Source organism: Delphinapterus leucas, chromosome 3 (genome assembly GCF_059928025.1).
Source record: "Delphinapterus leucas isolate spDelLeu-1000000601 "Yukka" chromosome 3, BTC_Dleu_Yukka2, whole genome shotgun sequence".
NCBI classification, from domain to species: Eukaryota; Metazoa; Chordata; class Mammalia; order Artiodactyla; family Monodontidae; genus Delphinapterus; species Delphinapterus leucas.
In genome coordinates, this window is record NC_143131.1 from 124320018 (window position 1) to 124464196 (window position 144179).

Genomic DNA, 144179 nt, shown 5'->3' on the forward strand with positions numbered 1-144179 from the left:
TTTCCTTGCCAAAAAGCTGTTATTAAATGGATAGTAGCTTAGAATTGAAAGATGGTTCTTTCACCATTTTTCCCTCTTCCAAAACAAATTACACTTGAACGTTGGGACTTCTCATAAATATACAAAGCGAAAGAAAATTTCTCTTTAAAAGGAGAATTCTCATGTCAAGCCATTTCACTAAATGCAAGTCTGGGGAAATGAGTCACGGTGACAGGAATGGAGACACTGAGCCCAGGCCCGGCTTTGAGTACCTCCCACCTCCTCCCTGAGCCTCCGTTTCAAATTTCTCTGTCTTTTGAATTCATTTAGTCTCCTTCCCAGAGGTGCGTCACAGGAGACCTTCTGGAAGTTATATGTCTGAATCCTCAACGGGTGGGAAGGATGAACCAGCCTCCCCAGTTTCAAGCAGACTCTACTTTGATGTCAAAGCTTCTTGATTCCCCCATATTCCATTTTTGTAGGAGGAGAACCCTCTGGTCTGTTTTCTAGACGGTGAGCTTAGGGTGGATTAGAAGCACTTGATGAGCCTTTACAGAGAAGCATTTTGTATTGGCCATTTTTGTTCTAGCTACAGTGGAGATTGATGGATTGTTACTTTTGGTTACAAAACCCAGGAAGAGGGGAGGGGGCTGCTTTGGAGACACTTTCTCGGGGAGCCAGGGGTGCTGCCATGGCCTCCAACTTACTGTTGCATTTAGAATGCCAGATAATAAACAACCAGGACTCGGCCTTTAGAAAGAAGTCAATGGAATAAATAAGCTGGAAAAGGTTGAAGGGAAAAAGCCAAGGAACATGTAAGTAGAGGATTATATGGAGCCATTTAAAACAACAAAAAGCAAGAGTAACAAAGCAGCAGATGGAATCTGGCCGCACATGGCCTTGCCAAGTTAACTCTGAGAAGCGAAGTGTTCTCTTTATGTCCCCTGAAGCATTCATGGTGTTTCCTAGCCAAATTCTCAGGCTGTTTCTATGGTGCTTACAAGAAAAGAATATAGCAGTGTTGATGTGGCCCTTTTCCCTCCCCATTCTGCATCCTCTTTGCAGCCTTGTGAAATAAATCTCTGGTTCAAATGAAATTGTGAAAAAGAAAATGGAAAATGGAAAAAAAAAAAAGTGCTGTAGGGGCAGGAGATGCTGACTGGTTCCGATTTTTTCACAAAACAAGGAGAATTTCTCTAAGAGTAGAGTAAACGGTGTTTATTTTTCGTTGAATTTTTTTTCAATCATCAAATGGAGTTGCTTAATTAAAAAAAAAAGTATCTCTTTCTTTTCTCTTTAAATACTACAGACAACCTCATTTTATCTCAGCAGACACCTAGAAACAAAACACTGGACCCACCAGAGAAAACGGGGCAATAAAAGCATCAGAAATTCAAGTCAGCTATGGAAGAATTACTGTTAGCTGGCAGCTCTCAATTCTAAACAGAAGTGTCCCAGAACCTGTTGGGTTTGACAAAATTTCTTAGAACTGGGGATTTGGGAAGGTTGGACTCCATGGACTTCTATTCCATTTGTTTCCTGCAGAGGGAAATTAGAGTCGATGCATCAAATGAACACCCAAAGAAACATTTAAAAACGTGTTTGACTAGTACTCAGTATGTGAGATTATTAAGTAATAACTTGTCCTCCTAGTTAACCTTGTCCTGGAATATATATAGGTTATTTGTAGCCGCCACTGCTATAATATTTTCTGAAGGATGCCAAGCTGTATGCAAGATCTTTTTGCTAAAGTCCAGACTGTCGACACTGATCTCGTCTTTTCTCCGCTTGCCCCCCACGCACACCTTGCGCGGTTTTAGGATAGCTCGGGGTTTGCTGTTTTCCCTCGAGGCCTCAAGGGTGACATCGCGCTTGGTGTTTCGGTCAAACATCCTGAAGAAGTTGTTGTAGGAGCCCGTCATGATGACACTGCAAGGCAGAGAGGAAAAAGGGAGTGACTGAGTGCTACAAAGGCTTTCTAGAGCAAACAGCACCACAAAGTGGCCAGTTTATGGCACCACACGAGAAACAAACAAGAGACCCAAAACTGCAACAGGCTTTGTAGTGTGACTGTTGAGTTTCTTTGGAATCACTAAGAGCAACAAACTCTTTGGCTGGGTGAAGGATCGTTGATAACCCTCCTTGTTACTTACCAATAGATTCCTTTTGGTCCTTGGGCTCCATAAATGAGTCCAGTGGTTTTAATGATCCCAGCCCACCTCCCTCACATCAGGATTCTGAGGCTGGAGTGAAGTTATGAGATTAGGAACACTGAGAACAGCCGTCATTGTATCGTGTACATTTAAAGCACAGTTACAGTAGGAGGGATTCTGTGTTGCCCGACCGCTAAGGCTTTCTTGCATCAGCACTGCAGGAGGGATGCTGGCAGTACAGCACACATACCAGCATGTTTCCTCCCCCTGCTAAGAACTAGATCTAAATTCAGCCTTTTCCAAAAAATTAGATGCCATCATGGTCTCACTCGTTTACAAAAATTCAATTCTGAAAGGATGTAGGATAAGGAAGTAAGCCTTTGAGGGGACTGACAGATGGCTCCTACCTTTCTACAAGAGTTATCCATTCTCAGGCATATCTCCAATCGATTAAGAGAGCAGTGAATGCCAGAGCCTTCCAGAAGCAATGGACTGACTCTTTAATGGTGACAGTTTGGACAAGATGACAGGCTGAGGGAAAGATACCAAGTAGCGTCCCATTGTGGCTGCCCCCTGGGGAGGTGGGCATGGCCTTGTTGTGGGTGAGGCTCTGACTGGATGGTTAGGATGGGAGAACGCAGAGCGAGCTATTATTACCTCATCAGGCAGGGTGCTGAGTGCTTTACCCCAGACTTCATTTACTCTTCCTTCATCCCATGTAAGGGATTTACACAGGAGGAAAAGCGAGTGACTTGTACAGTGTCACACATCTAATAAGTAGCCAAGTCAGTTCTCCAGCCCACATCTGCCTGACTCTGGGGCACAAGCATTCAGCCACTTGGCCTCACTGCTTCCCAGGCACTGACCTTTGCTTCCCTCACCATGACCCGACCTGTTTTTTGTTTTTTTTTTTTTTTGCAGTACGCGGGCCTCTCACTGTTGTGGCCTCTCCCGTTGCGGAACACAGGCTCCGGATGCACAGGCTCAGCGGCCATGGCTCACGGGCCCAGCCGCTCTGCGGCATGTGGGATCTTCCCGGACCGGGGCACGAACCTGCGTCCCCTGCATCGGCAGGCGGACTCTCAACCACTGCGCCACCAGGGAAGCCCGACTCGACTTGTTTTTAAACAGTAAGAGAAAGTCTTTTCTGGGAAAATAATCTCAACCTTATCTGGACCAAGAATAACATTTTCTCAGTTATGGAAAGAAATTGTAATGTGGTGGAAAGCGTGTTGATTTTAGGATTCAAACTCTTCCTCTTGTCTCTACTGCTTACTAGTTCATGAGCTTGGGCAGATTACTTTATCTGGCTGAGCCTCCGTTTCCTCAGCTGGAAAATGGGGATGGTGAAAACAATCTCGATGGATTGTGGTTGGGATTAAAAAACATCATGTGTGTGAAAGTACCTAGTAAGTACAGTTTTTGAATCTTGGTTAAGATAGGAGGGAAACTGGAACAATAACAACCACAAATATTTTTAAAAAACCCTATTCTTAATAAACAATGAATAAATGACAGTTGTAAATGAAAATAAATAAAATAATAGGGCTGGGCTAGCTTCTTTTCCCCTCGAGGGCCTTTGTTAATATGTCACAGTTGCTCTGCCCTCTGCCCTCTACCAACTGGGTACGTCCTCTGCCACGTGGTGATTCCTTCCAGGCCTAAGTGGAAGGCTGATTTTGGATCACCGACAAAAAAAAAGCCCAACAAGGGTCACAGAGGGAGAGCCTGCGCTCACTAAGAGCTCGACTCTCCGAGTGCTTTGCCGTGATAGAATGTCCCCGCTTCCGAGCACTACTGCTGGTGCCGCCTTCATTGAGGAACAGCCCCTGGTAGCCTGTGCTTACTTCTCCTGGAAATCAGAGGGTCACCTGGAATATTTGTCAAACCAGAAAGAAACTATGGGGAGGTAATAGGAAGTACTGTTGAAATCAAAGGCCTTAAAACAGTCATAAATCACTTTCAGGACATGTGATAAATGAGGCCGAGTAGAATTCGGTTAATGAACCACCAGGGCCTTTGGCCAGGTCTACACTGGCAGCTTCGAGGAATAATTTTCCATCTAGAAAGCCCACTCTGCAATCATCTGAACTATTCATGCTGGAAATGTGCTGGTGGAGCTTCATTTTAGCCATGTTGACCCAGCTCTGGGAGTGTCTCGTGTGTACGAGGTAGGATTTTCTTGAGGTTAAGTGGTCACCTGAGCCAGTCCTGAAAGAGGAGTCAAGGGTGTCACTCATCCCTCCCTCCTTTCCAGGCCTGCCTCAAGGGTCATCCAGTGGTCCACACGGTGCGTCTCTGCCAGGCCTCGGGGCCGATTTTGATCTCCCTTTGGTTGTATCCCGCTTAGGATACACAGCCCAGGGCCTTCGCAAGGAGAGGGGGACCACCTTTGGAAAGTTCCCAGCCACACAGACCTTTCTTACCTGTCTGACCCATTCCACACACATTCAAATTTATCAAAAATGCAGTCATTTTCGTAGAGGGAGCACAGCTTGCTGCGGAGGTAGTCGTGAACCTGGTTGGGGGGGGGGAGGACACATTAAGAGGGTGTTATTATTTTTAAAAGTGATTTCTCTGTGTGAAGCTCCTCTTTGGATGTGAGCTGTTAATTTTCAGTGTAAATGTGGATTGAATCAGATGGGCTCAGATCTGAACCCAGGTGTGGCCCTTTTCGGCCTTGGCACATTAAGATGAGTTGGTGAGCTGCTTACACGGCTGGTGTGGAGTAAACAAACTTGCTTACATAGATGGTGGCATAGAGCAGGGCCCATTAAGCGGGAGAGCCCCATTTTCTAAGCTGATTTAGAGGACACCGCTCATTCAGCCTCTTTTTTTTTTTTTTTTCCTGTGGTACGCGGGCCTCTCACTGTTGTGGCCTCTCCCGTTGCGGAGCACGGGCTCCGGACGCGCAGGCTCAGTGGCCATGGCTCACGGGCCCAGCTGCTCCGCGGCATGTGGGATCTTCCCGGACCGGGGCACGAACCCATGTCCTCTGCATCGGCAGGTGGACTCTCAACCACTGCGCCACCAGGGAAGCCCTTCTTCCTCTTTTTTTTTTTTTTCATTCAGCCTTTTATTCGACAAATATTTATTGAATGCCTGCTATGTGGTTGGGAGAGAGACCCGTGAACAGAATACCCCTGGGGTGCTTTCCTCCTAGTGTTGGGGAAGAGACTGTATAACCAAGTAAGTATATAAGATAGTTTAGATGGTGATAAAGATATAGAGAAAAAAACATGGAAAAAGGGAGTGGGAGTATTATTTTATACAGGGTGAGTAGTCAAGGGTTCACCTGAGACGGTGGCCAGAAGGTGCAGTGTGGAGGCCTCAGCGTGTGCTCACCAGTTCCCGTAGGCCCCTTACTCTGAGTGATGTGAACAGACTTCACAGAAAGGATGCTGAGCCTGCTGTGTCGTGAAAGAGTGTAAGCCTGCAGGGCCAAAGGCAGGGAGGCTAGGTGTAACCTGGGTGATAGATGACGGCTTGGACCAGAGCGGGCAGTGGTGGGAGGTGGTCGGATTCTCGACATGTTTGGAAGGAGAGCTGATGGGACTTGGGGATGGATCCACTGTGAAGTGTGGAGAGGAAAAACAGGAGTCAAAGAGGACTCCTGCATCTTTCTCTTGAGCAAGTGGAAAGATGGAGTTGCCATGTTCACTTTTGGGATCTATAATTTGGAGATGTCTATGCCAAGGGAGCTCATCCAGTAGACTCTGATGTGATGTGCATGGCGCAGCCCTGGAGTATGCGGCAGTTTTCTCCTGTTTCTATTTTTCAGTGAAACAAGAAGCAAGGTTATCAGCTGAGGGTGAGGAAGGGGAGGGGGGTGTTGGGAAACAGTGCAGGGTTTCTGGAAGGCACCGAGGGCCGCTTGAAGTTGTTGGATGTGAATTTTAAATGCATCTGGTCAGCATGGTTGGGTGTTTTTCTCCAGCTGCGTTCAGCAACTCAGGTGAAGGTGGCAAATAGGCTGAGGATTAGGGCTTGGAGGGTAGTAATCTGGGTGCAATTTTGAATTCTTCCTGAGCTCTGTCATAGGGACTGGTAATTATAACAGGCATACATAACACGCCAGCTTGTTATTATTAGCCAGGCGCTTTATCCATAGAATCTTATCTCATCTCTAGCATCATCTTAGGACGTAGTTGTTGTCATTCTCTTCGCTTTAACGGAGGATGAACTACCGGGTATGACACCATTTGTCCGAGATCCCACAGGAAAGGAAATGACAGAATGGGAAGTGAACCCGGGATCTGGGTTCTGGAGCACACACACACTCTTGCCTTCTCTAGCAATCTACCTCCCACTGGCTCTGCCCCATTGGCCTCGCCTCGACGTGGGGTCTCAGTCCTAGACAGGAGCTGGGAACTGAGGTGAGGCCAAGAGGGAGCTAAAATTGGGTGAGGGCAGAGGGACGTTATGAAAAGCACTGTTTGACTTTGTTTAGATGGACAGGGATGGTTCACTCTTCCTTTTCCTGCAGCCTAGGCCCCTCTCCTCCCTTGACCCCAGAGCTCTGCTGGATGCTGAGCTCAGAGGCTCAGCTGTGTGCTTAGCACTGGGCAGAGGAATGAGGTCAGATTCATTCCTTGCTCCATTAGATGTTCTGGGTATTTGAAAAGCTCTCTGAGTTATTTGGACAGTGGAAGGATTTCTAAGTCTGCAAATTAATTTCCTCCACCTTTACTCTCTTGTTCCCAAACAGTTCTGGGCCTTGTCAGGGTATCTGCTTCAATGCTATAGTGACAAGAGAATCCATCTGCAGCTGGGCTTTTGGCTTTGTTAGGTAATGGGATGTAAGGGCGAGGCTTGTGGCTTGAGCTTGGGAACTCTGCTATAAATTAAGTCATTGTCCTTCCCTTCCTCCACCTTTTGTGCGTATTGGAAGTGGCTCAGATCTGATCTGGAAGGCGATTTTGTTTGTAGGGCCATTTCTGCTTGTTGAAGATCTCTAGTTATCATTAAGAATCCTTGAGCAAAGCAGAAGAGAGTCCTGGGACAAAGGGAGAGCTGATTCCAGGTCTTGACAAACTTTTTCTATAAAGGCCCAGATAGTAAATAATTATGCTTTGTGGGCCATATAGCAACCACCCAACTCTACCCTTGCTATGCAAAAGCAGCTATAATAAACAAATGAGTGGGAGTTGTGTTCCAATAAAACTTTATTTACAAAGATAGGTGGCAGACAGGATTGGCCTCTGAGTCATGGTTTGCCTAACCCTGGTCTTGACTATAATTCCCCCTCTCCCAAATCAGCACAGACTATTTCCTTGGAAGAAAGTGATGGTGGAGGTAAGGGCATAAATTGGGGGTCGAACTTTTCTTCTGATGGTTGGAGGACCCTGACCTCAAGAATCTGTCTCTTTTCTAGAAAGCAAGCCTGATTCTTGCCTCTTCTTGATTTTATCATTGACTTGCTTCCAAGTTCTGTGTAATAGAGGGAGAAGAGGAAGAGGAGTGGGGCTTCTGAAGGGGAAGGATGTCAAGATGGAATTAGTGCAGTGGGCAATGGGAGCCAAATTTATTATCCTCGTACTCCAGATCTCCTACTTTTTGGAGGAAAAAGACAGGCAAAATCGATCCTATTTTCAATCTTATCTCCCCCTACTTCTTCCTCTTATCTGTTATGGAGCACTTTTTTTTTTTCATTATTTTCCTGAAACTTTTTATTTATTTGATGCACCATCTTTTTTTTGTAAGTTTAGCTGATTTAAAATGTTTGTTGTGTTAATTTCAGGTGTATAGCAAAGTGATTCCATTATACACACATATATATATATAAAATTGTTTTTTTCAGATTCTTTTCCCATGTAGGTTATTACATGATACTGAGTAGAGTTCCCTGTGCTGTATATACAGTAGGTCCGTGCTGGTTATCTATCTTATATATAGTACTGTGTGTATATGTCAATCCCAAACTCTCAATCCATCCCTCCCCCACTCCCCCTTAGCAACCACAGGTCTGTTCTCTGGAGTCTGTTTCTGTTTTGTAGATAAGTTCATTTGTGTTGTATTTTAGATTCCCCATATAAGCGATATCATATGGTATTTGTCTTTCTCTTTCTAACTTACTTCACTTAGTATGATAATCTCTAGGTCCATCCACGTTGCTGCAAATGGCATTATTTCATTCTTTTTTAGGCGTATTGATATTCCATTATGTATATGTATCACATCTTCTTTATCCATTCATCATTGACAGATGACAGACATTTAGGTCACTTCCATGTCTTGGCTATTGTAAATAGTGCTGCAGTGAACATTGGGGTGCATGTATCTTTTCATATTACGGTTTTCTCTGGATATATTCCCGAGAGTGGGATTGACAGATCATATGGTAACTCTATTTTTAGTTTTTTAAGGAACCTTCAGACTGTTCTCCATAGTGGCTGTACCTGTTTACATTCCTACCAACAGGATGGAGCAGTTCTGGGAAGTTCCTGACTACCTCCAACTGAGGGCCTCTACAGGAAAAGATGATCTATTACACTATGAAGGTATGTGGCGTATATATTCTGTTGTAAAAAAAAAAGAAAAATCTTAGGCAGAGAATATAGACTTTTTTCCATCAGAGGAGAGAAAAAGGTAAGATACCGACATGAGAAACAAACATCTAGAGAGCAGAGTAAGGGAAAACTTAAGACTCGTGGTCCTATTTGATGCTTCTCTCTCCATGTTGCAAAAAGTGTTTCTATGCTGTGTTCCTATGAGCTTGGGGATGGCCTCCTTGACACTAAGCCGAGTCCCCCAACACAGTGGTTCTCAAATCATGTACTTGTGGGAGCCTGCTATTGTATAGTTGATAGACCACTGTGAGGCCTAGCACGATTAAACTCTGTTGGTTTGTTCTTCTGTTTCAGGGGTTGACAAACTTTTCCTGTAAAGGATCACACAGTAAATATTTTAGGCTTTGTGAGCCATATGGTTTCTGTCAGGACGACCCAACTCTGCCGTTGTGGCATGAAAACAGCCATAGATAATAGGTAAATGATCAGGTGTGGCTGTATGTGTCTCCACAGGTCAGTCTGTCAACCCCTGTTCTATAGGAAAACGTGAACATAGCTCATCATACTTAAGTCTACAGCTTCTTATTCCCAGAAACATGCTTGAGATCAGTTGATGGATGTATGAAGATACAAAAGAGTATATCACCTGTCTCCCTGCCCAGGGAAGGCAGTAGTAATTGATGATGGAATTCCTTCCCACTGGACGAGTCCTTACAATTCTTTTCAACAGTGTTCCAGACACTGACTCACTCAGTTTGCTTACCATCTTTGATATACTATATTACCATCTGATACGGTATATAAACTTAACTAAATTGCTTTGAAATATGTCACCTAAAATAAGTTAAATAATTTTTGTAGTATTTAATTTCAACAATGGGCTATGAGAGCTCTTCCTCAGTGTTCTACAAAGAAGATGTCTACATCTACTACTAGGTAAACATGATTTGAGAAGCATGATCTTAAATGCTGATGACTTCATGTCACAGCTAGCTAGCTTTGTTCTAGAAGTCTTTCCCTAAAATAAAAGTAGTAATTGCTCTCCCCACTGTGTAGCCTAATCTACTTTTCTCTAAGCGCGGCTCTGCAGCAGGCCACACCCCTGTCAGGTTCTAGTTCCCATCGCCATCGCTTTTGTACTAAGGGATGTAACACCAGATGGTTTGACTGCGCAGCTGGAGGGGGACACTCCTGTCTGCTCTAGCCCTGTGCTGAAGGTGAGGGCTGTGAGCGGGAGCCTGAGGGCCGCATGTCGGGGACAATGAGAACGCAAACACACAGGGGATGCTACTTGAACCACAGGGGTAACCAAACTACCTTGACCACATCTGTGGTCTTCATTTCTGGCCCCCAAACCTTTTTACAGCTTCACGGTCAGCCACCAAAGTCCTGAGTGTCCTCAACCTCCTCTCTCAATGTTTCCTGCTTCTCCTGAGGCCACTCACGTGGCGGCTGGACTTCTGCCCTCGTGTGCCAAGGTGAGTGGACTCCGTGCTGCTCAGGACAATCATCCTTCCTGTCTCGGGTCCTCAGCTCCTTCCAAGTCATGCCATCCAACATGACTTCCTGCCACCCATCCTTCTTACAGCCATCAACAGTTCTCAGCCCCTCTACCCCATTCCTGGAAGCCACTCTAGCGCCTCAGTCTCTCTTCCATCCCTGCCATCATTCTTAACGATTCGAATACTCTGGACTCTCGGTGACTTGGCCTCATCATTTTCAGTGCGTTTTGTCCTTTGCTTTCTGGGTCATATTATGAGCCTTGTCATTACCATAACTGTATGTGTTTAGTAAGTATCACTCTTGCTACTTCCTATCATTTTAAGTCATGCCCTTTAGTATCTTGATTCTATCAATTCTTCATTCCCCTTATAACCTACCTTAGATTCAGCCATCCATCATTCCAATCAATCAGTCACTCCCTTAATAGATACCTTCAACAAACTTGCTTTTCTCCCTCTTCCATTGTACTCCCTTGGCAAAACCCCATCACTGGTTAAATCTAACTTTCTGCTCTTCCTTACCTGTACCAAGCAGGTGAATGTGGCTGGAAAAAACACACACAATCACACAGATTAGTCTCACTTTAAATCAATAATAGAAACCTCAAGTGGATCCCTGAGCGACCCTACCATACTGCCCTAGTCAATTCACTCTCTTCCTTCTCACTCAGCTAATGACCTTGCTTCTTATTTCACTGGAAAATAGAAGCAATAAGAAGAAACCATCTGTATGTTCCCATCACAAAACTGACAAACCTACTGCATCTGTAGCTACTTACTCTTTTCTCTTTCCTTTGACGGATGAGTTGCCCACCTCATCTAAGTCCAATTCTGCAGTGGAATCTATTCCCTTGAGAAGCTGACTGCTTCAATTAATTATCACCCTCTCTACGGGCTTACTCCTATCAGCATAAAACAAGCTGTGATGACTTCCTCAATCCTGCATTCCATTCCAGCTACTACCCCATTTCTCTATTCCTCTTCAGAACAAAATCTCTTTCGAAAGTTCACTACAGGGCTTCCCTGGTGGTGCAGTGGTTAAGAATCTGCCTGCCAATGCAGGGGGCACAGGTTCGAGCCCTGGTCCGGGAAGACCCCACATGCCACAGAGCAACTAAGCCCGTGCGCCGCAACTACTGAGCCCGCGTGCTACAACTACTAAAGCCCGCGTGCCTAGAGCCTGTGCTCCGCAACAAGAGAAGCCACCGCAACGAGAAGCCTGTGCACCACAAAGAAGAGTAGCCCCTGCTCACCGCAACTAGAGAAAGTAGAGAAAGCAACGAAGACCCAAAGCAGCCAAAAATAAATTAATTAAAACAAATTTCACTACGTTCCACATCCTCTAGTTACAGTCTCTCTTGAACCCACTCCAATCAGACGTTCATTCCTACCACTTCACCTACAACTCTTTCATTAATGTGTCTGATCATCTCCATGTTACTAAATCCAACTGGCCATTTCTCAGTCCTTCCTTGATTCAGCAACAGCATACGGCAGTTGGTGACTCCTTCCTCCTCGATTCACTTGGCTTCCAGGACTCCTCTCAGTTTCCGTCCTACCTCACTGGCACTTTCTCCAGTCTCTCTTGCCAAATCCATTTCCTCTTCCCAGCCTGTAAACACTGGGACCTCAGGGCATGGTTCTTGACCTTTCCTCTAGGCTAGATCTATCCAGACTTACACTGAGCTGTCTACCTGCTATTTCTGGATGTTTAACTGGCTCAACATGTCTTTTATCCTTCTGCTTTGTAAGCCTTTGCAGGCAGGGGCTGATTTGGAACCCTTGAAGAAGTGCCCAATCTACGTATTAGTGGGTGGTGGTCTGTACCTGGTAGGTCTCGATGGGGCGGTTTTCCATGTTGAGATCCCACACTTTGACCGTCAGATAGTCTCTGGTCATGATATACCTCCCACTGTGGCTGAACTTCACATCCGAAATCGAAGAGATGATTTCAGAGAAAAACGACCTGTTGCTTGGATCTTCCGGCTCTTCAAAAACTGCAGGACAAAAGCAAAACAAAAGAAATTTAGTACATCCTTAGCAGCTGATGCTAACGTGTTTGGGCCAACAGCTCGAAAGCCAGCAGGCTAACCTGGAGTAGGGCTGGAATCTGTAGAATTTAAGTTGCTAACAGAACTGTCAGCTCCCTGGCAGCAGAACAAGCTGTCACTGGTTTCCATATTTTGTTTCTCATGGAAGGACTCCCATGGGACTTGTCACATCCACAGATCTGGCACTGACAGTTCACAAGCTCCAGGTCTATGTATCTGGCTCTTTCACTTTTCCCCATGGTTCCTGGGTGTCACTGCATATACTATAACCTGTAGTCGTCTTACACACTTAAAAATTGTGTTTATGCCATTTTTTGAGATTTAATTCACATACCATAAAATTTACTCATCTAAATTTTATAGTTTGGTGGGTTTTTTTTTTTAGTATAATCATGCAACCATAAACAAAGTCTAAATTTAGGACATTTTCATTACCTCATCCTCTGTAAAAAACCCAAAACAACTCCATTCCCATTAGCAGTTACTCCCCATTACCTACTCCTGCAGCCCTAGGCAACCACTAATCTATTTTCTTGTTTTATGAAATTGCCTATTCTAGAAATGTCACACAAATGGAATCATTCTCCCTCTCTCTCTCTCTCTATATATATATATATATATTCTTTTTTGGTGACTAGCTTCCTTCCCTTAGTGTAATGTTCTCAAGGTTCATCCATGTAGTGGCATGACTCATTCCTTTTTATGGCTGAATAATACTCCATTGTATGGCTATATTACATTTTGTTTATCCATTCATCAGTTGATGGACACTTGGGTTGTTTCTACTTTTTGGCTATTATGAATAATGCTGCTATGAATAAACACAAGATTTGTGTGGACCTATGTATACGTATCTCTTGGATCATGGTGCTTAATAGTGGGACTTTGCTGCCAGACTGCCTTGGGCTTAAGGTCAGACTACCCTTGACTAGTTGTGTGACCTTGGGCAAGTTACTTAACTTTTCTGTGCCTCAGTTGCATAGGTAAACTCTGGCTACAACGTCTTTTGTATATATTTTCCATTTGCGCTGGTATCTAGCTGCTTATTATTCCATTCAACAGATTCAGCTGATTTCCACTCACAGGAATAAAAAGCACTTACAGGAAAAAAAAAAAAGACACTGAAGCTTGTTGTAAGCTGCCTTAATTCATCTTTCTAACCTTGTTTTTGAACTCCTCTCGTTCAAATTGGATGTGCGAAATACATCTTGATGTTTCCCATCTTTATGCCCTTCATTCCTCCGTCATTGTGTCATATTTTGCTTGATTCATATGTCTCAGCTTTTACATGTTATTTTAGCCCCAAATGATCACACTTGGTCTGGCCTGTTCACTTAGCATTTGCTCAGGTATTCTCCCAATGAAAGCATCATTTCTCACATTAGCATTTAACAATCCGTGGCTTATCTCAACTAGGAATGTGAGCTTCTTGAAGGCAGGATTTTGTTTTTTCTCGTCTTTGTACTGAGACTCTTGCACATAAATATTGAATAAATAGTGGTTGCTTGATTGGAACCAAAGCCAGATAAATTAGTGAAATCTTTGCCTCCTGGGTGCTTAGCATGTATGATGTTGAGCTATACATATTTGCCTACATTTAATTATTTTTGACCTACAATAATGGCAATTGAGTATGGTTCCACCTAATAAGCGTTTCTATCACAATTTTAGGCTGAACCAAACATCAGTCTTCAGGTTACTGAGTAACTCATCCCCCAAGGCTTTCTCTTTCCTGCCCGTTCAACACACTCACAGAGTCATTATCAAATTCTATGTAGAAAATCTATAGGTGGAGACAAGATGGTGGAGAAGAAGGATGTGAGCTCACCTCTTCTTACAAAAACACCAAGATCACAACTAACTGCAGAACAACCATCAACCAAAAAATGAGGGAACCTATCAAAAAAGTTATCCTACATCCGAAGACAAAGAAGAAGCCACAACAAGACGGTAGGAGGAGCACAGCCACGGTAAGATCAAGCTCCACACCTGCTGGGTGGGTGACCCACAAACTGGAAAATAATTTTACTACAGAAATTCTGCCACAGGAGTGAAAGTTCTGAGCCCCACATCAACCTCCTCAGCCTGGGCATCTGGCAACAGAAGGAGGAGCCCCAAAGAATCTGGCTTTGAGGGTCAGCAGGGTTTGACCGTAGGAATTCCACAGGACTGGGGGAAACAGAAACTCCCCTCTTGGAGGGCACAGAAACCCCACTCTTGTGTGCACCAGGACCCGGGGGAAAAAGCAGTGGCTTCATAAAAGCCTAAGCCAGACTTACCTGCTAGTATTGGAGGGTCTCCTGCAGAGGCGGGGGGCAGCTGTGGCTCACTGCAGGGACAAAGACACTGGCGGTGGTAGTTCTGGGGAGTACTCATTGGTGTGAGCCCTTCCAGAGGCCACCATTTTCTCACCAAGACCTGGCACCACCCAACAGCCTGTAGGCTCCAGTGCTGGGATGCCTCATGCTAAACAACCAACATGGCAGGAATGCAGCCACGCCCATCAGCAGACAGGCAGCTTAAAGTCTTCCTGAGCACACAGCTGCTTGCTAAACACACCCCCTGACATGTCTTTGTCCACCAGAGGGACCTGCACTGGGACACCTGCACAAGCCTCTTAGACAGCCTCATCCACCAGGGGGCAGACAGCAGAAGCAATAAGAACCACAGTGCTGCAGCCTGCGGAAAAGAAACTGCAATCACAGAAAGTTAGACAAAATGAGACAGCAGAGGATTATGTTCCAGACGAAGGACCAAGATAAAAACCTACAAGAACAACTAAAAGTGGAGATGGACAACCTACCTGGAAAAGAGTAATGATACTGAAGATGATCCAAGATCTCAGAAAAAGAATGGAGGCACATATTGAAAAGATACAAGAAATGTTTAACAAAGGCCTAGGATAACTAAAGAACAAGCAAACAGACAATAACTAAAATAAAAAATACAATAGAAGGAATAAATATTAGAATAAGTGAGGCAGAAGAACGGATAAGTGAGCTGGAAGACAGAATGGTGGAAATCACTGGCACAGAACAGAATAAAGAAAAAAGAATGAAAAGAAATAGAGACAGTCTGAGAGACCTCTGGGACATTAAACACCCCAACATTCACATTATAGGGGTCCCAGAAGGAGAAGAGAGAGAGAAACGACCTGCAAAAATATTTGAAGAGATAATAGCTGAAAACTTCCCTAACATGGGGAAGGAAACAGTCATGCAAGTCCAGGAAGTGCAGAGAATCCCAGGCAGGATAAACCCAAGGAAGAACAAGCCAAGACACATAGTAATCAAACTGACAAAAATTAAAGGCAAAGAAAAAGTATTAAAAGCAACAAATAACATACAAGGGAACTCCCATAAGGTTATCAGCTGACTTCTCAGCAGAAACTCTTCAGGCCACAAGGGAGTGGCACGATATATTTAAAGTGATGAAAGGGAAGAACCTACAACCAAGAATACTCTACCCAGCAAGGCTCTCATTCAGATTCGACAGAGAAATCAAAAGCTTTACGGACAAGCAAATGCTAAGAGAATTCAGCACCAGACTAGCTTTGCAACAAATGCGAATGGAACTTCTCTAGGTAGAAAAGAAAAGGCCACAAGTAGAAACAAGAAAATTACAAATGGAAAAGCTCACCGGTAAAGGTAGGGAATCATCCACATACAAATGTGATATCAAAACCAGCAAGCGTAAGAAGAGGAGAGTACAAATGCAGGATATTGGAAATGCATTTGAAATTAAAAGAGCAGCATCTTAAAACAATCTTGTTTAAATATAGACTGCTATATCAAAACCTTATGGTAACTACAAACCAAAAAATCTACAATGGATACACACACAAAAAAGAAAAAAGGAATCCAAGCACAGCACTAAAGTTAGTCATCAAATCACAAGAGAAGATTCTCACAGTGGTGGCCTCCTCGGCCACATTGTGCACTATGTCGGGTGGCTTCCTGAAGGCGCAGTGACTCCTATGTCGAGCTGAGCCAGTACCAGGACCAGCACTGCCGGGGTGACAGTGAAGAACAGGAAAAATTAATTACTGAAGGAAAGCTGTACACCGCATGTTGGAAATCTTTCCTCTTATACACAACTGAAGAACAAATCTATGAACTCTTCAGCAAAAGTGGTGACAGAGAGAAAATTTGTCATGGGCCTGGATAAAATGAAGAAAACAGCATGTGGGTTCTGCTTTGTGGGACACTGTTCAAGAGCAGATACAGAAAATGCCACGTGGTACATAAATGGAATGCGTCTGGATGACCGGATCATTCGCACAGACTGGGACACAGGCTTTAAGGAGGGCAGGCAGTATGGCCATGGGCGTTCTGGAGGCCATGTACGAGATGAGTATTGTCAGGACTATGATGCTGGGAGAGGAGGCTATGGAAAACTGGCCCAAAACCTGTGAGTGGTGAGAGCCCCGTCATGAAAATCACACTCCTTTGGCCTATTGAATTTGATGTGCGTTACCCAAGGTCTGCAAACCTGCCCATTTTTACCTAGTTTTAATCAATGTCTCTACTGAGCTGGAAGCCTCTTCATGGTTTTCCACTTAAAAATTATTAAAGGAGGGCTTCCCTGGTGGCACAGTGGTTGAGAGTCCGCCTGCCGATGCAGGGGACCGGGTTCGTGCCCGGTCCGGGAAGATCCCACATGCCGCGGAGCGGCTGGGCCCATGAGCCATGGCCGCTGGGCCTGCGCATCCGGAGCCTGTGCTCCGCAACAGGAGAGGCCACAACAGTGAGAGGCCCGCGTACCGCAAAAAAAAAAAAAAAAAAAAAAAAATTATTAAAGGACAGAATCCAAAAGAATGCCTTCAATTCTATGGTCTTAGCATCTTAGTCATGTGTCAGATTACCAGAATGATTTCTGTTACCAGGTCAAAAATTGTGTTCCTTAGCAACAGACTTCATGAATAATGTTCATAAGCCAAAAACACACTTCTTTTAGGAAGAGTTAAAAAAGAAATTTTAAAGTGTTTACCATGTTTGCATCTAAGTAGGTTCATGGTCTACCTTGGGGCCTGGAATTACTATTTTTAAAATTTTAAGTTTGCATGAGATATAGAGTTTAATAAGTGGAGTTTTGCTATGTAATGTAGCTTTACTCTCAATTAGGAATAGATGTTTGATAACTGACTGTTTTTCTATGTTGAATTTTAATCTCTAAAGGCAAACTTAAAGAGTCAAGGGAACGTCCTAAATAGTTGGTAAGCATTAGACAGTCGCAGGGGACACCACCTCTTATGTGCTTTATATATCAGGAAATTAGGTCAGGACTAGAAGGGTATTTACTAAACACAGTTTTCAAAATACGTGTTTTAGCTAACGCTAAAAAGACCAAGGCTCTGTATTACAGGGAACCTCAACTACTCTAAGGGCAAGCGGGGGGGACGCTGTCGGTAGGAAATGGGGAGGAAATATCAGGAGATGTGAGTTAAACCATTGCCTTGACACGATGAAGGTTGCTGTGAGAGCCAGCAGATCTATTTTTTTTCATTTTCAAACTGATCTTGGGGATTGAGTGGGATTTTTTGTTTGTTTTGTTTTAAAAAAAAAAGAGCTTAAAGAAAGATCAAGAGAATGCTTAACAAAAACAGAATCAGAAATGCTTCCCTCGGGAAATGTTTTGGCTAATTCTCATACTGAAGTCTGTCTGGTTTTTTCCCTAATTGTGCTAAGTTTCAGAGCCTGGGTAGTGAGCTGGTGGTCTCTACAGAGAAGGGAGTCTAGAGGATTTATCTTGCATTGGTAAGGCAAGAGAGAATTTCTCTAATAAATATTATGCGAACTATTGCTTATTTTAAACTGGTAGTCTAGTATAATTTTCCCTGATGTAAGTGATATTTTTTTCCTCTAGCAACAAAGTATCCTCTAATTTCTAGTAGTTTGTGAAGTTTGGGGCTGAAGTATCTCAATGTGAACATCTTTCATGTTACAGTAAGTGTATGTTTTCTCAAATTTAAACTAGCTATTTGAACTTTAAAAGATATCTCTAAATTAGCTGTAACTATTTAGGAAAACATTTGCAAATATCTAATTTAATGAGGACATACAATTCATTAATAATAAAATCTTTTTACACTGTAGTTTGAATTAATGTATTTTATATTTTGCAGTAAAACGTAACTCAGATTTCTACAGGTCTTAAAACCACAGACAGCGGTTCCTATTTGAATTGTCTTCTGTAACAGATTTCAATAAAATTGGACCAACTTATAAAAAAGAAAAATCACAAGAGAAAAGAACAAAAGAGGAAGGGGAGAAAAAAAGACCTACATAAACAAATCCCAAACAATTAACAAAATGGCAAGAAGAACATACATATTGATAATTACCTAACATGTAAATGGATTAAGTGCCCCAACCAAAAGACGTGGACTGGCTGAATGGATACAAAAACAAGACCCATATATATGCTGTCTACAAGAGACACAATTCAGACCTAGGGACACATACAGACTGAAAGTGAGGGGATAGAAAAAGATATTCCATGCAAATGGAAATCAAAAGAAAGCTGGAGTAGCAATACTCATATCAGACAAAATAGACTTTAAAATAAAGACTGTTACAAGAGACAAAGAAGGACACTACATAATGATCAAGAGATCGATCCAAGAAGAAGATATAACAATTATAAATATATATGCACCCACCATAGGATGACCTAAGGCAAATGCTAATGTAATACAATAATAGTGGGGGACTTTAACACCTCACCTACACCAATGGACAGATCATCAAAACAGAGGAAACACAAGTTTTAAATGACACAATAGACCATATAGATTTAACTGATATTTTTAGGACATTCCATCCGAAAACAGCAGATTACACTTTCTTCTCAAGTGCACACGGAACATTCTTCAGGATAGATCACATCTTGGGTCACAAATCAAACTTCAGTAAATTTAAGAAAATTGAAATCATATCAAGCACCTTTTTTGACCACAACGCTATGAGGCTAGAAATCAATTATAAGAAAAAAAAACTGTAAAAAACACAAACACATGGGGACTAAACAATACGTTACTAAATAACCAAGAGATCACTGAAGAAATCAAAGAAGAAATTAAAAAAATACCTAGAGACAAATGAAAGCACAATGATCCAAAACCCATGGGATGCAGTAAAAGCAGTTCTAAGAGGGAAGTTTATAGCAATATAATCTTACCTCAGGAAACAAGAAAAATCTCAAATAAACAACCTAAACTTACACCTAAAGGAACTAGAGAAAGAAGAACAAACAAAACCCAAAGTTAGTAGAAGGAAAGAAATCATAAAGATCAGAGCAGAAATAAATGAAATAGAAACAAAGAAAACAATAGCAAAGATCAATAAAACTAAAAGCTGGTTCTTTGAGAAGATAAACAAAATGGATAAACCTTTAGCCAGACTCATCAAGAAAAAAAGAGAGAGGGCTCAAATCAATACAATTAGAAATGAAAAAGGAGAAGTTACAATGGATACCACAGAAATACAAAGCATCATAAGAGACTCTATGCCAATAAAATGGACAACCTAGAAGAAATGGACAAATTCTTAGAGAGGTACAATCTCCCAAGACTGGACCAGGAAGAAATAGAAAATATGAACAGATCAGTCACAAGTAAGGAAATTGAACCTGTGACTTAAAAACTTCCAACAAACAAAGTCCAGGACCAGGTGGCTTCACAGGAAAATTCTATCAAACATTTGGAGAAGAGTTAACACCTATCCTTCTGAAACTCTTCCAAAAAATTGCAGAGGAAGGAACACTCCCAAGCTCATTCTATGAGGCCACCATCACCCTGATACCAAAACCAGACAAAGATACCACAAGAAAGTGCTGTTTACAATAATCAAGACATGGAAGCAGCCTAAATGTCCATCATCTGTCGATGATGAATGGATATAGAAGATGTGGTACACATATATAATGGAGTATCAATAAGCCTAAAAAAGAATGAAATAATGCCATTTGCAGCAACATGGATGGACCTAGAGATTATCATGCTAAGTGGAGTCAGTCAGAGAAAAACAAATATCATAGGATGTCGCTTATATGTGGAATCCAAAATATGATACAAATGAACTTATTTACAAAACAGATACAGACTCACAGACATAGAAAACAAACTTACGGTTACCAAAGGGGAAAGGTAGGGGAAGGATAAATTGAGAGTTTGGGATCGACATATATACTCTACTATATTTAAAATAGATAACCAACAAGGACCTACTGTGTAACACAGGGAACTCTGCTCAATATTATGCAATAACCTAAATGGGAAAAGAATTTGAAAAAGAATAGATACATGTACATGTATAACAATCACTTTGCTGTACACGTGAAACTAGCACAACATTGTTAATCAACTATACCTCAATATAAAATAAAAAATTTTTAAAAACCCAAATTCTTTGTAGAAAATCTAATATAATCTAATATGATGAGTTGTCTTTCAAACCTTGCTGAATTAAACCATAAGTCAAACCAAAATACTAATTTTCACAGAACCATGTAAAAGAACAACAAAAAAACTGAGCAATCAGAATTGAACTTGAGAAGTAAAAAACCTATTGAAACAGAAAAACATGAAGTCAACACAGTCTCTGACCCCTCGTCTCAGTCTGTGCCCATTTCCCTTGGACATCATTGATGGAGCACTAATGAAGGCCCCTGGACTCTGACTGGTACCCTCAGAGTTGATGGTACCCTCAGAGTTGAGAACTAGATTTTCACCTTAGTTTCTATTCAACGTAATCTCATTAGGACTGGGGACTTAGAAACTCCACGCATGCCCCATACAAACATCCCCATAGAGAGAGGAATGGGGGCCCTGAGGCTTGGTCACCCCCTACCCAGTGCATCTGCAAGGCAAGCTTGAGGCAGTAAGTGGGAAGGGCTCTGGAAACTACACACCCGGAGGCAGTCAATTCCTGCCTCTGTCATTTACCAGCTGTCCACATTTTTGTTTTTGCGGTACGCGGGCCTCTCACCGCTGTGGCCTCTCCCGCTGCAGAGCACAGGCTCCGGACGCGCAAGCTCAGCGGCCATGGCTCACGGGCCCAGCAGCTCCGCGGCATGTGGGATCCTCCTGGGCCGGGGCACGAACCCGTGTCCCCTGCATCGGCAGGCAGACTCTCAACCACTGCGCCACCAGGGAAGCCCCCCAGCTGTCCACATTTTATTTACTACTCTGAGATTCCATTTTCCCAGCTGCAGAGTGGACATGCATGTTGCTTGGCACATAGCAGGTCCTCAATAAATGTCAGTCGCTATTTTTTATCATGAAAAGCATACATTGGTTCCGTATTAGCCAATCATATTTCATTTACTAAGATTCTTGGTGGGGAGGGATAAGTTAGGAGTTTGGGATTAGCAGATACAAACTATATAAAAGATAAATGACAGGGTCCTACTGTATAGCACAGGGAACTACATTCAATATCCTGGAATAAACTATCATGGAAAAGAATATGAAAAATAATATATATGTAGAACTGAATCACTTTGCTGTATACCTGAAACTAACAAAACATTGTAAGTTAACTATACTTCAATTAAAAGACTCGAGAATTTGGGACTCAGGACTACAGAACCTGGGGATATTTAAATGAAGTAAAGAATATTTACAAGGTTATACCTAGGACTCTGTTCTCCAAATGTCTGGCATACCAGCAGGCCAGTGCAGCAACATTGTAAAGCCTTAAAGTGACAGCCCCAGAAAATGGAGGTGAAATGAAAGAAAAATTTTAATCAAGCCATGTATCGCTAATTATTTATGTAGAATGTAGAGTCCAGGATATAGATAACATACCCACCAGCACAGCACTTTGTAGTTCATTACATGTTTATGCTTAGCCAATTCCTAATATCAACTCCATGAATTCCTTTCATTCATTCAGCAGCAATATTTAATGGTGTCAATAACTACTGTTTATGGGAAGCTTATTATGTTCCAGGCCCTATGCTTTGCATGTTTTATCTCATTTAATCCTTACAACAAACCTATGAAGTGGGAACCATGATTTCTTATTTTATAGATGTGGAAAACTAAGGCACAGAAAGGCTTTGCAACCTGTCCACGGACAACACAGCAAGATCAAGTAGCTCAACCGAGGAAGAGCTGAATTTTGAACTTGGGTCTGTCTAACTTCAAAGTCTCTGTTCTTAATCATGATGCAATTCTGCCTTGTACCATCTACAAGACCTTATTTTAGGAGCTGTAAGAAAATAGCAGGGTAGAATCTACATAGCATCATGGAACTATAAAGCCGGAAGGCTCTTTCTTTTTCCTGGTTGTTGCACTAAGTATTTTTTATTGTGCATTAATTAGATGAAAGTTAGTGGAAGGGCTCTTAATGCTCTCAGTCCTACTCTAGCCTGTTTACACAGCCCAAGTCCTTAAGAGAATGAATCCATTTCAAACACTTAAGAGCACAGCTTCTGTACCAAGGGCTCATGAGTTCAAGCCTTACCCCATCATTAGCAAGTATAGTTTGGAGCCCCCAGGACTTTGAATGACCCTGTCAACACATCACAAGAAGCCCAGGCCATCAGGTCATCTCTCACCCCTGGATTCTAATCCCCGTGGCCTGTCTGCAATGAGTCAGCCTTTCCTCCCTCTGTCCCTCTCCCCCAGTTTATGTGCACTGACATTTAATATGTATTATTTGTCTTTCCTAATAGAATACAAGCTCTATGAGGGTGGGGGTTTTTGTCTGTTTTGTTCTGCTGTATCCCCTGGAACATAGGAGGTGCTCAGTAAATATGTTAAATGAATGAATACTGATAATCCATTTAAATTTTTAAATGAAAATAATACCTACCTACTAGGTTCCTTTCATGATCTGTTTAACTATCTAAGCGATACTCTATTCACCTCAAATTTGTTTAAGTCCTTGAAAAGTGTGAAAATAATACAAGTCGTCTGTAATTCAAGGTTTTCACCAATTCAGGCTGAGCAATCATTTATCAGCTATTTAAGTGTCTTTTATGTGCATGCACACACATGCACTACACGTAGTACGTCACCTAGAACATGAAAAGTATTTGTCGGGTGATACATGCCAGGTCCCGTGCTATATGCCAAGGACACAAGGAACAACACAGACCCCGTTCTACCATCATGGAACTCACAGGCTACAGGAAGAGACAAACATTAAACAATTACACAATTGTCATTGCAGATGTGAAAAGGTGAGATTTTACTGCTTTCCCAGTGGGGAATAAGGGTGCTGGGGAACCAGCTAGTGGAATGCAAATGGAACATCACTGCGTTCCGTGTAATTTACTGAATAGGTGGTACGATAGTATCCAGTGCTTGAGTGACACATCTTGAGACAAATCAGAACTGGTATTTCTCCTAAAGACCCTTGCCTTGGCATTAGAAATCCTGCTGATCTGCAGTTTTCTACCAGTTTCTAGAAAATAAAGACATCAAGAGAAGAAATGAAGAGAACCATGGTAGAGAGAGGAAGCAGCCTTGAAGAAAATCCTAATAGCACAGACCTACTCGTTGGGGATGTGTCAGATTCACCAACAGGGAACTTGTGTCTTGTGTCTTGTTGTAACCCAGTAACAACATTAACAGTGATGATCATGACACCTGCTACCCTTTCTTGGTCCTCCTGCTTTGCATAAATTATCCCACTTGATGCTCAAATTTATGAGGAAGGTACTCTCACTGTCCTTATTTATAGATGAGACAGACCAGGAGAGGTTGAGTACCTTGCCCAGGATCATGCAGGTAGTGAATAGTAGAGGTGGGCTTTCTACTGACCATCTGCCTGTTACCCTGCCTCCACAACCTGCCTTTCCTCGCGTTGTCAGTATCATTTCTGTTAAAACAATCAAGTCAAAGTGAGCTCCCTCATCTTTTAGATATACCCGTGCATTCCCACGTCTGTGCCTCTGTTCCTGCTTACCTCTTCCTGTGCCCATCAAGGGATACTGGAAAGAACATCAGACTGGGAGTCAGGGATGCTGGGTTGGAGTCTAGGCTAAACACAAATGAGCCAGCTCTTAATAACACCTACTATCTGTGTTGAGCACTTGTGCCGTGTGCTTTACATGTATTAACTCATTTGATATTCACAGATACTCTTTTCCTTTTCCACAAATCAGTACAATCAGTCAACTCAGGCACAGAGGTTCTATAGCTATTAGGACGCACAGCCAGGATTTGAACTCAGTCTGCTTCTAGCCTATGCTCTTAACCTCTGCCCTACTGCCTCTCATTTGAATGACTGGGCAACCATCAACTCTCTGGCCCTGTTTCCTTGTCTATAATATGAAGGAGGTAGGATTGCCAACCAGGTCCCTCCCAGCTCTGAGATAATAAGAGGTCTACGAATCCCACTGGTCTTGTATTTCAACTACAAGTTTAAAAAAAAAAATTGTCAGTTTTTTATTAATGATATACTCTACCAGGGAAACTAGACACGACTAACTTCTTTTCACAGAGAGTAAAACAGCAAGTAAACATGGATAATGGACACATCACACACACATGTTAAAATAAGTGTTTCATAATTTCAACAAATAAAATGCCCAAGTAAGAATTTTCACAGATAATTAGAAAATATATTAAAAAGAACCAAACGGAAATAATAACGAAACAAGGGCAATTAGAACACAATAGATGCATTTAGCAGCTAAAGAGAGAATGAGTGAACTAGAATACGTGGAGAATGTATCTCCCTCAAAAGAACAGATTAAAGAATAGAAAGTATAAAAAGATATCAGGGACACAGGGAATATATTGATAAAGGTTCGTTATACATGTAACTGGAGCTACCAAATGCAACAAAAAGAGAAAAGAATAGAAAGTATATTTCAAAAAAAAGGGATAATTTTCAAAACTAATGAGCTATTTGGACACTATTTTAAAAGCACTACAATCTCCAAGCAGAAACACACACACAAACACACACGGTACATCATAGTACAACTGCTAAAAAGCGATGTCAGCTTCCTCTACTAATGCTCATTACTCTAGGCTAGCCTTCCCACAGTGACTTTAGCAGAACACTCAGGAATACGTCAGGGATTCCAGATTCTGAGGTCAACTGAGCTTTGGAAAGTCCTACTCAATTTTGGGGGTTGATAATGCAATTAGCCTATTAAAAGTGCTGAGAAGTCCTGCAGGTAGACAACAACAAAAATTCTTATCTAGGAATCCAGCTTTCTCAACCTTTGCAGTACTGAATTCGGGGCCAGAAAGTTTGGGACACTGTAGGATGTTTAGCAACATCCCTGGCCTCAGCTCACTAAGCCCCATGACCCAACGGGGACAACCAAAAATGGCTCCAGGTATTGCCAAATGTCCCCCAGCGGGGCATGGCTGCCCCTGGTTGAGAACCACTGCCTTAATCCTGATTTCAGATCTTATTGGATCACACCACCGCCCTCTTCCCCATTCCATTTTATTTTTTAAGAAAATCACTTGCAGCCAGCATCTCTCTAGAATGGAGTTCCCCAGAATACATTTTGGGTTACAGTGCTACTGACACTTCCTTTCAAATCCTATAGGCTATATTATGTGTCCTGTACAGACAATGTTTTGTGTTCTAACATGTACAGACATGAATACCTCTCCACGGAGCTGAAAGTATCTTGTGTTTGATGTTATCCTTCATGGTGCCTGGCACAGGGCTATTCACCTGAGACAGTTCAGATGATTGGCTACATGAATGAGGCCTCAGAAACTCATGGGAAAGAGTTGAAATCACAAATAAGAGAGAGGAAGAGTTAAGAGGAAAACTGCTGACTTTAGAGAAGCTAAAGCTAAAACTACATTTTTTACAAGTGGGGCAAAAGTAGAAAGGAAGCATGCAGTGTGCTGGGTGTGGAGTCTGGGGCAGCTGAAGAAAGAAAGTAGGGAAACCACAGGTAAAGGCTGACCTTGGGTGGGCTGCTTCCTCTGGACCTCACACTGGACACTGCACAGGAACTCATGCCCAAGATGGATGGTCAGGAGGGGGACCCAAGGCCTCCAGCCCATTCAGTATGGGGGCTAAGCACACAGGTGGTTCCAAGTTCAGCAGGCCTGGGTAGAAATCCCGCTCTGCTGCTTATAAGTTATGAAGCCTTGGACAGGTGGCTTGACTCCTTCTTCCAAGCTTCATTTTCCTTATCTGTCAAATGGACATAAGAGGCGTCTCCACCTTCTAGGGCGGTTGTGGGACAGATGAGATCTTTCACGTCAAGCACTTAGCATAGGGCGTGTACCCAGAATAACAGGGGAGGCAGCAACGATGCAGAAGTGGGTGCTGCGTAAGGCAAGCTTGCTGTACGGTGAGTCCAAAAGCCTGATGTGTTTTTCCACTGGGGTCAGATCTTAAGAGTTACCGGTTGTTAAACTGATTTCTAGGTCTTCTATCTGGGCTGTTACACAGACACACAGTAGTTTGTCTCTGGACCATCAGTTGTAATACACCTTCCTCGGTACACGCGTCTCTCATTTGGTGAACAATGTCACCACCACCCTGGCTCTGATGACTCAGGCAGATGAGAGGGAGAGTAAAGGAAACCAGGGAGGGGGATGAAAAAGGAACAGACTCAGAATCACGCACAGGGTTTTAAATCGCCGACTTCTGCTGACATTTTTTCTATGCAGAAGCACAGCTGGCATGCGTTTCAGTTTGGAGACATGGTTGACAATTTCCCCATAATGGGGACACAACTGGCAATCTTCCTACAGAGTGAGGCAGATGGCAATTTTCCTTCAGAGATATATGCAGGCAACAGTTTTGCCCCTGGAGAGGAAAGGCTCGCCGATTGAGATGCAGCCAGTAATTTCTACTCTACAGAAGACACATTCAGTAATTCTGTCCAGTGAGAGAAACAGCCAACAATTTTCCCACAGAGGGTAAGAATGCCCATGGACCAATAATGCTGGCCTTTATCCAGCTGAGGACAGTGAGAGAAGTTTAAGATTTAATTCGTGGCTATTGTACTACCATGGGCCTAATGACATAGTCTCCAGACATGGGCTGGAGACTGGAACTTAGATCAGATGAAGACTCAGAGGATTCGGAACTGGGAAACAATGAAGCTTGGCTCTACCTTTGCAATTTGCTTTTCATACAGCCCTTCATTAATTCTACAAATAACTGTTTGACAGTGAACACCGTAGCAACACAATGCATAGCTTGATGAAGCAGCAGCAATTCATCTAGAAGAGGTTACACTGGTCCCTGGCTTTTGTATAACCGTTTTCACAATATTTCTGCATGTATTATAATTCATAAATATCATCTCTTTTATTTTATTTTATTATTTATTTTTGGCTGCATTGGGTCTTCGTTGCTGCGTGTGGGCTTTCTCTAGTTGTGGCGAGGGGGGCTACTCTTCGTGGTGGTGCGCAAGCTTCTCATTGCAGTGGCTTCTCTTGTTGCAGAGCATGGGCTCTAGGCGCGCGGGCTTCAGTAGTTGTGGCACGTGGCTCAGTAGTTGTGGCTCTCAGGCTCTAGAGCACAGGCTCAATAGTTGTGGCACACGGGCCTCGTTGCTCCACGGCATGTGGGATCTTCCCGGACCAGGGCTCAGACCCGTGTCCCCTGCATTGACAGGCGGATTCTTAACCACTGCGCCACCAGGGAAGCCCGACATCATCTCTTTTAATAAATAATCATTCAAAGTGAAGATAGAATGAGTCAAAAAAAAATTTTTTTTTCCAGACAGAAAAAAATGGACCAAAAATTCACAGGGGACAGAAATGATAAGACAATCTGGTGTGGTGTGATCTGGGTTGGTCTGATTGGGGAAGGCTTAATAAGAAGCTGAACCTTGAATGACCTGTAAGCTCTAGATAGATCAGAGGATGGCAAACTCCTGTAAAGAGCCAGAGAGCAAATATTTTAGGCTTTGAGGGCCGTTTGGTCCCTGTTGCAACTACTCAGTTCTGCCTTTGTAGCGTGAAAGCAGCAGAGACAATACGTAAACCGATGAGCATCTGTTCCAATAAAGCTCTACTTGTAGACACTGAAATGTCAATGTCATCTAATTTTTATGTGTCATGAAACAGTATTCTTTTTTCGATTTTTGTTCAACCATTTAAAAGTGCAAGAACCTTGTTCTTTGTTGGAGTTGTGTCAAAACAGGTGGTGGGCCAGAGGTGGCCTGCAGACCACCATTTACTGACTCCTGATGACTGTGTTTGGCTGGGGGCGGTCTCAGGGGTGCTTCCTATGCTAGACAGGGCAATCAGCATGCGTAAATGCCTGAGGTGATAAATACATTCTGGGGGGACACTGGGACCCTGGGACTAGCAGCACAGAGAGCTCATGTGGGAAGCTGGAGGATGAGATCATCGCTTAGGAAGATTTACTGACATTTACTAAGGCGTGTCCTTCCGGCTGGTACAGGACAAGTTAATGGACTTTGGAGTCAGACATATTTGGCTGGAACCCGTGCCCCACCACTTACAGGCTGGATTGTGTTTGTCAAGTTTTCGTTCCTCTCTAAGATTCAGCTTCATTACCTTGAAAATGCAGACATCTGTTCCCACTTTTGCATGGTTGTAAGAATCCACCTAGCACGGTGTCCAGCACATGATCAGAAGTTAACAAATATTATTAGTGTCACACACTCTTCAACCAACGTGTATTGACTGCCCGGTAGGTGTGAGGCGCTCTGACAGGTATTGGGGTTACAAGAGTGAGCTAGACAGAAAAGGTCCTGTGTTCTTTGGCACTTCCTTCAACAAGGAGTGGGCCCACTTACTTACTTACTTATCATGACTGGAGGCTTTGTTTTCTTCCTTAAAGGAAGAAAAGTTGCTCATTTCCACCTCCTACCCCCCAAGATGTCCACACCTTAATCCCCAGAACCTGTGACTATGGTACATGGCAGAAGGGAATTGAGGTTGCTGACTACTTGACCTTAAAATGGGTCGATCGACTTCCCTGGTGGCGCAGTGGTTGAGAGTCCGCCTGCCGATGCAGGGGACACGGGTTCGTGCCCCGGTCCGGGAAGATCCCACATGCCGTGGAGCGGCTGGGCCCGTGAGCCATGGCCGCTGAGCCTGCGCGCCTGGAGCCTCTGCTCCGCAACGGGAGAGGCCACAACAGTGAGAGGCCCGCGTACCACAAGACAAACAAACAAACAAAATGGGTCGATTATGCTGGACTACCTGGCAGTACCCAGTGTAATGACCAGGGTCTTTCTAAGTGAAGAAGGAGGCAGGAGAGTCAGTGTCAGAGGGATGCAGTGTGAGAGGGACTCGATGGCGATCGCTGGCTTGGAGGATGGAGGAAGGGGCCAGGAGCCATGGGAGGCTGCCTCCAGAATCTGGAAAAGGCAAGAAGCAGACCCTCCGGCAGAGCCTCCACAAAAGAGCCCAGCCCTGCAGACCCAGTGAGGCACACTGTGGACTTCTGAACTGTAAGATGATAACCTTCTACTGTTTTAAGTCACTAAGTTTACCAAGCGTGTGATCATTTGTTATAGTAATAACAGGAAATTAATACTCCTCTTTCCCCAGACTGTCAATAAAGGGAGGGGACAGGGCTTATGAGCTCCCCCCGCATCTCTGGGAAGCTGCTCTTATTTCTCTGGGCTGCAGTGGCCGCTGGCTCCCTGAAGAGGTCCCTGAAAAGCCTGCTCCCTTTCAGCAGCTTCTCCTCTCCAGCTGGCCTAGCAGGCAGACCAGAGAGGGCCGGGACAGGTTTGCTGCTTCCCAGGGAGCTCGTGAACCATCACAGTTCAGCCATCATCTCCTCCCAGCATTCCTGCTGCCACCACTGCGGCTGCTGCACCCACAGGCTGACACAGTCCAGAGAAACTAGAACACAGCAGCTGCCAAGCAGAGCAAGCCAAGCGGCTCACAGACCATCGGGATTTAGCAGCAGAACATGAGGCTGCGTGTGATCCTGCTGTGCGCTGGGTAACTCTTCCCAAAGCAATGCCACGTCCCTGCTCGGACACCTACAGTGACTCCCCATCGCCAACAGCCACCAGTGCCGCCCACTTGGCCTGGCATTCCAGGCCCTTCGTATCAGGCCCTGGACCAGCACCCCAACGTTTCTGCCCACTTCTCTCCTGCTCAGATTCTCCACTGCAACCTGGCTGGCCGACTCATCATTTGCACCAAGGTCAGAGAACTCCTTACTCCAGGAGCCAATCAGGTAGTAAGATAGATGAAGCATGCATGGGTACACAACAGGGAGTGGTAGGGACTGTGGCAAACTAGTGTCTACGCCCTGTTTCCACTCAGCTCCAGCTGCCTGCTGCCACACAGGAATGTGGCTCCAGCATTGCCACATCATCTCAAAGTCTACATTTTTCTGAGGAACCCTGATGTTTCAATGTTAGTAAGTAGTTAAACGTTTTAGGTATGTGCTCAAACACAAGCCACCTGTAAGCCATACGGGCTGTAGTGTGTGACCTCTGTTTTACATGCTGCAATAATGATGCCCGATGTTTATGGAGCATTTAGCATGTGCCAGGGCTTGATCCATGCTCATTCCCCTCCCGTCTTAGTTTGTGCTGCTATTACAGAACACCATAGACTGGGTGGCTTACGAACAACAGAAATTTCTCATACTTCTACAGGCTAGAGATCTGAGAGCAGGATGCTAGCATGGTCTGATTTTGGTGAAGGCCCCACTCTGGGATGCAGGGGATCATTTTCTTATTGCGGCCACATGTTGTATTCATGAGGGTCCTTTCGACCTTCATGACCTAATCAGCTCCCAAAGGCCCTGCCTCCTAGTACCATGACATCGGGGGTTAGTATATCAACATAAATTTGCGGGGGATATACAATCAGTCCAGAATACCATTCTTTCCCTGCTCCCCTGTTTCTCTGACTCCTGTTCAACCATCAGGGCTCACTGTCTCTTCCAGGAAGACTTCCTTGACCACCTCAGCCCACTACATCCTTTCCTTCCCCTTACTGGTTAATTTGGTCACTCTCCATACTTCTCCCTGTTATTAAAAATATATATATATATATTATATATATATATGCAATATATATAAAACATATATATGTTCAGAACTTACAGGTAATCCTAGTTCAGGGAATGGGATCCACAGAAAGGTGGCACTAGTGATAACAACAGCACGTGCTCCCTGACAGAATGATTTTCATTTCACAGCTTGGAGAGACTGGGACCTGTGCTCCCTGGGTGAGGACAGTGTCCTAAGGGCTCCTTAGCTCTGGGTTAGACCTTTCTCATGAAGGAGCTAGAATCTGTGATCTAAAGAGAGGGGAGGCAAGAACCTGTTTGGCTCACGGCTCGCCTGTCACTCTAAAGGCTGAACTTGGGCTCACATCCACAGGTAAGTTTATTCATGGGGGGCCTGACTGTCCTTCCTTTGTGAGGATTAATCATTTATTAGCCCAGTGGGGGCAGGTGTCTTTTTGAGAACTGTCATTCTGGAAAGATACTGATCGAAGGAGGGCTCTGAGCATCTTCTCGCCAGCTGGCAGCAGGAAAGGACGGCTCCAGTCCAGACAAGATGAGTTGGCAGTGGGCGTCTCGACAGGAGCCTAATGAAGAAATCTGGTAGCAGTGAGGCCCAGCATTACAAGCCCTCATATTTGGTCTTTCACTCCGTGATAACCCTCTCTCTGTCGGGGGGTGGGCGACAAAGGTGTCCATGGGGTTGTATACCTCCTACTGTGGAATTACGTGTTCCTATAGCCAGTGGGCTCCAGGAACATGAGGCAGTGTCCCCAGGTCCCTGGCTGCGCTCCGTACCTCACAGGTTAGACGTCTTAACTCCCTGCTTTCTCCTTCTCTCTCTCTCTCCCTCTCATAATTTTTTTCCAACAGGAAACTGTGTGCAGCTGCTCCAGGAGAAGCTCGAACTCCCTTGGGAGTCCCTGCCCAGGTGGCAGAGACCGTGTGTGGCATTATTAAGGGTGATTGCTCGGAAGCTGGTTGTCATGGCACCGTGAGGCCAGGGTTGCACTCCCAAGATGCCCCCATTTTCTAGGCTGTCTACATAATCACTGCAATGAGAGGCATAAACACGGAAAGGGAGAGGGGAGCAGCTCCCTGCTGGCAGTCATCTCCGTGCAAAGCCGGGAGAGGAGGGTCCATCTCGGCATGGGCCAAGCACTGCACGGAGGGGTGCTGGTGTGGGCTGGTCACTGCCTGTCTCCTCATGGCTCTTGTGCGTGCCTCTGTGCTCCCAGCACCGGCTTTCTACAGGCAAACATTACTCCTAACTTAGGGACAGTCAGTGCTGTGCCTGAATGCTCCTGGAACTTGCATCCATGGAGGGGCCAGAGCTACCGTGTTGGAGCAGGTGGAGCCATTGCCTCCCATCCACCGGGCCCTGCGCTAGACTCTTTACGTGTGTGATAGTCCGTTCCGCTCTCACAAGCTGCCTGCTTTACAGGTGCAGAAAGTGTATTGGGAGACACATATCACATTTTACCGATGTTAGATCTTTTCTAAACGTCTCATTCATTCAGTATGCTTTAGTAGCCGTGATACATCAGAGAGTCATCTGGCTTTGTCACAGGCCAGGAAGAGGCAGAGCTAGGATGTAAACCTAGCTCTGGTTCTATAGCCCACTACTGTCCCCCCATGCTGCATCATTTCTCCTCCAGTCCCATGTTTAGCAAGGGTGACCCCTTCAACCTGGTGCTCACAGGCAGAGGGAGCCCCCATCTCCGAGGGCATGGTCCCAGTAAAATGAATTGAATCGGTCTAGGGCTTAAACCCCCTGATTTGGACTTCTTCATCAGGTGTGTGTCCTCACCAACCACAGAGAATTAACCAGAGCAGAGATGTCTCTTATGGACCTAACATCAGGCACCAGGGGCGACGTGGAGAACAATCTTCAAATCTGTTGATCACCTAATTACCTGCTAGGCCCTCCCACTGGCTCCAGACATACCATCATCACTTCGAGGCCTCTGGGACCTGAAGGCTCTGGACTCGGATGCAGAGAGAAGACACATTTTGTAATCACTGGAGAAAATAAAGGCTTTATCTCTCAGCGAGCACTTCTGCTGAACGACTTGGTCATGGGGAAGAAGGCACCGTCTGTGCCCTGTTCTCATTTTGAATTTGGCTGAAGAGTAAGAGATCTTTCCAGCTCCACTGTTGCTCACACCCTGCACTTCGGGTCACCCGCCTCAGGTGATCAGGAAACAAGCGAACCATAGCGTGTTGATTTCCTGAAGGCCAGACTCCGCCAGTGAAATGCCCGTGCTGTTCTCGGCTCTCCCGGGACCTGGCCTATCCAGCTACCTCCCAGTTGGGCCCAGTGAGGCAAAGACGGGAAGCCGTCCTAGGCACTGTCTATCAACAGCTTCAACCACGGGCTTTACACCTGCGTTTGAATCTCGGTTCCACCCTCGATTCAATCCTTGACTTCATGTAAATTACTTGCTTTTTTGAGTCTCCGCTTTCTCATCTGTAACTCTGTGCTCCTGGATTGTTGTGATAAGAATAAAACACTCATAAATAAATACGGACTGCTTACTGTGGGCCAGGCATTAACTTGCTGAATCCTCACCACCATCCAATTACGCAGGCTCTGTTACTGTCCCCATTTTATAGAGGGAGACACTGAGGCTTAGAGAGAGAGGTTAAGTTCAAGTCCAAGAAGTTAAGTTCACACTGGGTTTGTCTGACCCTAGAACCAACACCACTGGCCACAACAGCATGCAGGGTATCCCCTGCTTTTCAAATGTTTGCCTTTTGCCACTTTGCTTTTACAAAAGACCTACACTAGGATCTGTTTTCGCTAACCTAACTAAAAGAAATCCGAAGAGAATTTTCACTTTGAAGAAAAAAGCTAAGACCCGATGCCTTCATTTACACACAGTTTAAGAATCACAGCGCTAGTGTATTGTGAGACACATACCACATTTTACCTGATGTTAGACCTTCTGTGCACATGTCTCACTCATTCGTTCATTCAGGATGATTTAGCAGCCATGATACGTCAGGCACTATCCCCAGAATGCTTCTACTACTTAATAACCTTCCTAGTGGGCTAGCGACCATGTGTTTTGTAGTTTTGTGCTGTTACAATGATATGAACACAGAAGATTCTCGGTAAACAGGGACTGAAAAATGCTACTTTGGGGAATACCTAGGATACACTGAGGATGACGTTTGCCATCACAGTTCATTTCAACAGCTAACACAATGTCCAGCACAAACACTATTTGGTCAGCATTTTCTCTCTTTGGTGTTGGGAATCTAAATTTCGCATTCAATTTAAAATGAACTTTATATCAGATACCTTCCATAATTTCACAGCCTCTTGTCCCACCATGGTAAGTACACCGAAGCAGTCAGTGCATCTTATAAGGCTGTCATCCCATTGTGTTTAGCACAATACCTTGCACACACTTATCGACAGACTGCTTGCTTTGTTTGATCTCACCATCTTTTTCCTAAGCTTGATGATCCCATGTATCTCAGATGTAACCCTTCAATGACAATTTCACTACATTATAGGGGTTTTCAAATGACACCAAAATTTTAAGATTAAGTCGACCCCGGGGATTAAGGATGACCATCTAGGAGATAAATCCTATTTAAATCCTTATGTTCAGGTTAAAGATATAAGAGAAGATAAAAGCAAGTATCATTTTAAGCCCCCTGGGGGTGAGCATTCTCCCGCCCTCTGAGGCCGGCGGGCTGTGCAGGCCAGCAAGTTCTTCGAGTAATTCAGCAGATAAAGGGACCTGCACGCATGGGGCTGGAAGCTGCTTGAGTGGACAGCAGATTTCACAGCTGAGTTACTGATGCCACCTACCGAGCTGTCAAAATAGAATTATGTGAACTGCGAGGGGGGCTCAAATTAGCTGATATACTTAAACATGTGTCAATTACACACGAATGCGATTCCCCCTTCCCTTCTTTATCCTCCAGTGCTGGGCAAGTACTGAAGGTGGCCGAATTCATTACATGAAACAATAAATAAACCCATGATAAACCATGATCTTTATCAGTGTATTAGATTTATCTTTTCTGGGCCTTGATTTCCTCAAGCTGTAGAAAGGAAAAAAGACTCTGAACTCAGAGTTTTTTTCTTTTTTTTTTGTTTTTGCGGTCCGTGGGCCTCTCACTGTTGTGGCCTCTCCCGTTGCAGAGCACAGGCTCCGGACGCGCAGGCTCAGCGGCCATGGCTCACGGGCCTAGCCGCTCCGCGGCATGTGGGATCTTCCCGGACCGGGGCACGAACCCGCGTCGCTTGCATTGGCAGGCAGACTCTCAACCACTGCGCCACCAGGGAAGCCCTCAAAGAGTTTTATGAAGATCAATTATGATAATGGGCGAGAAGGGGTTCTGTACGTGGTAAAGTGTGCAACAGTAAAAGGTACCCATTTAATCATTTTATGCTTTGTTTTTTTATGTGAATCTTCCAGTCCATGGAATTTGTGAGTTTCCTCCCCAGACTGTCCCTCCCCTAGTCTTTGCCAACTCATTCAATGCCCTTCATCGAAACATGTGCTCAGGCCAAAAAGCTAGGCATCGCCCTGGATTCTTCCCTTAACCTCACCTTCCACATCTAGTTTTTTTAAAAGGTCCTGGACCTGGAGATTATGCTCCTAAGTGAAGTCAGTCAGACAGAGAAAGACAAATATCATATGATATTGCTTATATGCAGAATCTAAAAAAAAATGATACAAACGAACTTATTTACAAAACAGAAATAGACTCACAGACTTAGAGAATGAACTTACGGTTACCGGGGGGAAGGGATGGGGGGGAGGGGTAGATTGGGAGTTTGGGATCGACATGTACACACTGCTATATTTAAAATGGATAACCAACAGGGACCTACAGTGGAGCACAGGGAACTCTGCTCAGTACTCTGTAATAACCTAAATGGGAAAAGATTTTGAAGAAGAATAGATGCATGTACATGTATAACTGAATCACTCTGCTGTACACCTGAAACTAACACAACGCTGTGAATCAACGATACTCCAACATAAAATAAAATTTTTTTTAAAAGTCCTGTTAACTTTACACTCAAAATGTAGCCCAAATCGGCCCAATCTGAGTCCAAGCCACTATCACCCCCCTTGCCTGGACCATTCTGATGGCTTTCTAACTCTTCTCCCAGTAACCACTCTTCCTCCTGATGCTTCATTCTTTACATAGCCACAGAGTGATATATTTACAAGTATAACCACGTTACTCCTTTCCTCAAACCCTACCAGATTTTCCTTCTTAAATAAAATAAAAGCCAAATTCCTTGCCTTTGCCTGCAGGGCTACCATGTTGCCTAACTCCCAAGTCCTTTGCATAGAAGCCAGTGAGAATGAGGCCCCTGGGCTGTTGGTGGTGACTACCCTGAGTGTAGAGTCCTCGTGTGATCTGAGCCACCAGCCTCCTCCTCCCATTTCCCCTCTTGCTGCCCCTTCTCACGACACTATAGGTGGCCAAACTGGTCTTCCTTCTGCCCCCTGACTTGCCAAGCACGGCGCAGATTCACAGCCTCTGCATTGCTGCTGCTGCTGCTTCTCCAGAAACACTTTTCACCAAATCTTGCCTTATCGTATTTACCTATGTGTTTGCTGTCTCTCTTAATCTACCTGGATAGAGTGCCATGGGGGAAGGAGGTACCATTTTCTTAGTGCCTGGAACAGCACCTGGAACATAGTAGCAACAAGAAATATTTGTTGAATAAATGAACAGTAGGTGGATTACCATCATTTCATAGACCCACTTCCCTTTGTCTACGAATTCCAAAGCGTTCCAAAGCTAGGAATGAGTGAACGCAGATGGGGTAAGCCACTCTTTGGTGGGAGCCTCTTCATTTGTGTAAAGAGAAGCACTGAGTGGGTACAAGTTTATCAAACTGCGTGACTCTAGTTGTTCTACAAGCATTTATTTAGCACCTTCACTATGCTAAGCGTAGAAGGGAAAAATAAACAGCCTTAGCCATCCCGGAGGAAAACCATTTAGTGGGACAGAAGCGGAAACAGGTCATTTCAACCTATCATATCAGTGCTCTGATGGAGGGTACTTAGCCTACGTGGCGAAACTTGAAGAGTATGATAGGCAGAATAATGCCTTCTCAAGGATGTCCATGTTCTAATCTCCAGAACTCATGAATGTGTTCCCTTTCTCGGCAAAGGGGAATTAAGATTGTAGGTGGAATTAAAGTTGCTCATCAGCTGACCTTAAAGTAAGGGGATTAGCCTGGATCACCTGTGCGGGCCCACTGTAATCACGATGGTCCTCATATGTGGACGAGGGAGGCAGAAAAGGAGAGTCAGGGTGATAGGGCAGGAGAAGGGTTTGTCCCACTGTCCACTTTCAGATGGAGAAAGGGACCATAAGCCAAGGAATGCGATGGCCTCAAGAAGCTGGAGAAAGCAAAGAAACAGACTGTCCCCTTGAGCCTCCAGAAGGGAACACAGCCCTCCTTACACCTGGATTTTAGCCAGTGAGACCCATGTCAGTCTTCTGACCCACGGAACTATACGATGACAAGTTTATGTTGTTTTAGTCACTAAGTTGGTGGTCATTTGTTACAGCAGCCATAGGAAACTCAATACAAAAAGGAAGAGGTGAACTTGGATGTCCCCTCTGGTGGGAAGAGACAGGCTATTGTAAGACCCATCCTGCCCTGGCCAGAGCCCTCCCTAGGCTCTGTCAGGGCAATGTCCCTCCCTGGGGAAAATTTCTCCTGGGTATCCCCTGGACTGGCGTTCTCCTGAACCTCAAATTGCGAATGCTCACCCGGTGTCTGTGACTGCTTTGCCAGTGATGGCTTGTCATGGACCGTGATGACAGGTAAGTGGCCTTGAGACGTCCCAAGCCCAGAGCAGCCAGAGCCACCTATAACCTCATGGCCAACCTTTCCCGTTCTGTGTGTCTCTGGGGCTGCAGCCACATGCCTGAACCAGTTTCAGCCTCTGCTGCCTTCTTATCTAAGACCTCCTGCGGGGGAGAGGGCGGGACCTGGGACAGTGGCAAGTGCTAATGAATGACACTTGCCTCCAAAATTAATAAGCTTTCTTGTTCTTAGGAAAATCCACTCAACTGGAGTCTCCAGGATGACTAATTGACAGAACTGGTTAAATTAATCAAAAATGGAAATGAGGAAGGGGGAAGGGCTTCTATTTATACTATATGGTTTGGGCCTTGCCTGTTCTGCTGCTAATTGCTGCTAAGCTTGAATGGGGTAGACGCTGGACTGCGGCAGCGGGTGGGTTTCCGTGAATTCTGCTGCTTGTAGCAGGGCTCTGGCTTTTCTCCAGGAGCAGGGGCGTGGGTGTCTGTGTGTGTTTGTAATCCTGTCATCAGGATTTTTAATAAAATTAAAAGCATTTTTAATAAAGGGCCTTATCTTTTTAACCTAACCAAGCCCCCCTGAAATAAACACTGTTAATTACACCCCCAATCAATACTGAACCCCTTCCGAAGCTGTCCCAAACCTCAGAGGTTTTAAGATGCATTGCAGCGGCAGCCTCAGCTGATGCCTTTGGACACATTCTATCAGAGCCCTGGGGAATGAGCTGTAGGTTTATGAAGGGATCTAGTGGCCTATAGAATCAGGACTTGGCAATTAAGTTTGTAGATGAAGGTGATGGATGAGATAGTGGATTTCATGTTCTGTGCAAGGGCAGAGTTAGTGCTGCCACTGGAAGCTGTTGGGCTGAGGAATCCAGCTCATGGGGATTATATAAAATGGAGTCCCGTGAAATTATCCTTGCGGATGTTAGAAAAAGATCACACTCTTTCTTCTGCTGTCAAATACCCAGGAGAAGAATTCATTCTTCTCATTCTTCTCCCAGAAGCAGACAGACCCGGGTTCAAATCTTGGCTCTTTCACTGTGATCTGTGGCAAGTTTCTTCACCTCTCTGTGCCTCCTCTGTAAACTGGGGTTACTAAAACCAATCTTCTTCGGTTGCTATGAAACTTAATTGAGACCTAGAAGAGCCCAAAACTAATATCCATCCCCCTCCGCTATACGTACCTTTAAAGGAAAATGGAATTTCTGATTTAGATCATTAGGTTAGGCATCAAACTTTGCCCCGTTTGCATTGGAAACCAAGCTGTTTTTCTAATGACACTATTCACTAAAACACCTCAGACTTTAAAGCCTAAAGTGCTTATACCTTTTCCCCACAACATGGAAAGGTCAGAGCATCTTCACACCAGGCCTATGACAGGCAGATTTAAGTGCACTGCAGGGTTGTGGCTGACTACCTCTGGACAGCCAGCCTGCCTTGGTTTCATCTGAAGGAGGGAATTTCTGTGGCCATTTAGAGCTGCAGATTTGCCAGTGTGGAAGGGCACCAGTCTCACCGGTAGAGCCAATGCAAGAGGACGGGTGCTGCAAGGCTGCCCGTCACCGCCGCTGAGAGGACCCATGGCTCCTCACCCTGGCCAGCTTCACCTCCTGCAAGTCCCCAGCACAAGCCACACCCTCTCAATAGGATGGGACCTGTGGGGCAGGTGAGGAGTGAGGCAGGTCTGGCCAAACTATGATGGAATTAAGGTGCAACTGAGGAATCTGCTCTGTGTCATCAGACACTGAGCATGGAGTTCGCATTTGTGATTGACTTCATCCAGCAAATATGCTTTGGGAACCTAATGTGCCTGGCAGTCTGCTAATTGCTTTTACTTTAACTAATTAATGGCCAAAGATTTCCATGAGACTAAATCGCATGATCACCTCTCTACTCTCATCTTTCTTGACCTCGCAGAAGCATTTGACATAACTGATCCCAGTGTCTTTCTAAATCACTCCCTTCTCTTGGCTTATATGCTTACTCAACGCCACCCCTTGGTTTTCCTCTTACCTCCCTGGCAGCTCATCCTCAGTCTCTTGTAAAAGGCTGCCCCCCTGTTCACCCCAACCCCACTGGCAAATGCTGACGTGCCCTTGGCCTCCATCCTGGATTCTCCACTCCCCTGCATCTACATCTTCTCTCCTAAGTGACTTCACCTTGTCCCATGGCTTTAAAGACCAGGAGATGCTTATGACTCCTAAATTTCTATCTCCAGCCCAGACCTGTCCCCTGACTTCCAGACTCAGGTATCCACTTGTTACCAGGCTTCTCTAAATGTGCGTATCATAGGCATCTCAATCCGGACACATCCAAAAGAGACGTGTGTTTGGTCTTTCCACACCAAACCTGTTCCTTCCTGAGTCTTTTCATCAGTATGTGTTACCACTATACCCTCGGCAGCTCAAAACCAAAACCTAAGTTTTCTCAGAATGCTCCCTTTCTGTCACCTCTCCACTTTCAGCCTCTCAGCAAGTCCTCTTAGCCTTACCGCCTCAGTAGATTCTGTGTCTGTCCACTTATCACGCCATCACTACCCACCCCAGCCCCGGTCAGAGCCACTATCATTTCCTCCCAGACCGTGGCAAGGGCCTCCTAACTGGTCCCAGAGCTTCTTGGCCTGCCAACCCTTATAGCAAATTAAGACCATAAACAGAGTATTCACTTGCCTGCTTAGAACTGTCTACTAGCTTCCAACACACTTAGAATGAAATCCAGGCTCTCTGCCCCGGTCTGCAAGGCTCTCCATGATCTGGCCCCAGCCTGCCTCTTCGGTGTCACCCTCCACCCTGTTTCCCAGCTCACCGATCTCCATCCACTGGTCTTTCTTCTCTTCTTTGAACAAACACGGTTGTCCCTATGTCAAGGTCTTCCTACTTTGACATCATCTCTCTGTTTGGCTCCTTTTGACAATTCGGGTCTCAGTTCAAAGGCTTTCCCTCACCACCCTGGCTACTCGTTAACCCTTTTAATTTTCTTATAGCTTTTATCAGTGTCAGAAATTATCTCACTCATTTGTGTACTAGTATATATTTTCTTTCCTCCCTTCACGCTAGAATGTAAGCTCCCTGAAGGCAGGAATGAATGGATGTTGAATAAGTCTTAGTTGAGCAAGTGATTTCTGGAGTCCTCGTTAAGAGGCACAAGACTGGATCAAACCCCAGGTGTCACTTGTTCTTGGGTGGCCGCAGAGTATCATTCCTCCACTTAGCTAGTTTCCTCATCTGTAAAATGTGACAGATACGAGGATGCCCCCCATAGCGTTGTCAGGACCTTGGCTTACTTTCTGGATATAGTAAACGTCACAGAAGTTCCCTGTGATTATGGCTGCTGACAGGACTACATCACGACTATGGCTGCCTTTCCCCCGTTCCTGCTCTTAGACACGTTTGGAAGGGAAGTAAGAGAGCATCATCTTCACGACCATAACAAACACGGAGCTCTTATCAGTGCCTGGGCCAGGCACTGTTCTAAGGCTTCATGGTGTCTTCTCATTTGATCCTCCCATGCCCCCTAATAAGGTAAGTGCTGCTACTAGTCATATATTATAGGTGAGCAAATTCAGACACAGAGAGGTTAAGTAACCCGGTTAAGGTCACCCAGTTAGGCCGCGGACAGAGACTGATAGTGGACACCATGCTGATTTTCCTTCCCTATCTTGGCCCTTCTCTGAAGTCACTCCCTACTGTCAGTTTAGTTTGACAGAAGGGAAGAAACAAAGCAGACATGTTCTGGGCTGTGCTTACAGGGAACGCTATAGACTGAATGACTGTGTCCCCTGAAATTCGTATGCTGAAACCTAATCCCCAGTGTGGTGGTATTTGGAGAAGGGGGTTTGGGGAGGTGATTAGGTCATGAGAGTAGAGCTCTCATGAACGGGATTAGTGACCTTACGAAAAAGAGACTCCAAGCCTCCCTCACATCCTTCTGCCATGCAAGGACACAGCGAGGGAAGATGGCCATCTACGGACCAAGAAGCTGGTCTTCACCACACACTGGATCTGCTGGTGTCTTATCTTGGGCTTCGCAGCTTCCAGAAATAAGTGTTTGTTGTTTAGGCCATCCAGTCTGTGGTATTTGATTATAGCAGCCCGAATGGGCTAAGACAGGAAATATCATCCTGGGCTCCCCACCCCCTGGCCCGCCCCAGTACCTAAGACAGGTGCTGTCAACGGTGTGTGTAGAGGGAATCTCCTCTTTCTACCCTTGCAGTACCCAGCGGGCTCTCCTGTTATCCACCAAGCTTCTCCCAATTATAGAAGTAAAACTACAACCTTGCGGAGAATCTGGAAAATAGGGAAGCTGCCCGAATTTTGCTGCCCTGACATCATCCCTTTCATGAAGAGCCCCAGTCTTTGTCTACACGTATTCTTCTTCACACTGCTGAATTCAGAGTGGGCTTGTAATCTTGCGTGCTGCTTTAACATTTATCATAGGCATTTCCCCACCTGCTCCATCTTTACCTGTGTTCACAGGTGGCAGGTTACATCTCTATGGACCTTCACAGGAACCTCTTTCTCTAGTCCCACTCCCATTTGAGGGTTCCAACTGCTACTTTTCTTTTTTTCTTAAAATTTTTTAAAAATTTTACTTATTTTAATTGGAGTATAATTGATTTACAAGATTGTGTTAGTTTCAGGTGTATAGCAAAGTGATTCAGTTATATAAATATGTACCTACATATACATATATATATTTTTTCAGATTCTTTTCCATTATAGGTTGTTATAAGATATCGAATATAGTTCCCTGTGCTATACAGTAGGTCCTTGTTGTTTATCTACTTCATATATAGTAGTATGTATCTGGTAATCCCATACTCCTAACCTGCTGCTTTTCTTTCATGCTGTAAAAACAAACTACTTATTTAAGACCCCCTCCCCCTTTTTGAATAGGAAACAGTTTAAGTCCTCTTTGTTCAGAGAGCAAGTATGTTTCGGCACCATGGGAAAGTATCCAGGCACCGTCACCATAAAACTCATGGAGATCACGGGGGAGGTGTAGAGGCTCCACATACAGGTTTTTATTGCCCCTGTCCTCTGTCCCCCACCACGTTCAATAAGAGTCACACACACTGTGTGCTCACGACAGGTCAGGGGCTGTACTAAGAGCTGGTCCATGACCACTTTTCACCCTTGCCACCTGGAGGAAAAGATCAGCATTGGCGCCTTGCCCAGGCTGCCTGCAACGAGCGGGCCTGGGACCCACACCTGGAGCTGTCAGCTCCAGGGACTGTGCTCTGGATGACTTTCAGGTCTTCCATTAGGGGCTGAATTGCGTTCCCCCTCCCCAAATTCTTATGTTGAAGTACTAATCCTCAGTGCCTCAGAATGTAACCATATTTGGAGGTAGGGTCTTTAAAGAGGTAATTAAATTAAAAAATGAGGTCATGAGGGTGGAGCCTAATCCAATACGATGAGTATGTTTATAAGAAGGGCAGTTCTGAACACAGACAGGTGCAGAGAGAAGATGATGTGAAGACACAGGGAGGAGATGGTCACCAGCAAGCGAAGGAGAGAGGCCTGGAAGAGATCCTTTCTTCACAGCCTTCAGATGAAATGAACCCTATTGATACCTTGGTCTAGGACTTCTAGCCTCCAGAACAGGGAGACAGTAAGATTTTGTTTTTCTAAGCCCCCCAGTTCATGGTATTTTGTTATAGCAACTCTAGTAAATGAAAACACCTTCTTTCATCTGTCTTTTCCCATCTGCCTGCTTTTCTACCGCAGTTGTTCAGTGAAGCCCCATTTGTAGCTGGGTTGGCAATGCAGGGGTTGGTAAAATAAAGTCCCTGTCCTTATGGAGATTACATTCTAGTCAGGGAGACAGAGGAAGAAAAACAAACATCTATAGCTGAGTACTAAGAAATACATAAAGAAATAAAATAGGGTGATGCAGTAGAAATAGGGTGCAGATGGGGGGAAAAGAGAAGTCCTCTCTGAGGAGGTGATAGTTTCCCAAAGACCTACAAAATGAGAGCAGTCTAAACAAGGGAGGGCCTGGTGGGAGAGCATTCCAGGTAGGGGAAGAGCCTGTGCAAAGGGCCTGAGGCACAAAGGGCTTGGTGTGTTGAAGGCACAGGAAGCAGACCAGTGTGGCCAGACTACAGGGAACTGAGGATGGGAAGGTGGACAGGGACCAGATTCCTGTGGGTCTTGGAAAGGAGTTTAGATCTAATTTCTCTCTCATTCCCTTGGTTGTCATTCATCACACCTGGCCAGTTTCTTCACTCAACTCTCAGTACTCACGCATTAAAAGGGAACAGCAAGATTCAGGCCAGCCGCTGCTGCTGCCATCAACACCCTATTGTTTCAGCCATTAGAATCTCAAACTGCAGATACAACCCTTGTCATTACTGCCAGAAGCGATAGAAAAAAACCTGAGAGATGAGGAAGAGAATCATCCTTTCCAACCCCTGCTGAGTATGCAGAGCGAGGGACGTATGGAAATTAATATATGCAGCTCTGATAACACGGAACTCCTCGGCATTTTGATTAAACATTGATGGTTGTTAAATACCCTCCTTCTCAGAGTTCATCTCCGAAAGCCAATGTTGCTTTTCATTTTGAACTCTGATGAACTGTCTCCATTCCGTTCGCACACCCGGGCTGAACCGTGGTCGACAGAAGGCTGGTATCGGAGGAGGATGGAGAAAATCAATATGAAATGTCAGGTGCGGGGTCAGATTGAACTTGTTTTCCCAGCTGGCGGGAGCTCGGGCCGCTGCCGCTGCAGCAGCCAAACAAAGGGAGATGCACACTGACGAAGGTCGGCACTTTGGACGAGTCAGGAAAATGAATTTCGTTTGCTTCTTAATTAGATTAGGAGGCTGGCGGCTGGCAATTCACAGCACTGCTGGTGTCGGGATGGGGCGTGGGGAGGCAGGGGTCTGCAGGTGGCCAGCTAGCTCCCAGCCTCCCTAGGGACTGTCCCCTGGGCTCTACTTCTCAAGGGCTGTGTGGGACCAAGGCTGCAGGGAGAAGCAGCCCCCAGGGGGTTCCTGGGTGCGAGGGCTTGATGACCCTTCCCAATATTTTCCCCAGGGAACGTCTCAGTCTTTAGGTAGCAGCTCGGTGGTCACTGCCTTGCGGTATAAGGTCCTTGTCACATCCCCTCACGACACCACAAGACTCTTTTTCGTACCACTTATTACAGTCACAATGTCATTATCTATCTGTGATTCTCTGATGAATGCGTCTTTCCTCCTTAGACAGTGTGATAGTTCATCTTATGCGTCAACTTGACTGGACCATGGGCTGCCCAGATATTTCGTCAGACATTATCCTGGGGCTTTAGGAGGGTATTTTTGAATGAATTTAACATTTACATTAACAGACCGAGTAAAGCAGATTGTCCTCCCTAATGTGGGTGGGCCTCATCCAATCAGTTGAAGGCCCGAATAGAACAAAAGGCTGACCCTCCTCCCAACAAGAGGGAATTCTCCTGTGTGACTCCTTCGAGCTGGGACATCAATTTTTTTCCTGCCTTCGTGCTTGGACTGGACCATCAGATCTTCCTGGGTCAAGAGTCTGCTGGCCTTTGGACTAAAACTACCTCATCGGCTCTCCTGCAGCCCCACTGAAGATCCTGGGACTTGTCAGCCTCCATGATTGCATGACCTTAATTGTTATGAATACTTAAAACAAATCTTTCACATTTATATATACATACACACATGTATGTGTATGTGTATGTGTACATATATGCATATGTGTATATATATGATATATATATATATCTCCTATTGGTGCTGTTCTTCTGGAGACCCTCACTAGTATAGACCTTGAGCTCTAAGAGGGAAGAAAGCAGATCTGGTTTTGCTCACCATTGTGTCCCCAGAGTCTGGTACAGTACCTGACATATAGTGTGTGCTCAACAAGTACTAATTAAATAAATGACTAATGGGGCTTGTGGACATGGAATAAAGTTGGAGGTTCAGGCCTCTTAGAGCTGCAGGTCTGGAACCGGGGGGTACTCAGGAGGCGTAACTGTGGTAACTGCTGCTGCCGTTCACTGTCTCCTGTGTGCCTGGCAGAGGGTTAGGCTCTTATACACTTGAGGACAGTTACTCCTTGGGAAGAGCCAGCCCTATGAGACGGTCTTTATTATATTATTTCTATGTTCAGAGGAGGAACTTGAGATTCAGAGGGATTCAAAACTTGATTGGGGGTCACACAGATGCTGAGCGACAGAGCTGCGTTCTGATTCCAAAGCTTCTTCTCTAAACAATTCTAGTTCCGGAAATGCCTAAGGCCTTATCCTTTTTCCATCTTGAGTTCAGAGTTCACCAAGCCTCCCAGGCAGCTTCCTCCTCACTATCCAGCCCTCCTGTGGGTCTGTCTGACCCCAGAGCCCAGGCTGGTGTCTGCCACTTTGGGTTGTGAACACACCGGGCTTCTCGTGCCATCTCCGGCATCCACTTTGGGTTGGTGGCCCCTCAAGCCCGGTCACACAGCTTATGTCACCTCCCACACAGCATGTCCCAGACTGGTCCTCAACCGTTCACTCTCCTTCAGTTTGGCTTCTTATTAGTCCGCAATCCACACGCCGCTTATGTCAACTCTCAGCATAAATTTATTTATTGAATCAATATTTACTGAGCACCTGTTTGTGTGTCAGTCCTTTGTGATACAATGTGAGCAAAACAGATCCAGTTCTTGTCCTCAGAGAGTTTACAGTCTAGAGGGGAAGGATATTGAACAAGTAACATCCACGTGTGATGAACACCAATCTCTAATATTGCTTTACATCCCCACAGTTATTTTGAAAGAAAAACGTTTCTTTTTCCCTTTCCTTTCTTTCAATTTCCATAGCTACCATCCTTTTTTTTTATTATTTTTTATTGGGGTATAGTTGATTTACAATGTTGTGTTAGTTTCAGGTGGTCAGCAAAGTGAGTCTGTTATACATATACATATATCCACTCTTTTTAAGATTCTTTTCCCACATAGGCCATTACAGAGTATTGAGTAGAGTTCCCTGTGCTACCATTCTTCTCTAGGTTATGAATTTCCATTGTATTGAGACTAAAGCAAAACCTTCTAATTCTCCTATGTTTCTTCCCACCACCACTGTGTTAATCTTCCATAAAACATAAATTCTATAGCTCTGTTCTCCAGCCAAATGATCTCCAATTGCTCTCCACATATTGGAGCTGCGCTTCTCAAACTGGGGCACATGTATGCATCCTTAGAGGTCAGGAAGGAGGACGATGTGGGGGTGCACCATGTGGTATAGGAAGCCATAGATAAATGCTGAATTTTTTGGAAATGTCAATTTTGCTTGAAATTTGGGGATGGGTAGAAATGTAATATTTAAATTAAATGGAAAGTAGTCATTTTATGGGAATAAAATATAAAATCCATGTGAAATTTTAAGATGACAAAATAAGACTTCAAAGAAAATCCACCGTGGTCAGCACCTCCCCTGGAGCCTCAGGCCTCTGTCAGGCATGTGCAGTTTTGCCTTTGCTGAGAGGCCGGGCCACCCAGAGCACATCAGAGAGGCTGGATTGCCTTTTGGTGCCCTTCCTGCAGAGCAGCCAGGCTCACAGCCTGGGTCTGGGAGTGCTGTACTTGGTGGAAAAGTTTAAGAAGGACTGGCTACCATAGGAGCCAGACTCTTGAGTATAGAGCAGGTACTCAATGAATGAATGAATGAATGGATGCAGGCATAACTTCTGATTCTGACCTTCAACGACTGACTTGATATAAACCATCATCCCTATTTGACCTCTTTTCCTCCATATTCCCCTTTTAACCCAAGCCCAACACTTCTTGCTCTTTAAAGGTTTCATGTCATTTCCTAACTTCAGGCTTTTGCCCATTCTTGTGTGTACAACCCCAAACACCCTTCTCTCTAGTTCCTACCTAACCAATTCCTACTTGTGCTTCAACACTACCACTCAAGCCTCTGCCTCCCCTGTGGGGTCTACCTCCAATGTCCCTCTCTCCCCCCCTTCCCCAAATATCCCAACTCCTAATCGCCTCTACCACTCATTTGGGTGTCCTGGGTACATCTTGCCTCCCCAGCCAAACGTGAAATTCCTTGAGTGTTAGGAGATGTCTTACCCTTTCCACTGCTTAACAGTAATGGATACATCATAGATACAAGAAGATCATGCTGAAGGATTGCCAATGAATTTTAGTCTACATCTGTGATTCTCAGCTGGGAGCAATTTTCACCCCAGGATACATCACAATGTCTGGAGACATTTTTGGTTGTCATAACTGGCCTTTGCTGCCTGCATCTAGTGTGTAGAGGCTGGGGATGCTGCTACACATCCTATGATGCATAGGACAGCTACCTCCCCCAAAGAAAGGATCGGGTGCCCCCAATTCAATAGTGCATCGTTAAGAAATCCTTGCGTACGTTATAGAATCTTCCTAACCTCTTTTCTTGACTCTTTGTTCTCCCAGACAGAACCCAACCTCCATCCTTCTGCCTTCAGTCTAAGCAACTTCTCCAAAAAATAATTCCAATCAGTCCCCTGGTTACTCTAGTGGCTGTTCACTGACTTTGAGAGAAAATTCAACTCCATTATCATGTTATGACCTTTCATGCCTCAGCACCTTTGCACGTGCTGATCCTTCTGCCTTGAACATTTCCCCCTTTTTGGCTTATAAGTAAGTATTGCTCAAAGATCAATACCGGCACAGATACCAGCAAACATCGATAAAGCATCTATCATGGGCCAGGTACTGTTTCAGGTGCTAGGGAAACAGCAGTGAACAAAACAAAGTAAGTCCACACCCTCAAGGAGCCAACAGTATAGATCGGTACTCTTCAAGAGAACCTTCTGCAATGAAGGAAATCTTAAATCAGCACCGTCCAATACGGTAGCTACTAGCTACACAATGGCGATTGAGTACTGGAAGTGTGGATCATCTGAATTGAAATCTCCTGGAAGCATAAAACACACTTAGTATGAAACAACTCATTAACAATTCTTAATAGTTATCTCATCTAATCCCCATGACACACCCATGAGGTGGATGTTATTATCTTACCCATTTTACATATGAGAAAACTGAGGCTCAGAAAGGTAAAGGAAAGTTGGACAAAGTCAGGAGGCTAATAAGGGGTGAAGACTGCCTTTGACCTGGGTCTGTATGACTCTGGAATCCACACAGTCTACATCCCACTACACTAGACATACCAGCTCTCCTGTGCAATACTCCTCACGGCGAATGAGCAAACAGAAATGATCAAAATGACCCAGATATTCACACCTTTCCTAGCCATACACCTACACAGAGAGTCATCACATCGCTCAGGTCCCATAGGAATTAAAATCGAAAGCTGAGGCTGTGGGAGAAAAAGGTCTTCACTCCCGGCTGTCCAGGCTGTAGTGGCAGAGCGGCACCCGGCAGAAGGTGCTGGCCAGACAAACAGCTCTCATGGCTCCTGAACATCTTGGCAGCTGCACGGTATTTAGTCTGACACTGGACATGGGTGACCACTGCCCTCTAGGCACCTTTACTCTGGGGAGTTCTGTCTCCTAGAAAACCTCCCTGCTAGCTCCAGGCCCCTTCTGGCTACCACAGCTGACTCTTGCTTCACCCGCTTACATCGGTCTTAGCCTTTGGCCCCCAAGCACTCAGCCCCCACTAGTTCGGAGCTGCTTTGCTCAGTCAACGCCCTGAAAACTCCAGCGTCATCCCAGGGCCTGTCAGCCTGGTGGACTTTATCCCATCCCTTCTCTCTGAAGCCCTTCCCTGGTGCCCACTAGAATCACTGGGCCTTCTAGGGTGCTGGTTCCCAAAGCCTCACTCTCTCCAAGAAGCCACTAACCCTTTCCCCCAGCTGCTATTTGTTTTTTAAAGTTGAGGTATAATTGACATATAACATTATATTAGTTTTAGGTGAATAGCATAATGATTTGATACATGTATATATTGCAAAATAATCACCACAATGAGTTTAGTTAACATCCATCACCATGCATAGTTACAATTTTTTTTTTTTTATGATGAGAACTTTTAAGACCTATTCTCTTAAGAACTTTCAAATACACAATACAGTGTTAATTTAGTGTCCCCAGTTGCTAGTCTTGACTCCTGTATATTCTCAGCCTCGCACACTGTCCGGCAAGTCCAGTTAACTCTACTGCCAAGATCTGTCCAGAACCTGTCCACTCCTCCATTTTCACACCCTGCCCTTATCCAGGTCACCTGCATCTCCTGCCTGGATATCGCAACCATCCCCTAACTGGTCCCCCCCCACTTCTACTCTGCAGGTTCATTCTCCCCAAAGCAGCAAGAGGAATCTTAAAACATAATTCAGATCATGTCACAATGTTACATGACAGGGCTCATGTCTTGTTCATCTCTGTATTCCACAGCCGGAAGCCAATGTTTGTGGGATTGGACGCGAGGTTTCCTCTTTATCAAAATACCAAACATGGAACTGACTCCCGGGTCAGGCCAACACGTGTAGTTTCTTTACTCCCAGTGTGTCTGAGGTGGGAAAGGAGATCAAACCCCTCCAGGCCCTCCCCCTTCTCCTCCCACATGTCAGGGGCCAGTGGCCCATCCCTGCCACGAGCCCTGGGCTGCTGGCTACTCACATTTGGTGTGCCTGTCACACAGGGCCGACGCCCGCATGTCACACAGCCGGATTGTCCCTTTGCTGCTGCTGTACACGAAGGTGTTGCAGTGATGGGGGTGGAACTCGGCCGCTGTGATCACCTCTGTGAGCTCCTCCATGTTGGCTGGCTTGATGTCGACGATATCTGGCACAGACGAGTCAAGGAGGGGACCAGGAGAACGGGGAGCCTTGGGGGTAACTGTAGCATCACCGCCTTATTTTACCGTACCATGTTAGCAGTGAGCACACACGGGGGATCCTCATCATAACTCTGTGAGCAAATAGGCAGGTATTAGTGGTCCCGGGCAGATGAGGCCCAGGGTTACCCAGTGGCCATAGGTAGCACTAGAACTCAGGTCTCCCTGGCTCCTTATCAGGATTTCATCCCTCATAACATGTAGATGCCCCATCACATCAAAGTTACCTGCCCATGCAATCATGCTAAAATGTATCAAGCTGCAAAGGCTTTCATTTCTCATTTTACAACAGTGGTTAAGAAACCAGCCCCATGCCAACTAAATAATCCAATATATTCCAACTAAATAATCCAATATATTTGAATCTTTATCTGAACTCCTGGGCTGATACATGATATCTAGGACAGACTGCAAATCCTCTTCCATGAAATCCCTTCGATGTTTTAAAATAATATGTCGATAATAATAATAATAGCAGCTACCATTTATTGAGCACTGACTATAGGTCAGTCACTGTGCAAAAGCATATCATGTACTTTATTTCATTTAATCCTTATAACAGCTCTATAATCAGCACTTTCTTACCCCCATTATTTCAAGGGGGGAAACGGAGGCTCAGCGTGTGTAAGTAACTTGCCCCAAGTCACATGGCTAAAGAGTGGCAGTACTAGGATTTTATCCCAGGTGCAAGATTTGTACTCTTTAGTAATTACGCAAAATTTCTCTTATTGAAGATATACAGGACCTCAAGTCTCTGTAAGCTGTGATTCGCTTTAGAGCTTATGTGGGAGTTTAAGCATTCAAACGAAGCCATCCAATTGTACAGCATGACAGTCTGAGTCTCCAATGGAATATACCGTTAGTTTTATCATCGGGTTTTTTCCCCCTCAGTATTTTCCTTTCTGATCAAGAATTACTATACCTCTATTTTTAAAGACCACATCCTTGTGTACTGAAATGAAACATTTGGCCTTTCATCTATGACGGTGACCCAGTGGAAACAAACGTCTTCAGTGGGAGTGAGTTTGGGCTGATCCCTTCCCACCTCTACTGAGAGCACGGGAGACATGGGTCCAGGTACGGTGGTACCTGGCTGGGGCTGAGGTGCTGTCCAAGGACCCAGCAACTTCCTGCAAAGGAACAGGCCTTGTGATGTGGATGTTGTGAACCAAAATGATTCTCACTTTTGAGTCACATTTGTGATTTCGCCCCACCTGTATATCACTAGGTAGCATTTTTTAACTTAACATTTTTTCTCCACATCAACTTAAATCGACTCACTTTTTTCTTTACTTAGCCTTGTCTAAGCAGTAATCCAATATTCATAAAATCATGGGTTTAATGAGCTAGTTACATTTTAAATAATATTCCGTACCTAAGATATATGCTTTTAACCATTAAACTGAACATATTTATGTCTGTGCCAGGAGCTTATATATCACATTTTGGAAAACACTGCATTGAATCAACAAGCAGTAACTTGATACAGATAATGCTATTAGACTGGGTTGGATAAAAGTCTCCTATGCTTTTCATGAAGTTGGGAACATAATCTCCTCCTTAGAATTTAGATGAGGTACGAGTAATTCTACTGATATTTTTAGTCACGTTAGCACTAACAAAGTAGTCCTCTATTATCAAACATCACCCATGCTCCGGCATGTCATCTGGTGCAATAATGGCTTTATATTTGGTTGTGCCTCTTTCCCTTTCAATTACCTCTTATAAATCCTGTTGGGTTTTTTCCCTAAAATTAGCTTGAGACAACTAACATTTCATTTTACTACAATTTCCCTCACAAATCCAGATGCAACTATTTCTTGGGTCTCCAGAGCATGTGGGTTCCTTTGATTCACAAAATACTACCTTTCAACTCAACTGCTACCAGAGTTATAAATATTATTGCAGTTAGCATCACTTGCTGGGGAGCAGGGGCCAGTGCCCCCCAGAAGGAGGCCCCAAGCTGCAGCTCTGATGTTCTCCCCAGTCCCCTGACCCATGCCCTGGGCTTTGTGGCCACGATACAGGGTGGGGTTAAGCAGAGGTTAGTGTTCAGCTGTTGTCAGATTTTATCACCCTCCAGAAAGAGCCTCCATACCCCTACTGTGCCAGTGAGCATGTTTCTCTTTTCTCAAAATAGGGCAAGAAAATCCGGTGTCAGCTTTCTCAACCTCTACCAGTATAGTTCTAAAAACAAGCTTAACTGGAAGGGATCTTGGCTGTGTGGTAGCGGGAGGTGCCACATCTACGGTTATTTTTTTCTCACCTAAAAATAAAGCCCAAAAGTTAGAATGTGTGAAAATGAAGGGCTTAAACATACATATGAAACCAGGCACATCCTCCACCATCAAGAACTGCATCAGAACTGAGTCTGCTTAGGGCTGCTGCCTCTGGACCCTTCCTCCTTCCTTCCCTCCCATCCATCCTGGACCTCTAAGCCTGCCCACCATCCCTCATCCCCAAGCATCTTCCTTTTGACTAGAGGGCTTCTCTGGGTCTGACTCTATGGGGTTCAGGGGAGAAACCATGACTCCAATCCTCTTTTTAGTAACTGTAATGATAAGGACAACAAGGAAGGTAATAATAAGCAGTAGTTAATGTTTATCACGTGCCATGCATTGTCTCATTTGACCTTCATCTCACCCTTATGATGTTAATATTATTAATAGGCCTATGTTCTGGCAGAGGAAATAGTGACTGATGTTAAGTTACTCAAGGTCATATGACCATAGAGGGTGGAGCTGGGATTTGAACCCAAGTTTGTCCAACTCTAGAGCCTGGGTTCTTGACCACACTCCACTCTCCTCCCCTGATGAATGGCCCTCACAGAGCCAGCCTTTCCGAGTGATGTAATTCTGGCTCTCTGGAAACTCCCCTGGCTAATCCAACAGGGATTCTGCTTTGAACCTGTGCTCTCTCAATTCACCGACCACTCTGGGGGCTACATTTTTCAGAACCAGAATTTGGACACAGCATCGGACCTAGGATTTTTGTGTTCCCTGATGTGATGAATGTTTTTTTTTTTTTGGAACCGTAAGTTGAGACAGAAACGTGAGAAGGGATTTCTTGAATTGTTAACTGCGGAGGATTTTCTGAGTTCTAAAAACATTTGGGAGAAGGAGTCTAGTTTCCAAAAATTCAATGGCTTATGGGGATGACAAGAGAGCATATTTCACATCTGCATCACCTAGAAACCCAGCCTTTTCCCTTACACTGTTCTAAAGGGAGACACACGCCTCCAGCATACGTGGTTGTGCCCTTCATGTTGGGAGCGAAGGGGAAAGGAGGGGAGCAGTGTGGGGCTCCCTGTATTATCTTGGAAATGGAATGATGCATGTTGACAGTCAATTTTCTCTCTCCTATCTTTTAGAGCTCTCTATCCAAATTATTTCCCTGTTGTCCCAAAGAACTAAACGGCAAAAGCAAAACAGAGCACTGGATTCACAGCTAATATACAAGGCAGAAAGCCAACAGATTGCTATTAAATTAACCCTGGGGCTTGACAGATCTGTTCATCCTGACCCCAACCGCTTACGGCATTCCTTATTAATGCGGAGCCCAGGCAAATTACCTCTGCTAACAAAAGGGGTTAATCTGCCTCTCTGCTGGGACTCTGGAAGCAGTGCTGAAGACGGGAGGGGGGCACAGCCAGTTTGGCAGCTGAGCTCCATGCTTGGAAGGCCGGAGGCGGGAAGGTGAGGGCACTGCTGTGCCAGGCAATGGCCTAAGGCATCATTTAAAATAATAATTGAAGACACTGGGAGGTCACCCCTTAAGGGATGAGCTTCAAACAAATAAGAAGCCAGAGACATAAATTACATCAGCAGTGGGGTGAGGGAAAGAAGGGGATTATGGCAGGATGCTAAAGGGTAGCATAGGGACCATTCAAAAGTCATTTCCTTAAACCCAAATTTGGAAAAGCTTTTTATAAAAAAATGTCTGTTGCGATATTATAAAAGAAAAAAATTGACAACAGCCTAAATATACAGAAATAGGGAAACGATTAAGTAAATTCTGATCCATCTCATTTAACTGTTTATGCAATGAAATGCCAAGTCTGTTAAAAAACCTGTATGAAAAATTCCATCTTTGGTGTGATCATAATGTCATTTAAAACTTACACTCTGAAACTGATGACCTAAAAGGCAAAAGTACCAAATGTTAGTGATAATTCCAATGGGCTGGGTCTATGAATATTTTTCTTTTCAATTATGAGTTTTCGTTTCCACATTTTCTTTTGATGAAGTTGTAGTATTTTAAGATGGAAAAAGACAAGATATTTTCTACGCTTATTATATACATGTATAATTTTAGGTGAGGTAAGTTAGATACAAAATATATACAGTCTGATCATAGCCATGTGAAAAAAATGAGAGAGAGAACAGAATGGAAGGAAACATAGTTATATCTTACAGGGGAATTAGATTCTAAGGCTGGCATTAAGTTATCCTTCAGTAACCCTAGCTTGGGTCCATTCATTCATTTGTTCCTTCATGGATTTCATAAACATTCACAAAGAATCTGCCAGGGTTTTTCTAGGTACAGGGGATACAGCAGTGGCCAGAGCAGACCAAAAATCCCCCTGATCTGTGGAGCCTATATTCTAGTAGGGGACATGGTCACTAAACAAGATAAATAAATAGAATATACAGTATATTAGGTTGTAATAACTGCTAAACAGACAAATAAAGCAGGGAAGTGAGAAAGAAAGTGTATATGTGTGAGTGGGTGGGATGCGTATGTGCACACGTGTGTGTGTGTGTGTGTGTGTGTGTGTGTGTGGCCCTAGACTGAACAGGAGAAAGCTTCCTGGATAAATCAAGAATTAAAAAAATTTTCCCTTTTCTTTTATTTCCTTATTAACTTATTTTTCTGAGCCCTTATTGTTGTGTTAGCTAGCATTAAGTTAAAATTGCGATGTAAATTCGTTGTATATACACAAAATTAGGTGGTGAGATTATAGGTCATTTTATAGTCTCTATAATGAATACATATTATTAAACCAAGAAAACAAACAGTTAAAAAAAAGTAGTTTCCTTGGCTTAGAACCATCTCTGAGAGAGTTGAGAGACCAGGAACCTCATCTCTGGGTAAAACTGAAGGTAATACTGTGATAAATACTGTAATTGTAACAAAATGGGGTGAAAAGATTGGGATTCAGTTTTGATTCCAACTCTATTTTGCTCGGACAACATGGGAAAGTCATTTTATCTCTCTGGGTTTCAGTTTCTTTGCCTTTGGATGGGTATCATTCTGTTAACTCTGTCAGTCTCTGAGAAATTTTGATGAACAAATAAGATAATGGAGAAAAAGCTATTTATTAAAGGGCTTTACAGTGGACTGAATAATCCCAACTTTCAAAGGAAACATGCATTTTTCCAAAGACAGCTTTTATGTGCATTAGGTTTGTGGGCTTTTGAAGGTGCCCTCATATGCTTCTGTCTTTATCACTGCTAATTTTGCTGATACTGACCAGGTTTTTTTTTTTTCCCCCTTTCTTTTTATCTAAGCCAACCAATGACAACAGAGTCCAGCGGGAGGCCTGTCTGCAGGCTGAGCTGGAGAGTGGAATCTAAGTTTACCTGGGTAAGATACCCATGTGCAAAAGCAGTTGAAGCTTTTCAGATAGTACTTCAAGTCTGCCAATACTGAAGGTGGAGAATAGCCTTATCATGGCCTTGAAAACTGAGCATATTAGAGTTGGATTCCGTTTTAGGGCACATGAGTTTCTTTGAAGTCTTTCTTTCCTTTCCAAAGTCTCAATTTAATCTTTGGATATAAAGTAGTGATTACAAAGCATCCAGATCTTGTCAGCTGAATGGACATGTTGCTTGATGATAACACACTGGAAATCTCCAAAGAGGACTCCAAGGGATATCCCTCTCTTAGGAGCTTAAAAAAAGCCAGTGTGCAAATATTCATGGAGGGTTTTGCCAATCGCTAGACTCAATATGAGAGGACTGACAAAGAGACACGTGGTGCCCTATTAGGTACTGCTTTTACATATGCGTTGAGCTCAAAAGACACTGGGATAAGATGTCCTTTATGACTGGGGGTGGGGGGGTATGTGAAAGTCTCATAACCACAGGCTCTTTCCTATTCATGTGACACAGAGCTTGACATTTCTCCATTAGAAAATACTCAATACTTCATTCAAAGGCCAACCCAAGTGTTACTTTCTGTATGAAATGATTCTTTCTACCTGTGTATCCACAGCGCCTTGAACGCACCTCTATGAATACACTTAACGTGTATTATTATTATTTGCGTAATTTAAGATAGTGTGATAGAGTACACTTTACTGGAGTATAGAGTGAGACAGATCTAGATTTTAATCCCCAATCCTGTGACCAGTTACCTAATCTCAAATGCCTTTGAACTTGTTAATTTATCAACAAAGAGAGGAGGAAAACTACAAGAGATGATGTAATATACCTGCTACTTAATAGAGGCTCCCCAAAACTGTTAGTGTCATCTTCCTTAGTACGGTTCCATGTCTGTCTCCCTCTGTCCACATACTCACTTTGGTAGCTTTGTGATATGTTAACTTGGTTAGGCTAAACATTTCTAAAATGTTTCTGGTTGTGGTAGGCTAACAAGGTTTATTCTCTCAGGTGAGTTGAAGGACAAAAGAGAGAAAGCAGCCACTTTGCACATATGCACAAGTTTTCCCAGTTATTCAGTCAAACAGTAATCTAGGTGTTGCTCTGAGGGATTGTGCAGACACGGTTAAAGGCCCTAACCAGTTGCTTTAATTTAATCATAAGGGAGATTATCCTGGGTGGGCCTGAACTGATCAGTTGGAAGGCATTTAAACAAAGGCTTAGGTCTTCCTTGAGGAGGAGACTCCAAATGGTTGCTGAGACTACAGTTTCTCTCCCTTCTCTCTCAATCTTCCTTCTTGATGGCCATGTGTGGATGTGGCCTGTGATGCTCATGCCTGTGGTGTTCTAGCTTGCTTATGATTTTTCTGTGCCTGACTGCTGGCCTTACAGACTTTGGATTTGCTTGGCTAGTCACACAATTACAAGGCTAATTCATGGTAATATGTCAATCTGTCTCTCTCTTTCTCTCTCTCACTCTCTCTCCACACACACACACACACACACACACACACACACACACCCTCTCCTACTGGTTTTGCTTCTCTGGTTGAACTCACCTTCCCTCCAGATTACATGGACCATGATATCAGGGATGGAGTTTTATTCATCTTGGCATCTCCAGTGCACATAGTAAGTGCTCAATAAATGTTTATGGGTTCTTATTAGTTATCTACAGGGAACTCTACTCAGTACTCTGTAATGACCTATATGGGAATCTAAAAAGGAGTGGATATATGTATAACTGATTCACTTTGTTGTACAGCAGAAACTAACACAATATTGTAAATCAACTGTACTATAAAAATTAATTTTAAAAATTAAATAAAAAATGTTTCTGTGTTTTACTTTACTTCATTCTTATGACTTAGCAGCCTTCTTTAGGGAAGGTTTTTTTTTTGTTTTTTTTTTTAAGATGCAGAAAACTCACAGTAGGTCAATAGGCCAAGATGCCAGGCCCGTATAGTGTGGCTCATTTAGCCTGTGGTTTTCTTAGGAGAGAATGGGATCCAAGCAACAAGGTAAGAAGAACGGGGGGCTGGGGATATGCCCCAAATAATAAAAGCTACTATTTATAGAGCCTTCTCTTTGTGCAGGCACTTGGCTAAATACCTTACAAGACAACCTCATTTAAACCTCACAACAACCTCCTAAGATAGGTGGTATTATTATCCCCATTAACCGATGAGGAAATTGAGGGCCAGAGAAATGTTAAGCAACTTGTCAAGGTCACACAGATTTTAGGAGATGGAGCTGGGTTCAAATCCAGTGAATCTGACTCCAGAGTCTGCCTTCCCAAATACTTAGTGATACCGCCCCAAGGACGTTCAAGAAGTCCGAAAGAAGTCTGCAGAGTTGCATTCTTGCCCTATCCCCTGATAACATGAGGCTCAAAGGGCTTGCTCTGTGGGAGGAGAAATCTCCAGACTCCAGAAGCCCTAGGTCTGGTGTCAGATACAGCAACCACACAAGCAAGGCAACAGGCCTAAGACAACCCGCCAAAGGCTGCATTTAATATGGCAAAGAGGGGGCTGCTCTGGCACACACAGGCCAATGTGCTGGACGTGTCACTGGAAGGAATGTTCTCCTATGACACTAAATGCCAGACTAAGATTGATATGTACAGTTGTGGATGAAAGCCACAGCAGCAACAAGGGAGAGAAATCTGTACGAGCCCCACAGCATCCCTCAAAGCTTGTCCGGCAGAATCCTATTGGATTAAAAGGAAGACTGCTGTCCCTAAGTACTAAGGAGTGACAGAGCTAGAAGCCAGGAGTTCTGGTTATGGTCCCCTGATAGGGAATCAAATCCCAAAGGGCCTCAGCTCAGTTGACAAGCGAAGCTGATGCAGAGGGCTGATAAAGACCACGTCAGAGATCAAGCACCCCTGGAATCCAGTTGTTTTCTCCCAGAGAAACCCTCTGTCTCATGCCTAGAGACTGGATTTATGCAAGGTGTGTCTTGTGCTATCTTTCTAGCTTGCTCACGCCATGCTTTACTTCACCCTCGGGCCCTCTTGAGTTCCTCCAACATACCATGCTCCCTCCTGCCACAGGACCTTTGTACATGGTGGACTGATCTTTTCGCACTTCTTTGCCAAGTTATCTCATACTCTTCCTCTTACAAATCTCAACTTAACAATCAGTCCTCAGGAAAGCCTTCTTTTATTCCCTAGTCTACATCAGGTTTTTAAAAATGCATTCACAAAACCATATTCCCTTTCTTCACAGGACTTATTTCCGTTTGTAATAATACACTCATTAGTGTGATTATTTGGTGAATGTCATTCTGAAAGCAGAAAATTTGTTTCTTTTCACTCTTATATCCCCATGGCTTATCGCAGTGCCTGGCACAAACTAGGTGCTCAGTATATAGTTATTGAGGACTGTATATTTACTTTTTACTCGATGTGGATTTATTTAATAGGTCCCATATTGGACTAGGTAGGAGCCCAGGTCAACTCATTCTTAGTTCTGAGAACAGAGTTCAAAGGATCCTAGGTATACCATAGTTTTCATAATTAAGAAACATCCTTTTATAGCAATTTTCTTTTATCGAAAAGTTAGGGCTGCCTCTTGCCCTAGAAAATCACTAATCTAGAACTGATTTATTATTGTCCTGATGCAGTTAACCCATGAAGGCCAAAGTTTGCCCACTTTAAGCCAGAACCTGTTACACAAAACAGGGACAGACTGGCTACAGGTGGAAGGAAGAGGATTCAAGACCAGGTGCCATAAGGCTAGGAATGCTTCCCTCTGATATGGTGCTAAATACAAGGGCTGGACCTCAGAGACCCTGCGGATATCTGGTAACTAGGGTATAATGAGTAACATCTTGCAAAGAACATCAAACTGCAGAACCAAAGGAGGTGTCTAGAATTGAGAAGATGACGCAGATAATGAATTCAGCAGAACAGAATCCACCCTTCTAATACTCAACTTTTCTAGTTTCCTCTTGTGGTGGTCCCTGTTTACTGATCATTTACTTAGCAAGGTACTGCCCTAAGCATATATGTATGTGTATATATATGTATATACATATGCACATATATACACATATATATGTGTGTGTGTGTGTGTATAAACACCTTTTTAACAAATTCTAACAATCCTCTTTTTCAGAGCTCCTCTCTACAGATCATGAAGTAGAAGCTTGGCTAAGTTAAAAGACATGTTAAAGCTTACACAGCCAGCAAGCAGTAGAGCTGGCTGAGAATTTTAAGCTTGTTGGACTCCAAAGAATCTGTTCTCAACCATAATGCCAATGTCACACCAAATGCTAGTCACTGGAAGTTATGACTTTTTTAAAAACCATATTGCAAGGCCACTTGCCTTAATATTTACTAATACTTATCTTTACATATATGCACTTTGAAATTTAAATGGATTTTTCAGTATCTGTAATATCATAGGATTGATACAATAGTTGTATTTTATAATATTCATTATCACAAATACATAATTATGAAAACAAAAAACGTCCATGTAGTATTTAGAAGAACCTCGCCTCCCACCTCAGGGATGCTCATACCATACTTTGGGAACCCCACATTTTTCTATACTGAACCATGTTTCTTCTGCCTCCTTAGTGGATAAGAGGCATTATAGAAATGGTGCTAAACAACATATGATTTATCGATGGTTGGTGGCCTGTCTGGTGGTTGGTGTTTTTCCGAGACTATTTTGAAAGATGGCCGCTTCCTACCCCAGAGGTGGCTGCACTTCAGAGACGATAAGCAAAAGGGTCCCAGTCTGTACAGTCTGCTCAGTGCTTAGGGCGGTCTGGTGGAAAGTAACTGTATAGATATCAGTTATTATCATTCTCATGATGACAATGATTATTTTACATATGGCTGCTTTAAGGGTGAATGGCACGGTCTCATTTGTATGCCAGCATCTGTCAGGCTGTCACACATCTGCAGAATATAACCTCAACTGTGCTATTAATACGTCCCTTTTGCATTCTCCTCAAGGCATCTGTCTCCTAAAATGCCTAACGAAACTTCCCTCCCTCTTGAAGGCCTGGAGGCAAAATTTGGAAAGCATGTCACCTAGACTGGGGACAGCAGAAGCTCAGCTGAGCCTGAGCAGATTTCTGGCTCTTGGAATAGACGTCAAGGGAGAAAGGGAACCACCACCCACACTCGTTCTGTTAGCAGCTGCACTTGCAGGCAAAATCTGTAGGCAGATTCTCCTAGGCTCAGACAGTATGTCGCGTCTGCTCTGTGATCAACAAAAGATGTCAGTCACGGTCTTAATGGTCAGTTCTCAGTCTCCATAATCACCACGACTGGCTTACAGCTGCATTCTCTGAAAAGCCTTGGGGAACTCTGAAAAGCCTTGAGCACTCTTTTGTGGTGAAGGTCAGGTGTCTGTGTACCTAAACCAGGTCTTTTTACTCATTTGCAACAGCTATACTACATTTCCCAGCCTGCCTTGCAGTTAGATGTGATCATGTGATTGAGCTCTAGCCAATGGAATGCACACTACTTTAGAACCTGGCTCATAGGAGTCTCCCATGTGTGGTCCTACACAATCTTCCTCTTTTGCTGTACAGGTGCAGATAAGCATGGTGACACTGGGGAACCACAAGATGGAAAGAACCTGAATCTCTGAATCACTCGTTGGAGGAGGCTGCCTGCTGATGGAGATCATCAATATTGGACTTTACAAGAGAAATAATCTTCTATATGTTTGAGCCATTATGGAGTCTATTTTATATCGGAACATTCAGAGCTGTACTGTAACTAATAAACACTTAAGGTGAAATTGTCGGCTTCTATTTCACGATTAATTATCCACTGGATAGCTCCACTTTGGTGACCTACCAGTATTTCAAACTCGACATGTCCCATCAAAACGGTACTTTCTGTATGTCAGAATATTCTAGGTACCGGGATACAGGAATGGATCATACAGAGTTCCTTCTGTCATAAAATTCACGTTCAAATATGGGGAAACCCAAAATACACAAATAAAAAAACGAATTTCAAATAGTGATACATGTTATGAAGTTAACAGGGATAGAGGGTTATTGGGGGTTACTTGGGAGTTAGTGGGAGGAAGTGCCTCTGAGGAGGTGACAGGAGTCTGAAGTCTATATGATGACACATAGTTAGCCATGTGGACTCTGGGGGCAGAGTATTCCAGAAAGAGGGAACAGCACATGCAGAGAATGGAAGTAAGAACAAGGTTTCTCCAGGAACAGAAAAGAGGATAGTTGGCCGAAGCAGAGCGCATCAGGGCAGTCTGGTATGATAGGGTATCAAAGAGGGATGCAGGGCCACTATCGTGTGAAATCTTGCAGTCCAGAGTCAAGAATTTGGATCTTATTCTAAGTTCAATAGGAAGCTACCAGCGTGTTTTAATCTGGGGAGGAACGACATCTGAATCACATGTTGAAAGGTCTACTCTGTTATGTGGAACACGTATCGTGTAGGAGAGCAAGAGAGAATGGAGACTAGACAGTAGATTACTGCAGTCACATAGGTAAGACAACAGTGGCCTGTACTAGTGTGGGTCGGTAGAATGGAGATGGAGAAAGATGAGTTGATTTGAGGTATATTTTAGACGAAGCAAAGGCAGGGCTCACAGATATTGGGCTGGGGGGTGGGGAGGCTGGTGAGTGGGAGAAAAGATCAATATTGAGTCTTAGGTCAGTTGCTTAGCTACCCGGATGGTGAAATCATTAACTGAGGTTGGGAATTCAAGTGAAGAGTCAGGTTTGTGGTGGGATGGACCACAGGATAGGTGCTGAATAAATGACCGATTTTTAATATTAAATAGAGGGTCAATATAGTAGGGTGAGAATACTGGGTCAGATACTCATTCAGCAATTGTCTCGACTTCTCTAAATTTTAGCCAAACAGAAGATAATAATACAACCCCATAATGTCAATATGGGGTTGTTATATCAAATATACTCTTGGCAGGTAGAGACTGAAGAAGTGTGATGGGGACATGAGCTTTGCTAATAAAGTTTGGTTTTCTGATCTGGATGCTACTTGCACAGGAGTGCTCTGTCTGTGAAAATTCATCAAGCTAGACAATAATGATATATGCATCTTTCAAAGTGAGATTCTATGCATTATATTCCCAGTTCAGTGCTTGGAATTCAAGAAATGGCAGCCATTATTATTTTCATTATTACGATACAATGAAAACCATCTCCTGTGTACCTGTGGTCCATAATGTCCATATAGGCCATTTGTGAATCCATTAACAAGAGGAAGGAACCCTACATTGAACTCTAAGGTCTGGTCTTATAGTTGATAAAGTCAAATCTAGTTTGTAATTCATGACACATAAATGCCTCTGCATGAAGGGATTGACTCAGAGTTCTAATCCAGAGGTAGCCCTGGTCTACTACTTGTAATTCAGTACTTCCCTAACTTTGTTTAGATGAATGAGTATCACAGATGCCAATGTAATTTAAAAGGAAACAGTTTTCCACAAGTTCTAGGTCTTCAATTGTGATTGCCCCTTTCTATTCCACTTTCCCCCAAGCTTGCTCATACCTGAATACTCTTGATTCAAGCCAACTGGTTATTGGCCCCAAAGAAAGGATACTAAAACTTTGATTGGTTATTTCAAAGTTCCATAGGTTAATCCTCAGGTCATCAGCTGACATGTAGGTTTCATAGTCGCTGTTGACTGATATGGAGTTGATGTGATATGTGTGTGCATTGGCAAATACTCTTCGCGGGGTGGCCTCCACCATCAGGTCCATGGGTCTCAGGACAGGCACCTGGAATGCAAGAGAAACAAATCACTTTAGAACCCAGAGCTCTTTACTAGCAAAAGAGCGTGCATGTTTATGTCCTTTATTATCATATACAAAATCATGACTACGTCAAAGGAACTCTGAGCTGGAAAAGGAGATTGATAAATTACATGTTGTTCCTATTCCCTTTGGTTCCTTTCAGTTTTATTCCTTCCTCAAAAATGTCACCATCCTTTAGCCCTGATGGGCAATTTCATCCTTTATAGATTCTAAGATGTTTTTCAAGTAGCCCTCAAAGTGGCCTCATCTCAGGCGAACTTAGAATCCACTGTGGGGTCATTAGCTTCCAGAGCTGTTGTTCCAGACTGTTTGTTTTTTAACCATGAAATCTTTTTTTTTTTTTTTTTTTTGCGGTACGCGGGCCTCTCACTGTTGCGGCCCCTTGCGTTGCGGAGCACAGGCTCCGGATGCGCAGGCTCAGCGGCCATGGCTCACGGGCCCAGCCGCCCCGTGGCATGTGGGATCCTCCCGGACCGGGGCACGAACCCATGTCCCCTGCATTGGTAGGCGGACTCTCAACCACTGCGCCACCAGGGAAGCCCCATGAAATCTATTTTTGAAAGGAAGTTGTAGGAAAATTTTAGAAACGTCTAGTTCAACTGAGATTAAAATTTATCTTTCATGGCTTTGGAGGTCTAGACCCCATCCTGGCTTTATCCTCAATCCTTAAGGGAATTTTGGGAAAGCATATATAATCACCCAAATTTCTAGTATCCCAAATTCAGCCATTAATATACAGGGCACACATTGACATCCTTGGTTTAACCTGTTGTCTTGGAGTACCAACAAGGCAGTGTCCACTTGCACAACAAAACTGTCCTCATTTGGACAATAAATTATATGGTCATCTTACTGGTATATGAAGGATAACCAGTAAATATTTGTTAAGTGAGTGAGTAAGAATATGTGAGTAAATGTTACCTTCCCCATGGGTCAGAGAATCAGGCAGTTAAATATAGTTTTGCACACAAGAAGCTCTTCCTGGCAAATGGGAACAAAGACCCACCTCTGTTCTGACTCCCTCTTTGAATTCAAGGGCACTTCTGCCTACACTTGGGTGAACTGGCTCCTGAGAAAGTAGTGGGAAAACTAACGCCTCAGAGGAGACAGACTAAAACACAATGCAACAACCACAAAACACGGGCCTGGCCCTTTAAAAGAAATGAGAAAATAAAAGCACCAAAAGCTGTTTTCTTTTCAGGGAAGTCATCTCTTGCAACTGAGCCCTGATTTGATACCAGGTGGTCGATCAGGACTTCAAATTCTGGATTTCTGTCAACCCAGTGGGTGAGGGGAAGAAGGCGGAAACAAAGGTTAAATTTTGTGGAGGGCAGTCACCTCAACAATATAACCTTTTACAAAACAGAATTCTCCCAGCTCAGTCTTGAAGGATTTTGAGGTAGTTTTTAAGTTAAATGAACAATTCAGAGGAATCACAGAATTCTATGCAAATGTGGCAGTGGATATCCTGGAAACCAGAGGAGCTTGAGATACGGATGTAGGAAGAGCCAGGGGTCCTCTGAAAAGCAGCAGTAGGATGGGAGGGAAAGTCTTTGAGAGCCCTCCACCCTGTTCTGGATAATGGTTCTATAGTATAAGCCCAGGAATGGCAAGAACTAGGAGCCCTGGGTTCTGACCACAGATTCGCCCCTCACTGACAGGCTGTGTGAGCTCGGGCAATTATCCTGCCCCTTCTGGGCTCTGGTTATATTATCTGAGATACTCACTGTGCCCTACTTATCAAGAAGGTTGGGATCTGTTGAGATGATTTGCCCTTCAGTTCAACCTCCCACTCACCCTTTCAGCAACATTTGCTTGAGCTCTGTACCAGGTGCTGGGGGGTTCAACTGGTGAGCAAAACCAGACACAGGTCCTGCCTTCATATGGCTGGTCCAGTTGGTAGAGGTAGGTACAAAATCATCTCATAATAAAATGTAGTATGTACATTTTATTTGTAGTAAGTACAAAAGGAGAGGAAATAGCATTAAGAAGGATTTCACCTGCTCAGGGAGGTCTGGAGAAGTTTTGCTGAGGAAGTAAGAATTGGTTGCTTAAAGTATGAGAAGGGGTTTACTGGGCCAGGAGGGGAAGGAAGAATGCTCCGTTCAGCGGAAAGAGCGTGTGCAAAGGTCCCGCGGTGAGGGTGAGGCAAGAATGAAAGATCGATGGGTCAATGTAGTTGAGACAGAGGGTGATGAGAACCATGGCGGAAGATGAAGTGACAGGAGAGGTAAGAGGCAGGCCCCCAGGAAAGATTTTTGCCATCATCCTAAGAGAAATGGGAAGAAATCAAAAGATTTCCAATGATTTTGATATGATCAGGTTCAAAGTTTTGATGAGATCATTTCTGATGTAGAGTGGAGAACAAGTTAGAGGATGAACGAAGCAGAACTTTGAAAAGGAAGGTGATATACTATCCAACGCCAAATGAGGGTGTGTCTGAGTTAAGGCTTTGTAATGGATAAGAAAAGTACCTTTGCCCTTAGGGACTCTCCTGCAAATATTTACTGGGCATTGACTCTGCGTCAAACATTCTTCATACACCATCTCAGCATTTGTTGCAATAACTCTGTGAAATAGACACCAGCAGTACAAAGTACTATTACAAAGAGAAAACCCAGGCTCAGAGAAGCTAAGCCACTGGCCCAGAGTTGCCCAGCTATAGGAGGCATAGCCTCTATAGAAGTCATCTATAGATGGCATAGACTCCATAGAGTCTATCTGACTGCAAATCTAGTGCTTTTTCACTGTATCACACCACACTCAAAGAGCATGCATGGTAAGACGTGATAAATGCTCTGTAAGGGATACGACTACAGTGCCCATAGAATTTATGGAATCAATAGGATTATTGGTAGTAATAATGGTAGTGGTGGTCATAGAATTCTGTGGTTAAGCTGCCTCTAGAAATCTCAGTTTGGTGCTGTAGGTGTTCATGTGTGCTTTCAGAGATACACGCCTGCTCTCGCGGTTTGTCATAAAGGAACTCCCCACCTGGAGCTTTTGAGCTCTGCCCAGCCCCGCAAGGTGGTAGAGCTCAAAGCAGGCTCCCCAGGGCTGTGGAAGAAACGGAATCTGTGAGGACTTCCTGTGGCTTCTCCTCAACTCTTCCCTGGGCCTCCTTCATTACCATGCACTGTCCGCAGAGGCTTCCCGTGGCTCTGGTGGCAGGGAAGGGAGCATGACAGCCAGGATAAAGAGGCATTACCAAGTGGTAACTACCAGCCCAGAGTTTCAGTTTAATGTGATGGGCCTGCCTGCTAATTCAGGCTGACATATTGCATGATGTGGCACTTCATGGGGAAGCTCCGGGTAGGTATCTGGGGAGGGAGTGCTAATGCTTTGCCCAGATAAGGCAGGGGATGAACGTCACTCATGATATTCCAACACCATTCCCATGCCCAGGTCAAGGCTATCCACTGCCCAGTGACACCCCTCACAAGAAGGAAGAGGGAGGTAAGGCAGTTCAAGCTGGACAGGATGACCAGTTAAGAAACCCTGATGGGACTGTGTTTTCTACTACTCCTCCTGGGGCCAGGGAGGGAGAAGAGTGGGACACAGTTCCTTGAGTTCGGCCCACAGGCAACCATTTGGGCTTTCCCTGTAAGATCATGGAGGGCTTCCTGTAGTAGCAGTCACTGCGTTACAGCACCCCTGCCCTTCAGCCCTCTCAGTAGCCGACCTCACAAGGAAGACTCCTTGTTTGCCATTTTACAGGAAAGGGGAATTATCCTGTCTGATGTCACACAGAGAGGAAGATGAGGGGCTCAACTTGGACAATTTGGTTCCTGCGTGAGCACACGTAACCACTGTTACAAATGAAGCTCTTAGGCTGAAATATGAGAATGTCATTTCTGCAAGTCAAAAATTGTCAAAGCTCAGTAATTTCATGCGGTTCAGCCTAACAGTTTGAAAGGACTGTGCCATATGCATGTGACACTGAATCACGGAACACTGAATCTTGGAAGGGCCACGAAAGCCTCTTTCAAGGCTGTCGTGTGTGTAAGTGTGTGTTTTGGGGGGGGGGGCAGAGTGGGAGGCCATGGTGTCTAGGCCTTACCCTCTTCATCATTCCTGGTAATATGTTTGGATTCTCAATCAATATCTTGCTTAAATAACTATTTCTGTGATTAAGGAAATTTTGAGACCAAGTGGCCCAGATAGTTCCTAAATTCTGCACATGAGGAAATCAGGAGCCCGAGAGGTGACGTGCCACGTCTATGGTCACCCAGTTGGGGTTGTCAACACAGCCTGGGTTTCTGCCACTCATCCCAGAGCTTCCCTTCCTCTGCCCCCCGACAGCAGGTGCCTGAGTCATTCTCCACAGAACCAGACAAACCCCAGGATCAAACCAGGACCTTTACATGGTAGTTCAAACCCTCTTTTCTGAGATATCTTGGCAGTGGCCGTGGGCCTAGACTCATCCCTGAGACAAGGCTGGTGCTGCATTGTGCTTGCGAATGAGAATGGGGGTCAGCCCTCGGCCCTCGCAGGGTACAGGTGGCTCTGGACTGTGATGATGGAATTCATGTCCTCCCCTCAGGTGCCTCATACTCCTCCCTGACCTTGATTCAGTTTCTGCTCATCACCCGGAGCCTGATTCTGAAGGACGAGCACCCTGGCCTGGTTGGCAAGATAATAAGCATCGTGTTAGAGTATCAGCCGAATAATGTCCCAGGGCCCAAGAGAGCAGCCTCAGAGTCTAACCTGCCACGGGGCTTACCTCAGCTGGGGTATTAGTGGATGAGAGGAGCCCAGAGCACCCCGTGGCTCCCTCCGTCACATCACTCAGGGCTCTGTTCAGTGATCACCCCCCGAGAGAGGCCCTCCACGCCCACCCCACCTCGCATAGCACACCCTCCACTCGCCATCCTCCGACCCAGCTGACTGCTCATAATGTTAAGTAATTCATCAGTGAACCCTCATCCGTCTCCTATCATTTAGCTTGGTGGATAATATGATCTCTGCTGCACAGATGAGGAAACAGAGGCCAGAAAGGTTAAGTAATCTGTATAAAGTCACACAGCTCATACTCATGCCTGGCACTCCCGACTCTGGAGTCTAAGTCCTTGGCTGCTCTGTCCTCTGGGCTTGGAGGATCACCCTCAGGTGTGTGGGAGAGATAAGTACACACGTGGACGTCTCAGTGCAGGTGCACTGCCCAGGACAGTGTCAGCCAAACGGGCCACATGTCTGCTTGGGGAGCTCAAGGGGGACCTCAAAAAGGACAGGACTAGTAAGCGAGCAGGAGGTGAAGGGTTTGTGGGAATCCACCAGGCAGAAGTTGGGGGGGGGAGGGGAGGAAGCTGTGCTCCGGTCACAGGGACCGGCGTGTGCAGAGCTCGGAGGGGACGGAGCAAAGCGCATGCGTGCAAGTGTGTGATTCCGTGTGTTTCTGGGCGTGGGGGGCGGTCAGCGATTTTGTTATTCACTCAAAACATGGAATCAATCCCTCCTCTATATCAGACATGAAGAAAACCTGAGCTGGGTGAGGGCGTGCAGGATGGACATCATGCTATGTGAGGTGGGGTGAGGATGGAAGGCCTCCCTCAGGGGATGACACTTGAGCAGAGAGCTGAATGGAGGGAGGGCGCCAGCCATGTGGCTTTCTGGGAAGAGCATTCCAGGCAGAGGAAACAGCAAGTGCAAAGGCCCTGAGGTTGGAATGTGCTTAGAGGGTAGGAGGAACAGTGAGGATCCTTTGTGGCTGGAGAGGGGTGAGCAGGGAAGGAAAGTGGTAGGAGATGTAGGATAAGTAGTCAGGGCTGGATCACAGGGGTAACTGTGGGGATGAAGAAGACTGAGGGAGATGCAGGGAGCTGCCCAATATGGATCCCCCTCTGTGTTAAGAAATCCCCTTCTCCTTGCTCTCTTTCCCTTCCCTCTCCCCTCCTTCTGTCTCTCCCCACCTCTTTTTCAGTTTTCCTTCCTTCGAGTCTTTCTCATTATCTTTCCTGCCTCTCCTCTTGGGAAATATAATATCATCTGTCACCTCTCAGAACCCATTTACTAACAAAATGAATGTTGCTGTCATTTGGCTTGTTTGGTGACCACAGTGGTGATGCGTCACAGTCTTCCACGGCACCTAAGCAGGTGTTGGCGGGTCACGAAGCCCCCTTCAGAGACATACGATGAAAGAGGAGCAGAATCCTGGAAGCCCCTGAGGCCCCCGCTTTAAACGACACCTGTGAAAATGCACGGCAGGGAGAGAGGCTAGAGGTGAGGGCTCTTTACAGAGGAAAAACAACAGCTGTGCTCACCGTGGCAACATCCGGTGCCCCTGTAAGTTGACGGATTCAAGGCAAGAGTCTGAGAGAGAAGAGACGGCCGGACAGGAGCTCAAGAAAAGAAAGAAGATGGGGCCATGGAGAAGGAAGGAGAGAGGTGTCCATCAGTACAAGGATGTGAATGGATTTCAGCTATTTTGCAACTCTGGGTCAAATCTGATTGAGTTCAGCAGACAAACATGTGAATACCCTTGAAATATTAAGTACAATCAATATAATCAACATGAAATTTGAAGAAACTGCTATCTTTTTTTTTTTTTTTTTTTTGCAGTACGCGGGCCTCTCACTGTTGTGGCCTCTCCCGTTGCGGAGCACAGGCTCCGGACGCGCAGGCTCAGTGGCCATGGCTCACAGGCCCAGCCACTCCGCGGCACGTGGGATCTTCCCGGACCAGGGCACGAACCCGTGTCCCCTGCATCGGCAGGCGGACTCTCAACCACTGCGCCACCAGGGAAGCCCAGAAGCTGCTATCAATTTAAATTCATGCTTGCTCCCTATCTCCTTGTCAGTATTCAACAGATGCTCCCCACTGCTTTCCCCAATAACTGAGATTACTGTATATTGAGACTGACAGGACATATTCAGGCCTGGTGTTACGGGGGTTCCATGTCATCAGTTAGGAAGTTCACGTAGGAACGTTATGACCACACACTGGCCCCAGATAAAACCTTCCATAAACATTCATTAAGCATTTACTACGTGCTGGGCAGTTACCACACAGAGTATCCTTATAAAGCTTAGTGGGGGCAGAGAATACACAACCCCCTACCCACCCCTTCTTGTTCATAACCAGCCCTTTTGGGAAGCTGAAACCATGTTTGTTTGATGTAGAAAAGAAACAGATAGGAGCTGTTCACCCTTCCCTTGGTGCAGGGAAACCCTGACCCTGGTGCTCTGGGACCACAGGTTCAAGGCCTGGTGGGGAATCTGGGGTGATAATACCATTTCATCCAGAGGTCCTAAATGGTCTCTAGACCATTTCCAATGGAGGAAAGGGTAGAAAGTTCCAGATTTCAGCCTCACTTCAAGTTTGCCACCTTGCCTCTCCTGGGCTTCCTTCAAAAAATATCCTCTGTGACTCTCCAGCGATAATTACTGTAGGTTTGGGATAAAGCCAATAGCTAAAGAGCATCCAGACTTCATTGCCAAGGAAGAGGGAGTGAGTCATCTTGAAGATGGGAGAGCCAGTGGGGTCCTGCTATAAATATCCCTGTTCCAAAGCAACCCAGCTTAGCGGTGCAGAGCAGCTGTCTTCAAACAGGAGAATGTTATGACTTCCCAAGAGCTATCTGGAACAGTTTTAAAGGAAACCACTTCCCCATCTCTAATTTAATATAATTTCCTTCTTAAAATCAAATCATGTCAGGACATACCCACAGCCTAGGTTCTCCTTCTCACATTTGGAAAAGAAACAAACCTTCCCCATCCTGAATCTTACTGTGGGGCGCTATCCAAGGTATAAACACTTCAGGGAGGGACAATCAGATGGCACCTTTAATCAAAGCCCCACAAATGCCCCGCCCTCAGCTCATTATAATATGAATTTCTAATCAAATTTTACTTCTTATGTTTAATCATAATTTGTCAGAATTGCATGTTTTATGTTGTTTTGGTCAATTGTGTTCTATTAATAATTTTAGAGACAATTAAATCCACAAGAGAATTTTAAACTCTTACAGTCATAGGGAGGGAAAAAAACTACCTAGTTTTCATTGTAGAAATGATAAAAAAAAAAGCATTTAACATTTATTTGGGGGAAGCGCAGTGAAAAATATGTAATTAAAGAAGAGAAAGGAACAACAGAAAGCTCTGACTTTTAAAGAACCTGTTCGTTATTCTTTTAATGGATATTGATGGGTATCCAGTTACAATGGTATTTAAATTCCATGGGATGCATTAAAAAGGTGATATAACAGTTTTTATGTTTAAAATACTCCTGAAATCACATTCTCTGTATTTTAACATTCTGATGGAAGTGATTAGTTGTCTACTTAAAACATGCTCAAGAAGCTATGTGGCTTTTCAAAATTCTTCTAGTGGGCACACAAGCACAAAATTTGAAGTTGCATGGTGTTACAGAGTTTTTAGAGTCACACAGACCTGGGCTTGAATCTTGGCTGGTCTATTTACCAACCATGTGGCCCTGGGCTTGTTACTTCATCTTTCTCCATTTCAAGGCTCCCTTCCACAATGTTAGAGGTATAGCAGCTCTCTGTACCTTTGTTGAGAAAATTTAGCACAGGGCCTGATACATACCATCTACCAAAGAGACATTTCTGGAGAGCTTACTTTTGCCAAATTGTGCTAAGCCGTATGTATACTGTAGGTATACCATGTTATTGAATCTTCACAATGACCTTAAGAGGTGGATACTAATATTGTTCCCACTTTACAGGTTTGGATCCTGAGGCAAATGAAGTGGTGAAACTTGCTCAAGGTCATACAGGTACTTTGAGGTGGAGCTACCTTTGAACTTGACCATCTGGCTCGAGCCCCTATGGTAGTTATCACTAGAATCCTTCACATTAACTTTCAATTGTCGAAAAAATGGTCCGTTCTGAGAGACTGCCTAGGGAAGATTTTCCGAATTTTTCTATAGGCTGTGGGGTTTAGGCATCCCTTCCATCCACCCTAGGGAATTCAGTCATGATTATAGAACTTAGCAATGCTCAGGAGAAGTGGCCAAGGGAATGACTGGTCATTGGGTAGCAATTAACTTCGTTGGGAAAAAAGGTGGAAGGCTTTTCTGGTTGGGAGTTTTCCTAATAGCTTCTGTCCACATTGTCATGAAAACCTTGTACAATATGGTCGTTCATCCAATTATCAAACCAACCTGGGGGGCACAGTCTGGCATTCTGTATACCCATTATCAGAGGGTAATTCAGTGTAACAAACCAAATCGAGTATGCACAAAGACTGTCAAATAAAATAAACCACTCACAAATTAAATTACTTCCCATTTTCAGTGGGAAGAATGCCAGTCATTTTTCATTTAAAAAAGTATGCATCTTAATTCCATTTTTTAAGAACATGAAAAGAAGCCTTTAAAGCCCTCTTCTGCTGTCTGTACTGAGGTTCATCTTCCCTAGGCCCATCTCTCCTGGTCCTGGGGCATGTTCTCTCAGAGAATTAATGGAGCATTAAGCCTCACCCTGGTCAGAACACTTGTTTCCTCCATGGATCAATGGTGGATGGAGCTCAGAAAGCAGGAGTGAGAGGCTGGCTCCAGTTTACAGAGACATATCAGAGCTGTTGTTTCCAGAATGAAACTGCCACTCAACACCACCCCGCCAAACCCCCAGGGAATCCCATCCAAATAATATAATTTTTAGATTTCCTGGATCACACCCTTCAACAGCCTCAATATGTCCCTGAGTTCTTCTTTTACTGGCTTTGTCAAATAGATTGAAATAAGCCTGAGAGGAAAAACCCCTTTGGACCAGATCAGGCTTTGTGCTTCAGGGTCTTGAATATCTTAGGATTATATTCTTTGACACACATTAAGTGTCAGTCACTGCTCTGGGTGGTACGTGTACGGGGTGAACAAAGCAGATTAGTTGCAGCACTTAAAGTCTAATAGGGAAGAAAGACATTAATGACTTGAGGTAGACACATTGTCACACACTGTCGCTGATGCTATAAAGAGGTGTGTATTGTTTCAAGAGAGAAAAAATATTCTTTCATGAAATGAAACAGGGGCTCTAATTTAGATTGGGGAGTTAGGCACATTGCTCTTTGAAGAAGTGACGGCTCCCTCAACTCGAAAAGCAGAGCCAGAAGCATTGCTTTTCACTGGGGGCCAAACTGCCATCTGACAATGTCTGGAGATATTTTTGATTGTCACAATGCGACCTATACTACTGAGTAGAGGCCAAGGATGATGCTAAAAGCCCTACGATGTACAGGACAGCCTCTAGCCGCAAAGAATTATTCTGCCCAGAGATGTGGGGATATATGTCTATGTATAACTGATTCACTTTGTTATCAAGCAGAAGAAGCTAACACACCATTGTAAAGCAATTATACTCCAATGAAGATGTTAAAAAAAAAAAAAGAATTATCCGGCCCCAAATGTCAACAGTTCTGAGACTGAAAAATCCAGTTCTTAAGGAAACCTTTCTGGAAATAGTCTAAATCAAAGGTGGATAAAAGAAACCCAGTATTAACTTCCACAATAGGCAGCAAAAAGTTTCAGTCCTTAAAGATCTTCTGGTTTAAAAAGTCTTTATATATTCATAAAATATAGGAAAGATCGATCATCCATCCATCTATCTATCTATCTATCTATCTACCTATCTATCTATCTATCTATCTATCTATCTCTCAGAGGCTTATCCCTTATTGCCAGCTACAAGAATAACACACAACCCATAAAAAAAATACCTGGGGAATTAATACATATTTTTTTAAACCCAATGCATCAAAGATGGTTTTTATGGCAGACTAACAATTTCATGCTCTCAGTGTCTTTGACTCCTTTTGGCCTCTCTACAGAAAAGAGAGGAAAAATATCTTTCCCTCAGAAGATGAACTCACTCTCTAATTACCAGCCCATGCAGCAGCCTGTAATTCTGCCAGTTTTATCTTGTTTTTTTTCTCCCAGACACTTCCATTTTCTGCCAACATTGCTATTTCTCAAAGCGTGTTTCCCTGCATTCTGAAAGGCATGTTCACTGCCTTTCCTGTTATTTCCCTTGATGTTTCACATTGTGTAATTCCACAGGAAAAAAGGAGACATCTTAAAATATCACAGTAGAGGAAAATTTCAATTAACGTTTATAGGTGGGGAAGGGGAGGGGGTGGGAAGAGGCTGTGTTTTAAGTCTGGTTAGGATTAATCACAAACATTGTTTTAGTTTTATTTCTTAACTGTTGTTGATGTAAGTTTTTCTGAAATCTGCCCACGCGCTTTCTCCTATTAACAATGAGGATAAATATCACTGAATCGTTGATGATCAAGGATCAACAAGACCTCAGGAGTATCACACTATATTCTGTCATTCACTACTGCGGCCTATACAGATCTAAGAAGATAAGTATAAATTTGATATAAACTTAAAGAATCTTAGAGTTGGAAGTTATTACACTAAAAAGTCATCAGTGTCTTTACACTAAAGAAGTCATTACACTAAAAAGGTGTGGGTGTACACAGAGATGCATCTCTAAGACCTTTGAAACGCGGCCTCACATAGGTAGGAACAAAGCTACATACAGAACTAAACTGTGTCAGTTCTGCCTACTATGGTGGTAGTGGTTACTAGTGACATTCTGATTTAGGAGCAAAGTGACTTTTCAGGATTGCGTCGTCTGGTTCCCATCCCTGGGTGCACATTAGAATCAAATGAGGCTTCTTATTGAAAACTGATGCCTGGGCCCCACCACTGGGTGGCGGTGTTGGGGAGTGTTGTTAAGTCAGAATGCCTGGGGGGTGGAACCCAAGTACTAGTGCTTGGAAAGCCTGTGGATGACCGATATGTAGAGCAAAGGCTGAGAGTCAGTGAATTGGAGGGGGTAAATGGAGGAGCTTCCATACAACAGACTCTTAACCATGGTTGGAGTATGAGATTATACGAGTTTAAAATTATTTTTAGAGTTCTATACTGATTGAGGTTTTTATGTTAATATTTTTCTAAAAGCCTCTGATTTTAATAAATGGATTAAAAGGTGACAATTGATGGAAGGTAAAAATGACAGGAAAGGGTTACTATTTGTAATATATAAAAAAGTTCCCCCCAACTGATAAAAAGACAACTCAGTGAAAATACGGGCAAAAGGACATGGACAGAACATTTAGAAAAAGCTAGAAGGAAATCACCAAGAAATATATAGAAATACGCCCAACCTTAGTAGTAGTCAAGGAGATGCAAAATTTTCAAATCTTTAATCTTATAGAAGATTAATCTTATTAATCTTTAATCTTATACAAATTTTAGTATATGCAACTACCGTTCTAAGCCTTTTCTAACTATTAATTCATTTAATACACAAAACAATTTTATGAGGTAGGTATTCATACCATACCTCTTTTTACAAATAAGTGTAACTAAAATACAAGGCAGTAACGTGTCTCAGCTTAAAGTCACACAGCTAGTACTTGCTGGAGCTCAGATAGGCACTTGGGTGTTCTGGCCAAGAGAATCCTTATCCTTAAGCACTATCCTACCCTCCCTTCTCAGTAGTATCTCTACTGGGATGTGCAAAATTTACAATGACTGATCACATTCCATCCTGGAGACAGTATGAGGAAACGGGTACTTGCTGGTGGGAGTATGAACGCAACAAGGTTTTCAGAAGGTGATCTGGAAGTAGCTATTAAAATACAATAACGTGCACATCTTTCGACTTAGCAAAACCTACCTTAATGGAAACTATCCTATAAAAACTAAACATTGGTTTACGATGATATATGTTGGAGGCCATTTATTGCAGCATTGTTAGTTACAATGACATTGTAACAAAATCTGGAAATAAGGTGACTGTCTATGAATAGGGGACTTGTTTAATAAGTCATAGTATACCCACACTTTAGAATTTCGGCAGCTACTTCAAAGAAGATGAATGACCGGGAGGGATGTTTATATTACTGAGCAGAGTAGTATGTATAGTGCGGTCTTGAGGTTGTAGAAACAAAACAAAATCAAATCCATCCGTTAAGGTTAATACATGTTTGTGTAGACACGGAGAAAGGTACGGAAGGACACACACCAAACTAGTAACATGGGTTACCTTAACATGTGGGGTCACGATGTAGCACTACCTGACTTGTTGCTATAACCCTGTATTAGTTTTGTAATGGAAAAGAAAAAAGAAGGGAAATCCTTGCCTCTCATGTCCAGCCAGGGCGGGATTCTCAGGATTCTTCAGCCTGCGCTGGACTCTTCCTGGGAAAGCATAAGCAGCTCTAAATCAGCAATGGCTTCCTCATTCCTTTGAATTTAGATCTGCTTTCCTCAACTGTCCACCTGTTAGTTCCCTGGCTTGACAGAGAGCCAGTCTACCCCTTCCTCTATGCAAAAGCCCTCCAGATTTTTGAGGACAGACCTCAAGCCATCCCACTCTCCATTCAAATAGACCAAGACTTAGCCTCCAATCTTTACTCCTCACCAGTGGTCAGGGCTGGGTCACCTCTACTGACGCTTTGCCTTACTGAACACAATCTACCAGAGTTCGGAACACAGAAGGACGTGTATTCTTCTATACGGTACAAGACGTGTGCTTTCTACTCAGACAGCTTCAAATGGATTTACTTTTATCATAGTCCATATTGCAGCGTCAACTAAAATTTCCAGGTCTTCTTTCAAATAAGTTAATGTCGAGTCAAACCTTTTCTACTAACTACTTTGAACGTGAATGTGATTTCCTCAATTCTCTTCCCTAGGGTTTATCCTTTTCTCTTAAAAGTGAAATGCAGGAATCGGAAAGGGTATGTACGTGAATGTAGGAATCTAATGAATTGTGGATTCTGGATAATGGCATCTTTCTGCATAATGAAGATGATGGGTCAGCAGATGGGTGAATGCACTAGGTATATGGAGAAGACAATGACAGTGTTCTGAAGTTTGGCTGGAGGGTGGGAGGTACCTTAAATCCTCCGTTCCCCAGTGGCGGGACTGAATTTGAAATGTAATGATCCTGGCAAATAAAGTTGTCACGTGAAGTGGGCGGGGGAAGACATAACTCTCCAGGAGAAGGTTTGCTAGTTCCAAGGAGAGAAAGCAGGAACGGGCCAAGAACAGAGGTGCAGGAATGGGACAAAGAAGAGAAAAGAGTGTTTGAGAAAAGCAGCTGCACACAGGACTATAAAGAAAAAAGGATGGCAAGCCTCCAGGGATGGGAACGGGGGAAGAGAGAAAAAAGCAGGCTGGGGGCAGGGGGAAGTTCTATTCTAGTCTGGACTCTTTAGACGTCAAGAAACAGAAACCTTCTCAAACTTACTTAAAACAAAAACAAAAACAAAAACAACTTAAAAAACAAAAGGATTATTGTAGGAGAGAAAAATCTTGCAGCTTACCAGGACCTAAAACGGAGGATGTGAAATGGAACAGGGGCTTGGCTTGCTGTTAGGGGCCTGCGGGGGAGGGGAAACTTTACTTTGTCTTTCTGGCTCTGTGTTTGTCTCTCTTAGGGGCCACCTGGCTTCTTAAACTGCTTCTCTCTTCGTGTCAGGCCCTCTCTTCTCTCTTTGCCAATAAAAGTTAACTCTGTCTGTTTACCAGTCTGAACATGGCCTTCAGTGAGTCACTCTAGCGCTGACTCCATCCCACTTTCAAACTAAACATGCAGCACTATCAGAAAGGAGAGAAGGGGACAAGCAGAAAGGGAAACACAGCAGGGAGAAAGAAAGACATAGTCAGACCCTTCTAGGGAAGTCTCATCCCTGCCCTTGAACATGCTGCATTCACAATCACCTCCACACCTTTTCCTACAATGCTCCCCTTTTTCACCCCATTTCCATCTACCCCCCTTCCCTAAGCCTTCCTTGATCCCGATCGCTCCAGAACTCACCCCATTCCTCATACCGTGTATGCACACAATCCAGTGGAGAATAATCTGATATCTTTAAGAGTTCTAAATTCTAGCTTCCTTCTTCAAATTGGCACTGTTTTGACAGCCTTCTTGGAATCATTTCCTAACTTGAGTTCCTAGTGCTAATAATTTAGACTTCTAACAGTCTCTTGTTCAAAGAGAGTAAAGCACAATTGGTCACTATTCCCTGGATAGAAATTTTATTTTGTTTGGAATGCTGTTATAATTGCCTTTCAATCTTCTTCAAGCAATGAATCCACTGCTTTAGCTCTCTCTTATACACTCTCTCCCCGCGTGCCTGTCAATCTTACGCGGCAATCACGTTTTTTTCAGACTAGCTCATTAAACTGTATTAGACTAAGAGTGTATCCTGAACTGAATAAGATTTGGTAATTACTTCTTCTGGAACAACATACTATTTTGGATGACTTACTCCTGGTCGCGTTTTAACTGACACTTTTATGTTATTATTCACTAAGGCCCTGGGGTCTTTTTTACACATTCACTTTGTCTTTCCACATTCTACACACGAATGGTTGAATTTGCTCTCCACATGCACTAGCTCTGTGCTTTGTCCTCTTAGAACTCTACACCCTTTCTGTCCCGCTCAAGTTTTCAAGGTTGCCGTCCATTTCCTTACTCACTCCTGACCTCTTCTTTGCCCCCTAGTTTTGTGAAATGGGAGCCTTTATAATGATGGGGTGGAGAAGGAAGGGTGATGGGGTGGACCTTATAGCCTTTAAGGTTGACTCATAGGATTATAAGCTCCATTAATTTTTTTTCTTCCTGAAGGAAGAAATATGAATTATTTTCTCAAACAGGCAAAGCAGAGGACCTCTTTAAAAACCATAAGGTTCTGAGGCTCACAGTGAAAAGGAAGGGAAAACTAATCATACAGAGGGAAAACAGGACAAATCTGCATTTCATTTAAAATCACTGTAGTTGAACTTCAAATTACTCTACCTCATTCCCACCTACCTCACATTCTGTTAAGGACTTATTTTGCCCTTCATCTAGGAATAATTATATACTGAACTGCATCACGTATGCATTAGTATGTGGATTCAAGTACATATGCTTAGCATAAGCCAGAAAAAAAAAAAGGAAGGAAACACATTTGAATAATGTTGACTGTTGCAACTGCATCCCATTCAATGGTTGGAGGCACCCAAGTAAGTATGACATGTGGGCAGTGGATCTGCTCTTTCCCCAGGCAGATCTGTACGGATATCATCTCCCAGCATCTTGATGTGTTGAATGAGCTACTAAGGTTTAAAGAAGTCTATTTTTTCATAAATGGCCTTCCACATTTGGGGTATAGCTTTATATTGTATGTTATTCTTTATATTATGCATATTTACGTGTAAATATTATTTTGTACAGAGTTTATAAAAAAACTATGTACACTATATCATATAGGTAATTTAAGGGATTCTTCAAGGATATTTTTATGGGATGACTTTGGAATCTAGCCTGTGCAAAATTGCCCACTTTACTGACCCTTTTTCAGGATCAGCAGAGGCAGGATTCAAACATAATCTGAATTCACAGACCATACTTTTTCTATCACACCAGGGAATCTAAAATCTCGATACTTTTAAGACTCTTCATTAAGATTATCCTGGGGATCTTCCATCTTCCTTTGTCAAGGTCTAACTTACAGTAAGATGTTCTAACACTTGGAAGAGTTAATGTAACTATTTCCAAGCAATATTTGTTGAGCACTTACTAGATGCAAGGCGCTACTGGTATACTATGGCTATGGAATCATCTTTTTCCAAAAGCAGCTCACAAATTGACAAGACAAAACGAAGAGTCTAATCACACAAGAAACTCATCACCTAATTTGTAGGCAGGGGTCAATAACAGGGCCTTGTAAGTAATGATAAGGACTTTGGAATTCATTCTAGGTGATAGGGGAAAATATCTGAGGCTCTTAATAGGGTAATGAATGATCTGATCTATAACTTAAAAACATCATACGAAGTGCAATGTGGTTATCAGATTGTGAAATGTGAGGGGGAAGAGAGTGAGTGAATGTAGGAAGAATAATTGGAAGGTTCTTTTACATGGTAGTGGTGGATATAGGTAAGAAACAAGCTAGCTGAACTTAGGAAGGAATTGAAAGAGAAAATAAAACAATTATAGAGATATAAACTGCTTTGAAGGAAGAACAGTAAAACACAGAGAAAAATCTGAAAAATATAGTTATCAACACGGTTTATAAGCATGAGGAGATGACACAAAACAAAGTGGAAAAGTACTAAGACATAAAAATCAGTGGAAAGCAGATCATATTTTCAGAAAAGAAAGAGGATCCAATGTATGTATTATTGTTCATCATGAAGAGACCAAAAGAAGTGAACAGGAAAAAATACTTAAAATATGTTTTTAAAAAATGCCTGTAACAAAGAGTTAAATCCAAGACTGCAAGGATTGAAAGGGTACAGCGTACCAACAAAAAGTGATGAGAGTTAATACCAAGGCATACTCTGGTGAAGTTATTTCACTTCAAGTATAAAGAAGATTTATGGGTTATACAGAGCTTTAAAAATGAGTCAAATTTATAAGAGGTAAAAATAAGGCTGGTGTCAGACTTCTCTCCACAGTAAACCCCACGCCAGAAACAGAACCAAACAGTGTCCACAAAGTTATAAAGATTTTATATTCTTTCGGGCTGTGATTTAGCATAGAAGCAAAATTCTTAAGCAGGCAAAAACTCAGGGAACACCATATTTATGAGCTTCTACTAGAATGTAAGCTCCGTAGTGGTAGGGTCTGCTTCCACAGTGTTTTCCATTTTCTCGCCAGCACTCAACACACAGAGCATTACACATAGTAGACACTCAACAAATGTTTGTTGATTGAATTAAAAAACCTTTTCATGTAACGAAAGTTGGACACTTTCTCATTCAGAGAGTCCCAGACTGTTTTTTTCATCAGAACCACCTGAGAGCTGTTAAAGAGAAAAAGAAAATACAGATTGCCCAGATTCACACTTTGAGACTCAAACTCAGTTGGGCTTGGGTATCTTGATTCTTAAAAAGCTCCCAAATAACCGCAGGGAAATTAGCCTAGTGTTTGTCAAACCTCAGTTCTTTTAGTGTCCTTTTCAAGTTTTTTTTACCTTATCTATTTACCCAGACTATTATTTACTTAATATTTTCTTTAAATGAATCTGCTTTTTATAAACTCCATTAGTTTTGATAGGGATCTTTACATCACAGCAATACATGAAAAACTAGTTTTCAATGAACTGCCAAAAAACCAGAAGAATGTTATAAAAATAAATACAACGAAAAATGTTCTTCAATTCTAGACAGATACGGTCACTTGAAAGGACTCAGAGCTTAAGGCCAGCTCTCAGTTTAAAAAAATTAAGATTTATAAGTGTTATTAGACGGGTTAACGCAATATTAACTCAAAGTAAGACTTTGGGCTTCATGTAATCAGAACAATTTTAAAAAGAAATAAAAAGACAAAAACTTCAGTTATGTGATTCAAAGACAGTTGCTTAAAGCTGTCTTGTACCAAGAGAAACACATAGCCCAGACTTTGGGGAACACAGTAATCTTTGAAGGGGACCATCATAGTATCTGGACATTAGGTGATTAATATATGTTGATTTCAAGTATTTATAGGTAACCTACTTTGTGTAAAGCGCAAGTCTGGGTCTTGCGAATAAGACAACAAATAAGATAGGCTCTGTCCTTAGGTTGTTCAATGCTATTTCACATGCCTTTTCACAGAGTTATTTGCATAAACAAAGAGTAGCCCCCCCTTTACCCGTGGTTTTGCTCTCCGTAGTTTCAATTATCTGTAGTCAACTACAGTCAAAAATATTAAATGGAAAATTCCAGAAACAATTCTTAAGTTTTAAGTTGCACGTTGTTCTGAGTAGCGTGATGAAATCTAGCAGACGTGACTCACCCCTCTGTCCATACCCTGCCCGTGAGTCACGTACTAGTCCTCTTGGTTATCAAATTGACTGTCGAGGTATCGCAGTGCTTGTGTTCAAGTAAGCCTCATTTTACTTAGTAATAGGCGCAAAGCATAAGAGGAGCGATGCTGGCAATTCAGATATCCTCTTACTGTACCTAATTTATAAGTTAAACTTTACCATAGGTACGTATGCATAGGAAAAAACATAGTATCAATATATTTAGGGCTCTGTAGTATCTGCAGTTTTGGCCATCCACTGGCAGCTCTTGAAATATACCCCCTGCAAATAAGGGGGCCCACTGTAGAGAGCTGGGACCCCTGAATGGTCACTGACTGCGTCTCTCTCGCCCATGTATGGCTGCAGCTTCCAAACCCCAATAAGTGTGGGATTGTGTCTTTTACATTTGCTTCCTATAATCGTAATAGTACCTAATGCTTCCAGAGGGCTGCTATATGGTCTCACCTAATCCTCACAACCACCGTACAAAGCAGGGATGGTAAGTGGTGGTAAACCTCATTTCTCAGATGAGAACATAGAGGCACAGCTCTGACAGGAAGCCCTATCCAGCCTGGAGAGCATAAATCTACCTACCTGACTAGCTGAGATCCTTACTATAGTAAGGCTTTTCTTCTATAGTATTACCTGCTACAGCTATTTAAATCCCATTTCCTTATCCTGGTGTGATCAGAAAAGGAGCACATGACTCTAATGGTTAAAGGGGGAAATGCAGAGAATCAAGGCAGGTGCAGATGGGCACTGTTGGACTGAGAATTAATTTAAATGATAAGCAAAACAAAGGGAGAGAATAAGGGGAAGATTTCACTGGAGGTTAAGAGAAAAATAATGGGCTCTTTTTCTAAACACAAAAGGAGGATGTAAGTAGTAAAGAAGGAATCCAGGCTGCTGGAGCCTGGCAGGGGGCAATTTATTGATTGACAAGTAAGAATGTGACAAAAAGAAAGACATAAAGGAGGAAAATTATTTGCTGCAGTTCTCACAATGGGAGATGTCCAAGGAGGCAAGAGATGTAAATTTCCCGGGGGAAGAAGATTATGTAGTAAGATACTTGTCTTCAAGTCCTCAAAAGGCAAAGCACTGATTATTGTTTGTTTGTTTGTTTGTTTTAAAGCATTGGGTTTGATGCTGAACAAGGATCAAATGATACAAGTGGCCCTTGATACTGGCAGGTGTCTGAAGCTGTTCGGAGTACATGAAAGTTAGGACTAAATATTCCTAAATCTCATAATGATTGAGTCAGAGAAGATCTAGATTTGCTTAAGGAGTGGGCTCAATGGATTTCTGTGGACTCTCCCAGAGAGGGCAGGAGAGTCTAGAATTGGAGGCAAAAGAATAGCTTCTCAACTAGGATACTGCTGGAGTGGGGGCATGCCTTGAAAGACACAGAAAGGGTAAGCAGAGTTCATCCAAACATTACAGATGAAAGTTACATTATCCCTCTTGACAGGGGAAACCACTAGTAGAAACTGAGATAATTAAGGACAGCTAGGGAAAATGGAAACCATACTATGGTACAGCATGCAAACAAATAAAGGTGGAGGACAAAGCTCCCTTCCTATATAAGCAGTATATGCAGCTGTTCAGTTTGGAGTGTTCATTTAACTTCTTGTTAATTTCCAAGTCTTGGAAGGAGTCTGACTCAAGACTCTCCCCAACGATTTATTCTTCCTTCATGAGAACTCTTTCATTTAAAGTGACATTCTATTCTAGATATATTTATAGGCATGCAATTTCTTTTGTCTTGAATTATAGAAAATGAGACCAACCAGCTCTTGCGTTATGACACCAAATACAGAGAGGCATTTTCATTTTTTAAGGTTGCAGATTTAGGCGAGCTAAGTTTACAGACTGTTTGGAATTTCAATCTCTCAACATATACGACACTTGCAAATGCTTCTGCTCATACTTTTTTTTTTCTTCCCCAGAAGGGACCAATGCCAATAAAGCTCATCTGCTTGAGTTACGGCTTTTTCCCTCCGATAATCAGTAAAAATTATGCAAAGGCACAGTGCTGTTATCAAACAGAAAGAGAGAGCAGTGTAATTCTACCTGATAATTTGGCCTGGCACATTGTTTTTCCAGAATCTATCTCACCACAGATGCTGCAGAATGCTTTTTATATAAAAAAAAAAAAAAAAAGACCAATTAAGGGGAAAATTTCTGGAAAGTCAATTTTGATATCCAATGTTGTATCTGAATTTGCAAATGTTAAACAGGTTGGTAACGAGCTTGTGCTGGAAGAGAAAAATAGAATTTTTTTTAATGATCAAGACAAAGGAGAAGATATCAAGAGAACTTCTTTTGGTTGTTTTTATTTAAGGAAAAGTGACCTGCTTGGAATGTTTCTCTTTATTGCTAATGGAAAATATAACATCTGACAGTGGATCCTTTGACCTAGGCAGAAAATACTGCATTTCTGATGACTGACGGTTAGAGGCTGAGGCGGAGAAACCAAAGGAAGATTCACAACCAGAGTCCTGGGTCAACTTTGAACAACTTTACAGGCAGTTCTTGATGCCACCACCCCTTAGGCCGCTCGCCTGAGATGTGGCTGCAGCTTCTTCCCTACAAAGGAGTTACTACTAAAGCACATAAAGTTTCTTAGCTCAGGGAGAACTTGAAAGTTCCCTGGTCCTTCAAAAGCAGGTATGGCACTGGGGGAACACACTTACTTCAACTTATCCAGAGAGATTCAAATTGATGATTTATTTTCCAGTATCTCCTAATCTTTGCTTACAGAGTTTCATTAAGAATCTTTAATGGGGGGCTTCCCTGGTGGCGCAGCGGTTGAGAATCTGCCTGCCAATGCAGGGGACACGGGTTCGAGCCCTGGTCTGGGAAGATCCCACATGCCACGGAGCAACTAGGCCCGTGCGCCACAACTACTGAGCCTGCGTGCCTGGAGCCTGTGCTCCGCAACAAGAGAGGCCGCGACAGTGAGAGGCCCGTGCACCGCGATGAAGAGTGGCCCCCGCTTGCCGCAACTGGAGAAAGCCCTCGCACAGAAATGAAGACCCAACACAGCCATAAATAAATAAATTTTAAAAAAAGAAAAAAAAGAATCTTTAATGGGAATTTCTTTTAGGCCAGAGATGTGTCATCACTAAAGAGTCTTAAACATTAGGGTTGATATGTCTTAGGCAAATAAACTCTAACCATAGGATCAAGTTAGAAGTCTCTTCCCTCTCACCTATCCTCACAGAACTGTATGCTTCTATCCAAAAGCAGCAGCTGGGGTCTACCAGTTGTCTCTCTGTTCTGAGACTTCTTGATTTCCAAACTGGAGCTAGTTACCTATTATGGAATGGTCACTACTAAAAGCTGGATACTGCGTTAGTATTTTTTTTCTGATAACAAGTCCTATGATGTAGGTACTTGATTGATGATAAAACTGATACTTTGAGAGCTTAAGTAAAAGCCCCAAAGCCATACAAATACAGAGCTGGGATTTGAATCCAGAGCTGTTCCTTTAAAGTCTGTTAACCGCTACACTAGACTCTTTCCCAGAATGGTTCCCACTGTGGGCTTTCCTCCCCTACCAGAGGTTAAGTGGAAAGAAGTTGGCCTCACGTTTCTCCTGGCAATGAGGATATTTTGCTCACACCTTCAGAACAAACAGGCAATTATTTTGTTTTATCGTATCCATATGACTTGTTCCTTCAGCTCCCATATCTCTTTGTGTACTGTCTTGACTCATTTTGGGTTGGTTCACATAAAATATACTGCATTTCTCTTCTAGGTCCCAGGGAATTTTAACTGTCAGCCAACACATTTCAGGTTATGTTGTAATTTTGAAGATATGCTTCTCTTTAAAATACGCACAGGGCGGAAAAGAAGAAAGGCTCCTCCATTATTGGCAGCAGGAATATCTGGGCTGGACAAATACCTGGCCCCCTTTTCACACAACTGCCACTGACCAAAGTCCCTTTCAAAAGCTCTGGGAACCGGATTTAACTCTGTCTATCCTGGAGAAGGAAGCAGTTCCCCCACAGTTTTGCTCACTCTGTCTAGAGTAGCCCAGATGAAACACAAAAGAGTGTTTCCTGAGGTCTGTGGTAGAAGTTAGTAGTTTGAGTTTACTCTGTGCTGGGGCTTCTCCACCTGGAATCTTCCAGGCTCTCACATTTTGCTAGCTACTTGGTATTTTATGGACATGAAATGCAGTGAGGATTTGGGCACTGCCCAATTGATTTCAACTTTTAAATCTATATTGAACATCTTCTGACATCCTGTCCTTCATTCAATCTTTTTCCAGTTTTATGCTGCTATTTTTTTTTTTTTTTTTTGCCCTGAGAAATATCCTGATATCCTGGATGATAAGAGAGCAAGTTAGCCACTGTTGGCCCCTAACTCTCAGAGATTTCTGCCCAGTGAATGAGAGAAAGGAAAATGGCAACAATAGCAATGATGATTATGGTGATTACACAATCGGGAAGTCTAGGACCACACGGAGAACAAGCACAGTACCAAACTTGCTCCCCTTTAGAGTCTGGGAAACCTTTGGTGGCTGCTATTGCTAGATTAGCAATAGAAGCCTTAGGAAATGCCAGGGAAACAACTCGCCCCTTCCTAGAGCCAGTGGGCATTTGTCTCTGTCGTTCCTCTGGGCATGGGGCCCTGTTCTCTCTGCATGGATAGCAGAGCAAATCCTGTTTAGGTGCCAAGCGAGAGCTCTTTGATATGGTTCTGCACTGCTACACAACCTCAGTCCTTGCTTTCTCTCTCTCTGGCCCAATTCTTGCATGGAAAATTGAGGTAATGATTTATATGCCGTTAGTAGTTCTGACAGGTACACTCGATCTTGGCTTCCTCCAGCCCCAGGACTAATCGGAAGCTTATCTTTTCCTTTGTGTAACAGGGAGCTGTCAGGTTCTATGACCCTCCAAACAATTCAATCACCCGTGGGAGGATTCACCTTGGAGGGAGGACACCTTGATACTGGAGGAGCTCCATGGAGACCATGCCCTGACATGTATCAAAACAGTGGCAGTCAAGGGCTAGAGGGCAACATGGCCACACCGACCAAATGCCACTGGCTTCTGGAATTTAAACTTGTCATATCCGCCAGGAGTTTTCTATGTTGTGCTGGCAGCTTTTCTGCCTTGGTGTATATCCTGTCTTGGGTGCAGAACATTGAGCTATTGAGCAAAGAAGAACTGTTTCAAAAAATGACCAGAGCAGAGAAGAAAGGGTTTGCATTGCTCTTGGGAGAAAGAGCAAATTCCCTAGCAAGGTCTGTGATGGCCGTAACCTGGCTGCCTTGTCACCTGCATCTTGCTGGTACTACGCATCCCCTGGGATCAGCATTCCAGCCACTTTGGCCTTCGTTCCATCGCCTGTTCTCTGGTGCAACTTCCCAACCTCAGGGTCTTTGTCCACGGCATTGCCTCTGCCTGGAAGGTGCCTCCCTCTCCTCTCCTTACCTACCTCCTGCTTCAGCTCTATTATTAACTGCTCAAGAAATTATTGTCTGTGCTTCCTGAATGGAGCAATTCCTCCATCATCTGGTCTCCTATGCACCTCTGAAGCCCCCATCCCAGGGTCAGTTTTATATCAGGGGCATTTGATTCATGCCCTTCCCACCAAAAGAGACTGAGGGCATGAGGTCATGGGCAGGGACCGTGCCATTCATGTTCACTGCTGTAATTCTAGGGCCTATCACCATGCCTGGCTTACAGTAGATACTCAATAAATACCCATGGAATTAGTGAAAAAATGAGAAAGCAAGAGACCTAGGCAGCACCTATGTTCTTCATGGATTTGACCATCAAGTAGGGAAAGGCACATTTAATCAGGACTGGTGTGACAGCCATCTGAGAGCTCATGTGCAGAGATGACTTTATTATGGGAAGGAATGATGGTGACCAAGTGTGGCTTTGTTTTGTCACTTCTGTCTCAGGATCTAACCTGACAACTCCTGAATGCCTGCTTTCTTGTCTGCATTGATAGTCTCATATATCCCCTCCTTAGGATGCTTTTCCCAGTTGCTCTTTGAATTTGGAAAGCAAATTATTATTTTTTTTTAAATCAAGCTTTCAGAAGTTTCTAAACATCTGCGTGTTTGGAATTGAAAGGGCAGGATAATTGGATGAAGTTTGCACCTTGTGGCTGGATGTTTTGCCATTAAACAGACAATGTCCTCATTTAACTCAAAGTTGCAGAGTTCTCAACTCCTGAAAATAATTAGAGGAAGTGGGATCACAGGGCAGAATAGAAAATGTTGAGAAGGGGTTCAGGCAGTGTTTAAATACATAACAGGACTGACCGTGATGTCAGGCATGGGTACACGAGGTTGGTGCTGTTACTATTTTCAAATAAAAGCTTGTAGCCAGCTAATTCCTCACTGAATTATAAGCCCCATGTGAGGGCAAGGACCACACATGACTCTATATGTGGAACCTTTTTTTTTTTTTTTTTTTTTTTGTGGCACGCGGGCCTCTCACTGTTGTGGCCTCTCCCGTTGCGGAGCACAGGCTCCGGACGCGCAGGCTCAGCGGCCATGGCTCACGGGCCCAGCCGCTCCACGGCACGTGGGATCCTCCCGGACCAGGGCACGAACCCATGTCCCCTGCATCGGCAGGCGGACTCTCAACCACTGCACCACCAGGGAAGCCCGTGGAACCTTTTTTTAATAGATGCATATTAGATAGATGATAGCTTACACAGAAGGAAACATTTATGAACAGTGATGGTTTTTAGATTGGCTAAAGGGTCATTTCTGTTTCAAGAAGTCTCTGACAATAGGATAAAGCCCACATCGGCCCACATGGGTGAGAACCATTGCTATTGGGAGTCCAGATAACATGGTGGTTAAGAGTGGGGGTCTTCAGTCAGACAGTCAGGGGTGAACTCTGGTTCTGCTACTTGCTAGCTAACCACCTTGCACTAGTTGCTTCCTCCATATGGAGCTCAGTTTCCTCATCTGGGAAATGACGATAATAGTTTTCAGCTGATAGGGTTAAGGTGACGATTAAATGAGGAAGCATGCAAAGTGCCTGGAATAGTGTCAGGCACTAGAAAGTTCTCAGTTAATGTTAATGAACTTGTATGTCAAGAGGGAGGCTCTGTTAAGGCTTTTTCTCCATCATGGGATTCTGAGACTGAACGGCAGGAAAATGGGGGTGGAAACGCTGCCAGGCTAACCCCTGTTCCCTGACCCAATTCCTTCAGTCAGCATCTCCCAAAGTGAGGTCTATCGCTGTACTACTCAAAATAATGGATCCCTGAACTGTTTGCTAATGGTCCGTGACAAGATAAGGAGCTCAAGCCAGAATCAGTGCACTGCTTCATCCATTGAGAAAGTCTTGCTATGGAAAATAAGAGTGTCAGCTGAGGGCTTCCCTGGTGGCGCAGTGGTTGAGAGTCCGCCTGACGATGCAGGGGACACGGGTTCGTGCCCCGGTCCGGGAAAATCCCACATGCCGCAGAGCGGCTGGGCCCGTGGGCCATGGCCGCTGAGCCTGCGCGTCCGGAGCCTGTGCTCCGCAACGGGAGAGGCCGCAACAGTGAGAGGCCCGCATACCGCAAAAAAAAAAAAAAAAAAAAAAAAAAAGTGTCAGCTGAACTATACAGTGGATTAGTGATGTGAACGATTCATATTCTGGTACAAGCTCTTTATCTTGTTGTGGACCGACACTGGGCCAAGGACCACGTTTTGAGTAAAATGTTAAAAAGAACAGTAATCCCATAAATTGGGAAAAGTGTTTCTCATGGTCAATTAGGTTTGGTGGAAAATAATGCATGCACTATATTTTTCTTAGACGTTGATATTGTACATTAGTATATTAAAGGTCTTGAGAAACCCCAAAGTAAATAAATTCATTTAAATGTATCTAAGCTAGGATTTACCATATTTTCTCGAGCAAGAAACATCTGTGAGCATGTATGTGTGTGTGTTTTTACAACCGCTTTTAACATTTTTTCTGGTAAAGAACACGAGCTCAACTGATCATCTGATGAAAACAACAAATTACAAGAGTGTGATCCACTCTCCTCCATTCAACTACATACAAATCTAGGACCTTTCTGGTAGAAATTCATTTCCTACTGGCTCAATCATTCTAAGGAAACCAGAGAATTAAACCTTTTTCCAGTTGATAACAATCTCCTTTAACATAAAACTACCCTTATAAAATATTTTCCTCCAACCAGTTTCTTATACTTATGCACCAAAGAAAAGAAAGTATCTTCCTATATACACTAACCTCTAGGGAAATACTTAAAACCTTTTTCTCTGGTAAGGACGGGTATTTAAAATCAGTGCATCAGTGGAAGTCTGGTTTGCGATGTACTAAGATCAAAGTGATCTTGTTTTCTACTGAACTTGACTCCAAATCCATTTTGTGTTAATGATTTTCTAGAAAACTCTTATGTATAATGAGCAGAGGCCTTAGAATTCCTCTTGTGATTTCAAATGAGTTCTTTGCATAACTTGGTAGCAAAAGGGACCTAGGCTCATATTTTTGATCTCTATTTAAATAAGTCCAATTGAAAAACAAATACTACAAATCGGCTCTAGGCTATGTTAACATTCTAAGGTTTCCTGAACAACGAACTTCTTGGTACTTTGTGCCGTGTGCACGCCTGCACACGCATACACATGCATGTGTAGTTTCAGGGGCTGGACCTCACACCTCTTACTCCAGCAAAAGTGAGCTCACACTGGAGAGCCAGGACCTGGTCTGGGGACAATGTCTTTCCCATGACACTCATCATTCAGATAATTCCATCCGAAAGATTCAGAAAATGGAGATACTTTTCTTCCTCGAATCATCCAATTATGCCCTGGATTTTCCATTTACTTTAAAAGTATACAGAGAGCCCTTTAAAGGAAAAGATGGAGAAAATCATTCTAATAACTCCTCTTTTGAGAAAAATCCGTCTGGGTCAGTGTGAATTAGGTTTGATCCAATGACAAGATCCTTGCTTGCAAAGCCTGGAAAAGGTTGGCAACCTGCCCCAGCCTGACTAACCGACCCACATCTCCAAAATTCAGACCATTTAATGACCAAAGTTAGGAAGAGAGAATGGGTCATAGTCTAGAATACTGTGCCTCCTGACCAGGGATTCTCAAGATAAACTGCACCAGAGACCATGGAAACATCGAGATTTTCTTCTCTAACATGATCCTTTTCTTCTTCTGGTGCTAGCGGACTTCTCAGCTTCCCACTGTCATTGAGTGTACCTGTGGGGAGTGGCATTTACTAGTTCCTATCACATTCGAGAAGCCATGGCTGCCTTCCAAAGGGGTTGGGAGCAAGAGACAAAGAGAACTTGATCTTAAGCCAGGTATAGGATTCTGCTTATATTTACATTTATCTTGGATCTAATTACTACATGGTAAGTGCAGCACAACGAAGGTAGCTTTGAGATGAAAGAAAATATTTTATTGTCAGTGAAAATATTCTGAATCCAAGGCAGCTTTGGAGAGCCAGGGCAAACACACATTAAAATAAAGCAGAATGGATTGCTGGATTCACTATTATCAAAACATAATGCTGCTTTGAACTTTTTCAATATATTCATCAGACTTTCCTGAAACTCCTGGTTGTCCAGGTGAAAGACAAGATGGGAAGGAAGAGGAGAAAGGTAATATAACATATATCGAGCATCTGGCAATCGTAAGGCATCACACCAGTACTGTCAACACATTACTCTATTTTATTAGCATGACCTCTGTGGGAAGAATGTAGGATGAGTTCCACTTTTCAGATGATGGCTGAGATGTGGTCAGAGCCCTAGCCCTTTAAAAATGTCCCTCAGCCCCTTAGTAGCTGCAGCCCTTGGGTAAGTAACTTCAGCTTTCTGAATCAAATGTCCACATCTGTCAAATGTCTCAAACCCAGCTGATCTTCAGAACTACCTGGGATACAGCTGAGAACTATGGGTAGCTTCCTTGGCCCTGTGCCTGGACATTCTGAATCAGCCAGCTGGGGATGATTTAAGACATTCCTAGACTCTGATGATCATGCAGATTTGGTAAACCATGATCTAATTCCACGCATCCTTTCTGCTCCACCTTCGCCCCGCCCCCCCCCCCCCGCAAACAAAACGGAAACACCATCTGGGCCCAAGGTTCCCGCAGCATCTACCATCTCCTTCATGGTTTCTTCTCTAGTCCCTGCTTACTCATATTTTAGTTTATACCAAATATTCAGATGAATATATCAGGCATTCTATTTAGTACAAGTGGTAGGATAGTAGTATGAATTTTAGAATCATAAAGACATGAATTCAGGGACTTCCTTGGTGGTCCAGTGGTTAAGTTGCCATGCTTCCACTGCAGTGGGCACGGGTTCGATCCCTGGTCAGGCAACTAAGATCTCACACGCCGTGCGGCATGGCCAAAAAATAGAAGAAAAGAAAAAAAATAAAGCCATGAATTCAAGTCCAAGTACTACCACTTACTAGCGTCTGACCTCAGGCAGGCTGTTTAACTTCTCTGGCTTTGGTTCCCACACCTCTGAAATGAGGTTTATTTTATTACCTTCATTATAGGTTTATCTTGAAGAATAAATGAGCCAACATATGGAGCATCCCTGGAACAGAGCAAATGCTAATACATGTCCACTGCTCTTATTATTTCAGTTAGTTCCTTGGCCTCACATTGAACCCAACTAATGTTGTCTCACTGAATATTAGCCAAAGAACAGGACAGGGACATCCACAAGTGTCACCCCTAAAAGGCAAAACATGTCAACACACTGAGGCTTGGTGGTGAGGGTAGTGCCCAGGGTTCCTGTGGAGCGCTTTCTGATCCCATAAATGAAACCCCATGACACAGACTGATAGAATCAGATAACGATGGCCATCGATAACGATAACAGAAATTATTATTTATTTTCATAAACACAGAGTACGTGCGTCCTGCTGAGTTACACACATCACATGCCAGCATTCACTTGTGCGGTAGTCAATCAATGGGGGATTGCAATATCCCCTCGCTGAGACAGGAGGGGGAAGGGATGGAGTGGAGGTTGAGAAATTACCCACACCAGAGTGACACATTCACAAAGTTAATCTAATTCAGGGGCCGTCCGGGTGCCACTGCAAGCATGTGAATATGGAGTAGCCTTGATTGATTTTGCACTGCCGTAGCTAAACACTTCATTTTTATTTGCAACAAATATAAGGAAAGGAAAGCTGAAGCTGTAAAAGCATTGGCTATGAAGCCCCTAGAGCATCAATACATCATAAAATGAAGTCTAGAAAAATTAAAAATGGGTACGGGAAGACTGTATCTGTGTCCTAAGAGGCCTCCGTTGTCAAGCAGAAGCCCAAAATGAAAACCTAAGGCAGTGATGGCCGATCCTGACTCAACCAGTAATTTGCCCTGTTACTGGCCTGGGATTACCCATTCTCCTGGAGTGAGCGTTATCACACGGTCACCACGGAGGCAGCAAAAAAGCACAAAGGCTGTGTCTAGACCGAACACATTTCATTCTCAGTTCTGCCTCTCAGAGCCTCAGTTTCCTCTTTTCTTAATGGGGATAATCACATCCAGATCACCAGAAATAGGGAAAAGCAATTCATGTCCTACTTGCCCCCCAAGATCCTTGGGAGCATTAAATAAGACCCCTGCCACCCCCAGCATGAAAGGCCATCTATCCCTCAAGATGCATGTTGAAAATTCCTTCCTGGTCCTATAGCTCTCTCTTTCTGTTCTCCCTCTGAAGTGCCATGGCAATCTTCTGTGCTTTTCTCAGGACACTTACCCGATCCGGTGTTTCTCAAAGTTTGGCCCAGGGATCACCTGTGTCAGAATCACCCGGGGACTTTCTAAGGGGGATCTGGTCAGTGATGTTACTGCGTACAACTCAGACCTTCTAAACCAGAATCCCTAGTGATGAGGCCAGTGCCTGTGTTCTAAAATGTATCCCAGGAGCCTGTGGGGGCACTGTGGTTTGAGAACCACTGCTTGAATTAATTTCATGTTGCAGCGACTTGCAACATTCCCCTCCTGGCCCCTGGAGGACACAGAGCATGTTTCACTCATCTTTGTAAGACCCGCTCTGTAGAATGTACTTCACACGTTGCCTGGTGCATAGAAGGCACTCAATAAGTAGGATAAAAAATACTTTGAAAAGTTCTACGTGTCAGATGCTATTATCCCCATTGTTGTCTAGATCAAGGACCATGCAATAAATAGTCCTGGATGACGGTGAAGGGCAGGAGCTGTGGGGTCAGATAGACCTGGGTTCCGTTCTTGGCTTTGCCACTTATTATCTGTGAGGTCTTAAGCCAGTGCTTACCTCCCCGATCCTCTGTTTACACGCCTATAAAATGGGCATGATGCATAAGCCATAGGATTGTGATGAAGAGCCAACTGTAAAATATACAGAAAATGCTCAGTGTGGAGTCTGTCCCTAGGAAGGGCTGAATCAATGTAGTTGCTTTTATCGGTAAACTTAAACCAGTGGTCTGTTGAATCAGTTCTCTAGAAAACAGATCAGGCAGTTAAACTAGTTGTTTCACAAAAACGATCATTTTGGGGAAAAAAGTGTGTTTAGCCAAGCTGTCTAATCCCATGACCTGTTGGCAATAATCCTCAAGAAGTTCCCTTCAGAATTTGGAGCTGGTGAACGCTCATGTCGATTTGCCATGGTGTCTCAGACTGTGGCTAGGAGGGTGTCTAAATTGCCATCAGTGGGATGTGTAAACATCAGGGTCATTCTAGGTGGAAAAATTTCAGTCCAGGAAAGTCACAAGAATGTGTGTGTCCTGAGCTGAGAGAAAGACAGAAGCAGTCACCAGCAGAAGGCATGTGTGTAAAAACATGATATAACTGAATCTTTTCTCTAAAATACAGTGCATCCATTGTGTGCTCAACCTGTGGCAGAAAAGCCTTTGCAGCCCTCACCCTCGCCCTCCACTCCGCCCAAAATCTAGCTCCTACACTAAGAAAGCTTTGCTGAAGAATTCCGAGAGACACTGATAATGAAATTCCCCTGCTCTGCAATTATGAATTAGTATTTTCTTAGGATGTAGCTGTAGGGAATCATAATGAAAAGCGTCAGATTTGGGGTCAGATGGATTAGGTTTGAATCCCAGCCCCACCACTTTCTAGCCATGAGATCTTGGAGCAAACAACCACTTGTCTACTCTGAAACTCAGTTTCCACTTCTATGTAATCTATTCATTTGACAAACATATCCTGAATACCTACCATGTGCCGGAGCTGCAGGAGAGGAGACGCGTGGTTCCTGCTTTCACGGAGCTTACATTTCAGGGGAGGGGGAGGGGAGGCCGAGGGGAGGCCAACAGTGAACCAATGATACATCTGGCCAGGAGGAAAGTTAAGAATAAAGGGGCAGGGTAAGGACACCGAGAGTGAACGGGAAGATGTGAGTGTGCTACTTCCCCTACAGAATTCTAGGAGAGCTTCTCTGAGAAGGTGGCACGTAAGCAGAGACTTAAATGAAAGGAGGGAGGGAGGCTTTGCATGATCCAGAGAGGATAACAGAACCCGAGAGAGTTACTGTTAGGACAGAATGGTATAAGGGTATACAATCCAGCACCTGGCATACAGTAAGCACTCAAAAATGTGGCTATTATTATTATTAATATTAGCTGTAAGGAATATCCATTAGAAAACCTGAGTTCATTACATCCCCTTCATTTTGGGGAGTTATGGTGTCACAGGTTGGGAGCTCACACCTTCCAGACAGACTCTGTGTAACTCTTTTGTAACTGGTTCAAAAGCACATTTCCACCTGGCCTAGGTTCCCAGGGCGCCGGCAGCCAATCCTAACGAGGGAAATAGTAACTCCAGGCTCATTCTGCACAGATAAGTATGCTACGTATGATTTCTCACCACCCATCTCCCCTCCCGGGCTGATTAAGTTATACGAACCATGAGTTTCCGTTGCCAAGAAAGGGCTCTGAGGTCTTCTTAGCTGTGGGTACTGGGAGGTTGGAAAGAAGGGCATGGAGAATCTTGCTAAGTGGAAGTACATAAGACCTCAAGGTGAGGTCAGAGGTCAGAGGTATGGAAACTCCGTGTGTGAATGTGTGGGTGAGAGAGAAAAAGGGAGGGAGGGGGAGGGAGGGAGAGAGAGACACATGCATACACCCTGACCTAGAATAATAATGGCACTAATTATTAAGAAAAGCATTTAAAATGCCCAATGTATGTGTCCAAGTTGAAGAGCCACAGCTCTTGATTTTCAATCCCAGCTCTGGAACAAGCAGTTGACAAACACTGGGCAAGTCATTTTACCTCTCTGAGGCAGCATCAGGTTGAAGGGCTCAGGGTCCCATAGATCAAGGTTTGATGCTTAGCATGATCTTGGGCATCTCACTGAAACTCTGTGAAGCGCATCTGTTCAATGGGTATTTAACAGTGAACTGTACCTCATGAAGTAGCCAATGCAGATACAGTGTGCAGCATGGTGCATGGCATATAGTAAATGCACAGTAAATACTAGATCCCAGCATCTTCACCTGCCTTCCTACTTGGCTGGTCTGAAGATGAATCAGGGAATTAAGTAAGTAAACACTTTGTGATAAAAATGGTATTTTACAGGGCTTCCCTGGTGGCGCAGTGGTTGAGAGTCCGCCTGCCGATGCAGGGGATGAGGGTTCGTGTCCCCGTCTGGGAAGATCCCACATGCCGCGGAGCGGCTAGGCCAGTGAGCCATAGCTGCTGAACCTGCGCGTCCGGAGCCTGTGCTCCGCAACGGGAGAGGCCACAACAGTGAGAGGCCCATGTACCGCAAAAAAAAAAAAAAAGGTATTTTACAGTTTATAAGGTGTTATTATTAAACTATCATCACGATTATTGCTTTGAATGTTATAATGTTAAGCAGGAGATGTAGTGTCCATAGAAGTGCTTCTCAAAGTCTCTCTGGGTAATGAGTGATTGGATTTGCAAAGCTATCTTGCATGAAAAAAGGAAAAAAAACAACCACATTCGTACTTCGAAAAGCTGAACCTCCCAGCACTGAAACAGAACAGGTTCATTACCCAGTGAGGATTAATTAGCTGTTGGGTATTATTAAACATTCTCACTCTCAAGATCCACGTAGAACTGGAAACTATGAAGTGTACGAGAGGTAATCATCGTACAGGGAAGGAAAAAAAAAGCCACAATTGCTGGCGATGCAAATGTCAAGAGCAGAGCGTGTTACTAAATTATGGTCTGATTAATATCACATCAGCTCATTCTCTGTTTGGAGTCATTGTTCTGAAACTATGGTTTTCAGGGCTGCCTGGTTCTTCTTCTACCACTGGGATCAAAAAGAAAGCAGGCTGGCCTTTTCAGTGTTTGCACTGAAAGAACACTGGACTGTGGATGTTTACGCTGAAATGAGGATACTTGAAGCCTAGGAAGGTAGACGAGATGAAATCAGATACGAGTTTTACAATATGATAGCAAATGTGTCTCATGAGCTGGTACAATAACTTGAAATGACTGAAAAGTAACAGAGGCTCATAAAAACCAGAGCGTGGAGGAGCCTTAGAGATGATAAGAGTCCAGGGATAACAGATCCCTTTGTCTCAACCACCAGGGGCTCAGGATAAAAATGCAGATCCCTCTGGACCACCCAACTTGCTGAAGAGAATCACTGAGGCTGTGTCCTGGGAATCTGCATTTGTAACTGACACCCATGGTTGCAGAACCACTGACTTTGTCCAGTCCTCTGCTCAGTTGCTTAGAAACTAAGCACGGAGAGAAGAAATGAGATTCATTGGCCCAGGGTCACAGATGGTTAATAAGGACGCAAGAACCAGAACTGGGGTTTTCTAAGTCCCAGCCACTCCTCAAGGCCTCCTTCCATGTTTGATATGTACAAGTCCACTTCATAACATCACTGTGTCACTTTGGGGACAATCTCTGTTCTAGTGAAACTTACATAGAGTCCTTCTTTCTTCTTCATCATGGGGATGGCATCCTCCCAGGGGCTAAATACAAGTATACAAAATCCCACTGGATGCATGGACAACTGGAATTCATAGTGGGGACTAGAGGTGGCATCTGAGAAATTCCATCCACATAGCGAACAAGAGCAAGGTAACATCTGGGCAGAAGTTCACGTTATAAACTCCCCAGTGGTGCCTAATCCATCTGTTTTCTCCATACGATTGCAAAGTCCTGAGGGGTGAAAGACTATCTTGTTCCTTTTGTATCACCAGCACTGTGCTTGCCACTTGGTAGACATCAGTGAATAGCTTGAGGAGTGAATACAAGAGTATAAAAAGTGTATGAAGAGAAAAATGGGAATTTTCTCAAACACATAGGCCTACTATCACTAGGGGGAATAACAGTCATGAAAATAATGGTGATGAGAGTAAGACTAAAGCCCATCAGTAGGAACTAATATCACTGAGTGCGGCACTACACAGGCTAAGCTCTCTGTCACACTCAATACTGTACTGAATCCTCACAACACTCCCAGGAAGTAGCGACCATCCCTCATCCGTGTTGTGCAGATGTGACATGGGAGGCACAAGGACTTTAAGAAACGTGTCCAAGGCCACCATCCAGAAAGAAATGGAGCCAGAATTCTAACCCAGGACAGAGTGACCCAATGTTCATACTCTTCACTGTTCTGTCCTCCAGTCTCAAAACCTCTGAGCATTTAGAGCATCGACCCAGTCTGATAAGGTAACCTTGTACGGTTGTGCTCCAGGTTGAAGACATAGGCGGACGAGAGGAAACAGAGCAGCCAATGCTCGTTGGCCCAGAAGAAGCTCAGTAGAAGACCAGGTACCCACTACTACTGGGTACACACACGACAGCCTAGCATTATGGGCCGCAAAGAGTCAGTGCTCGAAAAGCATCTGCTGAATAAACAGATGAACAAATGAATGAAGGAATGAACAAACCAACAAGCCAGCTAATCAGGCACACGATGATCATTCAATTCCCACATTTGCCTCTAAACACAGGGCGGCAACCTCTTTTCCCCACAGGTATTGATACTTGAGTGTCTCTTCGCAGTTTTTCGTTTTCAGTAGAGCTGCTGGCATCTGAAAGCACATATTTTACCCAGTTCTGGAAGTGGCTAGGGGCCAGGGTTGGTCCCAACACGTGCCTGGCTTTACCGTTCACAATGAACGCTCCAAAACTAAACTCATCACCCAGTCCCAAATCATTTTAATCTCTATCTAGAGAGCCTTCCTTTAAAAGTCTGCTTTTAGAAATCCATTTCTAACACCATTTTTCTAACAGACATATCCCAGTCTCCCAGAACCAAATATAAATTCTCCCTCCTTCGAACAAACTGCAACTCTCTGACTCTCATTGCATTTATCTTACTCTAGTTACCGTCATAAACATTTGCATATTAGTCCTACCCATCCTCTTTCCTTACCAGACTGTGCTTTTCTGGACAGCAGGAAGGAAGCTACCAAGACTAATAGTAGAGATCACTTCTTGAGTACCAGCCATGGAATAAAGGCTTTTCATCCTCACTGCATTTTAGCCTCAGAAGCCCACACACAGTAAGGTACTAGGGTCACTGTTTTGCAGATGGAGAAACTAAAAATAACTTGCACGACTGAAGTTCAAAAAAGGGAGTGACTACGTGAGAGTCTGGTAAGTGGCAGAATTTGAACCCAGGCCTGTTTGATTCAGAAGTTCATGTTCCGAATCACAAGACTCCAACTTCCTATCTGGGGAGTTCCATGCCTGTACCTTGAAGGTGCTCAAGACATGTTAGATGATGCAAACAGACAGAGGCTAAGAACATAGTAATGCATGGCAGTGACCCTGCAGGTAAGTCCTCAGGGGCAAAAGGAAACGTGGATTTATAGTCATCAGAGGTTGGTGCCTGTCCTGTTCCTTCACCTACCACCAGAGGCTCAGGTAGGCGGGGTCTCTGCTTGATCTCCCTCCCTCATACCTGAGAGGGGCAACCTATAGCAGCAGCCAGCATGCAGCCAAACTTCCCCTCCACTTCCCCTGACCTTGGTTGCCAAGGAAACTGAAAGAAGGTGGAAAACCAGCCGTTGGGCTCACCCGCAAGGTGGTGATGGTGGCAGGATCCCGCAGCCGGCCCTCCTCATCTTTCAGGTTGTAGCCTTCCGGCCTCTTATCACGCTCGCTGACTTTCCACAGCTTCACAGTTTTATCTGCGGAGGGCAACCAGAGGAAATCAAAATGACAGTGAGAGGAAACTGGTAAAGGAGTCTTTTTTTTTTTTGCGGGACCCAGTTGGGGGCGGTTGCAGGGAGAGGTGATGGTCACGATGGAAGGGACTGCTAGGGAAACTGGCTCATGTCAAGGGCTTCAGTGCATAAATCTCAAGGCCTCTGAAGGCAGAGCTCATGTTTCAAAATGAAAACATTTATTGTGCTGAGACAAACGGTTTCCCTGACAATGGGCTGTTAAATCTATAGCTTACATTTAAATTGGATCATTCAATAATAATATATCCTGAACACTGAATAAGAGTAGTCGCAACATATGTAGAATTAACGATGTAACCATGTTAGCGCTTTCCGTGGAGAATTTACTTAATATTCACAATAACCCTGAGATGTAAGTCCAATTATTATCCTCATTTCAGCATCCCACCTCACGAAACACTGTCCCTAGCATGACCTGAGAGGCCCTCCGTCACCTGCACCCCTACGTCCTCACGCTTTATGATCTCACTGTCTACCCCACTCCCTGCCACTTCCTGTGCTCCTGCCACCCGGTTTCCTTACAGCTCCTTGTATAGGTTAATCCCACTCCAGCCTCAGGGCTTTTGCGCTAGCTGCTCCTTCTGCCAGGAAAGCCCTTTACCCTCTTTTTGACAAGATTTGTTCCTTCACTTTGCTCTCCTCTGTTTATGTCCCAACCTCAGAGGGGGTCTTTCCTAACCAACCTACAGAAAGATGTTTTCCTCACCGTTCTGTATCCCCTCTTCCTGCTTTATTTTTATTCAGAGTACGTTTCACTCTCTGGCAATTTAATTATCTCGTCTCCCTCACAGTGATTTAAATATCATTGGAGGCAGGGATTCGGTCTGTCTTGTTCCTCACTGTATCTCCAACACCTACAACAGTGCCTGGGGCATAGTGGATGTTCAAGAAATAGGAGTTGGATGAATGAATGCATCTCATTTACACAGTGCATCTTGTTAGTGGTACTCAGGGAAGTAAAATGAGAAGGAGATTCATCCAAATGCTTTCCCCTTTCAGTCTCTTTTCTGAGTCCCCAGCTGGAAATGACCTTTCTTAGCTCTGTACTGTCCCAGGACTCTACACCACTTGGTGACCCCTGTCATTCTCTACAGCAATACAACAGGGGTGAGGACTCCAATGTCTACAAGAGGTAGGCAGTGCCCAGGGAATGAGTGAAAGGGGGCGGGGCATCGGGGGAGCTGGAGATGGCATGCCCCACCTGCAGTCTTTTGATTCCATCTTTTAAAAATTGAAGTAGAGTTGATTTACAACGTTGTGTTAGTTTCATGTGTACAGCACAGTGATTCAGGTATATGTACATACATATATATATACACACACACACACATACATATATATATATATATACACACAGATATATATATCTATATATACTTTTTTCAGATTCTCTTCCCTTATAGGTTATTACAGAATATTGAGCAGAGTTCCCTGTGCTCTACAGTAGGTCCTTGTTGGTTATCTATTTTACATATAGTAGTGTGTATATGTTAATCCATTTTTTAAGGAAACATGTTTGGGCCAAACAGATCATGTCTGTGGTTGCATGCCTTTGTAGGCCTTTCTTATCAGATCCTGCGTTCATTATTCGTTCTAACTTCTCTTCTGGACGGCAGACACTCGACGGCTCCTCTGCGTGTTGCTCTGTGCCTGCAGAGGGTGGCTTTGGAAGCAGACAACCTTGGGTCTCATCCCGGCTCCAACGCCAGCCACCACGTGGCCGAGGGCTGGGATTCACGTGCAGCAGGCACCTAACTAGTCTTTGGGTGACAAAGGGGAGTAGCAGATAAAGCAGGAGAAGAGGTACAGAGTGGCCAATTAAGTTTGAATTTCAGAAATATGAGTAACTTTTTAGTATAAGTATGTCCTCAATACTCTAATCTTACAAATAGAGATAGTTAACTTCTCTACGCCTCAGTTTCTTTATATGTACATTGGGGAAAACAGTGTCGTCCTCATGGGGCTCTTTGAGGATTAAATGAAAGAATGCATGCAGTGTTTAGCCCAGTGTTGCACTTCTAATAATGGTTCACAAATAGCAGCTGTTGTTAGAATTAGCAAACTGGGCAACTGTTCTGCAATAATAAGATGTTGCTCTGACAGCGTGAGCTTCCTCCCATGATGATGTCAGCACATCTTACTTCCTGCCTGTAAGGCTGTCAGGGTAGGAAAGCCACCCCTGTATCCTGCCTATATTAGGATTCCTTTGCTCCTCTGCCCCTCATCTCCCTCCTCCATCTCTCCTTGGCAAATGCCTTGTCCTCAGCGGTCTGAAATGCACATTATGAAGTGGGCTTCCTGCAACAATTTGGCTACTCTAACAGAGAAGGGCCCCTGTTTCCTAATATGTGGGCATCACTTGGGCTGGCCATGTCTGCTGGCATGCCTGTAAAGTCTACTAAGTGTAAGATTTGTGCATTCAGCCCGGCTTGTACTGGGACAGAAGGCGAAGAAGTCTTTCCCAGATGTTGGGTTGAATTTAGAATTTTCTATCTATACTCTTCTGGTCCTACCCTCTCTGAATATAGGCTGCATAATGACCTGCTTTTTAGGTTGAGAAGATGAAACATGGGCCATATGTATTCAGTCATTTGATTAACTACTAATCAGAGATCAGAGTAGATTAGCTACTGTGGCTTAGAAGAACCCAAATCAGTGAATTTTAATACTGATTATTTTCTATTGCTGGGCTTTGGAATGTAGCCCATCCCAACTGCAAGGCAATCCTTCTTTTATATTTTTCATATTAGGAATGATAAATTGCTATACAGAGAAAGAGAGAAATTGGAGGTAAAACATAAAGAATAAAAATCCCTAAAATCCCTGCAGTCTGGGACAACCATTGTTAACATTTTACATAGTTCCTTGTAGTATTTTTCTATGCATTTTTTTGAAGAGGGGTACAAACCTATAATAATATCTCATATATAGATTTTACATTTCTCATTTTATTTTCTTCTTTTTATTACACAACTGGTACATAAAATTGTAGAAAATGAAAATGAACACAAAAAAATTAAAAACTCCTTCAATTCCAGTAGACAAAGACAACTACTATGAAAAATTTATGTATATCCTTGTATTATATTTGTGTGTGGAATTATATAACTTTTTAAATAGCTTTTAATAGATGTATCATGCTATACATAGTTTATAATACGCTTTCTTCCTATTTACCTATCTATACCAACATCTATTTCTACAAATACATAATGTATTTGTATTTTATGTATTTAAAACACATAAAAGAATTAGTTAATAATTAAAGAGAGAATTAGTTAATAATTAAAGGTCTAGTAATGGGAGATTTATTAATAAACTATAGAAAAAAAATACAAGGGAATACCATGCAGTCATTGAAAATGTTATGGTATTTTAGGAGAAATATTTCATAATTAGGAAGGTATTCCTGTTATTATGTGTTATATTATTATATAAAAAAATCTGGTTGCAAAACAGTTATAGAATATGTCATATTTTTGTTAAGAAACAAACAGATTTATCCATGCCTCTTTGCTTTTCTCTTTTTTTTTTTTTGGGTTCACGGGCCTCTCGCTGTTGTGGCCTCTCCCGCTGCGGAGCACAGGCTCTGGACATGCAGGCTCAGCAGCCATGGCTCACAGGCCCAGCCGCTCTGCGGCATGTGGGATCTTCCCAGACCGGGGCATGAACCCGTGTCCCCTGCATCGGCAGGCGGACTCTCAACCACTGCGCCACCAGGGAAGCCCTGCTTTTCTCTTTAAAAGACATTAATAGCGGTTCTCTCTGGATAGGAACACTTTCCTTATCTTCATTTTGTTTCTCTGCATTTTCTAAATTTTTTACAATGAACACTTATTACTCTCATAGCATGAAAAATAAATTAGGTATATCTTATCCTCTCATCATAGGAATTAAGATAGAAGTAGACATTCTAGGTAAAGCAATGTGTCTTCATCTGGCAAATAATTTTAAGGTCTATCTTTACAACTGAAGGTTGGTTTTATTTTTCATTAAAATTTCTAAAGCTGGGAATGTATTCTAGCAGAAGATAAAAACTGTACCCAGCTATAATGAGATAAGCACAATTTTTTTTAAAAAAAAGATAATTGATGGTGAATTCAATTCAATTCCCCATGGTTGGGATGCCTGGAGTTATTCTTGACTTTATTATCACACAATTTTTCTTGACTCAGTAGCTTGAAGCTTTCTGGATAAAAAAAGTCTGAGGAACATGTGGCTGTTACTATGAGTAATGGCTTTTTCTTTCTTCTGGCTGGCTCTCTGAGTAGTTTATCATTACTTGTGGCAGCTTTTAAACACAATCTTATCATCTATCTTCATTTTCTCTTTTGTACAGTAATTCCAATTGTCTTCCATTAATTTTTGCATGTTAACCTATTTGGCTTAAGGGGGATTCTCAACCTCAATATTAGTATAAAAAAGAAAATCACATATGAGCATGGGAATTTTTCTTCTAAGAATCATTTTGAGATGCGGTTGGCATATGAAATAGCATCCCAAATGGGAAGATAATATCCTTGTTAATCAAAAAACTATTTAAAAACTCAATTAACAGAACATTATGCTATATAATTAATCTTCATTGCATTTCACTGATTTCTTTCCCATCCCCCCCCACAAAGTAGTTAATATGTCCTTTATCTCTTTGAATTTTTTTGTAATAATCAATAGGCTAAACTTAATAATATAAAGTAAGCTGGCTATAGAAGATAATCAGATGCTTTTTCTCTGCCTAAAGCAATTAAGTCAAAATCATCAGAAGTTCCTTCCATTCTAAGTTGTGTTGAATCTGCTGAGCCTTTGAGGGAAACTTAAACCAAACTAAAAGCAAAGAGACTGAAACAAATTCATGTGGCTTGACTTTTGGGAAATCAAGATCAAAAAGTGTAAACAAGACAATAAATGAGAAAAAATTAAATTACTTGGAATCTGGAAAAACAGATGAGTGGAGATCTGGTCATGTTGAGATAAGCTATGCTTGAATAACCCTAAACTGGCTATTTCAGAACTGTTACTTTATAGATTTATACCCTGGCTTTTTCATTTGAGGGATTTTTTTTGGTTCATATGCATTAAAAACTTTCCCCTCCTGTTTTTCATAAGATTAAAATAAAACCCATTGTGAAAACTTAGAAAATAAAAACAATAAGTTTTTATTTTCTAAGTTTTCACAATGGGTTTTATTTTAATCTTATGAAAAACAGGGGGGAAATTTAAGGAATAAATTGACAAGTCACCCATAATGCACAGTCAAAATTAATCATGATAAGCCTTTCAGTGTGTTTCCTTTCAGTCTTTAAAAATGTTAATATATGTTTGATCGTAGTTTATACACAGTCTGCATTTTTTTTAACTTGACGTATGAGCATTACCCTTTCTTCATAAATATTGGAGATAGGCAGAAAGCAAACCCCTTGTTTCTTGATTTATAGTTAAATGTGTGCTCCTCAAAGACACATACACAGGATGATGAAATGAATCACTCTCCAGCTTATTTGCTTGGGAGATGCTGTTTAATTTGTATATACTGATCCTCTAATTGTTACGCTATTCAATTAGCACCCTTTTGTATATGATTTTATTCTGAATTGTTTTGAGTGTAGATGGCCTCTTTCACAGCAAGGGTATTAAGAAGTTTTAGGGTTGGTAATTCCACTGTGGAAAGGTTTACAGATTAATACGGAATCAGCTTCCGTGTTCAACCCCGAACATTCTCTCTCTCTGACCTATTTATATCGACTCTCCCTAAACCAACAAATGATATAAGAAGAGTATGAAGGGAGAAGGGAGAAAGAGAAGAAACCATTACTTGATCAGTGTTTTGATGGGATCCCCTCTCTTCTTGACCCATGTTTCTACTAGAGAGCTTGACTGTGTCAGACAAGGACATCTGCTTTCCAAACCCCAAAATATATTCAGGGATTAACAACTTCTACTGAGTACGCCAAACACACAGGGACGGCATGTTTAGCTTCCCAAAATGTGTTCCCAGAATAACATTCAGTAAATCTTTAGACAGGAAGTCACATTCCCAAAACACCTGGAAATAATCTGCATTAGTCAAAAACTACAGATAACAAGTCTCACATAATTCGACCATAAATTTGTTATTTTTAAAAAAGAATAAGTACTATTTACTGAGGGCCTATTCTCTGCCAGGCATTCTGCTAGGCATCTTGCAGATATGGTTTCTAAGTTTTTCAACAGCCTGCAAGGTAAAAAGGAAAATGGAGGCTAAAAGAGATTGAAATATAGGGTTTGCTGACTGTATCTCTCAAAATACCAAACAAGACAAGTCACCTCCACATACCATTAGTAGACAGAAGGAAGTAGGCTGCATTCTGCTGAGGGAGCCATCTTATTTTATTGATTTTTTCTTCTATTTCTAAACTCTTCAGGTAATCGAACTCGGGTTCATGGCTCTGGAATGTGCTGTAAACATTGTATTCACCCCTACGATGAACCTGATTTTTACTCTGTAGGAAGGGAAAAAAAAAGTCACATGAAAGATTAAATCACATAAGCCAACTGCAAATTCACCAGTTCCTTCTTTTTCTGAGTAGAGTCATGAGGGGTGAGACGGGCAGGCCGTGTCCAAGTGGGCTGAGGGCAGGACTACGACGGCCATGGGTTCCTCCTTAGCTCAGTGCCCTCAGGCTGTTGATCATGCACCCCTGGTGGTAAATACTGGCACCTTCAATATTTACAACTTTTTACTTATAAAGTATATACATAAACTGCTGCATGTCTTGGACACCCTTAGGAGTGAGTCATCCCATGCTGATGTCCATACAGACTTGTATCAATCTTTTAACAAAAACACAAAGCTATAGCATCTGCACCTTTCACTGGCCTTTTAAAATCTCATCAGATCTTCATAGAATCTCTGAGAGGTGCACAGAGCAGGGAAGTGAACAAAAGAGGCTCACAGAAATTAAAATGACTTCTCAAAGGTCACACAGCAGCTTATAAGCAGTGGATCTCTCCCTCTCCTTTTTCCAACATGAATAACAAAACAGACATGAGTGCAGAGATGACATGTGAATCATTAGGAGAACCATGAGACTTTACACTGGCTTTCCCCCAGCGCCGATTATGCAAAGTGCACACAGCAGGAACTAAATAAATGGTGAGAGAACAAAACATAAAGGAAGGGTGTGCAGAAAGGGACGAGAGAAAGAAGAAAGGTGGATAGGAGGAAAAGATGGTGTGAAAGAGAGAAAGGGAAGAAGGGAAAAGAAGGAGGAGAGGTTTGCATTTTAGGACCTAGTGACCAAGAGCCTCAAGATTCAGGCTTTGGAAAACTGTGTTCAAAAATTCAAATCCAGGTCTTGCTAGGCATTTGTCATAAATGCTTGACCCTTAATAAAAGGCTCAGTTAAAAAATTTTTATCTCTGGGTAGACACTGAACATTCAAACCCAAGTCTCAATTTACTGATGGGTGATGGTACTGATACCCAGATGTTAAATGTGCTTGTGAGGGCACTGAGGTTCCTTGAACAAATTTTCCAGGACAGCACGTCTTGAGGATTCACGCACAGGAGCCACCCACAGGAATCAAAAGAAGGCCTGACCTAGATGTTGTCACATGGCTGTGTTTCTCAAGCTCAGTGTTCATTCAACCCCAAGTCTCACCGCAAAGCTCAACATTTAACTGCAGGCTATTATCCTCAACATTTATTCCTCATTGAACAAAACCACCCTCCTTTGGAAAATGTGTCCCCCTTCTTTCTACTAATGAATCAGGCTCCCCAAATATTTCAGTAAATTAAAATAGGTGAAAGCTATAAATACCGAATGGGAAACATGGAGCGAAATATTACTGGCAACACCCTGCCTTGGGTAATTTATGCTAAACAGCTCCTCCGGTTTCTCTTTATCATCACTATGAACCTAATTGGATTTTTTAAAAAATTGAAGAAGAAGGTTTGAAAATCAATTTTAAAAGGACTTTAAAGGCTGACATACTCGCTCCTATCCTGTTTACTGCAGAGAGAGCTAGTCCACCTGAAAAATAAATTTTTACGAGTGTTGATTTGCTACCATCCAAATCAGACTGTCAAGTGTGTGTAGGATGTGCCAGACCAATTAGCACTAGGCAGCTCCGGAAAAGCAGGAAAAATTCCAGGTCACGAAGAGCTATTAGTTCCTACTTGCCAACAACATTTTCGTGTTTCCAGGGCCAATGGAATAGGCTGGGCGCCTGATTTAATGCTGAACACTTGAATTCATACAGAACCCCGAGGGATTACGATGCCCTTATAGAAATTAATTGCAAATAATGTGCAATTACCAAATATATCACCTCTAAATGAGGCTTTCCTTTTTTGAGGGGAGGTGGAACACAAATGACTTTGAGGCACAAAGCAGGCTTTAAATTGCTAGGGAAGTCTCTTGTGAAACCTCCCTCCTGCACTGGGCCCTCCTGCTACGCTGTGCCGGGTGAATCTCCGAGGCAGGCAGTAGCAGATGGGAGAGTTATCTGAACACAGACTGGCCTGCTGGAAGCTTCAGGACCACGCCGGCGGAGGCCAAGGAAATCAAATTGGGCCATAATTTCATTCTGACAGAACAGAAGCAGACACCAAAAAACTCAATTTATATGAAAAAGAGAAACAATTCCTAGTGGAACCCAAGTCTCAGGAAGAAATGGGCTTTTCGAGATTCACTGGGAGTTAGAACTGCTGTTCAGAATGCATACAGCATTCAGCTGCAGGGAACTTCGTGTCACCTATAGTAAAGTGTGGGCTACATGCATTGCTCAGATGGCATTTTCTGGGATTTCTCTCCCTTTGGTAGGGGGAGCTACCATTTTCTTCTTTTTTTTTTTATGGTTAGCAATAAAGTATTTTTAATTAAGGTATGTACGTTGTTTTTTTAGACATAATGCTACTGCATACTTAACGGATCACACTATAGTGTAAATATATAACTTTTATATGCCCTGGGAAATCAAAACATTGGTGTGACTTGCTTTATTGTGATATTCCCTTTATTGCGGTGGCCTGGAACTGAGCCCACGATCTCTCTGAAGTGTGCCTGTAAATTGTATGTATTCTCTTCTGACCCAAGTTATCCTTTTCATATCTGTTGGGGAAGGGTTATATTTTTTATCCTAGGTATTCTGTTAGGAGTCCCTGAATTTCAACAGCTGGAGGAGGATAAACCCCACTGAAAAAGGAGGCGTTACACTCAACAAGCACCCGTGGAATTTTGCAGGTCAGATGAGAAGTGAGGTCGTTTTGAATGTGCAATACCCAGGTTTGGAAAGATGAGACCTTGCCCAGAAAAGGCTCTATTTTCCGGTGCTTTTGTGAGCCTGAGTGTGTAACTACTGATGTTAATGACTTTTGGGCAGTTTTAGTTTGCAAGACAAGCAGCAAGGTCAAGGGCAACACATGAGGATTAAGGAACAGTGGGAGGCCTTCTTTAAAAGAAGAAAATGGCTATTTTGCATTCACTGCCACTTACCTCCTGCTCTCGTTGAAATATTACAACCCGACCCCCCTTGTCCCCTGTCGCTAGTAATTCTCCCGTGTGGTTGAATTCTACCGTAGAGATAATGTCAGCTGAAAAAAAGAAGACAAAGGCAATTTAAGTAACTGCACACTTACTTTGAAACGATAGATAATAGACGTACTTTTCTGTGCATTTAAGGGCTTAGGGCTTTGTCTCTGCAGTGGAATTTACAAGGATTCTGTGTTCTGTATTTTAAGTGCCACTAGAAGTGGCACTTGGGAAAGTAAATTTCCCAGATGCCCACCCTGCACTGTAGTCTCTAGGAACAACTGGAGAGAACAAAAGGAAAAAGCACATTCAGACCCTTTTGTTTTGGGCAAGAGAAAATGAATTTCTTTACGGGCTCAGGGAAATGGCAATTTTCTTTGATAATTTCTACCAACCACAGGCTCTTTTCCCACCCATGTCCTTCTGCATTCCCCTTTCTTCTACACCCAGAAACTTCCCCAAATGAGTTTCAGTTGTGGAATCCAAATGAGGGCTGAGGACTGAGGAAGAAGGGGTGAGATGATTGAAGCTCAGACACCGAAAACAAAGGGGCGGATCACAGAGGAATCGTCGGGAAATCTCCAGGAGCTGGAAATTCAAGGAGGGACCCCACAAATGCTCCCTCTTTTCTGGTGAGCCGAACACACCCTTCTGGAAGAGCAGGGCCTTACTGCAACCCCAGGAGAAAGGTGCTGAGAAAACAGGGTCACGAGGTCAGAGGGAAGAGAGAAATTTGTACTCTGTATTTTTTTGTAAGTGTATTTTTTTTATTGGAGTATAATTGCTTTACAGTGTTGTGTTAATTTCTGCTGTATAATGGCATGAATCAGCTATATGTATATCTATATCCCCTCCCTCTTGTACTCTGTATTTCTAAACAGAGAAAATACACAGGCATCAGGAACTCAGCTCACAGATAATTGCTGAAGGAATGCCAGCCTGCCAAGTCTTTCTTCAATGCTGGTAAGTTACCCCCCGAGGAACACGGACAGGTAAATTACCTATGATTGGATTTATTAGGGCTATTTTTAGAAAAATGTCAGAGGTTAATTCCTCTGCAATTATTCCCCTGCAGGGCTCCAACAATTGCTACCGAGAGTGCAAATGAGTTTAAAAAAAAAAAAAGAAGGAAGCAGGGGAATTATGACTGTGGCCTTTGACAGAAGTACATTCTGAAGATTATGTCCATGTAAGGAAAGCAAAGGGGAAACAGTGAGGTGGAAAACTAAGGCAATTACCCCTGAATAATTCAAATCTCAAATCATACTTTAATATCATCATTTCAGGATTTTCTTTGTATGCCTGATTGATTCAGGTAAGTAGTGTAAAATTCTCCACTTTGCTTCTAACTGTCCTTTTCCATCCATGAAAAAGCTTCAAATGGTCACTCTTTGCGCAGAAGGAAAAAGAATAAGGCATAAACCATAGGCACTTGCAAGCCAGGCACATTTAAAAGAATAATTCATGATTTCTGTTTTGGCATCTTAGATAACTGACCCCAGTGGTAGCAGATTCAAATCCTACAGGGCCACGCACGAGGGGACGTGGAGTGAAGTAGCAAGCTTGAGTTTCCTCTTAAAAGACAAGTGGCTACTCAGTTTAAGCCAACTGTGACTATGAAATATTACCTGTGTTGCCAGATATTCTGATTTTTTTTAAAAAAAAAAGAAGCTGGAAATCCAGAGTTTTATGCAAAATCGCTTCAGTTTTACATATTGGCAACCAATTATTTTGTTCAGTGCCATGACATTAAGAAAAATATAATCTTGTCTATCAGCTGAAAATGGTTTGTGGGTCACCAGCTTCTGACCTCTGGTCTCTAGAGTCTGCCTTCAGAAAAGGCCACCCCATTCCTTAATTGACAATCTCAACTGGACATCCCATCCACTCTCTCAAGAAGACCCCTACAAATGAATACTACCCGAAGGAAACACAAAAGAAGCTGCGTGGCTACTCAGTTCCTGAAGTAAGTTTAGAAGGCCCATTTCTAGAACAAGGGCCCAAATAGGAAGGAGCAGGCAAGCCCAGCAAAGCTGGGAAGCCAGCCACCCGGAGAGAATTATCGGCCACTTTCCTTTTTTAGAGTTTGCGTGTCTTAGCAAAGCACTCTCGTGTACAGAGGAGACAAGAAGGCTGTTTAATGTTTGCAGTCGCCTCAGAACGCCCTGGTTGAAAAGCACTCGAGTGCTAGGATACACTTCTAACATTAGTTCCTGCTTCTGCCTTTTCAATGAGTGGCTAGCCATGGGGTTATTCACGAAGCTTCCTGGCTTTGGGGGGAGAACCTAAAGCAGACATGGCTATTTCTTTTCACTTCCAGGCTTCTGTCAGGTACTAAAAAATGAGTCGAGAAAGAGAAGTAAGGAGCGATGAGAGGGTGGTGAGGAGACCAGGCCTGGGGGTTAACAGTGCCATACTCATGTCTTTAGGGCTAAGATTCTACTGAAGGGCAGCTGAAGCCCTTCCTCTCAGCAGCTGTGTGAACACAGACGCTGGAGCTCTAGGTGGGTTCCAGGGCTAGTGCACTGACAACAGAGATGGGTCTTCCCTTTTGGTTACATTGAGTATTGGAAGGAAGAGGTAAGTAGCTCTTTCCAAGATCAGCCTCTGGCTCAGTTTCCAAGAAAATGCCATTCCAAGGGAAACAAAATTCAGTCTCCCAGGGATGACATTCATACTGTCTTTTTGCCTGGACTCTGAAAATGTCTTCACTCTCTCTTTAAGATGCACACAGGTCAAATCAAGGTAGGATTCAAGCTCAAGTCCAAGCCACATGATCCAAGGCGGTATTATTAGAACTTTGCACTATGGGATAACAGGCATGGTCCCAGCTATAAAAATACCTCCTTCGTTTTCCAAGCGTTATCATTGTTTGTGCTATGTCTCCCTCAAGAACCTTGTCAGAGAAAGGTTGACTGGTATGGCAGGATTCTGAAATTCCTTAGTCTGTTGCCAAGTCTTTGCCTTTATTTTAACCGTGCCAGGCAGGTGGTCTGTATATTGGGTTGCTTATATATGGCTACTGTGTGCTTCCCTTCAGAACATACGCATTGCAGCTCAAGTTAATACCCGTTTTGAACTTTTATGTTTCCTGACTCATTTATCACGGCTAAGCCAGTAGGTGTAAGCAGAGTATTTTACTGCCCTATCCATCTCTGCATGGCTTCATCTATGGCTGTTTAATAATTGATGCAAAATTCATGAATCACCCCACATTCCAGTTTCAAGATACAGAAACTTCTGATACAATACTCCCGTGCTTGCAACATGCTCTTGGTAGAGCAGTTTAAATTAGAAAACATACAATGCTCAAAACAACATGACTTTTGTTGAGTATAGAAAGAGGTTATGGCGATAATAATAAACTAGCAAACTTAGACACGATAAAGCCACCTGAAATCATGGTCAGCAGAAATCAATTCATCAAGTTCAATTAAGGTTCACTTCATCAAGTTCAGTTAGAGGACATTTGCCTTTAAATGATAAGTGTGTATGACAACTTATTTTCTTAAATGCACAGCTGAATCATGCTATTATGCAAAAAGCTATAAACTTGAGCATTTTCTCTCTGTTCTATAAAGATGTGAATGAAGTGCATGTTTTTGACTAAAAGCAAAAAGCAGAAGCCAAAAACAGTTATAGAGGTCAAATGTAGTTAACATGACTTTTTAAGGAAATCCTGGGAGGTATGACGTTTGCCCTGCTCCACATCTATTTGTGCTGATTTAATTTCCACAAGATGGTGGCCTGGTAACCCCATTTCTAGTTCAAAAGGCACTGATAAGATCAAGTTTTTCATTTTTAAAATCAATCTCAGCATCCTTCAAAGGTTCCAGACTAGTAAGTTCATACATAAAGTTTCCATTTAACTGAATAATAGAAATTGACTTGGCAATTATATGCATGTGATTGTGAGGCTAGAGAAAAGGAAGGACCCCCTTGTTCATGCCCTAATCCCCCCGCAGTATATCATGCTAGGCTGGAGTCTATGCAATGCCAGAGCACTGGGCTGAGTACTAGTATTGGGTGATTTTTGATAAAACGATGGCTCAGTGTAGACTTAGGACCTAAAGCCAAATCCTCTGATGGGACAAGATCTCACTGACCAGGTCACTAGCATTGGCCTCTCGGCATCAATCACAGGGATTGAAATGAGACGGTAATGCAGTTTAGCCTTCAGAGCCCATTAAATGTTGTATCTTTCATCTTGGAAACATCTGGGAGATAATACTATAAAGTCATATATGTACTTTATCATCTGACTAGTTCTGCAATATTTGGCCTTCTTCCTGATGAGGAGGTCAGTTCTAGCAGAATCTGCTGTTTCTTCAGCTAGGATTAAGGATATCAGCAAGAATGGAAAGTAGGTTTCCTAGCAGATAACAATGGTGAAATGATGGTAGCTGCCAGAAAGTTTGTGTTGAGAAGAATTTGGGAGGCCACTTCCAGGTCAAAGTGCTGTGATTAATTGGCAGTGGCTCCTGCAGTGGGGGGAGGCGACATGTGGAGCCTTTGTCACTGCTGTATAGGAGTTTCCGGCTAGATTGGCCTTGACTTTGCGGATCATTAAACAAATGGGATTCTTAGGCTCCCTGGATGGAATTAAAACTACTCCTTCCATCTACATAACACTGTGGACTCCTTGCATTCTGCTTCACAGTCCAAAGCTGGCATCCATTTTCTCGGATAAGGTTTTCCCTGGTATGTTTGGATGACTGAAATAGTACACTGGAGTATATTTTCCACCAAAATAGGGGGGAAAAGGAAGTCTGGTTTTGGCCAGACAAGATATACCCAAGTACTGCTACTGGGATTGTGCCAAAATGGTCATGTTGAAAAGATATTAATATATTATAAAATTTAAAAAAAGAATCAGGTAATAAAATAGTATGTGTCAGATGACCTCAATTTTGTTAAAGTATTTACATTTTAATATATATTTTTTAAACTGGTAAAGTAATAAATACTTACTAAAACTTCCATTAATACCAAGATGATGATTAGAATATAAACTGAAATATCCCCCAAAGATAATAATTAACTCCTATAAATACACACACAAATAATCATAGGAAAAAGTCCATCAGGGAGAACACAGGATGATATTGTTTTGGGGTAGGACATGGAGGACTAAATTAATTTTTTTATAGTCTTCTAATTTCTCAGCATTTTCTAATTTTTTTACCTTGACTATAAATACTTGAACAATTTTTAACTTTCAAGCAATTTTAATTGACTTTCAAACTGAATACAAGATTTTAACATTTACCTCAGTGACTTTTTATTTCTTTTTATTTTATTTAATTTTTTTTTAACATCTTTATTGGAGCATAATTGCTTTACGATGGTATGTTAGTTTCTGCTTTATAAGAAAGTGAATCAGCTATACATATACATATATCCCCATATCTCCTCCCTCTTGCATCTCTCTCCCACCCTCCCTATCCCACCCCTCTAGGTGGTCACAAAGCTGATCTCCCTGTGCTATGCAGCTGCTTCCTACTAGCTATCTATTTCACATTTGGTAGTATATATAAGTCCATGCCACTCTCTCACTTTGTCCCACCTTAACCTTCCCCCTCCCCATGTCCTCAACTCCATTCTCTATGTCTGCATGTTTATTCCAGTCCTGCCCCTAGGCTCTTCAGAACCAATTTACTTTACTTTTTTTCTTATTTCATATACATGTGTCATCATACGGTATTTGTTTATCTCTTTCTGACTAAATTCACTCTATATGACAGATTCTAGGTCCATCCATGTCACTATAAATAACAATTTCGTTTCTTTTTATGGCTGAGTGATATTCCATTGTATATATGTGCCACATCTTCTTGATCCATTCATCTGCTGATGGACACTTAGGTTGCTTCCATGTCCTGGCTATTGTAAATGGAGCTGCAATGAACATTGTGGTACATGACTCTTTTTGAATTATGGTTTTTTCAGGGTCTATGCCCAGTAGTGGGATTGCTGGGTCATATGGTAGTTCTATTTTTAGTTTTATATGGAACCTCCATACTGTTCTCCATAGTGGCTGTATCAATTTACATTCCCACCAACAGTGCAAGAGGGTTCCCTTTTCTCCACACCCTCTCCAGCATTTATTGTTTGCAGTTGTTTTGATGATGGCCATTCTGACTGGTGTGAGGTGACATCTCATTGTAGTTTTGATTTGTATTTCTCTAGTGATTAGTGATGTTGAGCATTCTTTCATGTGTTTGTTGGCAATCTGTATATCTTCTTTGGAGAAATGTCTATTTAGGTCTTATGCCCATTTTTGGATTGGGCTGTTTGGTTTTTGGATATTGAGCTTCATTAGCTGCTTGTAAATTTTGGAGATTAATCCTTTGTCAGTTGCTTCATTTGCAAGTATTTTCTCCCATTTTGAGGGTGGCCTTTTTGTCTTGTTTATGGTTTCCCTTGCTGTGCAAAAGCTTTTAAGTTTCATTAGGTGTCATTTGTTAATTTTTGTTTTTATTTCCATTTCTCTAGGATGTGGGTCAAAAGGATCTTGCTGTGATTTATGTCATAGAGTGTTCTGTCTATGTTTTCCTCTAAGAGTTTTATAGTGTCTGGCCTTACATTTAGGTCTTTAATCCATTTTGAGTTTCTTTTTGTGTATGGTGTTAGCGAGCGTTCTAATTTCATTATTTTATATGTAGCTGTCCAGTTTTCCCAGCACCACTTACTGAAGAGGCTGTCTTTTCTCCATTGTATATTCTTCCCTCCTTTATCAAAAATAAGGTGACCATATGTGCGTGGGTTTATCTCTGGGCTTTCTATCCTGTTCCATTAATCTATATTTCTGTTTTTGTGCCAGTACCATACTGTCTTGATTACTCTAGCTTTGCAGTATAGTCTGAAGTCTGGGAGCCTGATTCCTCCAGCTGCACTTTTCTTTCTCAAGATTGCTTTGGCTATTCGGGGTCGTTTGTGTTTCCATACAAATTGTGAAATTTTTTGTTCTAGCTCTGTGAAAAATGCCAGTGGTAGTTTGATAGGGATTGCATTGAATCTGTAGATTGCTTTGGGTACTAGAGTCATTTTCACAATGTTGATTCTTCCAACCCAAGAACATGGTACATCTCTCCATCTGCTTGTATCATCTTTCATTTCTTTCATCAGTGTCTTAAAGTTTTCTGCATACAGGTCTTTTGTCTCCTTAGGTAGGTTTATTCCTAGGTATCTTATTCTTTTTGTTGAAATGGTAAATGGTAGTGTTTCCTTAATTTCTCTTTCAGATTTTCCATCATTAGTGTATAGGAATGCAAGAGATTTCTGTGCATTAATTTTGTATCTTGCTACTTTACCAAATTCATTCATTAGCTCTAGTAGTTTTCTGGTAGAGTCTTTAGGATTCTTTATGTATAACATCATGTCATCTGCAAACAGGGACAGCTTTACTTCTTCTTTTCCGATTTGGATTCCTTTTATTTCTTTTTCTTCTCTGATTGCTGTGGCTAAAACTTCCAAAACTATGTTGAATAACAGTAGTGAGAGTGGGCTACCTTGTCATGTTCCAGATCTTAGTGGAAACGGTTTCAGGTTTTCACCACTGAGAATGATGTTGGCTGTGAATTTGTCATATATGGCCTTTATTACGTTGAGGAAAGTTCCCTCTATGCCTATGTTCTGGAGGGTTTTTATCATAAATGGGTGTTGAATTTTGTTGAAAGCTTTTTCCTCATCTATTGAGAAGATCATATGGTTTTTCTCCTTCAATCTGTTAAAATGGTGCATCACATCGATTGATTTGAGTATATTAAAGAATCCTTGCATTCCTGGGATAAACCCCACGATCATGGTTTATGATCCTTTTAATGTGCTGTTGGATTCTGTTTGCTATTAATTTGTTGTGGATTTTTGTATCTATGTTCATCAGTGATATTGGCCTGTAGTTTTCTTTCTTTGTGACATCTTTGTCTGGTTTTGGGACCAGTGTGATGGTGGTGTCGTAGAATGAGTTTGGGAGTGTTCCTCCCTCTGCTAGCTTTTGGAAGAGTTTGACAACGATACGTGTTAAGCTCTTCTCTAAATGTCTGATAGAATTCGCCTGTGAAGCCGTCTGGTCCTGGGATTTTGTTTCTTGGAAGGTTTTTAATCACAGTCTCAATTTCAGTGCTCGTGATTGGTCTGTTTATAGTTTCTATTTCTTCCTGGTTCAGTCTCTAAAAATTTGTCCATTTCTTCTATTTGTCCATTATATTGGCATATAGCTGCTTGTAATAATGTCTCATGATCCTTTGTATTTCTGCAGTGTCAGTTGTTACTTCTACTTTTTCATTTCTAATTCTACTGATTTGAGTCTTCTCCCTTTTTTCTTGATGAGTCTGGCTAATGGTTTATCAATTTTTTTATCTTCTCAAAGAATCAGCTTTTTTATTGATCTTTGCTATCGTTTCCTTCATTTCTTTTTCATTTATTTCTGATCTGACCTTGATGCTTTCTTTCCTTCTGCTACCTTTGGGGTTTTCTTTGTTCTTCTTTCTCTAATTGCTTTAGGTGTAAGGTGAGGTTGTTTATTTGAGATGTTTCTTGTTTCTTGAGGTAGGATTGTATTGCTATAAACTTCCCTCTTAAAACTGCTTTTGCTGCATCCCATAGGTTTTGGGTCGTCATGTTTTCATTGTCATTTGTTTCCAGGTATTTTCTGATTTCCTCTTTGATTTCTTCAGTGATCTCTTGGTTATTAAGTAGTGTATTGTTTAGCCTCCGTGTGTTTGTATTTTTTACAGATTATATTCTGTAATTGATATCTAGTCTCATAGCATTGTAGTTGGGAAAGATACTTGATATGATTTCAATTTTCTTAAATATATGAATGCTTGATGTGTAACCCAAGATATGATCTATCCTGGATAATGTTCCATGAGCACTTGAGAAGAAAGTCTATTCTGTTGTTTTTGGATGGAATGTCCTGTAAATAGCAATTAAGTCCATCTTGTTTAATGTATCATTTAAAGCTTGTGTTTCCTTATTTAGTTTCATTTTGGATGATCTGTCCATTGCTGAAAGTGGGGTGTTAAAGTCCCCTACTACGACTGTGTTACTGTCAATTTCCCCTTTTATGGCTTTTAGCATTTGCCTTATGTATTGAGGTGTTCCTATGTTGCGTGCATAAAGGTTTACAATTGTTATATCTTCTTCTTGGATTGATCCGTTGATCATTATGTAGTGTCCTTCTTTGTCTCTTGTAATAGTCTTTATTTTAAAGTCTATTTTTGTCTGATATGAGAATTGCTACTCCAGCTTTCTTTTGCTTTCCATTTGCATGGAATATCTTTTTCCATCCCCTCACTTTCAGTCTGTATGTGTCCCTAGGTCTGAAGTGGGTCTCTTGTAGACAGCATATATATGGGTCTTGTTTTTGGATCCATTCAGCCAGCCTATGTCTTTTGGTTGGAGCATTTAATCCATTTACATTTAATGTAATTATCGCTATGTATGTTCCTATTACCATTTTCTTAATTGTTTTGCGTTTGTTATTGTAGGTCCTTTCCTCCTCTTGTGTTTCCTGTCTAGAGAAGTTCCTTTAGCATTTGTTGTAAAGCTGTTTTGGTGGTGCTGAATTCTCTTAACTTTTGCTTGTCTGTAAAGGTTTTAATTTCTCCGATGAATCTGAATGAGATACTTGCTGGGTAGAGTAATCTTGGTTGTGGGTATTCCTGTTTCATCACTTTAAATATACCCTGCCACTCCCTTCTGGCTTGCAGAGTTTCTGCTGAAAGATCAGCTGTTAACCTTATGGGGATTCCCTTGTGTGTTATTTGTTGTTTTTCCCTTGCTGCTTTAAATATTTTTTTTCTTTGTGTTTAATTTTTGCTAGTTTGATTATTATGTGTCTTGGCGCATTTTTCCTTGGATTTATCCTGTATGGGACTCTGTGCTTCCTGGACTTGATTAACTATTTCCTTTCCCATATTAGGGAAGTTTTCAACTATAATCTCTTCAAATATTTTCTCAGTCCCTTTCTTTTTCTCTTCTTCCTCTGGTACCCCTATAATACAAATGTTTTTGCGTTTAATGTTCTCCCAGAGGTCTCTGAGGCTGTCCTCAGTTCTTTTCATTGTTTTTTCTGTATTCTGCTCTGCAGTAGTTACTTCCACTATTTTATCTTCCAGGTCACTTATCCGTTTTTCTGCCTCAGTTATTCTGCTATTGATCCCTTCTAGAGAATTTTTCATTTCATTTATTGTGTTGTTCATCATTGTTTGTTTGCTCTTTAGTTCTTCTAGGTCCTTGTTAAACGCTCCTTGTATTTTCTCTCTTCTATTTCCACGATTTTGGATCATCTTTACTATCATTACTCTGAATTCTCTTTCAGGTAGATTGCCTATTTCCCCTTCATTTGTTTGGTCTGCTGGGTTTTTACCTTGCTCCTTCATCTGCTGTGTGTTTCTCTGTCTTCTCATTTTGCTTAACTTACTGTGTTTGGGGTCTCCTTTTTGCAGGCTGCAGGTTCATGGTTCCCATTGATTTTGGTGTCTGTCCCCAGTGACTAAGGTTGGTTCAGTGGGTTGTTTAGGCTTCCTGGTGGAGGGGACTGGTGCCTGTGTTCTGGTGGATGAAGCTGGATCTTGTCTTTCTGGTTGGCAGAACCGAGTCCAGTTGTGTGTTTTGGGGTGTCTGTGACCTTATTATGATTTTAGGTAGCCTGTCTGCTGATGGGTGGGGTCGTGTTGCTGTCTTGCTAGTTGTTTGGCATAGGGTGTCCAGCACTGTAGTTTGCTGGTCGTGAGTGGAGCTGGGTCTTAGTGTTGAGATGGAGATCTCTCGGAGAGCTTTAACCATTTGATATTATGTGGAGCCAGGAGGTCTGTGGTGGACCAATGTCTTGAACTCGGCTCTCCCACCTGAGAGGCACAGGCCTGACACCCAGCCGGAGCACCAAGATACTGTTAGCCACACGACTCAGAAGAAAAAGGAGAAAAAAAGAATGAAAGAAAGAATAAAATAAAATTAAATAGTTATTAAGATAAAAAATAAAAGATAATTATTTAACATTAAAAAATAATAAAAAAAGAAAAAAATAGAAAGAAGAGAGCAACCAAACCAAAAAAAAAAAAAAAAATCCACCAATGAAAACAAGCATTAAAAACCATACTAAAAAGAATCAAAAAACAACAACAACAAAAACCCGGACAGACAGAACCCTAGGACAGACAGTAAAAGCAAAGCTATAGAGACAAAATCACACAAAGAAAAGCATACACATACACACTCACAAAAAGAGAAAAAGGAAAAAGTATATATATATTGTTGTTCCCCTAGTCTGCCACCTCTATTTTGGGATGATTCATTGTCTATTCAGGTATTCCACAGATGCAGGGCACATCACGTTTACTGTGGAGATTTAATCCGCTGCTCCTGAGGCTGCTGGGAGAGATTTCCCTTTCTCTTCTTTGTTCGCACAGCTCCCGGGGCTCAGCTTTGGATTTGGCCCCGCCTCTGCGTGTAGGTAGCCGGAGGGCGTCTGTTCTTCGCTCAGACAGGACGGGGTTAGAGGAGCAACTGATTAGGGGGCTCTGGCTCACCCAGGCCGGGGGGGGGGGGAGGGAGGTGCTCGGAGTGTGGGGCGAGCCTGCAGCAGCAGAGGCCGGCGTGACATTGCACCAGCCTGAGGCGCGCCGTGCGTTCTCCCAGGGAAGTTGTCCCTGGATCCTGGGACCCTGGCAGTGGCGGGCTGCACAGGCTCCCGGGAGGGGAGGTGTGGAGAGTGACCTGTGCTCGCACACAGGCTTCTTGGTGGCGGCAGCAGCAGCCTTAGCGTCTCATGCCCGTCTCTGGGGTCTGTGCTGTTAGCCGCGGCTCGCGCCCGTCTCTGGAGCTCGTTTAAGCAGCGCTCTTAATCCCCTCTCCTCTCGCACTCCGAAACAACGGTCTCTTGCCTCTTCGGCAGGCCCAGACTTTTCCTGGACTCCCTCCCGGCTAGCTGTGGCACACTAGCACCTTCAGGCAGTGTTGACGCAGCCAACCCCAGTCCCAGAGAGGCAGAGATTCTGGGAAAGATCTTTCTTCCCTGAATAAAAGGAAGGAAGCAAGTGATGGGAAGCCTTCTGGCTGCACTGACATACTCCTTGTATAATACTATCTTTGTATGTGGTTATATGTAGCCATATGTGGAGCTGTGGCAGCCATCATGTGACCATGAGGTGACAAGTGTAAGGTCAAGCCAAGAGGCTGAGTATGACAGATGGAAGAAAGGGACAATATCCTTGGTGACATCAGTGAACTGCAAAAACCTACCTGAGGGACAGACTATGTCTGGACTTGTTAAACAAAAGATACCCAGTAGTTTAAGCCGCTGCTAGATAGATTTTCTGTTATTTACATCTGAATGCATACTAATAGACATGTCTTCCCATCTTTGTTTTCCTCATAGCATTTTGCACAGGGCCAGATTATTAATGCACATTGAATTGGAAAAAATGATCTCTTGTCCTGCAACCTCCATGCACAAACTCTCACACTCACATTTTCATTTCACTCTATCACACAACCAATTTTCCTTCGTACTTGGTTAGCTCCCAGTATTGAGGTGTTTATTTTCCCCTCTTCCCCTGTGTGGCAATGGTGCATTAATTTTTGACCATTCAGATATGAGAGCAGGGACTTCCCTGGTGGTGCAGTGGTTAAGAATTGCCTGCCAATGCAGGGGACACAGGTTCGGTCCCTGGTCCAGGAAGATCCCACGTGCCATGGAGCAACTAAGCCTGTGTGCCACAGCTACTGAAGCCCGTGCACCTAGAGCCCGCGTTCCGCAACAAGAGACACCACTGCAATGAGAAGCCTGCGCACCGCAACAAAGAGTAGCCCCCACTCGCCGCAACTAGAGAAAGCCCGCACGCAGCAGTGAAGATCCAACACAGCCAATAAATAAATAAATAAATAAATTTATTAAAACATTATATATATGAAAGCAGCTTACTGGGGTAGGATGCCTCCCCCCTATAATTTATCATGGTGTCCATCATAAAATTATGACTTCAAAGGGACTTAGCCATGCCCTCCTTAGAAGCCAAGTTTCTCCCTGCTAATGTGTAGTAAGCCCACCATGCTTGCTGGGCTGTGAAAATCCAGATGGTAAGAAGCAGGTGAGTAATGAATGCCATGCTGTTCCCATTAAAATGCACACAGCTTCCCCATACTGACCAAATCCCCAGCACTAACCAGGTTTGAGACAGCCCAGGACATGGGGGTTGATGGAGATTGCCTTTCATTCAAAACAAGTTCCTGCAACATAGAAGCTGAGAAGAGAGAATTTTCCTGTAGTGGAACAAAACTTGCCTAAAGGGCAAAGGAATTTTAAAAATTATGAGTTCTCTAAGTACAGAAAAAGCCAGTGGGAAATTGGTAGTAGTACAGACTTGCCTTCAAGCCTGTGTGGTTTACAGTGGAATCTGCTGTCAAGGTGTCTACCATCTGTCACCCACTCTTTCAGAAAGCAGAGGAGTAATTAACTGCTCAGGTGATACAAACTCTGTCAAGCATTCAGATCTATTATCTACACAATATGGGACCATATAGCACTGAACTCAAAGTCAGTGGGACCCCGGGTCCAAGAGGAGAAAGTACATCACATCTGTGGGGTGCTCTTGGGCAGGGCTTGGAGTCTCTTGGCATGTCTTTGGTCAAAAATCTTGTGCCAAATGCTCTGAATTCAGAAAGACATGGCACCTGACTTGTGGGAGTTAAAGATCCCCATGTTTGTGGGTTAGCTCTAATATCACTTCTTTTTTTTTTTTTTTTTCCGGTACGCGGGCCTCTCACTGTTGCAGCCTCTCGCGTTGCGGAGCACAGGCTCCAGACGTGCAGGCTCAGTGGCCATGGCTCACGGGCCCAGCCGCTCCGCGGCATGTGGGATCTTCCCGGACCGGGGCACGAACCTGTGTCCCCTGCATCGGCAGGCGGACTCTCAACCACTGCGCCACCAGGGAAGCCCTAATACCACTTCTTAAGGGAAGCCTTCCATGACTTCTCCCCAAACCCAGATGGCTCCCTTTGTGATGTAGCCTCAAGGCTTCCCATACTTCTCCTCCATCACAGTTATCACCACTTACCATTAGCACTTATCACAATGGTAACAGAACCATTTTAAATGCCTTTCTCAGTCTCTAAAATGTAAAGTCCACAAGGAACTTGTTCACCACTGAACCTCCGGTGCCTAGCTTAGTGTCTTAACGTAGATGCTTCTTAATTTTTTTCTTTAATTGATCACCAAATGAGAGCCCAAAAGAGCCAATGCCAAAGTGGACCAACACATAGAGAATGAATAACCCTAAGCAAAGTATCAAGGAACAAAATACTTATGTTGGATGAATGTAAGAAACATTTTTTAAGCGGTATGAGGCAAGGGGAAGCTCTTATTTGGAACAGTGAGTATTTTATGACTTTAGAACCAGAGAGATTGATCAGTAAAGAACAGACTTTATCCTTAAAAGGCTCTGTAGCATTGGCAGTTTCCTGTGAATCGCAGGAAGAGAAGAGAGCAGGTGGGTTGGTGAAGAGAGGGTACTGGGGTAGGGTGCTAGTTGAGAGAGGGCATGAAGGTAGCAATGAGACAACCCAAAGAGGATTTTGAGTAATTAGATCTGAGATGCAAGGAATCTATTTAATGAACACCTATTATGTGTATATCACTGGGCTAATAAAACATATCTGGTCTTTGCCTTCAAGGAGCTTTCAATCTAGAGGACTGGGGGGCAGTGGTAGACTGCAATACAGCAAAATAATGTTGGGAGAAGAGGTTGTTCAAAGACCCTATAAGGAAGTCTTTGAGCCACAGAATAAGAATCCTAGTTTTGACCCAGAGGGCAACAGAAAGTCACTACTGGAACTTAAGATAACTTACATCTCATCCACAGCCCTGCACTGAAAAAAAAAAAAATCTCTTGTATTTCTCCAAAGGACAAAATGAACACTAAATGCAATATGTCCCTTTGTTAAATTCTAGGTGAGCCTAAAGAAAAGAATAAAGAATGTATTCAGATTTTTCCTCCTAAAACATGAGGTTTCTATGTCAAACAAAATAAAGATGCTGTTGACAGTTCATAAGGTATTATGCTTTGATGGTTTTTCAATGGTCTTAGCAAAGAAAGTGGGAAGTATTAGAACGAAATGTGCTATTTATAATTCTATGAATCGGTATTTCTCTTTTCATCTCTGTCTCTTACCTCTTTGTTCCTGTCCCCCACCCTCCCTCCCCCGCTTCCTCCCTCTGTCTCTGGCTAGGAGTTGTGGTGTTTTGAAGATTAGAATAATATGTTTCTCTCTTACGGATAATGTCCCTATTTTAAAGCACTGAATATAGTATTTTACACATAATAGGTAAACAATAAAAGACAGAATGAATAAACGTGTTGATTTTTATTAACAGCATGACCCAACCTTGAATAAATATTCATCAGGCAAAAGCATTATAGTACATCCTTACTGCTTTTTTTAATCCGCTGAAAATTGGATATTTAGAAAATCCATTATATTTGATTTCATGTTCATGTAGCAGTTTAGATACCAATGAATAATACAAAAAGTAGAAAAGTCTGGAAAGACTAAACATTGATCAAATCATTCATCATTCTATTTATTCACTTGGCAAATATTCACAGAGCACACCTACTATGTGTCAAATGCTATTCCAGGTACTGGATATACATCAATGAATAAAAGAGATAAAATATCTGTCCTTATGAAACTTATGTTCCACTTGTGGAGAAAAGATAATAATCAGTGAACATAATAAATTACATGTGTTATGTACTATGGGAAACAAATACAGCTAAGGGGAATCAAAAGTGCTGGAGGTGAGAGGGAGGCTACGATTTTAAATAGGGTGGCTTTGACAGGCCTCACTGAGTAGACTTGAAGGAGGGGAAGGAGCTCACTATGTAGGCATCTTAGGAAGAGTGCTCTAGACAGAGGCAAGAGATGGTGAGACGACCCCAAGAGAGCAACATGCATGTGCCAGGGGTCCAGTGTGGCTGGAGCAGTGCCAATAGGGAAAAACGAGGTAACAGACTTGAGAGGTTCAGATAATGTACAGCCTTGCAGACCATAGCAAGCATTTGGCTTTTGCTGAAAGTGAGATGGGCACAACAATGTGAATGTACTTAATACCACTGAACTGTACACTGGAAAATATGGTTGACCCTTGAACCACATGGATCTGAACTGTGCAGGTCCACTTACACATGGATTTTTTTTCAGGAGCAAATACTACAGTACTACACGGTCCACGGTTGGTTGAATCCACAGATATGGAGGGATCACGGATACAGAGGGATGACTATAAATTATACCTGGATTTTCGACTGCACAGAGGGTCAACTTCCCTAATCCCCTCGCTGTCCGAGTAGTTAACTGTAGTTAAAATGGTAAATTTTGTGTTATGTACATTTTAACACAATTAAAAAAATGAGAAAAAATGAGATAGAAGGTTGTTGGTGGGTACAGAATAGAGAAGCGATACAGTACATCAATCTGACTGTAGTGCTGAGAATAGACTGTAGAGGGCTGAGGAGTCAGGAAGTGTAATGAGATAATCCAGGTGAGATGTTGGTGGCTCAGCCCAAGGCGCTGGCAGTGAACCTGGAGAGAAGGGGTCATGTTGTGGATTTATATTGAGAGTTGACCTTCCAGGATGTGCTGACGGATGGGTTACAGGGTATGAAGGAGAGGAATCAAGGATGATTCCAAGGTTTCTGCCCTCAGCAACTGGCAGGATGGATTGCCATCACTGAGATTAGAAGTTTGTGGGTGAAGCAGGCATTTGGGGGGAAGATTAGAGATTCACTTTCAGGCATGTGAAGTATGAGAGGTTTATACATGAAGATATTGAGTAGATAACTGGAAATAAGGGTTTAGAGTTCAGAACAGGGGTCTGAGTCAGTGATATAGATTTGGGAGTTATTAGCATTTCAGTTGCTGTTTCAGGCCATGAGACTGGATGAGAGCTCCAGGAGTGAGAGTATTAAAAGAAGCGAGGAGCACAAAGGGCTGAACCTCGGGGCACTGCAACAGCTAAAAAATTGGGAGAAGGGGAAGAATCAGGAAAAGGGACAAAGAAGGAGCAGCCGGTGAGATAGGAGGTTTAGCTTCCAGAAAGTTTAGCGTCCTGGATGCCAAGTGAATTACGAAGGAGTGTCAATCACGTCAAACATGGCTGATGGGCAAGGTAAAAGGTTTGGCTGACCTTTGGACTTGAATCATGGAGGTCACTTTTGACCTTGACAAGTACAGTTTCTGTGGTACAGTTGGGGGTGAAAAAACTGGAGTGAGTTTCAGAGCGAATGGGAGGAGAGGAATGAAAGACAGTGACCACGGACAACTCTTTCAAGGAGTTTTGCTGTAAAAGGTAGCAAAGAAATCATGTGGAAGATGTAAAGGAAGTTGGGTCAAGAAAGTGTTCTTGTCACACCATCAAAAACAACAGCATGTGTATATGCCAGTGAGGTTTCAACAGCCAGGGGAAAATGAATGCTGAAGAGATGAAGAGGGTGGAATTGCCGAATGAATAAATAAATGAACCTATGAAGAAACAAACCAGTAACCAGGACTGGTCCACTGCTAACAGAGGAAATAAAACCTGTACAGGTTCAGTTGATACCTATAGCCAAAACATGGATAGGAAGAAAAATGCTATTGGAACTCTATCTTCATATAAGGTTTAACAAGATTCTCAAAACATTTAGTATTGTAAGAGTTTCTCCCATAAATCAACATCTCAGAGATCCATGTGGTCACTATGAAAGAAAAACAACTTCTTGGTTTTCTGTTTGGTTCTTCCTCCCTTCCCTCTTCTCCTTCCAGTCTCTACCCTTTCCCTCTTTTTCCTTCCCTTCCTCTCCCTCTTTCCATCCTTCCCTCCTTCCTCTCCTTTTATCTTTCTTTTTTTTTGCGGTACGCGGGCCTCTCACTGTTGTGGCTTCTCCCGTTGCAGAGCACAGGCTCTGGATGCGCAGGCTCAGCGGCCATGGCTCACGGGCGCAGTCGCTCCGCGGCATGCGGGATCTTCCCGGACCGGGGCACGAACCCGTGTCCCCTGCATTGACAGGTGGACTCTCAACCACTGCGCCACCAGGGAAGTCCTCCTTTTATCTTTTGTAAGGAAGAAAGTGGCGATCAGAAAAGACTCTATTCCTTTTGATACACAACTCAATGCCCATTAGCTCCTATTTGCCCCAGGCAGAAGGCTCCTCACCTGTATTTACTTTAAAATGATGCGTCTACTGCAAGATCACTTCTACCCAGGTAGCCTGACCTCCTTATGGCCTTTCTTGGATAACTTTATCCAATATTCCTAATGTCTTATAGAAAGAAACAAGCCTATCAGAGGGGGAAGAAAAAACACCCACACTCTCATCCTGTCCTGTGGAAGATTTATAGACACTTTGTAAATGGCCAGGCCCAGGTGATGGTGCCAGGAACTTTCCAAGTGATTTGTAGATCTCCCTTCCAGGAAGTCAGTATTTAATGGAAAACTCTTCTAGCTTCACATTCCTGTATTACAGTGACTACAGGGACTGGAATGCAACTGTCATGCAGAAGCCTCACTGAAATTAACTAGCTATTGACCTGGCCTCAAGATATTTCAGTCCCAGAAAAACACCAGTATAGCACAGTTTAGAAAAGCACAGTTTTCCTTTGAAACTACCATGTATGGAGTTGGCCAGCCGTATGCCGGGCGTAGCACAAAATCCTTAACATATATTCTCTTCCTAAATTGATACTATCATCCTCATTTATTAAACACCTACTTTGGCTAGCATTTGTGCTTTGTGTTTTATATTATGTCACTTAATTGTCACTCAAACTCTATGATTTCGGTATCTTCCTCCATTTTTCAGATGGGGAAACAGTAGCTCAGAGAAGTTAAATAACTTTCCTAAATTTGGAAGGCCGATGGTTAGTGGAGCTGGGATTGGAATCCAACTCTAGTTCCAAGTTCTTAACCTACCTCTTGGGTTCTGCTGCTTCTTCCTCTGCCTTCTGTTATTTTTTCGTCCCCATTCCCATTTGTCTATGATTCCTTTTTCCTGATCCTTTCTTAAACTTTCACATATAGTTACAGGCTTTATTTCTTAGCATGGGGACTGGTTCTTCTGGCATCAACCTAACTTTTCCATTCTATCATTTGTTCTCCTTGTCACACCTGACACTTCGGTGAAGTTTAACTCTTCAGTCTCCCTAAGCAAATATGGTCTTTGCTGACCAACTGTCATGCCATTTCATTTTCCTGAGACATTCTTTCCATCACTTGTGCCTGGAGACATCTTACTTTCCTAGACAGTATGCCCCTTGAGGGCAGGATCTTTTTCACTATTTTAGTCTGGAGACCTTGCCCATGGACTGGCACTTAGAAGTTTTGTACAGAATTCCTGTTGAGTGCCTGAAGGAGAAATGAATACATGAATCCTTTAAGCCGAGTTCAAATGCCACCCACCCCCTGAAGCCTTCTGTGAGCTCCTTTGATTGGAAAAACACCCCTTCCTCCTCACAGCCCCTGCAACTCTTTATACTTTTCACATGCTACCTATGATATTCTCACTTATGTGTGTACTGGCTCTAGTTTCCTTACTGAAATGATTTCATTAAGGGCAGGGTTCCTATTGTACTCATCTTTGACTCTACCAATAAATCCTCTTAGAACTTATTCTCTTTTTCTTCCCTTCCAAGACCCAGTTGAAAATTAGTCTGTTTAGAAACCAAGGAAGGATAGCTTCCATTTAAAACTTTTCTAACCTAGTTAGCATCTTCTTATGGGACAGGACTCATTTTATACTGGATTATGGTACATATGTGATAGACTGTTTGAATATACTGTGTGTGTGTGTGTGTGTGTGTGTGTGTTTCCTTCTTAACTAGATTATAAGTTTCCTGAAGACGCAATTATATTTACTTCCTTAATAGAGAACATCTTTATCAGTATCTAAGATCTCATTCTGTGCATAGCAAGCATGACATAAATGGTCTGCACTTGGAGATTTAGGATTCTCATGGGGACAACTGATTGTTGGCCCATGTAATGCATATGACAGTTCTCCCCCAAACTTAAAAGTTACACATGCTCCATTTTTGTCTATAGCTTATGATTATTTTTTAATGGTTCATTACTAGAGGCGCAGAGCCCGAGACATCTCTAAAATAAAACCAGTACTTGAGAAGCCAACTACCAAGGCCATTTCCAGAAGCACTCCCTCCAAGCATAGCAAATGGGAGAGGAATGGAAGTAGGATCGTATTTCCACATCTCTAAAGACTCTAATTTTGGGGCCATTTCAAGTACTGATTCCAACAACCGAAGTTATTACCTTTGGAGGGTATGGAAAAGCTTAGGGCGTGAAAAAGCTAATAACTGTTAACTGCAGTAGCAAAATTCCTTTCCAACACACACCATAGCAGGTTCTTAGCCTTGGTTCTGAAGCATTGATTATTTCCTTCAAAGTCCACAGGAAGATATTAAATGTCAATACTTTATCAGGCAATAGAAGGAATCATACCATTAAACAGTAAAGGTGCAGTACAGACTCAACACTGGTCACAATCTCAAATATACTGCTTGTTTCTTCAATTGAAATTAAATCAACAGTAAAATGCACCAGCAACCATTCTGAGGAAGCCTTGGGATAATACGCCTTTTGCTAATTTATCACTAAGGAAACGTTGTGACTGGCCTTTTCCTATCTCTCACACCTCCCCTTCAATCATCTCCCTAACCCCCTAGCCTCACTACATTCTAGCCCCATCAGTTTGCTCTCAGGATCTCATACATGCCATGCTTTTCCCCACTTTGGTGTCTGTAAACATGCTGTTCTCTTTTTCCCCCTAAACTACAGTTCCTCCCCCACTTTTCCTTGGCTAACAGCTTTTTATTTTTTAAATTTCAGCTTAAACAGCACTTCCTGAGAGAGGCCTTTTCTGACAGCCTACATTGCCCTTTGCAGGACCTTATTCTTTCCCTTTAAAGCATCTATAAGAACTCACCATTATATATTTGGGTGTTTATTGTTAATATCTGTCTCCTCTATAAAACTATAAAATTCAGCAGGGCAAGGATCATGGCCAATTTTTTTCACTTCGGTATTCCTGGTCCATAGTCCAATGTTTGACATGTAGTTGATGCACAGTCAATGTTCAATGAAAGTATAGTTTTCTAGAATATATGTTAATAGTTATTGCCTGATCACTTGGGTTCACATCCTCTTTTTGATATTGTTCTCTCTCTCTCACACACACACACACTCACACACACACACACTTTTGGTTTCAGTCAAACTGGGTATAGCAGGCCTATATGAAAATTTAAAGACCAGTTAAATCTGCCTCATTCTTCTTAAAATCTATGTTTGCCTCATCCTCCTCCTTCCCCTTAGCTGATCACATACATGAAAACGCATGCACTGTAAAATGTATACCACCCTTCTGATTCTTAAATTCTAGCCCTTGTCTAAACCAGTCTCCACCCTTTCCATTTTGAGGGAGAAAGGCAATAGAGTACCAGAGACAGGGTGGGAAGATCTTTATATGCCAAGCAGTCTGATGCAATGAACTATTGCAGTCAAACATGCAGTTTGAATCGGATTGCCCGGTTGCCGAGAAGGGATTTCTGGATTAGACAGTTCATTAGTGGCTGAGCCAGCTTCTAGGGCCTTTGCTCTGCATGCCTGGAGTTAGCAAAGCGACACAGTGAAGGCAGCTTGAGTGACAGGTGCCAGTGAGTCACCTAGAACAGCAGCTGGAATAGCAGCTATCCAGAGGCATCAACCACACCCTTAGGCTCAGGATCCCCAAAGTGTGCGCAGCTGAAAATGAGGTCTGCCGTCGATTGAACACTCTTTGCTGGGCACCTTCTTTCTATCTGCCTCATCAAGGGCATTGTTTTGAGAAATAATTCTAGAAGGTGGTCAAGAGCAGTCTCTCAATGCCAGTTTAAATTGTAGCTTCACTACTTACTAGCTGGCTAATCTTAGGTATATTTCTCAACCTCTTTCTCCCCATCACCTAATCTGTAAAATGGGAATGATATTATATGGAAGATTAAATGAGTAAATTTATGCAAAGCACTTGCAATGCTGCCTAACACATAAAGCACTAAATAAGCGTTAGAATAATACTTTACCTAAAAGTAATAACAGTGAATGCTGTTGGTGCGAATGTAAACTGGTACAGCCGCTGTGGAGAGCAGTATGGAGGTTCCTTAAAAATTAAAAACAGAGCTACCATATGATCCTTCAATCCCACTCCTGGACACATATCCAGAGAAAAACATGGTCTGAAAGGGTACATGCACCCCAGTGTTCACTGTAACACTGTTTACAACAACCAAGACTGGGAAGCAACCTAAATGTCCAGTGACAGATGAATGGATAAAGAAGATGTGGTATATATATATATATATATATATATATACACAATGGAATATTACTCAGCCATAAAAAAGAATGAAATAATTCCATTTGCAGCAACATGGATGGACCTAGAGATTATCATACTAAGTGAAGAAAGTCCGAAAAAGAAAAGACAAATATCACGTGAAATCGCCTTTATGAGGAATCTAAATTTTAAAAAAAGGATACAAATGAACTAATTTACAAAACAGACTCACAGACTTAGAGAACGAACTTATAGTTACCAGGGGGGAAGGGTGGCAGGGGGAGGGATAAATTGGGAATTTGAGATTGACATGTACACACTGCTATATTTAAAATAGATAACCAACAAGGCCCTATCGTATAGCACAGGGAACTGCTCAATATTCTGTAGTAACTTAAATGGAAAAAGAATTTGAAAAAGAATAGATACATGTATAACTGAATCACTTTGCTGTACACCTGAAACTAACACAACATTGTTAATCAACTATACTCCTATATATATATATATATATATATATATATATATAGTAATATAGTGAATGGTTAACAACCTCACTTTAAATGTCAGAGAGATACTATTCAGCTCTGCCATTTATAACTTTGGACAAGTTATTTAATTCTCTGAACCTCAGTTTTCTTATCTTTCAAAGAAGAATATGGACTTCCCTGGTGGTCCAGTGGTTAAGACTCCGTGCTTCCAATGCAGGGGGCGTGGGTTCGATCCCTGGTCAGGGAACTAAAATCCCACATGCCACATGGTGCAGCCAAAAACAAAAAACAAAAAACCCCAAACCAAAACAAACAAAATAAAATAAAATGAAATAAGAATAACATTGGTAGGGCTTCCCTGGTGGCGCAGTGGTTGAGAGTCCGCCTGCCGATGCAGGGGACGCGGGTTCGTGCCCCGGTCTGGGAAGATGCCGCGCAGCGGCTGGGCCCGTGAGCCATGGCCGCTGAGCCTGCACGTCCGGAGCCTGTGCTCTGCAAGGGGAGAGGCCATGACAGTGAGAGGCCCATGTACCGCAAAAAAAAAAAAAAAAAAAAAAGAATAACATTGGTACCACTTTGGAGGTGAGTTATGAGGATTAAACAAGATAAGGAAGGTAAGGAGCTTATTAGCATGATGCCTGGCATAATGGAGATACTCAATAAATATGATAATTTGTTGTGATTTCTCCAAATGGCTCTCTCCTTTGGATCCCAGAGAAGTCAGGGCAAGGCTCCACAACTCCACATCAAAGGACAGATAGCCCAGAGGACACCAGTTACGCTGGATGCACCAGCACAGAAGAGTTGGTGTTTTTGGCACTGCAAATTTAACCCACACAGTGTTCCAATGTTTTGAGTTAGCTATCAACTTTTAAAAATTAAAATATGAATTGCATATTTTTAAAAATCCAGATTTTCAGCTTCTTTAGGAAAATAAAAAGATTGGCACCATTAGGCTGGTATCCTCACACTCCTGGCTTGACTAGGAAGTGGCTCCCCCTTTAGAAGGGCACAAGGTCTTGAATTTGCCTTGTCTCCCACCACTCCCTAGTGTCCCCCTAACCTAGAGGCCAAATGTCAGCTCTCGCTTATCCTCCTGAGGTTTACCTCTGCCTCTCTGCTTTCACCTTTGACTTACGTGGCCTCTGTAGGCACGTGATTAGCAGCTGCTGGCCTTGACGCTTCGCTGGTATCCTCTCAAATCGGATACCTCTACAAGGCTGCACCTGAGGCAGCAACCTCTCTAACCACACGGCCTCAGGCCATTTGTCTGCGTGGCAAACACAAGTGAGTCAATTCCACAGCTGAAGGCTGGCTTCTCCACTGAGCTGAGCATATCCTTGAAGAAAGGCCTCCCACCCAAAAGCTGACCCCATAAATTCACGATTTACTCACCCTGAATCTTCTCTAGTCCCGTTTCAACTGAGGGTAGAGGATATGGGACAAAAGATAGGGGTGCCGTACAACAATGCTTTAGAGACTATTTCTCTAACTTATATCTGTGGGTTATCAGTCCTGTAAGATTCTGCTCCTTGGGTAAAAAAAAAAAATCAAACACTTTTCGGAAACAGCTCAGACATTATCTGCCATCTTGGGGACTCATCTGGGCAAATTAAAGACTCAGAAATCCTGTAAGAAAGAAGTTCATCCACAATTTATTCACTTAACAGATACTTATGGAGCATTTCCTATGTGCCAGGTACCGTTCTAGGTGTTGGGGACTCAGCGTTGATAAACGAGAATACTGAATTCGGGTAACTTATTCTTGTGTGGAGTAAAGGAAGATGTTTTACTCTGTTTCCAAATTTATCTGACTACATAATGCTTTTGGGAAATACTGCTTTAGGCGTTATGCAAAGCCCCTTGTAGGATCTACCTCCAGAGGCCCGTCATGACTAGGGAATGGTGGAGATTTTCACCTGTATTAGTGCATTACTAAATAAGACCACTCCAGAAGCCTTCTAAGTCAGATAAACACATAATTTCTCTCTTGAAAAGTCAGTGACCCTACTAGGGCAGCCTTATTTGGGAAGAATCACAGCCTCGCCTGGGACCTCAGATTTGGCCAAGGTTTTTTTGAGACTATCACACAAAGGGTTAACTTGACTATCACCTCCAAAGTGGAGTGTTTTTCTCTGCATCTAATGTGACCCAGTTGGAAACGTATTTGTTTTTCACTGTTTGATCTTCTGCATCACCCACTGTTGATTAGATTTAATTAATTTATGTTTCTAATGAATTTAGAAACTCACAGTGCTGTAGCAGGAAAATTCTCAGACAGCATCTGGCCACCAAATAGATTGATTACCTTGTCTGCAAAAGTCTTCCAAACATCTGGGGCCTGATTCTGTGAAACATCCGGAAGCTCTTTCAGAGGTAAGTAACACCCACGGCAGGGAGAGAGAGAGGGTGCTGGAAATAGGCAGGGTTCACTGTGATCTGTAAAACTGGATCCTGGCACTCCCCCAACATGAAATCACATTTTGCTGCTGGCTGGCACAGTTTCGATGGCACCAAATAGATGGATCCGAATCTGTTTTGTTCAACATAATCAGAATCCACCAGGCCTGAGCCCAGGCTGCCACCCATGAACCTCTTTGGCACTTCCTTCCGTGTGGAAGCTCCCACTAATCATTAAGATGGAACATTTATAGAAAACATTTATGGAGGAGCACTTTGTTCTCATTCATTCAACGAGCATTACTGGGGGCCCACTGTGTGCTTGGCATGGAGCCGCGCGCACCTCTTCATTAGCTGCTCTTAGCAACCACCCTACAATGTAGGCCAGCACTGCTCTCTAGTTCTCACAAACATGGCCAAGTACTGTACAAAAATAGTAATTATTAACATCAAATATTAATAAAGGATATAGACACATACACACGCTGCAGACTCCGTGTGAAGCCTCATTTAACCCTCACACTATAACCATGAGGTGGAGGTCACTATCATCACCCCCATTTTACAGATGAGAGCCACCGAGATGTTACGTGACTTGCCCAGAGGAACCCAGCTAGCCTTTGGCAGAGACTTCTATCATAGGCAGTCTAACTTGAGAGCCTCTGCTCTTAACCACTCTGATGAACTACCTCTGGAAAACATCGTGGAAGCCCTCCTCTGCATTAGGCGCTCTCCTGCGGATTTGCTACATCATACGCTATACTAACCATTCACAGCTTATACATTGGGTATTGTTTTCCCCAGACAAGGGAGCTGAAGCACAGAAACAGTAACTTATTAAGAGCACAAGGAAAATAGGTAACAGGGCTAGGGCTTCACTCAGGGCTGCAGGGCTACCAAGGCTTCTTCTGCATGCTGAGTTACCTGCTGATAAATGAGAGAAAAAGGGCTGGTGTGAACTCAACAGCTCTCTCAAAGCCGTGCCAGGAAACGTGTCGGACAAGTCAGGACAGAGGGGTGGCCTGGCGGCTTTGCATAGCCCAAACCACCCCGGAAAAAGAGGAGACAAAGAATGTACAAACAACAAGAAAAGAGCTTCATCTAAAAGAGGCAGGTGAAAAGATGCTGAATATCTCATTGCCTGACTGGTTTTTCTGGTTCAAGTTCAAAGAGAAATGACTGAAACCAGGTGGGTTGCTTACAATAAAAACAACAGTGAAAAACCCAGCCACACTGAAGATCTGAGATTTTCTGAACAATGGGTGCAGACTGCTGCACAGCGAGGTTGCCACAATTATTATATACCGATGTTTAAAAAAGAAACCCAGTTTGACATGGTTCCTCTGATATAATATTTACTAAGTCTGGCTATTTCTCGAATTTGAAAACCTTCTCATTTCTTTCCATTCTTCTCTTGCCCAAGCCTCTACTTCAACAAGGCCACACCAACTGTCTTCTTTGGGCCTTTGTACATGCTCCCTTTCTGCCGGGAACCATCTCTGTCTCAATCTCCTCCTTGGTCTGGCTAACCCCTATTTGGTCCTCAAGCCTCAGGCTGGACATCTCTTCCTCCAGGAAGCCTCCCTTGAGAGAGTGCATGCTGGTTACTATTGTATCTTCAATGTATGGGTCTGGTACATAACACGTGCCCAATATATATTTAACTGAATGGATGGATAGAGGTATTCTGAACCTTATGACATTCTCTTGGCTGGTCTCCTAGTTTGAAATCTCTCACCTCCATACTTTACGCTACATCCTAGAAGTCATTAAACTTCCCTCTAAACTTTCATCATGGCATTTGCCTTTTTATCACTTTCCTTTGAACACTCATATGCAAGTCAGAATAGTGAAAATCTTGGGTGATGGGGATGATTCAAGTGAGAGGGGACATGGAGTCCTAAAAATATCCTATACTTCAATCTGAGGAACAGTGACATGGGTATATAAATATGTAAAAAGTCATCGACATAAGCATAAGAAAATAGTACACTTTACTAGAAGTAATTAATACATCAGTATAAACAAACAGGTGCTTTTAAAGCTCACTTGTACTGATAGGATCAAATCTGGCCTGACTTATCCCAGAGTTCAAGGTTCTTCACTCATTGGCCCACCTGTCAACTTACTTGTTCAAACTCACTTTTCTAAATCACATGCCCTGATCTTCTCATAGGTCCTCCCACTCTTCTCAGTTATCCCCACCACCTCTATGCTTATCATGCGATCTCACCCTCGTGTTCATTTCTCTTCCTTTCTCTTTTAACTTTTGGAAGCTCCTCCCATCCTTGAAGGACCAGGAGGAATCCATCCTCCACAATGTCATTAACCTCTCTTTTCCCTGAACCCTTGACTATTTGGCCTGGTTCATTCATTCATGCCAACACTTCCTGAAGATTGTAAGCTCAATGAAGGCAGAAACTTTTTTATTTTCAATTTTTATATTTAGTGTGGTGCCTGGCACAGTGGTAGATTCTAAATATATATTTGCTATAAATACAATGAGGGCTTACCTATGTAAATTCCTTGGCAGCCATGAGTTTGTATAGAGATGGAAAAGACAGGCTGTCTATGTCCTCCAGGATGAAAACCTAGTGCTGTTCTTAAAACCATGGACTTAGCGTTCATATATGGTTCCAGTTCCACATTTTATAACTCACTGGTTCTGTGATGCAGTGTAATCAATTGTCATCACCAAAACTCAGTCTCTTCATCTGTAAAGTGGGGACTTTCTCATAAGGCTGTCATGAGGATTACACAGGAACATAATTATTTTATTAGTGAACATCTACTGCGTTAGCCATTTTGCCAAATGAAACACAATTATATCCAAGTAAAAGTCCATGCTCTTAATATTATTATGCAAATGATTCAGCACAGTGACTGACTCACAGGAAACATTTAACACATGATAGATATTATTATCAGAGCTATTAAATATAGATGTACAGATTCAGTGAGAAAAACCTATGAATTGGTAAAAACATAGAAAGCAAGAAAAGTTGGCTCACTGTGAGATATATACACGTGCCCAGATGTGAATTTAATCCAGAAATTCCTTACGGAAATTCCATCATGTCCTATTAACACAGTCCCCAAAGCAAGAGCTGGCCTCTGATCTTTACTTACTTAGTATCTTTGAAAAAAATTCTGAAACCATAGCCATCTTAAAATGGTATACAAAGGCAAGTGTATCTGGGAGTTATATGCAAAAGCATACTGCTTTAGTGCTAGCTCATATAATTTTTGAATCACCGTAATTCCTGGTGCTTGTCTGCAAACTTTTGACCTTAGGATAGCTCTTTGATTGTTCAGTGGGATTTTGACAGTGAGGAAAGGAGAACAGTGAAGAACAAGTTCTCAGTGTGTTCTTACATACTCATTTAAAAGACAACATTTCAAGAATTCTAATTCATATACACTTCTATTCATGCAATCAATAATTCATGGCAATTCCTCTGCAGCATTTTAGTGACAACAGAAAGGGCAAGATATTTCTTCTCTTCCCTTTGCCTTCCTTTCTTCACTTAGTCATGCCTAGAGCCTGGAGAGTACAGAATTTCAAGAAAACTGTTTCCATGGTGATTCTTCCTTTGAGTACCCGACTGCACTTCGCTCTTTCTGGAGTGAATTAATGCTTTTTATTGCTTTCATGCTAAATATACTGAAGATTAGATTTGATTTCCTCTGCAGTGACACAGTTTTATCAGGAAAATGGAAAGTAAAAACACAGCATGAAGAAACTCTATCTTTCTGCCACTGGACTGTCAGGAAGAAGATAAAAAAACATTTCAGAAGAAGAAATAACCAGCCATAGGGAAATGGATGCGGGCATGTGGTAGCAAGGATATGCACGCGTGTATCTAAATGTTAGAAAGCCTGTCTTGGGATGAAATGATCTTAATTCCTCTGAGTGCTGAAGGTGGTATAAGTTGACCATAAAACACTGAGTTATAAGAAATAACCTGATTTTTCACGTACTGTGCTTTTTTCAGCACAGAAAATATCATATAGGACAAGGAAATCTTGAAACCCATAATACCATCCCTACTCCATATTTTATTAAGGAGAGTCTTGCTTTCTACTAAAGCTAAATAACTGGTCTTCTTTACGTTTCAAAATAATCAGGGGACTCTCCTAAGACGCCCACGGCACTCTGAATTTCCTGACATAGAAGTGATATTTACCAGTTGGTACACAAATATTTACCATCTTCCTCAAAGGACCCTACAAGGGCAGGGCCTGTGAATTTACCGTTCACTGTTGTACCCCTGAACCCAGCACAGCACCCGGAGAACATGCAGATTATAACAAGAAAACTCTGACAGGGTAACTTTGAGGTTCTGAGGTCTCCCGGATGGAGAGGGAATCATATGCAAGTAAAAATTAAAAATAGCTACTGGTTTTCACAGTCTCTCCTGTCTGGACTCCTGCTCCATTCCTATCTTGAAGCAATCGAGGATGAAAGGGAAGAATCCGTGTGGGAGTGGAGAGGCAAAGAGCGGGACCATCCAGCGAAGCCTCTTTCTCCACCATTACACACCCACCCTGCAGAGCCTGGAGTCAAGTCATCACTAGGCACCACATAACCAGAAGAAAACTCAGATTTTAGCCAATTTGAGCCAAGGACTAAATATTGAGCCTCTAAGCCAAACCAGGTACTGTCCTGGGGCTGCTGGGAACAAAGAGTTGAGCCCAAGAATTTTTGCCCTCGGAAGTTTAGAGTCCAGAAGGGCTTTTTCTGAGATCGTGCAGAAGGGGGCGTAGCTGAGTACAAACATAGGCGCCCCTGATTACCGACAAAAGCACCAGCAGCTAACATGGACTGAGCAATGTATTAGGCACTCTTTTAGGCACCATACATGCATGAAGTCACTTGTCACACAAATCTATGGGTTGGTGCTGTTGTTTTCATTTAACATAGAAAGAAACTGAGGCTTGCAAAGGTGAGGTAACTTGCCTAACATCCTAAAGCCAGGTAGTAGTGGGGTTACGATTCGAACCAGTGCTGCCTGGTGCTTGAGTCAGTATCTTAAGAACTATGGAGGTTCAAATCTCAGGCTCATGGGATCTCACCGGAGAGACCTACCCTAAGAGCATGTTCCAGAGTCTTCTTTGCTGTGTAAATTGCCCAGAATCCATTGTGTTCATAAATGCCCCTGGGCAACCACTGCGATACATAGAGGGCCATATAAAATTCCAGATTCCAAAAGGGAAACCAGGTCTGTGCCTAAGCAGATATTGGAACAGAGGCACTTACACGTCCCTCTGACTATGACATATGCAACGGCAGGCCTACCTCAGGTTCATAAAGAAGTTTCAGTAAGGGACTAACTGTCCAGTTACTGAGTGTGAGCTTCATCCTATAGAGCCAGCACACTCCAATTTTGCAGCAGCTCTACAAAGTGGGTCTTTGGGAACTCATTTCTAAACAACCTTGCAGGATATTCAAAATTGATGAGTTGTACCCTGAATTCCATTCCATGGAAAACAGTGGAAAGAACAAATTCTCATTGTCTTAGCTCATAGACATTTCCCTTCATTTCAAAGAGTGTGGATGCCTTCAACCATGTTAAATATATGCATTAAAATATCAGGACAGGAAGGAAGTGTATTAAGGCTTAGAGGGCAGGATTATGTGGTTTTAAATTTTACTTTTGCTTTATTGAGGTAATTCTATTCTTTGTTTTCTGCAATGTGCATGTATAATTTTAAATATCATGACTCACTTCTTAAAATGCAATGACTCCCCAGCAAAAAGAAAGCAAAGACAAGGAAGACAGAGACGTCAATTTAGTGAGCATTACCTAGTAGAGCTCAGAATTAGGAAAGGAAAAAAAAAGGTTTAATTGCCAGTACTACCCATCCCACTGTGTGATTCCTACAAATGAAATCTTTTAAAATTTTACTAATAACTTAAAGCTTATTAAGCAGTGAAAACCTAAAGTAAGTGTATGTTTGTTTTTTCTCCAGGAGAGAACGGGCCTCAGAGGTCATGTTCCTTATACACCCAGGATCACAGAGTTAACCCCTCTCTGTGGGTGTGCTGGACTCCAGATCTTGTCGGCTAACACTTTGCTCTCCTGCCTCTTCCATCTGGACACAATAGTGCTCCAACATTTGGGCAGATGACCCTTTAATCATTAGAAAGAGCAGTCTGAATAGCCATGGGAAGTCTGGCCAGGAAATGCAGACAGAGATATTGTCTGCATTTTCAGAAGACACTGGTGAGGGCTTCGAGGCTCTCAGTGGAAAGGCGGAGGGGGAAAGCTCCAGGCACCTCCAAGGTGTGAGTTTGGAGAGAAAAACACAGATTAGATGTGTCTTCCTAACGGAGCTACATGTGGCATGCCAGCTGGCTCCTTTTCCAATCTCCTCTTTATTAGCGAATCCAACAATCATATTTTGCTAATCCTCTCATAAATAAAATATTATCCTTATCACAAAGCCATCCCTGATGGCTGGCTGCACTCCAAGTAAGCTAGAATGGATGAAGACGAAAAAGGGACATTTTCAGGTATATACAATGATCACAATTACTGGCATTTTAAATGTCCACAAAATCTTCATCTTCGGTGCATCCCCAGGAATACAGTCTACTGCTGGGACTTTTTAGGGTCTTATGGTATCTATTTAAGGGCTGTCTGTTTATAGTACTGAACCAAAAATTAAAATTATTTTGCCGAGACTTTATACCATACTATATCGCCGTTAGATAATTAGCATCTTGTGTAGCAGAGAGAAGGCCAGCTTACATTTCTGCATATTCTTCTCTCCGTCTTCATTTTCCCTGGCTTCCCATAGAGTATAACTGAGTAACTAAGAGCTTGGGCTTTAAAGTCCGAAGGATCTGGGGTCCAAGCTCACTCTCAATCCCAATTTCCTCTTCTATAAAACAGTGAAGAAAATCTCTCTTTCATAGCCTAGTTATGACAATGCAGGGAGATAATGCAAATAAAGGAGCTAGCGCCAGGCCTGGCATCTGATAAGTCTTTAATAAAGATTAGAGAGATAGGGGGAAAAAATGTGACATGACTGACAGGGATTGGGGGGCAGAGAGGGTATGTTCATTGAAATTTTTTTGTCCTTCCTCTATGAGAAGTTTATCATCTCACAATGGGTTCAAACTGGTTTCTCTTATCTATATTATTGGCTATAGCTTTTCTCTTTGACCCCAAAGTTATAACCATAAATAACTCCCATTGACTTGATGATTAAGATAAGGGCCAAGGACTCTTTCCTCATTTACGGTTTAAAAACAACCTTCTGTGGAGATTTTTGATGGATTGCAGGGATATTTATGCCTCGGGCCTCCTGGCAAAGTCCCGGATGCTGACTCATGTTACCCTGGGAGGGAAGAAGAAGGCAGCTGAAATCATCATTCATTATTCTGTTGCTCAGTTATGGGGAAAGGACAGAGGCAAGCCACTCAGCACTGGGCTGAGTATGAGAATCAGAACTGCAATCACACCTTCTTGACTATAAGAGAAAAAAGAATTTCTTTTTTTTTTTTTTTTGCGTTGCAGAGCACAGGCTCCGGACGCACAGGCTCAGCGGCCATGGCTCACGGGCCCAGCCGCTCCGGGACATGTGGGATCCTCCCGGACTGGGGCACGAACCCGCGTCCCCTTCATTGGCAGGCGTACTCTCAACCACTGCGCCACCAGGGAAGCCCGAAAAAAGAATTTCTAACAAACATACACTCATAAAAAAGTTTGCAAAGCCTTCCTTAATACAAATGCTACAGCACAGCTAAATGATAATATTCTGTCTCATGTCTCAGGCTTTTCAGCTCCAAACTCACAGCAACTCCCATTCCTCCACAGAGCAAGTGAAAACTAAGTGACAGTTGATGGAAAGGGGGGACAGACAGAAATAGAAAGGAGACTTGATTTGGAATTTCCACAGTGACTGTGGCCTGGAAATTAGGAAGAAAGGGCAAACTTGCAGAAATATAAGGGGAAATGGAAAAGGTTTCATAAACCAATGAAGGTAAAATTTATGATTGTTACCATGAACAATAACAGTGTTAATAAGACCATCACTATCACAGTGTAATCACCAGCAAAGACAACGTCAATGAAATGTACGCAATGTATGAAGTTAGGAATATGCAGACCAGTAAAGGAGGAAATACTAATAGCTAACCCTTCTTTGAGTGCTTTGTGTCAGGGAGGGGGCGACACAGTCTAAATGCTTTTTTTTTTTTTTTTTTTTTTTGTGGTACGCGGGCCTCTTACTGTTGTGGCCTCTCCCTTTGCGGAGCACAGGCTCCGGACGCGCAGGCTCAGCGGCCATGGCTCACGGGCCCAGCCGCTCCGCGGCATGTGGGATCTTCCCGGACCGGGGCACGAACCCGCGTCCCCTTCACTGGCAGGCGTACTCTCAACCACTGCGTCACCAGG

General features: G+C 43.0%; 1 protein-coding gene and 1 pseudogene across 1 annotated transcript; one reads left to right on the forward strand and one right to left on the reverse strand.

Moving 5' to 3' along the window:
- Window positions 1-1247: 1247 nt before the first annotated feature.
- On the reverse strand, window positions 1248-101073 carry PPP2R2B (protein phosphatase 2 regulatory subunit Bbeta). Its single transcript, XM_022590023.2, has 6 exons — window positions 100830-101073; window positions 63881-64058; window positions 50493-50657; window positions 11971-12140; window positions 4559-4650; window positions 1248-1908 (listed from the first exon to the last, which is right to left on the reverse strand). The coding sequence occupies exons 2-6, from the start codon at window positions 64038-64040 to the stop codon at window positions 1629-1631; spliced, it is 867 nt and encodes a 288-aa protein (XP_022445731.2). The 5' UTR covers window positions 64041-64058; window positions 100830-101073; the 3' UTR covers window positions 1248-1628.
- Window positions 16331-20067, forward strand: LOC149749682 (nuclear cap-binding protein subunit 2 pseudogene; annotated as a pseudogene).
- Window positions 101074-144179: the final 43106 nt, after the last annotated feature.

Excerpts from the sequence above, each read along its gene's own strand:
- PPP2R2B (XM_022590023.2), bottom strand. The coding sequence starts at position 64,040 with ATGGACCTGATGGTGGAGGCCACCCCGCGAAGAGTATTTGCCAATGCA. Across the intron at positions 50,658-63,880 it reads AATAACCAATCAAAGTTTTA|ATATCGTCGACATCAAGCCA; the intron begins GTATCCTTTCTT and ends CGTCTGTGCCAG. Across the intron at positions 1,909-4,558 it reads GTGTGGAATGGGTCAGACAG|TGTCATCATGACGGGCTCCT; the intron begins GTAAGAAAGGTC and ends TCTGCCTTGCAG.